Below are 122,009 nucleotides of genomic sequence, written 5' to 3' on the forward strand. Positions count from 1 at the left end.
ATCCTCTTCTTAAAGTCTATGCCTCAAACTAAATGAAATGCAATTGCTCCTGTTCTTCTGGAGCAGGTAGTCTTGGAGGTATTGCAATTATTTTACATCACCAACAGATTGAGACAAGATGGAAATCTACTGCCAGATTGCTCATTTAACAAAAACAGTCAAAATCAAGGTGGTCAAATATGTTGTTTCCCTGTGAGTCAGACTACACAAGCGACCTGGCCTGAATCAGCTGTAAAGACACACTCTACATGACTGACCTGCTTTTAGGGAATAACATCCTGGAATGTGGCAGCTACACTGACAAACTGCTGTGTATGTTTCACCAGATCACAGAGCTTCATCCCGACCAAGTTCAGACACTTTTAAACTCCAACAGATCCTTTACATACGGCAGATTCATGTTCAGTATCTCTGGCTCAGTCATGGGATATTCAGCAAAAAGTGTTTTTTTTTTGTGAAAGATGCAATGATTATTGATTGAATGATTGTTTCCTGGCAGTGTCTTCTTGACCACAGCTTGTATGTTTATAAAAAAAAAACCTAAACAGATTTTCCCTATTTTTAAAGGACATTCTTGAATCTTTCTTTCTTTTTCTTTTTTTTTTTAAGATTTATTTTTGGGCTTTTTCGTGCCTTTAAATGCAGAGAGAGGACAGTGTATGGAGTCGGAAACCAGGGAGAGAGAGTGGGGAATGACATGTGGAAGGGGGCCACGGGTGGAGGCAAACCTGGGCCCACCGCTTGAGACGAGAGTCTCAATGCATGGGACGTGCACCCTAACCATTGCGCCACCAGCGCGCCCCGACATTCTTGACTCTTGACCCCGTTCTTCCAATGTTTTTATTTTGTGCACTAATGTCACTGTGTTTATGTTATATACTGTATACAGTAACGGTACATTGTTTGTGTGTGTGTTTTTGCATGTTTCTACAGTGAAGAATTACACTGTTATTTGATTAGAGCAACAAACTTAAATTGTGATTAGAGATTTTAAAAAGGGTATTACACCATAATGCAACGTCTAAGGGCAATGCTGTAAGCTGTTTTTTTCCTAATGTTTGTAGTTGGCATTAAGTCTATTTTTCAAATAACATGATACGAGGCACGGATATCAGTAATAAGATTTATCTTTTTGGTCAATGTTATACATTAAACTGCACAAAAATCAACTAGAACCAAACAGAGAATCTCTCCGCGGTCTCGTGTTCAAGTTTTCTTTTAATGCCAGCTAAAATCAAGCCTTTTGACCTGATGTTATTAATGCAAAGCAACAGTTATATCAATTACTTACCACACTTACATGCTGTTGTACATCTCTGAGCTGCAGAATGCAGATGTGCATTATTTTATTATGTTGTACATAAGTGCAACTGTGCAATTTCCTTCACTGTAACAAGTCATGGCAAGAGTGTTTGGTGTGGCGCTGCAAATACGCCCACTCAGCAGGGTTTGCAGCTTTTCTGTGTATGTGTCCTAGAGTTATTGTGTGTGTGTGAGTGTGTGTGTGTGTGTGTGCGTGTGTGTGTGTACAAGTTGAGACAAGGGCATCTAAACACAGCCTGTTTACCCACAGCTGTGTTGAGCAACAGTTCAGAGATGTGTGGGGTGTGTGTGCGTGTTTGTGAGTATGTGTGTTTCGGAGAGTTTCCTCACTTGCCCGAGGCAAGACAGCGGCTGCAGAAAACAAGAAGCGCTGTCAGCATGTGTCACGGCAGACGAGTCTGACTCACAAGTCTGCCATCAACAGGAGCCTTTAGGCACTCTGAGTGATGATACATTTTCCAATCAATTCACAGGCCGCTCTGAATTTTTCAAAGATTTCCATCAAATGCATGAAGAGCTTCTGGATCACCATTTAGCTCTTCAGCAGGGGGAATCTTTCATAAGTTGAAGTGGTTTTCACTTTGGATCCCTGAGCAGAAAATATAATAGGGTAAAATGTGAGGAATTTTCCTACCTTTCATTTCCAGACACTTTCAGTCCTACACACAACTGTAGAGCTGAGACTGAAACTGTATCTGCACTCGTCCTCTTTCAGATGTCACACAGGAGGTATGAAGTTTGACGTGCTGGAAAACAAAGATGGACGCACGGATGTTAACTCTCTCGATCCTAATATGGCAACCTACTTCACATGGCATGTCTCTGCCAGTAAGGAAGAGTGAGGAAGGAAATGTCAGTCAGTGGAAAGAGGTCCATCTCTAAAAGGTCAGAGGTCGACACTTCATTGAAGAGGTAATGTCAGACTGAAGATGGAAAAAGAAGATGTGGGAGTGTGAAAGGGGACTGAAAGAAAGTGAATGAGTGAGTCAGGGAGGAACTGGATTAGTGGCTGGGTGAAACCTTTTTTGACCAATTCAGGTGGGAAAAATTAACTTAAAGCTCCTGTGAGGAACTTTTTTTTGACTTCTCTTTTTGCTGATGTTGTCCTGTAAATGTGTAGGCTGTATTTTTAACATCCTGCTTTTTTTTAACAGCCAACGATATAACTAATAATGAACGCCATGCAGAATGTAAACAAATACGATTTCTGCAGCAAGTTGTTTATAACTTCAGCTGACACCAACCCCCCAGCAGCAGCTTTGGCATTTATTATAACATATGGAAATAATCTGTCTTGTTGCTGATGGTTCTTTTTGCTTCTATTGGCCATAAAGCAATATCACCATTCATTTCAATTTGTTTGATTACCATCTTAAAACTCCTCATAGGAGCTTTAATTTTATATTTTTATGCATAATTATGGAGATATTATTCTAGCAAAACTGTTTGTAAATGTTTTAACAGATCCACAAATTTGTGCAAACATTCACCAGTGGTTCTCCCAGAAAATTGTTTAAATTAAAAGGGGGGGGGGCACATTCTTTAATTATATGAGATATTTTAAAGCTATTTTTGACAGAAATAAAGATTTAAAATTCCCTAAAAATGTGTTCATCATTAGGGAAATAAATATGAAACTCACCGCCCACATTCACCCGGACATATGACACCACGCAGGTTGTCTTCTGTTGCTGGGATTGGACCATTGATATCTAATATTTTCCTAAGCAACTTTTTAACAGATTTTCTCCCCAATTATCTCATAATACCCCTTGTTATTACATTAATTGAAATGAACTGGCCTAAATTCACGACAACAGGTGACCAACAAGTCACTGGGCAGATAAGAGTAAGCCACCGTAAGCCTGTTAGCCCAAGCTCAGGGCAATAAAAACAAACATTGGCACACACATTTGTGCGTCGCTTTAACCATTTATGGACCACGTGCACTTGTGGATCTGTGTACCTATTTGTGGCTCTTGCACATGCAGAAGTGTAGCAAAAGTCACAAGTAAACAGACTGAGTTAGTGAGTGGGTAACTGATTGCATGGCTGAGTGAAACTGAGTGACTTTGAAAAATTAAGTAAGGATCAGTGACAGAAGAAGGACGAAGAGGACACATAAGTTTGAGTTTCCATGTAAGTTTGAGTTCTTGTAACCAGCAAACGTAAGAAATTCCTTATTATATAGCTGCTGTGAGTATCCCAGGTAACAATGTATATGAATGTTTGTGTTTTAATACATTTAGACCATATGTTCTTGAAACACAGCTTCCTGAGAGAAGTATGAACTTCCCCACACAATAGGCCCCGTGAATGCCTCACCCAGGATGCTCAACAAGTTGGAAACACATGTATGGCTTTGACGCTGCAGAAAGAAACACATGGACAGCAGTTTGTACCCCTGGAAACGAGCCGAGCCAGGAAATGGGTTTGTCATCAGGCCGCTGCAAAAGGTACTCTGTGTAGTTGATCTCCTGACTTCTGGAGAAAAAACTGCTCCACCTGAAGTCTGCACAGCCGAGCTTCTCCTTTGACCGGAGCTTAATTTTGTCTTCAGGACTCTGCAGAGAGAAACAAAATGGGGCGGGGGGCATGAAATGTTGATTACTTTTGACAGAGGCACTGTCAGTGGTTATAGATCCTACATGTAACATTGTACCCAGTGAATTTTTTTTTTTTTGGCAAAGCTCAGTCTGAATGTACAGATCATACTGTTTGAATTATTTCACTTCCAGTCAGCAGCGACTCTCCTAAAACTAAAGACAAACAAATTCTGCTCACACTTTTGTCTAACCCACTTTATTCAGCATCTAAAAGTAAAATACCAAAAGTTGATTCATAGTTTATACCACCATGGTTTATGCACTAAAACACATAACTAGTATATAAACAGTTTTAGCGACAATACGTCACATCTGCTGCACAGAGGGTCATGCAGCAGCTGACAACTGTGTGATACTTGAATGGATCAGTAACCTGGACCACAGCAGGAACTTAAAGGCACCAGAGGCACATCGTTGGAAATGCCTGAAAGAAATCCTCAAAAATCAGATTGGAAGATGGACCCAACAGCAGCAACATCCTGAGTGAAGACAACATCCCTACCATCACTGCCCTCAACCAACACCAGATGTGATGGACCAGGCCATGTCATACAAAGTCCTGACTTTCACCTCCTAAACTCATCCTAAAGTCCCAACTGCCTCATATGTTTTAGGACGAATTAAGATAGGGCACATGGTCAAGACTTGAGAATACAATACTCAAGTTGGACTTCAGGAGCTCTGAATACTTTTAAAATAACAATTCAAAACAGTAAAATTTGGTTTTAAATTGTAAAATGTAATCAGAAAAGTAGGACCTTGCAAACTCTTCAATTTAACAACAAATAATGAGTATAATAAGCATAAGAACTTGGGGTGGCTGTGTGGTTCAGTGGTAGAGTCCATCTACTCTCAAACTGAAAGGTCGGTGGTTCGATCCCCACGTACTGCAGTTTCATGTGTTGATATGTCCTTGGGCAAGACACTTAATCCCAAGTTTCTCCCGCTGCTTCGTCTGCAGCGTATGAATGTGATTAGTTAATGCTATTGGACAGTTTACATATTTATCTCAGGGTGTGAATGGCTAGAAAAGCGTTATACAAGCTCAAGTCCATTTACCATAAATACTTTATTATGCACACAGTAACTGTGTATTAGGTGAATGTCACTTAAGATATTTACTGTATATTCAACAGTTGAAAAAAGTGTCAACATGCATCAACATACAAATTGTTTGAAACATACCTATAGATCATTGTTAACACAAAACAAAACTATGGGAGTGATTTATTTTGACTTCTGACACATTCAATTGGACAATTTTAGAAATTATACAAAAAAAGTCAAAATGACTGTTTGCCAGGAACAGCCCAGACTGTATGAATGGTTGTTTCAACATTGTTTGTAGTAAAAAGAAAAAGATTAATTATTAGTTATTATAGCGTAATCTCTGTTAGTCACTCTAATAGCCTTTAAAAATAAAGGTTCATCACATTGGCTTAAGCACAAGCATGTCAAACATAAACTCGAGCTTAAGGTTTTTGACACACGCAGACACACAGACTCACTGAAGCCGGGGGAATTCCTTAAATAACATTGAGGCCAAGGCAGACATGGGTGGTCCACACTTGTCATTATATCCCTGCAGGCTAGAAGGCAAACACAAAGCACCATGAGAAACACAACCTCCCCTGATGACTGGGAGTAAGAGCAGCTCTAAATCTGACAGAAGACAAGCCATGAACTCTGAGTGCAGCACAAACTACCTGGAGATGAAGGTTCGGTCCATAAAGCAGTCAGCGATTAAACTAGCTGTCGGGCAGAGAGGACACTTCATTGTGAGAATATAATGTGGAGAATAAATCCTTCTGTCACTGAAGAGGAAGTCACATGATGTTTGTTCTTCCTACATCGAGGGACGATCATCTGGTGTAATTGCAGGGTGATAAATATTGTGTTACTGTGGCGAGCTGCCGTCATGTTGACATTAATCTGAAACTGTTGAATTGATTTTATTTTTTCTAGAGCTACCTGTGCACAGCTAACACTCAAATCCAAACCGCAGTCCTAAGCAAACACCCTGAGCAAACAGGCCGGGCTGATTCAGGACCCGAGAGTGGGACTTGTTTATGCTTCATACTCACAGAGAGCGGGTCAAAGGGCAGGGCCTTTTCTCCTTAAGTGTAGAGATGAATGCATCTCAATGGAGATAAATGGGAAAAGAAACAAACAGCTCTTATCTCCGTACTCTACCCCTGCTGTGACCTTTTCCTGTCTTCTTCGGCTCACTCAGATGGCCATGTTTGCTCCTCGGCTCTCCATGTGACCACTGTACACTTTGTTTAGTCAATAAATAACACTGAGAATCGACGTACTGACACAAAGCACAGATTGTATCTACGTCCACGTTTCATTTTTCTCAGGGTTGAAACTGTTGACAATCCCACTCCCTGATATTTGTCTGACATCTGTGAGTCATGTGCACCATCCATTTCTGCAGCAGCGTCACGACTATTGACCGTCTGCACCAAAAGTCGATTTTTAACGATATTTCATGCATTCATGTTGTCTCTGCAAATGTACCTAAGCAGATTATGGATCCACAGATATACAGATAACGACATATACTGTACATCTGCACGACTGAGCATGCCACTAAACACTGTTATCCACATATCTGACGGTTACACATTAAACAAAAGCCAGTCCTGTGTTTACCTATTGACTGGTCACACAAAGCTGTAAGGAAGTGAAAATGTCAGAGGAAGCATGTGCAGGTGAATCACTGATTACAGCTCCGAGTGGATGAGCTGCTAACATGCGAGGCTAACAGCTGTGCTGCCTCGGGGAGGTTTCAGTGCGGAGGTCACAGAGTGTGAAGGCTGCATCAAGACACACACCATCTTCTCTGTGACAAAGGTTTAGACTAGTAAAATTGTGGAAAACTTGTGCAGAGCCAATGTGTCATGACGGCCATGCTTAATCAATGTACAGCTGTGTATCTAATTAAAAACAGGCAAGATTAAAAACTGGTCCAAAAGAATCATGAACACAGCAGGCGGCAAATGTCTGAAAATAGACAACAGGTTTTCATCCAGAGGGGCGAAAGGACCAATTTGCCGTTTGTTGTCAAGCAAAATGGCACTTTAAAAGAAATACAACAGAACATAAAGTTTTGACCCAATGCAGATTAAATTAATAAAGGCCTACAAAACGAATAGAACATATGGTGATAAAATGATTCTTCCCCCGATTCCTGTGAATTTAAACTTGATTTCAATATTTCTTTCTCAAGATCCAGTGTTCTTGGCTCGCTAGTTTAGCTCAGTTTGGTAGAGCAGGTGTGCCACAGACACTCATCGTACTAGTCTCAGGTTTCACTTCCTGATGCAGTTAATGTCATTCCTGTACTCTGACTTCCCCCATTTCGAGCCCTATTCTATTTTCACATTTTGGTATTTAGGCAGCACACTATAAGGGTACCATACAAAATGCCCTTTAATATCCACTAGATATAACTAGATGATAATCAATAAATTATCTAGATCGAATAAGTACTAAATTATATTAGGCTACTGTAATTTGAATTACTGAACTTGACCAGAACATTTACATTTTCAAACAAAATATGAAATCCCTCCAAGTATTTTGGAGATTTCTTTAAAATAAATGTAAAGATTGACCGAAAGTAAAGAGGTAAGTAAATCATTAAATGTGCACGTTAAGAGGTGTTTCATGAAGAGAATAAAAAAGTCAGTCATTGAGAGTTGTTTTCAGATCAAACATGCCCGGGATGCCGTGATGAATGGAAGCAATGGACCATCTATCTCCACAAAAGAAGATATTGTAAAGGACTGGAAGAGAGAAGGCTAAAGGCCTACACATATTAAAACCAGATGCAGCTGTCTCCCAACATGAGAGGACCATTTAAGAGTGAACCTGAAGGTCTGCATGGCATATTTAGAATCTGTCAGACTCATCCATCATCAGGTAATAGCATGTTCAGAAACAAGTTGAGGGGAAAAGCGCAGAGGTTTGTGGGTCAGGTGAATGTGTTTATGTGTATGTTGTGTGAAAAGCAAACTGGAGAATGGTCACCTATCTGTGAAATGAACTAGATTCGTGACTGGGAGTCTGAAGAAGAGGATTGTGTGTGTGTGTGGAGACCACAGTGACGTCCCCGTGAGCTCAAAACAACCTCCCTGCCAGGACCGGCCTCTCTGTGGTTTGTTTACATTGAGAGCTATTCCAGACTGCACATGCACACGCCTATGTGCACAATGCGGCGCACACACACCGAGAAAATGCCTGAAACTGAAAAAAACAGGCCTTAAAAATCGGTCAAGGGGGCGAAATAATGGTACCGCTTTCTGTCTGTTTGTCTCACTCTTACTCGCATGCACACAAAAACACACACATAAAAACACGCCTGAAATACGCTTCTTTATTTATACAGCTAACTTAGCAACGTTATGTGAACGCAGTGAGAACGAGCTACAGAGTTCTGCAGATCAGGAGAGCTCAATTTCTCTCCTTGTATGTGTTTTAAAGTCAGCAGTAAACATGTTTGTGTCCTCGTGTTTTTCTCTGTCCTGTGTTTGTGTTCGTGTGTGTGTGTGTGTGTGTGTGTGTGTGTGTGTGTGTGTGCATGTGTGTGTGTGTTAGAGGCAGGATGTGAGTGATCACCCTGTGAGGGAGATGGATGATAGAGCACAAAAATATGAATCATCAGCAGACGGCCGGGCGGTCCTTCCCTCTCGGTGTCTGTCTCAAAGCCTCCTGGGAGCTCAAAGCTCTCAGGAGCAGAATCCTGATTGCAGATCTCCTCAATCAACTCCCACATGACGGGGCGGCCGCTTCGACTAATGGTAAAGGTGTCTTTTCCATAGGTTTAAAAGGTTTAAAGTCACTGTACAGAATGAATGAGAAGGATAAAACACAGGTATGCTAACAGCAATGAATAATTGCAGTTTGTCTAAGAATAACTTGGGAGAAAACATGGGGAAAACATGACCTGAGCCCTGTTAAAACATGGTTTTAGTGTTTGTTTCTTAGTTTGTTAAAACTGTGACTAGTTTACTCTCACTAATCTTTGATGATCCGAAACAATTTTTATACATAGGTATACATTTTGTCTTTTAGTTTTGGTGCAAAATTTGAACTATTAACAGAAAGAGATTGAAGATTGAAGAGATGACCCAAGGGAAAAATAAGAGTATGAGATGTGCCAAATATAAACTAATGAATTATAATATTTGAGAGATAGTGATGAGTTGTGAGAAGGTGTCCCAGTCTTGTTTATGAAGTTTGATGAAATTAAGAAGTAATTGTTCTGGGGGCGTTTGTTTTTTCTTTTGTTGGTCTTCATAGATAGATAGATAGATATGATTGGCTTAGGCCTGGACCTGCCCCTAGTTATGCTGCTAAACTGCCAGGGGATCTGGCAGACCAAGCTCCTATCTCTCCCTTATCTCTCCCTCTATCTGTATGCATTCAAATCACTTTACCAGAAGTCCCTAAGTTTAAATCTTCATGTACCGTTCAAGTTACTAAGCATATATCTTCCTGGGAGTTTGTGAGTCTACTACCTACTATCTACTTTCATTATTACCAATATTATTGTTAATCAGAGCTACTTGACTCAACCTGCTTTATATTTAACATTGTAAGACCTCCTCATTTTATCGTCATTATAGTTGTAAATGTTAATATTAAACAAATCAGTCGATTATCAGACATCACTGTCCTGCAAATACCACACATTCTTTTATTACTGGTTTCTGCCTGTTAAAACAGCGTTTTTTTCTAGCCACTGTTACTTTGCCAAGTGCTTTGCACATGCTGGATTAACGCTGGGTCTCAGTAAATAATATAACAGAGTCCCTTCTAGACCTCCTCTGTTTGTAAAGTGTCCTGAGATGACTATTTTCTTTTCTACAAATTCTGTAAAAATAATAAAGGTTGATTGAGTTATTGACCTGGATGTGATTATTTTTGGAGATGACAATAATGCAACTTCCCCGCAGTCTGGAAAGTTGGTATAATAACACCTAATAGAGCCAGAGATGGTTTTAAAATCTGGGCCATGCAAAGTCTCAAAACCAAACCCCGTTATTGACTTGTGCTTGGTTGAACCTAGAGATGACCATCAAACAAACTAGATGTTTGGCTATCAAAATGAATTTGCAGCATGGTCACTCTGGTCATTTTCAGAGCTTTCTGGGTTCTCCTTCAGTGATGATGAAATTAAGAAACTTTCCAGTCAGCATGCCTATACCCACAAACATGCTCACCGTCTGTGTCCCAGTGTTTTTTGGCTAATCTGTACCAGACCTGTTCTATAATCCCTTGATTGCCTGAGGATCAACATGATGGCCTCTTTAAGATGATGACACAAAAACGCACCTGACAGAAGGAATGGCAGTAAAACTCACACTGCGCCCCACGACTTCTTGCTGCAGATTTAGAACAATAACGCAGGGAGGGAAAACATTTCTCAGCCAACAGGATTACAGCTGCACAAGTTTAACAGACGCATAATTAAGAATATCTTCCAGACAACAAAGCAAACACATTGTTATCTTTGAGATTTTATGAGAGCTGAGAAAATAAAAACATCTCGCATGATTTCCTGGCAATCTGTAGTAATCACCATGGAGAGCTGGTGGACCATCAACGATACAATCAACTACTTTAGACACACAGTCAGCTCTGTGCGGCTCTGAGTGCCTCTTATTTATGCTCTGATTTCTTTTTTGGCAGAGCTGCTTTTTGTAAGAGTAACAGTATGAACAGCAAGAACCGACATTATTTGAAGGGAGCGATCAGAAAAGGAGTCAATTCTTTCTCCTCTGCCTGCAGTGATGACTGCTGACGGCTCACTCAGGTCCTCTGTGTCTGCTCGCTGGGAGTAAATGTGTGTCCCTGTGTATGTGTGTGTTTGTACAACAAACTCTGGTTAGGTGTTGGTGGATGTGCAGCGATCCCACCCATCTCCACCCAGTCCTGAAATACACCAGGCAAGATGGTAACAGACACAGATCCACTGACAGGCTTTATGAAAGTTGCTGTTTGAATCCTTTAATAATCCCTCTAGAGACGAATTACTTTCTAAACCAAATCAAATGTATCCACAAAGGCGACTGACTGATTTCACAAAGGCTTAGATTAAACAAGGAGCATCATCAGGGGGTTTTCTCACATGGGGAAATCAAACGATTACAGGGGTAGAAATCTGTTGGATAATAACTTGGATAACTTAGATTGTTTAAGGTTTAAGGTAATACTTTTTCTCAAGCTAAAGTCAAAGCCCATTTTAATTATCATACCTCAGTCACTCAAGGTTTTACCAAAACCTGTTCACATGGGAAAAGAAAGTGAAGATTGTGAATAATAGCCAACATTGACATTTGGGGGTCAACTTTTATTTCTGACTTTTTAAAGAAATTCAATTTAGCTGATTTTGATGTTTTAGTCTATATCTCATAAAGGAGTAGCCTACTGTTTTACCCAGTGACGTTTCAATAGTAAGAATTAAGAGCACGACTAGTCAGCTATTTAGCAGTTTCCACTCTAAGCTGTGCGACCTGCTAGCTTACATTAGGGTTAAATTTTTTTAGAAAAGGGAGCACAAGTTTTAGCTATAGCTAATATTGTTTTGCTAGACTCTCAATAAGGACAGCTAGCGTAATGTGTGGTTTCATCCATAGACACTTGACACAACCTAATTCCGAAATGTAAGCTACAACTAAATTTTAATAAAGCTGTTAATCTAACTAGCTGATAGTAGCTGTGAGACATAAATGGTAAATGGACTTGAGTTTAAACAGCGCTTTTACACTGCTATGGCTATGTAGTGAGACCATCATAAGTAACTAATCCCATTCATACACCACCGACGAAGCAGCAGGAGCAATTCGGGGTTCAGTGTCTTGCCCAAGGACACGTCGCACATGTTGTTGCAGGAGCTGGGGATCAAACCCTTGACCTTCCGATTGGGAGTTGACGACTCTACCAACTGAGTCACATCCGCCCCCGACATGAGCATTGACATCAATTTCAGACACAAGCTTATGCCTTGATGGCAGTGAGATGAGATGTTGTACCAACATCCAAGGCTACATTTACACGAGAACGATACTCCCAAAAACTGAGTCATTTTTCGTTTTCACAAAAGTTCAGTGTTCAGACGACAACGTTTTGATAACAACAGCAGTGCTGACGGATCTGCAAAAACCAACAACTGAAAAAGCTGTCCAACAAATGACAGTCCAGTTGTTGGCAGTGTGACTTTTTAATAAAACAACATGCACAGGTGCATTATTACTCTTCCTTCTACAGAGGAGTGAGGTGTAAAAACACAAAAATGGCTAACACACAAATGTTTGTGTTGACCCACGATGAGGTGGGGTTGTTTCGCCAAATGGCCATATAAAGAGAGTACATTTCAGTCCACTTCGAGTCATGCCAGCCCAAATTTTCACAAAAAGAACTCACGAGTCCACCATTGTTGGAGTAGTCCACCTACTCATGCATGACTATTGACTGTTATCTTAGTGCCCATATGGAGGGTCTCCGTTTTCAGAAAAACAGCAACGACAGAAACAATGCTGTTTTCAGTCTTTTCACTCTGGAACCCGTTTTCAAAACTTTCTGTTTTCAGGCACGCCTTTGTCATGTATACGTAACAGCCAAAACACAACGTTACTGTGTTTAGATGAAATCATGTATACTGGGCTTAATTACTGGTGTCCAGTATCAGTGTGCCTTAATTTGTATTACAAGATTCCTCAAATCAGGAATATGGGCAGTATTGTTATATTTGTGTGTACATGTGAGCCTATGGGATATGCAATATTGATGATTCAACATTTAGTTTCTAACTTTAATTTTTGTTGTTATGCTGATTATACTGTTTTTTATAGCTGTGGTGCTTCTCTCAGAAGGAGTAGCCTAATCAAATCACCTGCCTGTGATATTTATGTATTTTAAATTCCTGACTAAATGTGGAATGTGCCTCATCATGATAACAAAATAAATAGTTTTGTTTTCTCATGCTAGAAGGGAACCAACAGGCATTGAGGATATTGGCACAACTCAGGGGACTCTTGTTGTTATTTTGTTAGTATTTTGCTGCTACAAATTGTGATAAATGATTTGCTGCTGATTATGGAAAGCTCAAGCTGACCAATTAAGTTTTCACTTAGTTATAACTAAAAGTGGCATTTTATTTAATGCTAATCCATTAATTAGGCTAATTGAGCTAATGACCTGACCTGCATGGCAGGATTGAAGTATTTTGCTTGAAGTCTTTTCAGCAGGGAAGCTGTTCAGAAACACACTCTCTGCACTGTACAGCAGGAGCTGGGAGGACGTGCACGCCGCTGCTGGTTGTACATGGAAGTGATCCAGATCATGAGGGCTGGACTGGATCCAGGTGCAAAAAAAAAGAAAAAGCCTGGCAGGATCATTAAGAGGGAGAGCGCGCGCGCGCACACACGCGCACACACGCGCGCACACACACACACACACACACACACACACACACACACACACACACACACACACACACACACACACACACTGACACACACACTGACACACAGTCAGAGCAGAGCAGAGCAGAGAGAGGCTCTCTCCAGATCGGTGCCAGACGCACGGAGGACTTTTGTTTTTGCGCGACTTGTTCAACGTTTGAGAAGTTTTTTAAAAATAACTATATTAAGACTTGTTTGTTACTTACTCTGGTGTCAAGTGTGGCCTATTTAAATTGTGTTTCTTTTTGACGCTTATTTGGAATATTATCGGGATTTAAAGTTGGATACTGTCACGACGCGCAGGTAGGGTAAAGTTTGGAGAAATAAAGGCTGAGATTTACATCACTTTGTGGATGTTTTGTCCACGGTGAGTGCGGGCAATGATTTAACGAATATTTTATGATTTTTCTTTTTTTTTTTCACAACTTGTTTGCTTTCAGAAGTCATCCAGGAAAAGTTTCCCAGGGATTGTTTCTTTTTCGACCGAGGAGCGCGCAGCAGCTGCTCGCAGCGCTTCAGGAGAGAGAGAGACTTGTCAGTGCGACTTCGTCCGGGCTGATTTCAATTGTACTGAGCGGTCCCAGAAATGGTGGGGCACCTACATTTACAAGCGATGGATGATAGTCTAAAAGGAAAGAACCGAGAAGGGCTACTCGACAGTCCGGATTCGGGTCTGCCACCCAGTCCCAGTCCGCCCTTCTGCTCCCTCTCTCCGGGTCTGATCGAGTCGCGCTCCGGCAGCTGCACGACGCCCGTCGAAAGCCATCATGGATTTTATAAAAAGGAAAGCAGAGAAGGCAAACTGGTAAGAAACACATCGCTGCATTTAGGCTATTCTACGTTTTGAAACAATTGTGATCTGAAGCAGTGATTCTGTTCTGCTTTCTGTCCTGAATAATTTCGCCTTCAGTCACTTATTTGACAACCAGAATGAACGGATAAAAACACTCAAATAATAAAGCTGCTGTGAGAGAAACTGAAAATCTGAGAGCAGTTTAGTGTTTGGCAAGAAACTGATTTTACTTCAAACCCACTCACACCACATCTGGAAGCTCTCTCTCTCTCTCTCTCTCTCTCTCAATCCCTCCCTCTCTCTCTTTCTCTCTCTGCACTAAATTCCTCAGCTGCAAACTTCACATGTTGCACTTGTGCTAAAGATGCCACAGAGTCCTGATAATAATGATACAAAAGAAAAGATTCACTCTGCTGCATCAGCTGAGCATTAACCACTTGGTTTCAGAGGGGTCAGTGGGTTGATTAGGCACAGTTGAGTTTCCAAGCTGGGGTCCAGGGACTCCCAGGGGTCTTTGCCAGGATTCAGGGCTCCACTGCAGGCTTATTACAAGTGGACGTAATCAACCCAGGTTTGTAATGGCTGTTGGCATGTATATGAGTGCAGGTACATATGAGCATGACTATTGTGACACGGTAATGGTGTTGGCTTAACATGGGGACTGTTCAACTCTGGGTTGGTCTCCACGGTGTGTCATTTCTGTCATGTTGATTAGAAGGCTGAGTCTCAGTGAAGTTATAATCATCACTGAGCAGGACTTTAAGCTCCAACATTTTTTTTTAAATAAGCCATCTGCTGCTGATTGCTCTCTTGTCCTCCTTAGAAAACCTTTTAAAATGAACGGGAAGAAGTAAGCGTAGTTCTTATTTATTAGATCAGTACTTCCCCATTCCTTTTCCAAAGTGAAGCAATGTTGATGTGCAACACCTTCTTTAAAGGGTATGTATGTGTTATACAGAAAAGTCATTTACCTAAACATGTAAATATCCCATAATGAAAAATTTATTATGTACAGGTGGGACTGACTCCAGCCCCTAAACAACCCCAAACGAGGACAACTGTAGAGATAATGTAGTAATAACAAAGTGATGAAAGTCAGAGTTGTGTAGCAGGAATGCAGATATTTGTTTCTGCTTTCGTCTTATTAATCACCTTGCAAACCTTGCTGGAATCTGCCAGTGTTGATGTTGTTGCTGTTGCACGATGGTCTCCATGTGTTTCGCTCAGTCTGTGAACATGGATATCAAAATCATCAATCAAAGAAAATGCTGAAATAAAAAAGTGCAGGAAGCAGACAAACACAATAAAGTGTGTTAATCTAAGGCTCAAAGCAAATGATTGAATAAAGCTAGATCTGCAGCTGGATGCCAGGATCTTGCAGGTTTAAATAATGTTCAGCTCTCAATGAAAAGTGTCACTGTTCATAATGATACTATAAAATATTTGTTTCAATATGTCATCTCATATCCCACCACAGAAATGACCAATTTCATACATAAAACTGTGTTGTGTTTTTTGAACATTATATCGCCATGCTTTTAAAGCCAGATAGATTACTGAATAATAAAATGTTAGGGTTAAAACTGCTTAATATCGCCATCGATTTGTGAAAAAAAAGCTTCCCTAAATACGGACCAAAGCAACCCAAGCCGAGATTAGTATATAGAGATCTGAGGACAGACATGACAAATCACAAAAATATAAATGATTCCATAGAAATGGATGCTAATTAATGCTGTTCCCAACCTTCTACCTTTCTTATCCTGCAGTGATTTGTGTGGCTCGTGACATAACGATGCTGATTTTAATGAAAAATAATTTCCAGGTCACTCCCAGCTTCAAAGTCTTAAGAACATGTCTGCGCAAGTCGGGGTGGCTTTTAAAGTGTCTGAAGGAGGCCTCAGAAATGCAGTGCTGCATCCTGGGAGTTGCGTGACATTCGGTGTGCTGAAGCCTGAGACAGAAAGAGAGAGAAGTCCTCTAATCCTCTGGAGGTTCAGAGAAGAAGGACTGCCCTCTTTGTGGTTTCCCTTTTTAAAGATCAGATCTGATAGAGGTTTGTGTTTCTAATCCTGTCTGTTTGCACGGAAAGAGTCAAACTTTCCACCACTTATTGTTTTTATAAAAGTTTCCTTGGGTTGTTTTGGTACATGTCTGTTTGCAGCATGTGAGGATAGACCTATGTGTGATTATTTTCATCGCAAATACATTTTTGTGTTGTTTTTGTATGCCATCTAAGAACAATCCCCAGGGTCTATTTCTGGGGTGTGGGGGCTTGTTAGGGCGGCTGCAGGACATTGCATAAGTGTTTGATGACCTCTCACTTCTAAATTAAACGTGGATAAATGCTCAGACGCGCTGTCTGTTTTCAAACATGAGAAAAACTTGTGCTAATCCAGGATAGTTAATCTAATATAAGCCTTAACATGTTATTAAATGACAAGAGGGACCAGATGCATGAAAAATATGAGTGAGTGTGGTCATGTCATCTCGGGTGTTTCAGTGCTTTAAAAGGTCATTAACATGTCCTGTTTAAGGATAACGGTCAAGTGTCAGTGGGATTAGACTGGAGGATAGATCTCATGACTTTTTTTAAAATCTGCCTCCCTGGGTGATATCGATGCTGCAAAATTAATGTCCTCGCAAACTCAGGATGTAAAATCTGAGGCTTTACTTTACAAACAGGCAGCAGTTGGAGAACTTGTGTTTGCGTTGGCGTTTGTCTCGACAGCTCTGCATTGTGCTTTGTACACTGTGTGGGTTTCTCAGCTGCAGACTGTTTTTACTGGGCAGAAATGTGTTTCCAGGGGGGTAAAGCTTTGTGTGCACACCAGGGGATCCTAGAGGTGACCTGCCAGCAATTCACGAGTGTTTGAATTTGCAGAAGTTTCCAGAATGCACCGTTCAGGAATACCTGGGATGCTCACCATGCCCGCACAATATGAGCAGGATAGACAACAACATATTTGTACTGTTTCTGCAGGAAACAGCAGAAAACAAACAGCCCGCAGATGAAATGTTTTAAGTCCTCTATGGTGAAACTAGCAGCTGTGAAAGTTCAGCTCCACTGTGCTGATAGTGTGTGTCAATGATCAGGTTATAGGTAAGACGAGCCGCCATGCCCTTGGCCTGTTCTCGCTCGTTCCATGTAGTGGCATGTGCGCTCAACTGCAGCCAAACCACAGCATGTGACAGCCTCCTATGTGAAATGTGAGAGAGGCCGGAGCTGTGGACGGTGGGCCATTTGATTCAGAGGTGGTCAGTATGTGGAGACAAATGTGCAAACACCACGATTCACAGTGTTGGAAAGGATCTGTTTCTTATTGGTACAGCTCCGTTTGTCAAAGATTAGGGATCGGCACAGACCGTGTTCATACGGTTTATTGGGTACCGATATTATCATGAGGAAATCATATCCTATCTGATATCTGCACTGCTTCAAACAGAAGCGCTGAAAGAATCCCTTGAATTCATACAAGATTATTTTACAGCTGAAACAAGTAATCAAAAAATAAATCAGTGATCAGGCAGAAAATTCCCAGGTAGCAGTATAGAAATGTTGAGTAATTAGCTCTGCCAAATAAGTGGTTAGTTTTTTACTTTGTCTATCCATCAATACAGTACTTACCTATTCTGCTCACCCTTTTAGGGGTTGTGGGGGGCTGGAGCTTACAGCAGTTGTCTTTTGACGAGACAACTGGACAGTTTACCTGGACAGGTCACCAGTCAATCCCAGGGCTGACATACAGCCAGTCACACTCACATTCACACCGATGCGAAATGTAGAGTGACTAATTGACCCAACAAGTATTTAGTTGGACTGTGGGTGAAAGCCAGAGTCCCAAGAGGGTATGCACGGGGAGAACATGCCAATACCTCACAGAAAGGTTCCTGTCGGGCAAGGGATTTGAACCAGGAACCTACCTGCTATCCAGCAACCTGTGTCTGCCTATCTAACCTCATTTAATCATTTAAATTTAATTGAATGAATTTAATGTAATTTAAAATGCATCAACACCATCTACTTTAAAGAATGCTGGTATAAGGATGTTTATTAACTGTTATTCTAGAGCAAAATGTAAATTTCAATGAAAATAAATCAGTATTCATATCCGGAAACTTGTTACAGTAATTTGCCTTTTTCTTGAATCATCATTTCTCAGTTTGGTTACAGCTGCTCTGTAGACTCATTTTAATAAGCGTGTTTCACTTTTCTGTAACTACTGTGGACCCAACATCTGTGTCTACACACACACACACACACACACACACACACACACACACACACACACACACACATTGACACTCACAGGCTGTAAGGGTCACATGTCTCCAGCCGGCCTGAGCTGCAGTGAAACCTTGCAGGAGAGACATTTACCACCAACACTTCATTTAACTAGACCCACACAGCGTAATTATATGGATTAAAATGGAAGTGTTGCCCCCACTGCTGCATTTTTCTGTCTAATTGTTGTTGTAGTAATCACCATGCGAGTTCTCATGAGGAGCTGATCAAGGAGTGTGTTTTCCTGAAGCGGGAGGGGAGCGATGTGTTTTTCATTTGTGTTGTTGGCTCGGCTGAAACCCTAAAAAACGCTGACATTTTTGGGTCTTTTACTGGAATTCCTTGAATGGACACGTTGGCAGGCTGATTACAAACAGTTCAGCAGTTCATGGAGGTTTGTGTGAGATTGTGACTCTTATGTTTCCTTCTGCACAGCTGCCCTACCTGCTGCTGAACTCCACAGGGACGGACCCAAAGAGTCGCATGCACCCTGTGTTCTTTGGAGAAAGCATCGAGGTCAACCCCAAACCAGAACAGGAGATCAAGTAAGAGAACTTCCTTTAATATGGAGCTTATTTTGATCAATATTTCCTGTGTCAACACCCCCCCTGGTGGTAAACTTTTGAAGTTTTTAAAGAGCTTTCACTTTCTTTTCTTCAGGTGCAACTCAGAGGTCAAGTACGACTCCGACAAGCATTACCGGGACCAGGTCTACTGCGCCCCTGTTCCAACTGCAACCTCCTTCAGTGAGACAGTGGTGGCTGTGCGAGACTGCACCTGGAGGAGCTACAAGTCCCAGGTGTACCTGGAGCCACGGCAGAAGCCCATCAGCTACCGGAGCACCACCATCATCTACCCGAAACACGCAAAGAACACTTACCGCACTACGCTCAACTACAATGCTACTGGGTCACGCCGCTGGTTTGTGTCCACGGTGCAGTTGGAGTCAAGCGAGGATACGAGTCCCTGTATCATCTACACAGAGGACCTGTAGAGCCCAGACTAGAGAGAGGACGTCCTGGTCTTCTTCTTGTTTTTTATTTGGAGGAAGAGAAACTTTGAAGGCCCGATTTGAAAGGGAAATACTTTAAGTAACATCTGGATTCTCTACTCTGTTCAAGATGGAGAAAACTCTAGTAACCCTTTAGTGATTCTTCACCTGAGTGTATTTAGACTCTCTTCTGATGCAGTCTTTAAAAAGGGGAGGGGGTCCTTTGGCTGTTTCAACGGTTAATGTCTTATTTAATACAAGAGTTGACAAATTGGTGGCCTTTGCTCTCCTTCCGGTTGGAGTGAGGGCAGAAACAGATGTGTTTTTATATAGAGGAAAGTCATGATGGTATATGTCGTGGATTTAAGATGAGTCACACCAATGCAAAGCTTTCTAATGTGGCTTTATTGCACTTGTTTTCTGAATATCAGCAGTCCTCTCAGTGGACTCGACATTGCAGGAGGTTATTTCAGTGCTGCATATGAAAAGTTGGACCAAAGATAGTTTGAACAGTATTGTTTTTGGATCATCTCGACATACCGAGACACAAGACTTTGATCAAGCATTTGACCGAGATAAAATGCATTTTTCAATTTTTCCACAGGCAGAATAGTCTCCAGGGTAAGGACTGGTGTTTAATCAAAAGGACAAAAGCACAGTAAAAGGGACATTTTTCTATCCTCTAAAACTTGGTTTCAAATCTTAAAGGTTCAATGTGTTAAAATGAGATCTATTTTGCGAGGTGAGTCATTATCTTTATAAGTAAGTTTTCATTTGTGTATAATCACTTAAAAATAGTTTTAAGAAATGTTTGCAATATTGTTCAAAGAAGCCATAAATGGACAAACCAAACTCTGACTTTGGAGATGGCCTTTAAATTGTACAATTGTTTAAGTCACAATCTCCCAGCTATTAGTGTCTCTCTCTATAACATTGAATATTAAACTGGGTAAGATAAACTTATCTTCTATTGAACACTTTGATTAAGAGACTGTCAGATTTAAGGCTGTTTTTGTTCAAAGGTCTTTAGGAGGTGCAGAAGGGTTGAATAGCAACAATCAAGAAGTTTGGGTATTAAAAAAACTATCCTTGTTATTTATTAAGAGTTAAGACATTCAGTTAATCTGTTTAGTTGGGGCTTTGGTGGGACTTCATCCTCTGTAGTTAGAGGATGTTGAAAACACGGACAGTTTGTTTTTTGGGGCCTTTAATGATGACAATCATTATTTTGTTTTTCAGTCAGATGATGGAGCTGTTCACATGGAAAAAAACCTGAAATTGAGGGAACCATCAGGGAAAAGTTTTTTTTACTTTTAAATACTTCTTTGTTGAACACTAAAACATTAATTATTTTAACTGCAATTGTTCCTGGATGGTTTTGTTCTACAAGTATTTGATGACAATCTTTTTCAACTTCAAATGATGTGAAAGCTGTTCTGGATTAAGTCTGCACCAGCTGTATGTGAAGTCAAGTTCTCTTTTATGTAATTTCAACCATATACAGAAACACGGTGAGATGACATTTTGTTCCTCTAAGACTGTGATGATACATAAGACATTTGAGAATTTAGAGGTAGACACATGAGATTAAATGCAGATACAAAGTGTCTTAAAACTGTTGAGGTAGAAAAAAAAATGTGTGGATTAAAAAAATTGGTGTCAAAAAAGTCAGACAGTAAACAAACAGTTGAAGTGACAAAAACAGATGAGGTGGCAAAAAACAATTAAGGGTGCAAAGAAACTGTTCAAGTGACAAGTTTAGTGATGTAGTCACATCACACTAAAGTGTGTGCAAGATGAGGATAAGTCGATAGTTTCAGACTATGAAGATAAATGATTATACACAAAACCTAAGAAATGTTTTAGCCATTAGAGACTATTAATTCATAAAGTTTATGCTAAGTCATTTAGCATATCGAGTTCCCCACAAATAAGACTTTAAAGAGGCAGACGATATATAAAACTGAAGTATCTGTCCTTGTTAATATACTTGTTAATAACCTATACTTGCTTCAGTTAATCAATGTGCATGTTGAGATATTTGGGGTTTAAGCTAACCTAGCTAACATCATTTGGTCGTTTTGTCTTAGCATTGACTTTGGTAATTTAAGGCTTTTTGTGAAACGTTATTAAAAATCTTTAGTTTCAGGTTATTGGCTTCATACATATCAAATATTACCTCTCTAATTGTTCACTCTAAGCTGCTCTTAACATTTTGTACATTAGCAAGCCAACGTTAGCTTTGTCATTTGGTCTTGTCAGTGTAGCTAACACCAGGCAGTTATTGGCAACAAATACAAATATTTCATTGAAACCAATATCTATAAAACTCACACTGGTGGACCGTTTGGTTTGAACTTAGCTTGAAATTACAAATAGCTGGTGCAACTGATTGTTTCATGTTGTTTTCAGGTACCAACTGGTTGTCATATGAGGCAGTTTCTGATTCAATGAATACGTGACATGTAAAAAGGGGAGCAGTGAAACCTGAGTTCCCTGCTGAAGATGTAAAATAGATTTTTATTGAGTGTATCCATGACTTTTTGTTGGCTCTTTCTTTTATGCACTCACCAGACACTTCATGAGCTACAACTGTACCATTTAACATTTGTGATGGAGACAATTTAAACTGAAATACAAGCAATGTAGAGAAATAATTCTAGGCAGAGCAACTCACATCACATTAAATTGTACATTCGGACCTAATGAAGTAGTTGGAGATATACAGTTTGTATTTAAAAAAACAAGATAACTCATCATGGAAAATATTGAAACTTTGGAATTTACCTCAAATTGTCTTAGATATTCTATTTCTTTACAAATGTGTTTCCTGACTGTCCTTCGAGGTCTTGAGTTTGCGTTGGTGGTGTTGTTTTTCAAGATTTAAATGCCCTGCGGTTCAGTGTAGGAGAGATGTGGATGGCATAAAGCGGAGGTGATGCATCAGTACTGTGCGATAAGGTGCTGTGTTTCAAAGAGGGGAACTGTAAAGTGAAGATAAACCAAGAGCAAGATGAGAAAAGCAATCTGCTCTTTCCGAAGACAATTTGGAGAGGATTATTTTTTAGAAGGCTCTTTATGAAAAATGGTTACCTTCTGGGTGAGGTGGCGGAGAAGGTGATGTAGAGTTTTGTTATGTGTTGGTGGTCTGTGAGATGTCAGAGAGTGATGAGAGAAAGTTGGTGGGTGTTTAAAACGTCGGTGGTTTTGTGAGAGATACTTTTGTGTTTCCGAACACTTGATTTTTGTAACTGTAAAATATTTTCCTCTTGTATATGTGGCATCGAGGCACTTCATAATTCTCTTTATATTTTTGTACGTCAATCATTGCTCCTGTTCTGATCCAAGGACATAATTTAAAAAGATGTATATCCTTATTGAATAAAAAAAGAATTCCCAAACCCTAAACTTCTGTGCTGAGTGCATTTGTTGTCTTACTTTTTATCTTCCTGCTGAGCACAAGTTACTTTTTTATGTTTCTGAAAAAATGGGAAAGAGGAAGTTCTCCAGACGTAGAGAGGACCCCCTTTCTTTGCTCTGTTCCTGTTATTTAATCCAAAGCCAAGTTAAGATTTATGGAAACACAGTCCTGGAGGCTCCCTCTGTGGTCTGGCCAAACTGGTGCTGTACAATCAAAACACCTGATCAGTTTACAGTTTACAGGCAAGAGAGCAGAAACCATGTCTCTATTAGGCACTCATTCGTCTTGTTTAAAAACAGCTAAGACCATTTCAAAAGGAACAACATGGGGTACTTTTGGGGGGTTGGAAGTAGGATTCAATTCTAAGATGTAAATGGAGAACAGAAGCCTGATGAAGTTCTTAATATACTTTGTTGTGTACTTTTTGTGGGGATAAATATGTCTTGCATGTGCAAATACATGCAGTTTAAAAACACAAGGTAAGAAGTTTACACATGTTGGTACACTAAAAACACTGTTTCTCAATTACTACATTGGAGAGGTATTGAGTTATGATATAGTGTTATGTATGAGGTAGCAGGCTGACTCTAAAATGTTAATGACAACTGGGACAAACTATTTTTCATAAAAAAATGTCTTTGCAAAGGGGATTCTGTACCGTTGTTCTGAAGGTAGACGCTGAAAGTGGTGATATAATGGATGACTGTGGTACCTTAAAATGTTCCCAATTATTTGTTGGGACTGCCTTTTCATGAATATGGGTCAGTTTGTTTACAGCCTGTGCACTGTGCTGCTAAATTTAACCACCAAGGAAAGCTTTGCCTGACATAATTTTAGGATGGAGGGGTCATTTTGGACTGTTTGACCTTTATACAAATGAGAGCCGTTAAGTCCCAGCTGAACAGCACTTTGAACATCAGTTGTTCACATCATGATGGTAACAGTTAAAACAGCAGAAACAAGAGTTAGAATCTGCCTTTAGGCATCTTATTTTGATCCATCTACTCTATATGATGCTGTGGAGAATACAGAATTATCAACATCAAATACATTCAAAAATATATTACTACTGCCCCCTGGTGGTGCTTTACTTTTATTACTTTGGACCTGACATTCCCTGCAGGACCAAATAAATCGAAGTTTGTATAAATACATACACAAGTATAAATAACATGACTCAGAGACTATGAATGGCAATAAGCTTTTTATTTAAACATTAAGGCAGTGTCTTTTTTTGTTTTCATTTTTACACTGCTATCCACAAAGCTTGCTGGTGGGCATGTAGAATTAAACCATGTGAATATTTCTTTTTCTTTCTTTTTTTTTTTTTAAATCGTAATACCAACCTTAAAGCAAGCCACATAAATATTTACATCTCTTCAGTTTTATATACAATCCTTGCTATTATACAGTGGGTTACAATAAAAAAAAAAAATCATTATGCACAAAAATGGTTGAACAATGTTTACCGTTTATGTCAATCCCACCCCACCCCCCACCCCGCCCATGTTTGGACAGTCCAGGGAACACTTCAGAAATCAAAGTTTACATATTGAATGACTGTTTTTGATTTGTGACATGACGGAAATCAAAACAAGCTGTATGCACAACAACAAAATGATGCATGTTAAAATTGTATCAGTGTACTGTTAAAACAATGTACTCGTCTGTCATCGGTTTAGGGAGCAGCTGGATATGGCTTAGTTTGTTTAACTGTCACATTCTTCAATATGATCATGGATTATTAAACACTAAGAGAGATCAATGGACAAACCTGGCTGTACTTTTCCCTAACTGGATGACATAACAAACTGTCTATAGGGGGATAAAATTCAGACCTAAAACCATTTTCTGCAGATGTGGCATGCTTTATGATTGACCATAGGACAGGTATGATGTAAGAGGGAGAGGAGGTAGTCATATAACAGTCATGTTTGTGTAATGACAAAATGAACTACAGATAGGAGCGGTTAGCCTTTGTAAAAAATGTTCACAAACATTGTGTCAGACTTGTCAATCAGAGGAAGAAACCCCGATTGCACAAAGTCAAATGCTAATCTGCAACATTAAAATAGAGAGGGATGTTTTAAACACGGCAGAAAAAATTTAACAAGTGCCCAAATGATTCAGAAACCTAACAGAATGAATATCTTCCCCTTAACATCATCTAACCAGAAGAAAACATGAAGTGTGATAAGAAGTATGTCAAATGTGTGAGTGGAGATAACATGAGATGCAGGCCCTGGTTCGCAGTATTAGTTTGTTTTAATAATATATCTAAACAGTTAAAGTTTTAAAATCTAATAATCTGTGATTGATTTGATGATCGAATGACAAAAAGCACATGTAAAACTTGTAAAAAAAAGGACGTTTTGTTTGCTTGTTTCAGATTTCCCTGCGTGGATAGTTTTCGCCCCGTCATGGGGGGCTTGAAGAAAAAAAGAAAAGGTTGTGCGTCAATTGATAACTTCAGTTCTGTATATGTAAGATAAATGGCACTTAACACTAGGACTATCTCATAATGTACAAAAATCTGCCTGATTGAGGAGTCAGGTCTTAGCTCCTTCCCGAGGCAGTAAAAGGTTAAAGTCAGACCGTCACAAACGGTTCCTAGACGGGATTCTAGCGAGCTAGCTGAAGCCGACGTCGCTTTGGACCGAGGGTTATAGAAAGATGGCTTTTTTTTTCACCACTTTAATGTGAGTAAACTCCAAGTGCTGCTGTGGAGTTTGTCTGTAAGCAGCTTTAAGGTTGATGTGCACCTGCTCGAAGCGGCTAAGTCGTCACTGAAATGTGATTGTCGCTTTGAGTGTGGGAGCGATAAAGAACATGATGACAAAAATTAAACCCATAAGTGTGGTAGGATATCTCCGTGATGAGGTGTCCATTCTTAAATCAATTTTTCACCTCCCCCAGGAAACACAGATTCTTAAAAATGCCATTGTGAACAGATTGACAACTAAGTGCTTAATATCCAAAAACGGTTTCAACAAACACAGACATGGTTAATATAAAAACAGTGAGAAAGTGTCACTGGTTTCAGTGCCATCCATCTGGCAAATCATCTCTCCCCGCATGGACGCCTGAAGTCAACAGGCCTTCCCCGTTCCTCAGGACCCCTCCCTCCCCTAATATATGACATCAGCATGAACAGCATGTTTACCCTGTAAACCATGATATGACCCTCCCGCATAACAATCTCTGACCCCCGTCCATTCCCCCCCAAAAAAGATACATCATTGCAGATAATAGACAACAAATGACACCATCAAAGGTTCACCATCAAAATGTACGACAGGTCTCAGCTCACGTTCCAAACACAGGACTGGACTGAATTTAAAAGAAATAACCAAAAAAAAAAGAAAGAAAGGAAAACAGGATGTTGATTCTCCTCTCGTTCGCTTGTATGAATTGTTGTAGTGTTAGCAGCGCGCAGGCCGCCTGCACCGGGAGTCCACTGTGAGGAAACATGAGAGGGTCCACCGCTGTGTTGGTCCGATCTGTTCTCAAAATCTGTCACTCGAGCCGTCGTCAGGTTCATGATCAGACCAACAACAGGACCTCAGAGTCCCCTACTTGCAAAGTGTCAGCACATGAGAGCGCAACACCTAAAAAGTGCAGGTCCATGTGTCTTTATTGTTAAGGCCAGTGAGGAAAAGTAGTAAAGTTAAAAAAGAAAAAGAAAAAGTGATTTGTCCTTTAGAGTAGTTCTGGAGTGAATGCACAAGTGCTAACACACACACACACACACACACACGCACGCACGCACGCACACGCGCACACACGCGCACACACACACACACACTCTCTCTCTCTCTCTCTCTCTCTCTCTCACACACACACACACACACACACACACACACACACACACATATACTCACACATGGAGCAGCAGTGTTACAGCTCAGTGTTGTTGACATGATGCTTGCTTCATGACTGACAGAGGAAATTCAGAGGAGTGGAATGGTGCAGGGAGGTTTGCAGGTGCCAGCAGGTGTGTGCGTGCGTGCGTGCGTGTGTGTGTGTTGCTGCAGCAGCAATGAGTGGGTTGACTGTTAGCAGGTCCTGTGGTACGGCAGATTTTCGGGTCACTCGCTGTCAGACAGGGTCTCATACTGAGACATGAGCAGAGGTTTTGGCTCCTCCTCCCAGGAACGGCCCTGTCCAGGTGCTAACCCGGGTCCCTGGCCACCCTGCTGCCCAGAGGAAGGAGAGGGAGCGGAAACTGTGCCGCTGGGGAAACGCATTATCAACGGGTTACACGGGAATGGGGTAGGAGTTGAACCTGCAGAGAGCAGAGTGGCAGAAGAGTTATGATGTGTTTCAACATTTTTCTCCTCTTTTTGAACAACAAGTTCGATAAATTGAATCATCAAACCAGAGGAAAGTGAATCAAAGACTCACAAAAAGGTTTCTTACCGGTGGATGAAGGCCGATCCTCCCACACACGGTTGGTGAGAGGAGTTCGTCTGTTGCAGTCTCCCTCAGAGTGGACCGAGGAGACAGAGGACGGTCTCTCCCCCCCTGACAGGCCCGGTCCTGGAGATTTGGCCTTCCGTCCATTAGAGCGCCCGTTGCCCTTTGAGGACTTTCCCCCACCTGCAGACAGAGGAGTCGGAGCTTAAACCCAGTGTCCCAGTCTCAACAGTGTGGAAATCAAACCAGCTCTTTTAAGAGCCTGGTGGCTCAGTTTTAGAGCTGACACAGTGCAGATGAGAAAACTGAACTACAGGCTTTTGGCTAAAGAGAACAGTAGTATTACTTTAATGTTATGTGCCAACTAATTGAAAGCAAATAATCAAATACATAATTCAATCTCTCAGTATTTTATTTTTTAACTGTTTGTAATAAATAAGATCGACAAAGCTGTTAGAAGAGGCTTCAAAGAAGACTTAAAAATAAGAATTAACTGGAAACATTTAAAAGGGAGGAAAAACTTGAACACAATAATGAGTAAGCATATTTGCCAAATGATTAAATGATGACTCTTTGACTTTTTAAGTAGAACCACTGAGTCAGCAGATCAGATTATTTAAGGTTCAGCTGTGTTCTGCACTAAAAAAAGCCATGAGAACCAGAACCAGGGCCTTGAAGGACACATTTTTAAATTACTCCAAATGTCATTCCAGGATGTTGAAAACTGCTCAAAAATGGACAGCATGGAGGGACTACATTGGTGTCACAGGACGTCTCACCTTGTGAGAAAGAGTCGTCACCGCGTCCGTCAGCCATATTAGAGGACACACCGGAGCCCATCATGTTGGCAGCGTTGGATGGCGGACGTTCTTCAGACTGTTCATCATATTTGCCCATTAAGGCTTTTCTTATGATGGCCTCAAGGCCGATTGAGTTTCCGGGGGTCTCAGGGGTCGGGTGGCAGCGTACACTCACAGGTCCTATGAAAAAGAAAAAGTGTTAAAAAAGTTAAGAGGAAGAAAGTCAGTACAGAGAGTGCAATCACACAGACAGGGTGGGAAGGGGGGCGGAAGATGCAGCGTTGAACAGAGTGAGAAATGATGGTCACAGCATTACAGAGCAGACAAAGGAGAGGCTGAAAAAGCTGATTCCATAGAGAGAAGTACTACATAAAACATCCTTCTTTCCAACATGTTATCCTCTACAAATAAACACATGCTCATTTTAAATCTGAGTATCCATGCTGTGGCTTTAGATAGCAGTATAAGTGGATCTACGTTTTCCTGGTGATGTTTGTAAAATGCAAAGTTTGAAACCAAAACAAAAGTCGCTCATTAACATTGCTGCCTGCAGTTTGTCAGATAAACATTGAGAATATGCGTCATGATGATTTATTTACGTTTTCTGTATATACTAGCTACTTTTAAGCTCTATACTGATGGTCATAATTGAATTCATATTAAAGATGTGGCGTTCAAACTGTATTTATTTGTTTTGCTTAACATTAGTGTGAGGATGATGTGATGTGTTACATGGATATTTATGTTTGCAGAATGAAGAGCTTTACATGTATTGATCACCTTCTATTAAAAATAATCCACTCTTCATTTTCACTGATTCATGGTGTTTTATAAAGGGATCTCGTCTCACTTTAATATATTCAATAACTGTTGAGGTTTAAAAAGAAGATTACCTGCAGTTGTAGATGCTGGCATGTTGAAGATCTCTGTCCCAGGCTGACCTGCATCTGGAGAGGGGAACAGAGTGTCAGTTTGGAAGTCAACTCTCTTCATCAAATCAAATCCAGCGTTATCTACTCGTTCTCAAATGTGCACTCGTGTCTGTGCTGAGCTCACACTTACTGAAATCCACCTCATTTCCCATCACAGTCATCTTCTTGCTCATCTCTTGTTTCTTTGACCTGACAATTTCTGACGTGTTCTCAGTCATCTTGCTGAAGAAAGCTGGAGGCTGCGAGGCGTTGGGAGGGGAACGGGAGCCCATCCTGCAGAAGGGGAAGGAGAGCCAGGTTAATACACACACACACTAACAAAAGGTCTGTGAAATACCCAACAATTACTAAATGTAGTTAAGATGAAGTATGGTCTGTAAATCACTCATGACCAGAGGTGAGAGTTGGAGCATCAACTGGCTGGTAAATTGAGAACTTGAAATTGTATACAATTGCAAAAAATAGGACAGCCTCTGACTCCCACCCTGAAGGGGGTAATACAGCCCACCCTGCCTGGGAAAAAGTGTCTAAGGTTTCTCAGTGGGACAACTTAAAACTGACAGCACCCACTTAAGTTATACAAGCAATAAAAACTATTTGCAGCGAGCTCTTTCTGTGGACGTTTACAGTAATGTGAGCCGTTAGTTACCCCTGATCCCCCTGCTCATTGGGGTAGGAAGCCCCTCCCTGGACTTCAGGCTCAGAGTTTGCTCCGGCAGGAGACACGGGTTCAATTCCGTCATTTGAGACCGGGGATGACTTGGGCTGAGGAGGAGATCTGTAAACAAAGACAGAAACACTTAAAGAAGGATTCTCCGGCTGTACTCAAATCAGAATTTTGTCAGTCAAATCAAACTTTGGTGTTCAAATTACAAGCTTTGACTTTTAGATCCACACCAAACTCCTGTATCAACCTACAAAATATTTACCAAACACGCTGGCCGTCCCGAACACGGGAGCAAGCTAAATGAATCCTAACCAAAAAGAAAAGATTAACAACCTCCAACAACGAGTTGGAGATCCCCTCATAGACGTTGATTCATTTTGTCATGTGCTTGCCAAAGAGCATCAAGGAACACAGACTTTGAATATTTAGAGTTTTTACTGGTTATATTCACAAGATCTGAGTCCATGTGGACTGAGATAGGGGTGCAATGATTATAGATTTTGATTGTACTTTTATAGTCTGAAGAATAACCTCAGTCTCACAATTATCATGCATGAATTAAATTTAGAAATCTTAATGATAGTTATTGCTGCCTTTGGAAACAGAACAGTTGTCAATAATACAGTACAAAATGATAAATACATATTTTTTTTAGGTTATGTATTAGTACATCGTTCTGAATAGGTTGGACAAAATAGAATACTCTGCCCCCTTTTTTGAGCGTGAGAACAGAACCACCCGATGCACCGGAGCCTTTATGGTTAATGAACCATGACGTTTTAAACCGTGCTTAATAGTGTAACCAGTTAACCTCAACATGCCTAGACTGAACATGAATCCAATCAATCCAAAGTGACTGACAGTATTACTAACACTAGTACAAAAGGGTGGAAGGCATGTTAAGTAGACGGCGCTCCCTGTGATAAACATTTTTCTGTAGTTTAAGAATGTTGATGTTTGAGGGAGATTCCTACCGTTCTCTGAGTCGTTCTCCACCAAGGCTGTCCACATATCGGGGCCCTGGAGCGGACTCCTGTGAGGTGGGAGGGGGCTGGGAGGCACTGGGAGGACGGGTCAGGTCCAGGACAGGAGAGCCGTGGTAGCTCTGCTGCTGCTGTTGCTGCTGCTGACTCTGCCTGGTGTAATCTTTAGTTATCACCTCCTGTTTACGTAAAGACAGACAACAACATCAGCGTTTCATGACAAAACCTGTTCTGTCCAGCACTTTAATACTGAGTTCTCCATGCAGTATCTTTACTCTTCCTCATGTTATTGTGCTGTGTTTGTTATCTGTGATACTTTGGTCAGTGGGACATACGCTGATGTGCTGTGCCAGGGTGACCACCCTCTGGCTGCCCTTCACATGGGGAGATGGGGGCTGCTGGCCTGGAGACAGTCTGTCCTCAGGCGGAGGACCGTAAAGACCATGTGGCTCCATCTTCTGCTGAGCTGAGAGTCAAATCCAAAGAGACACACACACAGACAAACATGACATCCACACAATGATAAAAGTTAGATTGTTTTTCATACAGCGGGGACACAAAGATCTCTAATATATTCTCATTAACAATGCAGAATTCAGAAATATTTGGCTATCAATAAGGACTTAAGGTAAAAGTGAAACTTAAAACATTTCAAGTGGTACCATCACATGAAAGCTACAGAAATACTTTTATCCGTTTATTTAATTATAAAAGCTTCCAGCGTTTCCCACACATAGACGATACTATACTCATGGCTGTGCAACCAAGTATATTTCAGACCTGCTTTTATTTATAAATTAAATTGCCATGAGCAAGAGAGAGCAAGAGAGAGCAAGTGAGAGAGCAACCGAGAGCAAGAGTGAGAGAGAGATATGCTGCACTGAAATTGACAATGTCCTGACCTCACTGTAAGCACAGATACCGAATGCAAATCCGTGCGCACAGTTTATAAACCATGACCACAGTTTACTGCAGGGATTTGGAAACCGTGGTTACGGATTTGCAAGTGGCTGTTTTTTCTTTTTTAACTGGACCTTTGGATGTTTCATAAACTCAATTTTAAGAAGTTTCACTTGTGGTTCCGTTTTCACAACAGATGAGCCTCCTGTGGGGAGGCTTTTTATCCAGACTCAGTAAAACCAAGAGAAGGTAGAATTACATCAGCATTAGAGAGAGGGAGGGAGAGAGAGAGAGAGAGAGAGAGAGAGAGAGAGAGAGAGAGAGAGAGAGAGAGAGAGAGAGAGAGAGAGAGAGAGCCGCTGTCTTTACGTCACTCTTGTAAATGCATCTCATGTCAAAACAAACACTTTGTTTCAGAATTTTTCTGAAGCTGCTGATGCTGTCCTGCACTCCTGGCGTCATCATCAATAAGACTCCTTATACGCGATTCAGTTGGTGTGATAACGGAATAGTGAGTGAAACTTTTCAAACCACTAGTAATCTCATTTGAGGTTTCGACACCTCCCCCCCCCCATGGGATCTTCACCACCCAGGTCATTCTGTAGGAAACACTGGCTTCTATCTAAATACATTATACTCTTTGCATAGAGACCTAGCAAGCATAACACTGCCCTGAAATGGTGCTAAAATTAAATAGTTTTGCATCAATGATTCATAAATGGAGAAGTCACAGAACCTCAGATTTTAACTGACATCATCTCTGTTACATTACTCCAAAACGTATTGCCTAAAGAAAATACCATTAAAAAGCACTGACTGACTGTCATGACTATAAGCTCTAAAAGTCTTCAAAGTACCCCGCGGCACTCACACAAACCATCTATATATATATTAGTACTTTAACAAGTGTTGTTCCTAGGAGCCTATTAGAAGGTGTTTTCCCACGTGCATTATGTCTCATTTTGTGTTTTCTCCTTGCACTATTCATCTCAGGAGATGCTGATGTAAGCGGAGTGGGGGGGGGGGGGGTTCGTATTAACTGTATTAACTCTAGGGAGGGGGATTGTCCCCAAGAGGATGCTGTGGTAGTTGTTGTTAGCTAGCAAAAACACAAGATACTACAGGTTCATTTCAACAGCAGCTAACCATAGTTTTCATTTCACTCTGGTTTGTGATTGCATGCCAACAGCAAGGTGATGATGTCCTATTAATAGGTCTGCCTAGCAGTCTTGTCTGTTTTGAGAAGCATGCTTCCTGTTGACTTAAACCACAACACTCATCTGGACTCAGCATGCGGTTTTTACTCGCCCCAGAGGCTTGTAATTTATATAAATGAAACACGTTGCTCTACAGAAACAACAAAACAGAATCACATTCCAAATGACGGACAAACTCCCCGAGGTTTGATTGAGAGAGATGTGTTGAGCGTGTGGCATGTGTGAGAAAAACAAAACAAAAACAATCAGCATAAATTACAGTGAGCCATAAATAGGTACATGCAGAGATTTGTGTGTGTGCGGGAGGGGGGGATGCTGCAGGACCCCTCTCCGCCTAGAAGTCTTTTCCGTGCCCCCTTACCCACCCTCTTCCTGTGCAACACCAGTGCTCTCTGGGACCCCAGGGAGTCAGTTTGGTGGTTGGTAATGCTTTCAATGATGTTTAATAAAAAAAGGGACTCACACCAATTCTCTATTCTCCTTCAGACATGTCGGTTAAATATGGGCCACAGAAAAATTCAAATATGCCTCGGAGTATAGACAGGAAGGAGTGCCTCCGTGTCTGAATTACAGGCAGTCTCATTTAACATCGGAAGAAGCTTCCGGCAATGAAATGCCTCATTGTATGTGGTGAAATATTTGTTATAAAGTACGCAGCCGAATGGGAAAAAGAAGGGGTGCCCCAAGTTAAATTCAAGACACATCCTCTACAAAAAGAAAATGAAAATAAGCAGCAAAGGATGTTCTGCCTTGATGTCCCAGTAGGTTTACTACCTTAAAAAGGACACCTTAAAGGACACCTCGGATCTTCTTCATAGAAAATGTTATTTTGGTTGAGTTGTTCGCCTTCAATATTAGATCACTGATTTATCATCACTGCCTCTTTTTATCTGATCTCAGCCAGTCAGGTCCAATTTGAACTGGCTAGAGGTTTGGTTTTCCAGAGGGCACCCTTGGTGGTCTTTAAGTCTGTAAAGAAAAACTAATAATAAAACTGGAATAAAGCAAAAAAGTATAGCATTGAAGGAAAAAATAATGTAAATGAATTGGGCTGATTTGATAATGCCAACCACCACAGCGTGCAATAGGCCACAGACTGACGGGGGAGGGTCTTGGTGATGAGGGGGGACCCTGGGATCCAGAGCGTCTTACCATCAGTGGCGCTGCTGGCAACAAGCGAACCGGTCTCTGGCATCCCCGTTTCACAAGAAATTTGACGCATAATAATCGCGTTTATGAAGTTGGCCGCAGTCATGGTGGTCTTACCGAGTGCTCGGAGCTCTTGTTCCTGAATGGACATCGGTTTGTTTTGAGTCTTTTCCCTACTAGGAGTACCGCTTTCTCCACGGCCAGAAGGGTTATCCAACTGGTGGGGTAGGAGGTGTTGTTGCCGGCCTGAAGCCGTGGGATAGGGACCCGGGTACATTCCTCCTGGACTTGGGCTGGACAGCTTGGGGTCAGATTTGCTTGAGGGCCCGTGCTGGTCCGGTACATGCTTGGGTAGACCTCCCCTGTTTTTTCCTCCATCCCGACTCTGCTCTTTGGCTACACTTGAGTCCATGGCAGGTGGGTAGGCCTCAGGAGGCACACCGGTCCTTTGGAGGTGGCCGGGGTAAACTTGGTAGCGGCCCGGCCCAGAAGACATGGTCCTGGAAATCAAACAAAACACACTAAGTAAACAAGGCAAAGAAAATGTTTTGTGAGAGTCACTGGATCTTGAAAATGTCCCAGTGTTACAAAAACAGAACTAGTTTGGTTTACCGAAACACAGAAGAGCTGGAGTGCTCGCTGACAGAGAGACTCTTGCCCCCGGTGTTGTGCAGGACGCTTGGCCTCTGCTGCACGTTCTCCTGGGTGCGCGGGGACACTGGGGAGTGCTGGTGGCTGTACGGCTGGGAGGAAGGTCTCACACTACTGCTACTACTGCTTGCCAAGCTGTGCTCTGTACCTAAGAGGCACAAACATGTTCATTTTATTCAACAAATCTTTATCTCTCCATTAAAATGGTTTTGCTGCCAGTATGTTTCTTTTTAATTGTAGATAAAAAAGTATCAGGTATGGCATCTGTTCCATACCTGGTCTCCAGATGGGGGCATGCTCCACATTTCCAATAGACCCGCCCTTCTCTCTGTCACGTTCTCTGTCTCTGTCTCTCTCTCTGTCGCGGTCCCGTTCCCTCTCCCGCTCTCTCTCTCGCTCTCTTCCTCGATCTCTCTCCCGGTCCCGCTCACGCTCCCTCTCTCTCTCCCGTTCTCGTTCACGTTCCCTGTCCCTCTCTCGGTCCCGTTCACGATCTCGCTCACGCTCTGAAGATGAGGACGCGCCCGGCATCTTGTTCATGTGCGAGGACCCAACTGTAAGAAAAGGCAAGGAGAGAAAAAACATTATAAACAAAACAAAACCAGTGCAACATTAGAGCAGTTACTGATGAGATGTGAATTCTACCTGGTGAGATGGGGGAGGTGGTGTATGGCCTGCCAGGGAAGGTTGCGCTTCCCCCGGGGATGTAGGTGATGCGGTCCATGGGGGAGCCGGCTGCCCCTGCAGAGGGAGGGACCAGGACAGGTAAGTGTGGCACCTGAGAAAGATCGATGATCCCTAGAGAACAGAAAGAAGGGACTGTTGAAGGGAACACAAAAGATAATAGCTGGTTTTGTTTGGGTCTCGGAGGATAAGAGATTGCAGGTTAAGGTACACTTAACATTCAGCTGTAACATAGATCAAGCACAAGGTATTTATCAAACCTAAAGAGGGAACTGCTGTTTGTCATTAGGAATGCTATGGTCTGAGTTTATGTCATAGTGAATATGCAGTTAACAAAAACCTGTTATGAATAAATATTATTGAAATCAACTTTAGAATAAAAATAAATAAGAAATGATGAATCGCCTCCAGGGAAGAATTTACCCGCTGGTTCAAATATGGAAAATGTTTAATCAAGAAACAAAGATGAAAGTGAAAACAGAGGCTTAAGAGAAGAGAATAGTTGATACCATAAGACTTTGCTATAGTGAGTGTTTCAAGACCAAGATACTAAAGTCAGATGCAACCCATGTAACTGTTAATACTTGCACTTCAGTTTGTTGAAGTCCATGAAACTGAAATCCAAACTCACTAATTGCTCGCTTACTGCCCCTAGCTGACAATATTTAAATTTAAATTAATTAAATTGATTGATTTCAGGAATACGAATGATAAATGCTTTCACAAATTACATCCATTTATCTAAAGCCTGAATAAAGGCGGACAGTGACAACCTAGTTCCATACTATTCATGCTGTTTCTGTCCAAGGCAGCTTCTACTTAGCTTTACCTTCACTGCTTCTGGAGGGAGAACACCAGCTGATAGTCCACAACTTGATTGTGCCAGACAGATAAAAATCAATTATGGACATGCCACATGCAGATTAAGAAAGAAATTTTGATCCAACTTACAAAAAATAAGCATGAGTGAAGAAACAATGGCTAAACGAGCAAAGCAATTAAATATCTATGAAGCTGAATCCATCAAAGTTGTTGGAGAAAATTACAATGTCAAATAGAAATGCTTGAGAACCCATCATCCACCTTACTTGCAGTGTAAAGTGTAATGTTAAGCAGAGCAGGAACAGCACTACACTGAACCCCTCTGTTCTGACTGAGCTCCCTTTGCAGGTTTAGCACACTTCATGTTTGTGCTGGCAGTGTTTGGTATCGATCAGATGATTGCAAAACATGCCACAAAGCTATTTTATGTCCAAAAGTAATGTATGATTGAAAGTGGCCTGGCTGGTTCTGATCACTGGGTCTTACCACGTGGGGCTGCAGAGTAGGGCATAGGAAGTTGCTGGTCTCGAGGAGTAAGACCCCTCAGCAGGTCTGAGCGCTGGGCAGCCATGGCAGCTGCTGCAGGCCACTGGTGCATCTGCTGGGAGGTGATGTAGTCGTTGAGCAGCGTCTGGCGGTTTTCCAGCGCCGCTGTGTCGGGAAAACTACGGATGAGGTAGGGGTAGGGATGAGGGTATGCTGGGTTGGGGGCTAGGTGGCGTGGCAAGTAGTAGGTAGCTGTGTGATGAGAGAAGGAAATGTCTGTCAGGATATGTACTGTATGTCAATTATGTTGAACTTAAAAAAAATCCATCAACAACATGTTTTCCTTATACATATGTTTTCTCAGGCCTGTGTGGGCGTGACAGACAGAGTTTGATTGACATCTCCTTGTATCTACAGGTTTACCTGTTAGGCTTTATTTAAAGTGACAGGCCCTTTGGTAAAACTATAGGTACTGCTAACAAGACAAAATACCAACCTGGAAGTCAAGGTTGAAAACAATGAGAGAAGCTTTTGTCCACCTGGTATGCTCTCTTTGAATATTAATGATTGGTCAATGTGGTGGGACGCTAGATGACGATACAGTATGTTAAAGTGAATATAAGTTTTGTGTTTGCACACTTCAATAAAAGTCTCAATAAAAGACCAGGCTGCATTTTTTAAAGCTAATTGTACTCTATGCCTTTAGGATCATCATTAAAACATATTTGTGGACTTAACATAGCTCTATGCAACCTCAAATAAACAGAGGTCTGTTCATGACAGAATGATTGAAAACACATCATGAACTTCACACATGGCTTTTGCACAGGAAAGGGCTAAGCTATATTGGTATTTACTTAGTTCAATTTGGGATGTACCTGGGTCAATGGGGATGCCGCGGGGCAAAGATGAAGGATCGAAGGCCAAGGGGATTTGACGGTACACATCTGCTGCTCCGAGGCCCTGCAGCAGACGCTCGTAGGTCTGCTGATCGGTAACACCCTGTAGTGGTGATTTGGTAGCAGTCATTTCCCTCGGGGATGGCGTAGCTTTGCGCTCTTGGGATGGATTCTTACTTGAACCTAGAGTGCACACCAGGGAAGAAAAAATTATGTTACACCTCTTATGTTAGACATTTTTAAACATTTTAGATGGTATGGTCATAGTAAGAATCAAGCAAGACAACCAAAATAACCTCTTAACTAAATGAGATGTACCCACCATCATGCTGCCTTTGGCTTGCCTCCCTGGAGAGGGGGGAGCCTCTATGTGAGGGCCCAGGGTAAGGGGTCCTAAGGCCACCTTTGTCATCATAGCCAACGGGACTATGATGGGCTTTGCCTCCCTGATCTGACCCCAGGGTGAGTGGAGAGGAGCGGGCGATAGGGCTAGCAGTACTAACAACAGCACTGGGCCTCCCTTTAGGTGCCTCTTCATAGCGCCCTCTCTCAGTACGCATCTCCAGGGGGGAGGGGTTGGTATGATAGGAACGTGGTGAGCTGGCGATGATGGAGCGAACGTCATGGCGTTTCCCTGAACCAGCTGCCTCCTGCTTCATGGGTGTTCCCTAAAGAAAAGCAAAAGTGGAATTCAGTCTAGAGAACACCATACATTTTGTGTGAATCCAGAGGCTAGCATGTATTGTTAGAGTGAAGTCAAAGTTGAAAGCCGTATCTCTGAAAGTGAAAAACTTGCACACATGTTAATGAATATGTTATCAAATCAATTGGAGAACTTGCCAATAATTTTACTCCAACTGTCTGGGTGACTGACACAGCTACAGATATAGATAGAGAGGGTTTGAAAAATGTAAATCGTATACAGACAAAGTGAACTTGGTGGGGGCATTCTTCCTGGACCTCAAGGAAGCATTTGATACCATAGCATTTTAATTTCCAAACTTTCAAAGTATAACTTTTCAGAAAAATCCTGGGAATTTTTTTAATCGTATCTCTCTAACCGTCAACCATGTGTTGAAATAAATAACAAAATCTTTCTTAAAAATCTAAAACAGGAATCTCACAGGGATCTGTCCTAGGACCAAGACTCTAAAAGTCTATAGATAAACGACCTCCCTGAATCATGTGTAGGGGCCAGTTTTAAGTATGTACATGGATGATACAGTCATGTATGCTTGTAAGCGAGTATTGAAGCTCCTTATAACTGTCAACCAAATGTAAGCTCTGTCTGTAAGCATGCTCTTTTCATATTATATATGTATTTTTTACTGAAGGTCCTTCCAGGGACAGGCATTATAAATTAGAGTTAGCTATACATGCTGAGGTGCAGTGCATTAGATTTTTTTTTTTTATTTCTTTCTCTGCATCTATCATTGCCCAAAAAAAGTATATATATACCTCTTTTCCAGGCTGTCTGAGCTCCTCTCTGGGAATGAGGTGGATGGAGCGCCCGCCCTCCTTCACTGTGGGCACCATGCCCTCTCTGCCCTTCATCGGGTCTGAGAGTGAACCAGGGCCACGGAGGGGGGAACCTTCTCTCTTCATCTGCTTAGCCTCCCTCCTCAGGTAACCATCCTGAGGGTCCAGATGACGAGGTATACCTGAAATAACAAGAATATATCATTCTCTATTTCTGACAGCACATTTCATGTTTCATGAATTAAGACAGACAGGAACTACAGGAGACAAAGAAAGTTTCTGATATAACTGTATCAACTCAGTTGAACAAGCAGCTTTATTTTCAACTATCTCTGGTGAAATAAGACACGATGGTTATCTGACTTTGCTGCTTTCAGATAAACACAAATATTATCATGCAATTTTTCTGCCATCAGACAAGATCTGATAAACTGGTACAATCTGTTTCCTGAAAGGAAAATTAAAAATAAAAGCAGCTGCAGCTCTGTTTAACAAAACTAAGAGTGCAGTCAGAAGAGGAAAGAGCACAATGACTGACTACCTTCAGGAAAAATACACAACACAAGAATGCAAACAGAGAAGACACATGATTTTAAACAGTGTATTCTGGCAGGAAGATATATTTCCTTTCAGTTCAAGGACTTAATCTGCTGCAACATCTTTCAGTTATGTTGTATCACAGATCTACTTAGCCTATAACCATATATTATCTCCTAGTCAACTGTGATCAGCGATGCAAAATCAGCCCTTCTCTCCTGGTGTCATACCGACCGTGTCTAAATGCTTTTTCATTGAGCATTCAGCATAACAAGGTTTTTTGACACATTTTGTGTGTTAATTTAAGACGTCATCCTACCTTGTGATATGGAACCACGGATGTGATGAGCATCCTTGTAAGGTGCGTGGTGCGGACTGTCCCTATCATGAGGCATGGCTCGAACAATCAGACCTGAGGTAGAGAAGGAACAATAGAGATGTTTAATACAGGAGTTTATCAGTAATGGGAGGTGAATGGGACTTTTTTTTCAAACAGGTATAAATTCAGTAGCTTTTCATTGAAGTGACAGAGGCTTAATGAGATCGTCTCTTACCCTCACAGTTTGGTGCAGACAGTGAATCCCTCAAAGGCTGTCCCCGAGAGATGCCTCCCTCCATAACGTCATAAGGACGCTTCATGCCAAGAATTTCCCCAGGCTGCGCGGAGCCCCGGCCCTCATCTTTGGGGGTCTGGGAAGCTGAGCCTACAAATGACAAAAATGTAATTACAATTCGATAAATAAAAACGCTTACCTACGGGGAACACTATTTGTATTTTCTGTTTTGGTTTGACTTGTTGGTGTTCATGCAAATATATATAAAGCTAAAGTTTAAAATGTGTCTCTGTTGTTAATAACAGTTTTTTATCCATGTGTTGCTTTGTAGGGTGGGTATTTTGTGGGAAGCACTTTGTGTTGCAATCCAATTCATGTCTGACTATTTTGATTAGATTTTGTTGTTGCAAGTTAAAATCATTCAATTTCTTGAACCAACTCTTACTCAAAACAAAAAATAACACTGGTGGTTACATGATATACACTGTAGTCAAGCTGCTGTACTCACGGTCATATGTGAAAATGTGTCCACTGATGCCCTCGTAAACCACATGGCCCTTAGACAGAGCCTCATCCCGCTCCCTCTCAGCTCGACTGGCGCTGTCCTCTGTGATCAAACGGGTTATGGTTCCCTTATACAGCACATCAGCCGGCGTCCCCTGTGGAGAAGAGAGGGAGAATGAGACCTGCCCTTATTAATTGCAGTGCACAGAAAACTCAAAGTCGGATGATGACACATTTTATTTGATCAATTGTCAAAGACCTACAGTCTGCACCTTTATTAAGCTTTACTTCTATTAAAAAAGGGGATTTATGAACCACCCTTTACATACTAAAGACTACAAACAGATAACTAGACAGACTAATACTGGCAAGCAGCTGCCAATATGTCCGCTAACAAAACAGGCTCAGGGGAATGGACTGTTAGATGTCACATTTTAGTATTCATTCAAGCAAGTGAAACTTGTTGAGCACAAAATTCACTTCTTTTTTTATATCTCAACAAGAGTGCCCTGTCCAGACAGGCGATCATAGCACAGCAAGTTTCCAACAAAAAAATGAGCATGCTTACTTATAAACAAATCACAGGAGACGTAACTACAATACATAAAAAAGATATGAAATAGGCCTAAATGAAACCAGCAAATACTTGTGAAAATTGACCACAATTAGAAATATATTTGGCAAAACATCTGCAGCCTGATGTACCTTCCTCAATGTCATTTAAAATCAATTTGTTCCTAGTAAAGGGAACAGCTGACTTAAGCCAGATATCGCAGTCTAAAGACGTGATATTTACTTCCCTTTGGCGTAACGCTTTCAATCTGAATGTTGTGGAGGCGTAATGGACGGGAATTCACACCTCTAAAATGTCAAGGTGATTAAATTAACTCATTCTGTTCTATAAACAAATGGTCTTTCTTAAGGACAAGCACTATCCCGAAACATGGCGATTCATAAATGAACACAGGTTCCCCTTAACACTTGAACACACAACAACTTAATGAACATTAGTTACAAAGCTATCAATCAAACCGGGCTATTAAAAGAAGAATGTGTGACTTTTTGATCCAGTAGATGTCGAAACCAAAACAAACTGCTCTCGTATTCGCACAAAGGAGTTATGAATTACAACGCACCATAATTAAGCGCCATTAAGCACAAGCAGCAGACGAAATGTGTCCTTTGCTCGAGCTGCAATTGCCCGTGTCCTGCATTGTTGTGTTAGCAGGCTAATGTTAGCACACTTTAGTTAACTCATGGCTTCATATCGCTCATACATTGACACAGAATGAGAGTGAGCTAAAGACAGTTACATGACATCCAAATAAATTATATAAATAAATAAAAATTCACTTTTTGTTTGCAATCTTTGCTCTTTGCTGCTGTAACACTGTAAATTTCCCCGTTGTGGGATAAATAAAGGTTTATCTTATCTTATCTTAAATAAGCAGTGAGTATATTATTCTTCTTTTATCTAGTCCTTGACTAAAACAACTTTATACATAAGGCCATCCCGTCCATGTAAACATGTCATGATGTAAAAATGGCTCCACAATAACAACAGCCAGCAGGACTCGAGCTTCACACTCATTGTAGACAGTCATGACTCAGAGAGACATGTACGGAGGATATATTTGATTCCTGCTGTATATATGTGTAAAGTCTCGCACGTTCTGCTTTTAATGAGTCACGGTGCAGGTGATAGTAAAAAGTAATACTTATTGTTTTTACGTTAATTTAACTGAGTTAGCAGTTAGCTGTTAATTTACTGTAATGCATATCAAAGGTTGTGTTACATACAATACGTGTAACAGGAACTCTTTCTGGGGCACACACATTTCAAATAACAGAAAAACAACGGTGACAGATGACGAGGACTCCCTCACCCCCAACCCCCCTCCAATAAACAAACAAACACAAGTGTGAAAAATAAAGTCGGAGTCCCAGAAGAAGCGGGGGAGAGACAACTTGGCAACACTTGACGACAACACAGCTTTGTTAAAACCTTGACTCACATCACTCGTACCATGACTATGAGTAATATTTCTGTACAACTTCAGAGTGAGAGCGGAGGTGGAGGGCTGAGTGGGTGACACAGAAGTGCCTGAGATCACATTTCTCATCTGTTGACTGCAGCTTTTCCAAGAAGACACAGCCAATAGTTGGACTAGTACAGGCTTACATTTAGAGGATCAGATGGCGCTGTCCAAAGCAAACGCAGTCCTTGTCTGCCCCTAACATTGCCATAATTAGGTGTTTACAACAGAACTGATTATTTTTTAATGCTCTCACCTTTCAATTTCTAATCTGTCATGTTGGATAACAGCCCCCTAAATACTTGTTTTCTCTCATGCCAGTTGGAGGTGATATAACAATGGGCATATCAATGACTGGATTTGGCCGGAGTCTGGAGTAAAAACATAAATTAAAGAGGGAACAGATGCGGTACAGTGTGTACCTGTTGCTAAGGCGACAGGGCCACTCAGAGCTGTGGTTATGTCACAGCAGCAGGGAAATCCAGCCGTTACAGCACTTTGCTCGCCTAATGACGTCTTTATAGCTTTCTTTCATCATAAGTACACACAGCAAAGGCCAACACAAAGGAGTGCTAGTTTGACAAGAGTGGCTTTATAAAAGACAGAACTGATATGAGCCAAATAGCTTTAACCAGCAATAAGGTCAGGAAATTGGAAAAATGCGGGCTGTATGTGTACCGGCCATTTAAGCTTTTACGATGAACCTTGAAGCAGTATGTCATGCTGTCATTTTCAGTTTAGCAGAGACCTCCATCAGTCTCTGAAGCGTGCAATATTAATTGTATTTTTTCCCCTCTCGTTATTGTGACGAGCATTCACAACAAACACATCTCAAACGTCTGAATTTTTGCAATAAATTTGAAAAAATATTTTGTGTAATAATGAAAAGATTCTCCCTTAGAGTGCGTACATTTTACCCATTGGATGGACGCCTGAGTATAATGGCCATGCTTTCACATTATTTTCATGCAGTTTTATAAGCTTAAGCTCGCTATCAGCTACCCTAAGATTAAGATTTGCAAAGTAGAGGAAAACTCTTGCGCTTCTGACACTCCATAAATGGAGGACGGCACTCTCAGAGAAGGACCTTAGATGTTCAAAAAATATAATTCATTGGACTCCGTCTCTCAGTTGGGATCCAAAGAAAAAACCTTTCTGCAGCACACAAATCACTCTTGTGATTTATATAAATATATTTGGCATTAAGTAATTAGTGTGAGCCATAAAAACAAAAAAATATTTGGATCCTGTCTTAGAGAAGGAATCCCCTGAATAAATCTTTGCCAATAAAGCAATGAAAAATAAATGCTTTAAGAATGTATTCTGGATTCAAAAGAAACCTGTCACAAACACAGGTAATTTGAAGAAGACACATGAGGAAGAGCAGATAATAGTAATGGATAATAACAACACTGGTAAAATATATGGAAAAATGTTATTGCAAATTGCATATTTTTCTCATATCCAGCAGGCCTATATCTAGACAAATGCAATCACATTAGGTTGAGTGTGCCACACCTCAGAGAACCTCTGAATCAAATATAATTGTATCTGTAAGTGTCTCCTTAATGTGAATAACAGCTCATATGCAGCAGCTCATTTTCTAGACTTACTTATTCTGATGAATGTCAGGAGGTTGTTCAGAGGTTCTCCAAATAAAGAGGAAGATAACGGTTTACAGCTGTGTGTCGTAATGCACTTCTCAAACTTTAACACTGTCAGCAAAATATTCATAACTGCATGCTGTTCTGCACACAGAGCAGCCATGACAATCAGCACAAATATGAGATTCTCCTAACGCCAGAGTACAGGCATAGTGACAGAGCATTAACTGTGATTTCAACAGCTTCCACCTCTAGGCCGCCTACAAGAATGTTAAAAGAGAACAGTAAGGACCTCCCTGCAGCAAGAAAAACTTATAATTAAAAATTATCTATTCAATTTATACCAGCTACCTCTCAAACTTATCAAGGTTTGACAGACTTGATCTTATGTAGATCTGCATGTATGAAGTCATGTAATATTGTGAATTCCCCACAGATCTCCCCTTGGACTGGCAGCAAGAGACTAAACGGCCAAACAAACAGTTAAACCGATAAAATGATGGTGGTCTGTGCTCACCTGAGTAATGGAGCCCCCTCTGCAGGAGATTGAGGAATCTGGGTGCATTCTGGTCCCTGGGATGCCCTTAGTGATACTCCCCCCCTGGACGGCTGGAATAGATGCTGTAAAGAGAATGAGAGGGACATTCAATACTTTGACGTATACACTAGAAAACAAGCACTGGTAAGACAGGTTTGAAAAGTCGCATTTGTATTTATATTTATTCTTGTATTTATAATTCTGTCAGTCGTTGCCGGCAGTAATCACAGCCTTCAATCGCCTTGAGTTTGCATCTAGCAGCTTTGCACACATGGATTTGGGCAGTTTGTACTTTTCCTCACATCCTCTTGAGCTGTGTCAGATTAGAGAAGCTTCGGTGAACTCAACTCCCCACCGATTCTACGCTGAGATTCAACTCTAACCCTGGCCAATCAAGTGCATTTGGAGACTTGTCCCAAAGTCACCCCAGTGTTGTCCCTGCTGTGTGCCAGAGGCCACTCTCATGCAGAGAAGGAAAATGTTGTCAGCATGACAGTGCTGAACAAAACATGTGGCAAAACCCAAGATCTGACTTTGTTATTTTAAATGTGTACGACTTGATTGATAGGAAAAATCCAAAGAGTTTCAAATAAATCTGTGATGCAACAAAACTTAGACTAAATGATTCTAAATATTCTCTTATAGGGCTTTCACACTTGTCCTGCCAGCCCCCTGGTATAAGTCCAAATGAGCTGATGTGAGAACACAGCAGGATATATTCCGGAGAATTCACCTCGAGCCAGGGGGAGGGGGTGGTGACATTTATATCCTGTGACCAGAGCACGATGCATAGATGGTCTGCACGCAACCACTACGATCTCTGAACACATGAATAAACTGCTGCACTATGTTTTAGTTCAGCACTTTTGTTGACATTGTGATTCTGTTGAACTACGCTCAGCATTGATATCATGGCAGATTTTCCCATTATAGTGTCTTACAGCGGACTCTGTTGCTTAGGCTGCTACTTCCTTATCGTTTAATTAAATCATCTAAATATTTTCAGAATTGCATATGTGAAAACGGTATGAGATGCATTTGTATCATTCTATTCCCACTACACAGGACAATGGAAACATAGTTGCAAAGAAGCGATACTGGTAAAGTTTATAAGGAAATAAAGCAAACGTGAGTAACCCACCACGTCCAGCAGCACTATCATGAGACGGCCCCTGGGTGGACAAGTTGTCAGGTTGGGAGGAAGAGCTGCAAGGGGACAACTGTTCCTGCTTCACCACGGGGTAAGGTCCTGCTGTACAGTGCAGACATTGACAAAAGCATGGGACAAAGAGAGATGCATATATGAGAAAACAGTTAAATCTGTGATGCTGTGATCCTAGGATGGCTTTGATAGAAGTGGATGGTAACTTAAAGTTAAAAATAAAGTAATAATGACATCTGTCACTTCTCCCTCCAGACAACTTTACTCACCCACTTTCCTTTGGTCCATCCAAGACAGACCCATCTGTGTGGGAGGAATCTTGCCATGGTCCATCCCATGAGCTGGGCTGTGCAACTGCACCGGGGTGCCCTAAGAAAACAAGCAGAACCCTTATTATCGTACTGTTGATACAGTACACAATGTTTTTTTTGGTGTCAGATAGTTAGTGCTAATTTGTTACTAGCTGACCTGTGTGATGGAGCCTCCTGGCTTGGAGGAGGAGATGAGTGGTGGTGGATCTGGCATGGTGAGGGGCCTCACTGCTGCTAACCTACCACTGTCCTGGGGCAGGCTGGACAGTGAAGGGTGGCCTGCTTGCTGGATAGCTGAAAGGGAAGAAAAGATATAGGATTGAAATCAGACTGATTGATTTTCTGGAGAGTGGTTTATTAAGAGAATAAGAACACAAAGACCTAACAGAGAGGAGGACTCACAATTGAAGTGGAGCAGGTGCTGGTCGTGACTGATTTTGGCCATGTCTCGTGGGGACATGGGGTACGGAGAGAGAACTTGCCGACCCAGGTTGGAGGTCCTCAGGTCATCAGGGCCCAGCGCCTGCTTCTTGGCTTCACCGTGTGGAGAGAAATCCCGGGACTTTTCTGCAACAACAACACACAAACAGAGTGCAGATGAAAGCACAGCCTTTAGCAAAACTTTGACTAATCAAGAAGCTGTTCTCCAGGCTCGGCTCACATTTTCATCATAATCATCCAAAAGCACATAACACCCCCTTCAAATCACTTCCCAGACAGGGTGATATCATCCCTTAATTATTACGCAACATACACAAAAAGCCACTGCTAATATTCATTGTAAAGTAAACACAGTGAAATCCCACAGGGCTCGTGATCACCCTGCAGTGTGGTTAAGGTGCGATTAAAAAGGGAATGGTGTGGCAACTGGTGAACCTACTTAATCCCTGCAGGAGGATCAGTAACCACCTCTCGTTGCCTTCCAGCTCTGAAGGGACACAAACACACCACAGATCATCGCATCCTTCTCTATCTCAAAAAGCTCTAACAGCATAATTACTTAAGCAGTACAAGTAAAAGCTACATGTAGCTCTTAAGTCTGCTACATCTACCTCTGTGGCAGGCACTCTATGAAATGAGTTCTTTACCTTTTTATTTTTTTTTCCGAAGAAAGTAAAAAAAGTGGTTGCCATACTTCACAGTTCACAGCTGCTGTGCCAGTTGGTTATAAAAGACCTTATCGCTGACTCTGTTGCTACTACTCTGTGTTCTCACATCCCGCCAGCTCACAGTAAGTGCACTGAACTAGACTGTATTCCCTTCTGGGTCAATAGCAATACCAAATCATTTATCAGATCTCTCTCTCCACGAGTGTCCCAGAAACACCTCAATACCCTGAGCACTGAAGAAAACCAGCTCAAGGTTAGCGCATGTAGCAAGCACCAACTAAGTTTAACTAGATCAAATGCTACTAAAACTGTGCGATATAGAACACTTTTGTCCACCCCCATGCACATTTTAGCATTTCAATAATCCTCATTTACAGTTTTAATCTCGTCTCCATAAACCCATGTCTTACACACAGGTTGAAATAGAGAGCTATAGCAGAGTACCCTGTTATGCATACATACAACCTGCAGACATGTAAAGCAAGGGATCAAACAGCGAACGATGAAATGTGAAATGGAAAAGAAATCCAGCTTTATATGAGACAAAAAAGTTGTGAGAGAGGTTCCTCTATATGTAACGCTTTCAGTTTAAAGATTATTTACTACTCTAAACACAATCTTTCTGGTTATGTAACAGTATGACTGACACCATGAAGATTGACGTAACAACATTAAAGTCTGTGATGGAGGTGTGCATACCATCCTTGTCGCTGGCGGAGGGGCTGCGCGAACAAACACGAGGGCTGCTGCTGTGAAGAGCTTCCCTCTCTCTATCTCCCTGTGAGCTGTAAGGCTGCAGTTTGCCTGGCTGGCCTGAGAGATGTTGCTGCTGCTGCTGCTGATGTTTGACCTCCTGAGAGGACTCCCCATGAGCCATGGTGATCTGCTGCTGGTACAGTGCCAGTGCGTGGGGGGGCAGTACTGCCTTACCACCCCCGCCTCGCTGACCAGCCTGCATTGAGGCTTCTGGCATCTACACATGGGATGAGAAGAGAAGAAAAGAAGGTTACAATCACACTTCACACGTAACACAAACCAATTCCTGCCTGGTGTTTGACATCTGGTTAATCAACATACAGTATCTCGGAAACATGATATCTAATAAACAACTCTTGTTTCTTGGTAAGCCAATGTTCCCCTAATGCCGGGGATCTTATTTCTTTCCCATGAAGCACTGTATCCCAACAGCCTCCATCTGGTCGGCTTATCTAATACAAATATGACTTAACAATTTCACCTGCTTGATTGTTCTCTCTGTAAGCATGGAGACAACATAGCATTGATACTACTGCAAGAGAAGAGAGTGTGTGTTCAAATGTGTCAGTATCATCTGGGCAAATCAGTCTCCTGTTACAAAAAAAAAAACACGACTTCGTAAAAGATGCATTGCAAGGCTTCACTTTGCTGTTTTAAGATGCACAAAGTTTAACTTTTGACTCACAATAGGTGGTATGGCAGCAGCCCTCTGCTTTAACTGTTTCAGGTCCAGGGGCTTCTGCAGCGGCGAGGATATGACCCCATCATGAGTGTAGTTCAGCAGGCTTGGCCTAGGTGAAGTCATCCTATGGGACCAGATATATACATTACGTCATTCCTTTATTCATGACCCCATGTCACATTTCTTATAATCTTGCCATGTTGAGCTCAAGCATATCATTTTTCCAGAGGCATCAAAAAAAAAAATCTAGAAGAAAAAGACAAGGGCAGTGATTTTTCATGTTTCCAACCATGTTGTCTGCCAATGCATTACCTCAGGAGCCGTTGGCACAATCTCAAACCTTCACTTCCTTAAATATTCAAATGATGGGGAAATACATTTTTGGTGTGTGTGTGTGTGTGTGTGTGTGTGTGTGTGAGTGTGCGCGTGTGTATGTGCGCAAGAGTCTGTGTGTATTTTGTGGGGTTATACTCTATGTATTGTGTGTGTTGACACAGACTTATACTGTGGAAACAAACTGCAATGGATATGAAAAATCCATATCCATGTCTCGCACATCTGTCGAAAGTGCAAATGATACTCCGAATCACAGACGGCCACATACACACTTTGATGCACACAACACAAAAGTGTGTACACACATGCACACAACTATACACGCTCGCTCACTCACTCCCTTTGTTTGCTTTGGCAGAGAGGGCAGCGTTTCCCTTGGCTCTGCCAGTACATGCAGTCTGCTGTCATGGAAAAAAAATTGAACAAATACCGTGCAAACAGGACTAATCACTCCTCCCACGCACTTTGACACCCATTTCTTCTGGTCTCATTCATAAACACTCACAAAACCTCAGTAGAAGTCTGGTTGTGTGTGGTTGTGTGTGGTTGTGTGTGTGTGTGTGTGTGTATATATATATATATATGGCTTTCTATATTGCCATTCATACAGAGTACAAATAAAATCACGGTTTGATAGAAAAAGAGATATCTGTGGTGGAGACATAAGTGGGCTGCCAAATAAGGCTTCACTGCTTTACTGGGTAGCTAGGCAACTAATAACACTTCAAAACGGCCGCTGCTTTGCTTTCTGATGTCTGCTGTGTAGGACCAGAGAAGTAGGACATCTATTAAACCACTGCTCAACCTCACGTTTGCTAAGAGTTCCTACCTGTTCTTCTCTGTGCTTTCTGTTTCCTCCACTTCATCGGCACTGCAAGTGGCACTAGAGTCGCTGTCCCCATGGGAGTCTTTTTTGGCCCCATGCTCCTTCTTGGAGCTCTTGGTGGAGGTTTTGACATCCTCTGTCTCTGCTAAAGGAGGTTTTTTATCTGTGGCATCGCTGGGTGCTGTTGACGGCTCTTTGTTGGGCTCCCCTGTCTCAGTCTTTATCTCCTGCTTGATTGCTAAGTCTGCATCTTCCTTTACAGGAGGTCTCTCGTCCCCTGCCTGGCCCATGTCGGACCCACTAGCCTCTTTGTCCCCGCTGTTGGAGCTAGCCTTTGACCGGCTCGAGCCTTCCTCCTTAGCCTTGCTGTCCTCTGATGAGTGTGGCGAGGGCAGACTCTCAGTGTCAGAGCTGTTGTTGGCTCCACCTGGCAGGACAAAAGGAGACACAGATCAGAAGACAAGACTATACTGTAAATCATGTTACATGTCCCTGTCCTTTTTTCCTCCATCTTTACCCCATCTCTTTCTGCTAAACCAGATTCTTCACAGTGCCAGTCTCCTGCCTAATCAGGTTTCACTGTACAATAAGGAGGAACACAAAACCAATTGGGATGATGGACGAAATCCCCCGGGGCTTCGGCGCTCTATTGTGGCAGTACGGTCTACACAGTACACTTCTATGAGGATACTTTTCTGTTTCTGTCATTGCAGAACATGATCGTTCAGGCTAACAGGTAGCTGCTACCAACGCAACAAAACCACTCAGTCATTAATCCTACGTTGACAAAGATAATAATGATCAGGTGTAGCTGGTACTGTGACACACTCATAATCGATCTCTTAATTAGTTTAGGCTGTAGTCTGAAGGGGTGTGAAACTACAATCCACTACATGAAATCGAGATGTGTTTCCTATGTTTTGCTAAATCCAAATAAAAAAAATCAATGGTTAAGAATTTAGAAATACTCAATAAAATTCAGTACAGGGCAACAGGGCAGCTCACTAACACTTTAGTAATAAACACACAGTGGTATTACGACCTTTTTTACAACCTACATTTCAAGCTCTAAAAGTTGGGGAGTAAATATATTAGATAGCCCAGATTTGGGCTTAACTAAAAAGAATCCAATATAAAAAGCATAATTTAATTCATTTTACAGCAATAAATGATGATGAACTAAACTATCACTACACTTTCAAACCTCAAAAGTTATTTCAAGTTAAATAAAATAGCAGCATCACATTGTGAAGAGTAAAGATATGCTGGGTTAATGGAACCTTCATTAATACAGGGTTGATTTTCATAATGATTTCATATCTCTTTGGAGTACCTTCTCCATCTTCAGGGGCCTCGTCTTCATTGCCACTTGCTCCTGAACCCTCCATTTCCTCCTCCTCTGCTGCATACGAAGCACTGGTCTCCTCATTCTGTGAGGATTTGCCCCTACGCCGGGCCTTTCGCTCCTTCTCCTGGGTCAAAACAAACAGATACTAAATATAAACAGCCCAAAGAACCAAAGGGCTTAAGATACTGCAGAAAGCCAGGAACATTCTTACAGCTTGATCATTCACAAAAGGCAGGAATGTCTTTGGCATCACAAAAAAAAAAAAATGTCTCGCTGTGCTTACCGATTTCATTTTATGCTGCTGCAGAATCTCATCCAGTTTCTGCCTCTTCTTGTAGTTGAAGTAGAAGTTCTTGCACTGCGACACAGTTTTGGATCCCACCATCTTGGCGATGGCGGACCAATTCCTACCATACTGGAGAAGGCCTGGAATAAGCAGAAGGACAGGCAAAGGAATAAAGACAGGAACAAAGATGGATGACATAGATGTTGTCTTGAACAAATTCTTCATATCAAATGATATTCTCCATACAATTGTAAAAAAATCTGATGTAAGCATTGCAAAGAGCACTCTTTAAGACTGTGAATTTAATAGGTTTGTTTTGGTTTTTTAAACAATGAACAATATCTCAAACCGCAATTTCTGGAGGCACACAGTATGAAGATCTCCTTAAAGCAAATCAATAGTAAGAGGAGTAGAACAGCAAACATCTGTTTCTATACAGCGGCCATAACTTTAGCACAGCCTGGGAGTCACAATGCTGCATAGAAACACTCTCCCAGCAGCAGCATGGCGCGGTGCCACATGCAAGAAGGGACAAAAAGAGATAGAGAGTGTAAGAGAGGCTGGAGCAGTGGCTGAACAGTCAGTCATACCAATGACATCACTAAAAACAGGGTCACTCTGTGTCAAATTCTGACTGACTTTGATGTGACCCATTTCCAAGAAACCTTGGTCCCTCACCCAGTCAACCACATGATTGTGCCTTACACAAGAGTCTACATGCACCCGCTGGGGCTGAGCTGTGATAGATCAACCTGTCAGGAAACACACACACACACGCGCGGGCGCGCACACACACAGAGCAGCTCAAAGTATGTGTGGTAAAAGAAGACGTGTAGAGAGCAGTCTGTGTGTAAGAGGCAGTGACTGAGTAAGACAGATCGCGTAGAATTTGCTCCGGTGTCCCCCGGTGTCCCCCCCCCGCCACCCCACCAGAGTCTGCTGTTAGCTAAAGGCAGCTCATTAACAGTGTGTGTTGTAAGAGGCTTAGCTTACACCACCCACTTGTTTCCTGTGCCAGCCTGACAGGTCCTGGCAACAGGACAGCCCCTCAAAGGGTTGTCAGGGAGGGTGGTGTTATTAACGGGCAGAGAGCCAACATCTCCATGGGATAACCTTGGACACGGGTTCAGAGGTCTCTGCATCTCATCACTTAATGGAGGCAGTGGGACAACAAGCACAAGTCCTAACCCTAGCCAGAGGTTAGGACAGCTGTTTACAGCCCTGTCATTTCAGTCCCTCTTGTTAATCAGAGAGGCTGACTCTGATTCCAAAAACTTAACGAGTTATGTTATTAATGAGTAATAGCTGCAATAAAAGCTAGTCTATGAGCTAATTTCAAGAGTATTAATCACGCTTCTTTAATTAATCATGTCTACAGGGACTCTCATAATCAAGCTAAAAGGAGAAAAAAAATTAGACCATATATTGGTAATTATCTTATGACGATGCAATACGTTAAGCAAGGCAATATAATGGTATTTTAAAAAACGTTAATTTGAAGGAAACTGTCATATCACTCGAGCAAAAAAGGGGTCAAAGTTGACCTTTTTAAATGGCCAGCAGATAATATTAGCCGATATTAGCATATCCAGGGACTACCGGTATCAGCTAATTTCACTGCAGATATGCGCCGATATTACTACATTTATTTACCAGTGAAAATAGCATTGCATTTGAGTTTCATTGTATTACACTAGCGCTTCTCTTTCACCAGCAGAGTGGGCTATATAGATTACGACAAGCAATATCAGTGTCCAAAGTGTCAAGCGAGATGCACGTACTGTACATGCACAGTTACTTTCCATTTGAGTGACCATCTTGTCTGTGTTACACTTTATATCTTTTTCGCAAATGTTTGATAACTGCCTTTGAGGGATCAATGAAATACATGTGTATCTATATCTATCTATCGCTACAGATCAAACAGATGTAAGCTTGGAAAGATATCGGCCAATATATCAGTATCAGAGTTTTTTCCTCCCCAATATGGCATCTATCCAATATCAACATCGGTATCGGCCTTGAAAACCATATCGGTTGGAACTCCACATTTAAGAAAATAAATTAAATCTTTGCTTTTCATCCTTTAATTACTTATGTAGTCTTCTAGAAAGTTGACAGTGTCCCAAAAAAATATTTTGCAATATTAAAGTGTTTCAATATTTTCTTACACCTCTATTACTAAGACATCACCTCTCAAAAAAAATAACCACCAAAAGACAGTTGGCATTTGAAAACTGCTTAAATGATATCATCAGCTATAATGTTTATCATCGCACAGATATTATTCAAACACTTCCCCTGTCACACGTATCAAGTGATAAAACAAAAAAACACTTTTTCCAAAGGAGCTGGAAAAGCTGTGTATCATCCAGCAGATGTGAGATGATGAATAATATTCACAGTCATGCCGAGATTTGAATCCTGCCGGTGAAAAAAAAGGAACAACCATAACAAGCAAAGGTGATCTTCCAGTCTGGGCTGCTGCTATCTAAAAAGCGACTGCACACCTACAACCTGTCAAAGTGTTAAAACTGTAAAGTTTTTTTTTTTTTTTTTTCCATCGCTGAGGCTGAATGCATTGCTAGGAAGACTTCCCAAAGCAAGAAAAAAAGCAGACGGGTCAGCATGATGAGCTCCAAAAGGACTCAGACACGTGACCGACACCTATTAACCTTTTACAGCTGCCTCACAAGAAGGGAGGAGGCTGTAGCCGACTGCCCTACAAGTCAGACTCCCTCTGACTCGACGGAGTTCACATAAACATGCTCTGACAAAATAGATACAAACAGTGGTCTATTATCACACGCATTTAAACAAGTAAGACCACACTTCGCTGCACCCACTGAACCTAAAGCTATAAATGCAAATAATTTACAGAAAGCCACTTTGTTATGGCCTCTTGCAATATCTAGTTTATTCCATCACATGCAAGCTCATAAAAACAAAATCCAAAACAGCTCTGCTCGACTCTGGGCCTTAGCTGCAGGAGCAAAACACATGGAACAAACGGCCAATCAGCAGAAGCAATACTAAAGCAGGTGGTATCCTCACACCCAATCAGGACACTGTATTCCCGTTAGCTCCTCCCCTGGAAAGTGCAATCAACACCTGGTGCAGCCAGATAGTGGTTGTTCCTGTCTGTCACATGCCTGTCACTGCGCGCGCCGTGTCGTGGCCCTGTAATGGATAACACTATCAGACGGTCTGATCTCTAGAGGGCCGGCCGGGAAGCTCTTCAGGGCTGGGCCTTCCAATCCCGAACAGAGGAGATGAAAACAGCTCAGTCTCTGTGCTCTTCCTGCCAGCTGGCTTGATACTTGAGCCGGTGTCAGGTTGACATGCTCCAAAGCAGCACATGCTCTTTTGCCTCTCCCTTCCTTTTACTCTTCTCACTCTGTCCTCCCGTGCTTCAGTTAGCGCTGCTCTGTTCTTCTCTGCCGTGTCTCTCCCCAATGGCGGTCGTCTGGGAAGACTTCCACAGGAAAGTGGGACTGTGGGGCGGTGCTATGTGCTCTGCCTCTCTCTCCCCTCATCTGATCTCTCCTCTATCTCTCTTTTTTTCCCTCCCTCACTCTCTCTCCGTCGGTCCGTCCCTCCCCCTACTTCACTCTGCCAGCAGGCACAGCGGCACGAACACACACACACACACACACACACACACACACAAACGCATGAGTACACACACTCACTCGAACCCTCCCTCCCTCACTCTCTCTCTCTCTCTCTCTCTCTCTCTCTTGTTAATACCCTTGCACACAGACGCAAACGCACACACTCAGGCAGTCCAAGAGTAAACAGAGAGAGAGGGAGGGAGAGAGAGAGAGAGGGGGAGGGAAGAGAAAAAGAGAGAAGAGCCGCTGAGCCAAAGAGACAATGGAGAAAGGGAAAGGATACAGAAGTGGAGAGTAAGCAAAGAGAGAGAAGGGGAAGGGGTGCGGGTGGAGGGGGGTTTGATGTTGATACCATGAGAAAGCATAAAGGCTTTCACATTTTTCCTGACTGACCTGCTTTTCATCTTGAATGTGACCTCTCTCCAGTCTATAACAACACCGAGAGAGGCGAGAGACAAAGTGAGTGGGGGGAAAAGAGGCACTTGCCAAATCTTCCACAGCTCTTGCCAACCTGGACCGCTGCCACCTCCAATCCCAGAGAGACGGACAAACCGAGAGACAGAGATAGAGCAACAGTGGAGGAGAAAGACGGGAAAAGAAAATAACGTGGCATTCTCTACCTGCTGCTCTTTGAAAATGGGTTTCTCCAGCAAGCAGAGAGCAGGGGCCATTATCCAGCTGCCTGCCTGCCTGCACCCAAGCAAAGCCTGCCAGATTAGTACACTAACATGAACGCAAGCCAAAAAGGGTGCACATGCAAACACACAGCTTGGACCAAGTTCGACACACATACACACAGAGGCAGGCAGGCAGAACTGGTGGATTTAAGAGGGAGGTTTTGCAAACATTGGCTGTCCCCTGTTAGAAGCTGCTGTCTTTATGAGCAGTGAAGAGAAGAGTGATCCATCTCCCCATGTGGCCGTGCCATCCTCGAAGGCAGCGCTGGCTTGGCAGCTGCCACGCTGGAATGCAGATTTCCTGCCAGGCTTTATAAATGCCATTATTCAGATCTGTTTCGCTCAAGGGGATGCACACATTAGCATCAGGACACCTAAGCCTCTTTAAAACATAGACATGTCAGGTACCTGCAAAGTGCAGCACCTTGATGAGCTAATTAAATACAACATGGAAATTGAGGGTGCTCTGAACTTGGAGCATAAATTCTTTGAGGGGGAATTCCTTCTGGCAGGTTAGTTGGTGGTTGTTTAAACTGACTGAAGAAAGGCAAGAGCAGCTCCACCTCTTCAGCCCTGGGTACTGTAGCCGGGGCTCTGTGGTTGTGGTTACATAAGCCCTTCATAGAAGCCCTGCTCCCACTGAGCCGCCAGGCTAATCCTCTGGGATGGAGAGCCCCACTAATCCCGCTGCAGGAGAATGGAACTGAAGACATTAACCAGGATTACTACACAGGACCGTGTTCGAGCCAGACCAGCGCCAGTTATCACAAAGTAACCCCTTAACATACAAATCCGAATTTATACTTGGACCCCAATATGCAGGAGACACCACATACACAACCGCAAACCAGATGCAATAACTCCTCTGGACCAAACGTGTTTTAAATGTCACATTCAAGCTGCTGATAACTACTGGGAGAGCTAATTCATATACATTTGATTTCAAAGTAGATTTTAGACTTGCCGGGCAAATGCAGCAAGCAGTGATGTTTCAAAGTCATTTTGTACTGGGAGCATTATTTGATAAGGTGTAGTTTTCCATTGAGACAGGCTTTCCCTGTAATCTTAAATAGAAGGGTATTAAACATTGCTTCCCATACTCTGATAATGCATACGGAGTAAGTAGTGAATTAATATTAGTATTAAGTTATTTTGTTCTGGTGGCAATCACTTAAAAGGGATAGCCTCTGCTATTGTTTCGCACTATGGTAACATTTTTTGACAAGGCAGCACATCTCCACAGAAAACCGGCAGAGACGTTGTGAAAAGTCAAAGAACAATGTCGACTGAAAAGGTCCAATATTTCTGGCTTCTTGCTCAGTAACTCTTTTTCTCTTCTTAGCTTCATCCATCACCTTCCTCTCCGTGTCTTAGCCCTAGCTGTTGTATCAAACAGTTCCAAAATAGGCTAACTGGCTTCTATTTAGCTGAAGGCTGGTGAATTAACTTGTGCCGTAAAACTGCATGCACTTGCGAGAGAACAGTGGCCCGCTGCAAAAGTTACAGACGCAGAACCAAGATGACATATCATCTACAGATTGGCAGAAAGCAGCTGCCTTCCAGTGAAACTGCTTTGAGTTGTGCACAGAAAGCACTTGAAACTGCAAAGGTGCCATTTTTCCACCCAAGACCTGGCTTCTTAAAATTGCTGTTCAAATGTTGCATTTAGACATACAGTTCAGGCAGACAGTGAAAAGTAAAAGATATTCATTCAAATCAACATGACTGCCTGTAGCATCCAGAAACCAATACCAATAACAGATAAGAAGCAGATCTGCCTGAAGGGAATCCCTCTGCAAAGAGAAGTATGTATTGGATAGCAATGTGGGTTAGGAGATACATCAGTAACAGACTCCTGGATTGCATGCATCACACACTGTCAAGCACACTCAGACAGAGTGCTGGTGCTAGGAAAATAGGCAGAATGTCAGTGACCTCTGTGAATCAGCCACAGGCTTCTGGGTAATCTTCAGTCAGAGACAATAAACAGGCTGAGTTAATGACTGGTGCATTTACAAGGGCTGGCTGATAAGAGGCAGACTTTACAGCCTGCTTGATAAAAAGACAGGCTGCCTTGACCCAGAGAGATGGGGAAATGGCTCCAAAGAGCAACAGAGGCAGTCCAGGCAGACTGACACATAGTTGCATAGACACAACGTAGCAGCACGTGGCGGTTCCTGTCTCACTAACAGGAAGTAACAGCCGCATCACACGTCTATGCTTTAGAAAAAGAACAAGAGCGCTCGCGTTTCTACAAGTGTTGTCTACTCTTGTATCTCTTTTATTAAGCACTATAACTGTGTTGAAATTAAACTTCACAGGGAGAAGAAAGGTTTACCTTTTTTGGCAGTTTCCATCTCTTCTTCAGTCCAGCGAGAGCTCTCATTCATCTCCAGATTGGCTGTTAAAAAAAGAGAACCACAAAGTTAGAGAAGGCGGCAGGAGGGGGAGGAGGGGGAGGAGTGGGGTGGGCAGTTGTCACAAAGTCAGTTAGGGAGTGACTGACAAGAGGAAAGAGAGAGAGAAATTAGAGAAGAGAAATGAATAACGGGGAGGGGGCAGGGTAGATTGTGCTGCTTGCCAGTGAGGCAGTGCAGTGTGGGTCGCTGGGGACTGTTTGTTTTAATGGAGGAAGCAGGAAATCCAAGGAGAGAAGTCAGTTAATGATTATAGACATAACAACTGGCTTCTGTCCCTGCACAGGCTAGAAGCCAGGCCGACTCTGGCCCTGCCTGGCAGACAGTAGAGTGGAAGCCTGAGCTTGTGTGTCCTCTATTTGGACCCGTGAAGGGCACTGTGGGCCAGCTAGCCCTGCTGCCAGCAGGGGAACAAACAATGGCTGTTGGGGGGGGGAGGGCTTCTACAGCCTGGGTCACCTGGGGATTCCCTGTGAATAAACCTGTGCTGCAGGACAGACTGCAGCATACACTCACAACTGCTGATATATCAAAAATCTCTGATAGCCTGCAGCAAGAGTGTTAGTGTGTTCACGGCTGAGTTACCATCTGCAGGGGAAACAAAGAGCTAAGTGGGAGGACACTGCTGACACACTGATTATTTTGTCCTTAAATTATACTTTTGCCCACAGATGGAATTTACATTTTTTTTTTTCATACTGTCACAATTTTCTCACTGTTTTGTTTTCTTATTATGCCATTTATGAGGCAGCAAAGTAGTGAGCACAGGACTGAATTAATGGAGTGAAACAAAGGAACAACAGTGCACCCTTGTGGTGTGGGTTAGAGGCCCAAAACTAGGATAAAGGTGACAAAGTCAATGCCACGTGATGTTGGTGAAATACTTGGTTACCGGTGTACTGTTGCTTTCACACCTCAGGGTGAAAATTACTTTCCCCTACATTATTGGCTGTGGTTCTTCTAAGATCATCACAATAATTTATGTAAAATTCAGAAAGAGAATTTTTCTTTATTTACCGGTAACTTAAAAAGTTTTCCTTCATATCTGTGTGTTGTTCACCTTTATTTCTAAAGTTTAAGAGCAATGTGACTGAGCCCTATCATACACTCCCAACACTCAATTCATAGAAGTAAATAAGCATCATTTTGGAGCAGAGACTGACCGAGCTCATTGTTGAGTGGCGGTGTGGTGGTCTCCTCTACTTCACTGGTCATGGAGCGGGTGATGCGGCCCTTGCGGCGCCCCTGGCTGTTGGCTGTGCGTCGACCCTTGAAAGCCACAGTGGGCTCTTTGTCCTCTGCATCTTCACCAGAGGTGTCATCCCTGTGTTTGAGAAATGTCAACACAGTCAACAAAAGACACACAGGGTGTTTGAAGGTGTACATTTAATGGGTCACCGAGTCAAAGCCCTTTAGAGATTGGTCCAAGTTTTGGAGACATTGTTAAAGACTAGTTCAGACCAAAGCTATGCTTTATAATGTAGGTTATTAATGCCAAATACGTGTGTGTACCCAGTCCAACTAAGTATGTTTCACTGACAATAATCAGACTGAAGTGAAAAAAAAAAAAAAAAAAAAAAAACCTGACACAAAAATATAACTGAAATGTTATACAGGAACAAAAGCACAGCATCACCAAGGAAGATAAAGAGATGGCTCATGACAGAGTCACAGATTTCAGGCTATGCTTACCAAATAAGTATAATGACACTTTCAATCTAAAATTTTACAGTAGTTGAAAAAATATCCTTCATTTCAGTAAACCGATGCAAGTGTAAACATCATACGCTTAAATCAGAAAAAGTAGCACACGTAACGGTTGACAGAGGTCATGGTTCAGTTTGTACCTCCATGTCGGGGTCATGGTCAACAAACCGTGACGTCTGAACCGAGACAGTTCAGGTTTGAATACAAATACCATTACAGGCCTACTCAAAAGTAAAATTAAACACTAAGAATCTTTTTGACATGGGAATATAGGCCATGCCGATATTCAGATGGCCACAAATGTTTCTTTTTAGAAATGTAAACTCTCATCAAATACTGTTACCAGTCCTGGAAAAGCATCAGATTATTGCTAAAATTGGATATCTTCAATCAACCAGTGGTAGCTCTGTCAATGAACCAAATTTATATCAAACCTTGTCATTATTATTATTATTTCTCATGGGTATGTTTAATTGCTCTCTCCAGATTTGATACAAGTTTGACCCCATAATGGTCAAAGCTAGCAATAAGTATGTATAAGACAAAACTCAAGTCAAAGATTCTGACTCAGTATCAGGACAGAACATTTAGTTTCAGGACATCTCTTCCAATGATATCCCCTGTGCTGTTTTGCTTCCAAGTTTCATTGGTATTAGCAAAGCCAGTTTGGAAACAGTCATGTTTATCTGCAAGAGGACAGTCAACAAGAGGATGCTGCAGAGTGAACCATAAACGTAGAAGACTGAATGTGAACGTGTACATGGAGACAGCTTTTTCTGCCTTTTTTTCTCCGAGATAATTTATTGAGTGTCAGCACAGTGGCATGTCAGGAGACAGCCATGGAGTTTGAACCCACTGCACCTCCATTCATCTTCCCTGCGCTCCATTAATCTTGCTGAGGGGAGCCAGTGGCACCCTAAATATAGGCGAGCCAGCTGTGCCAGGGACAGGCAGGCAGCAGGGTGTGCTGGGAGTCACAGAGTCCCCCGGCCTCGCCTCAGAGCAGGGAGGCAGAAGGCAGTGCTTCATCATCATCTTTTTGTCGACACAACTGTTAATAAATACGACCAGCTATAACTCCAATCTGCTGAAGTGTACATTCTCAGCAGACAACATAATACAGAGCGTAAATACAGACAGAAAACTGTTGTATTCATCTTTTTATTTTCAGAGATTACAAAGTAGTGATACTCTATCTGTTGTTTGTATCCTTTGCTGGCTCTGTGCCTTAAAACACCTCCTCCACCACCACCCCTGCTCCCACCTGCATACCCACCAGACCAACCCACACACACGCACACACAGACACACACATTCCTCCTTGCACACTGAAATCACAAAAATTGACAGCTAGGTCAATCATTCTGCCTTTTTTCCCCACCAAAGAATCCCAGACAAACAAAATAAGCACATCATTTTAAATATGATACTTGGCATGCTGTATGGAAGGGGAGAACCATAAACAGGAAAACAGCTGTTTTAATAAGGGGAAAGAAAGGGAAGCTAGAATTTGTTGTAGGTGGAAAGTCTGCCTGTAGGTGAGTGAGTGAGAGCTCAAGGGTAAGAGTTTGATTAGATTTCCAGATCTGCTCCCCCTGGCCTAAAGTCACTCCTACTCTTTCTGCTGGAGCGGAGTTGGAACAATTCTAAAATAGTGAGTGGAAGAATTAAAGAAAGGGAAAAAATTGCTGCAGCTGTGCAGGTGGAGGCTGATAAAATATGGGGGAAATGCTCCCTCTGAGCTGCATCTTTCCCTCTCAAATCATTTTGTGCTTTTCTAATGAATGAGTGAGTAACGTAATCCTGTCAAAGCACAGTTACTCACATTTTTGGGAAATCTTTAAACTAGGCCTGTTTTGGTATTTGTCCAGAACCAACACTGTATGGAAGTCACATTGGTGCATGCAGTCAATGGACAAATACGTCTGACTAAAGAAAAAAGGCAGTAACGTATGGCTGTACTCAAGACCCAATCCAAGTGGCAGTAATGCTAAGTGTAAGTCAACTGCTATTACCATAAAATCCGTAAAAATGTATAAGATGCATTTTAACACTTATTTTTTCATCTTAAAAGTTGGTTACGTCTTATACACCGGTGCGACCAATATACAGGTAAATGCTGACGCACGCGCCATCATTACCGCAGGTGCAGCAGCCACTATCACTGCAACCTGATGCGATTAAAAAATGCAACCCCTTTCATTGTGTATTGAAAGCTGATTGCACGCTGTGCTGGGAAAGACAGTGAAACATACCAGGCTGGCAGCGCTACTTTTCCACATCTTTCCTCCCTCACCAGGTCATAATCATACATTTACAGAAAACGGTGGGAAATTGTTCCTTAAATAAACCTTGTCGAGTGCTCTTTTGATTGAAAGAGTGCTATATCAAAGTTAAAGAGTGCCTTCGGAGCAGGGCAGCGTGACATTCTTTGCGGGCGGCCCAGGTTCTAATCTCACCTGTGGCTCCTTTCCCGCATGTCATTCCCCACTATCTCTCTTCCCGGTTTCTGACTCTGTCCACTGTTCTCTTGCATAAATAAAAGGCATGAAAAGCCCAATAAAATACCTTTGAAAAAAAAGAAATAAATTCATCTAATGAATAGATCATACACAGTTACAGCCCTTATTTACATTATGTTTGTACATTTAGTTTGATTTTATTACGGTTTGTTTTTTAATAACCACTTGATTACCCATTAGATTTTTCTCAGACTCTTGAACTTGTAACACGTTGAGTTTCCCTGAGTGAATTGTAAACAAAGTTGATCTTGTCTTCGGCTTATCTATTCAAAACAACCATGTTTGTTTAAAATGAGTTGTAATGTGTATTAAAAAAGAGACTCACTTCATTCCATCCTCTTTGTCTTCGGCTTCATTTTTCTCCTCATCCCTCTCTCCCTCCTTCTCTTTCTCCTCCTTCTCCTTGTCGTCCTGGCTGCTCCGGTGCACTTGTTGCTGTTGTTGCTGCTGCTGGCCGTGCTGTGACAGAAACAAACAATGCACTCTGTTACAAAGAGAACCCCGGGTAACTTGATCTACAGACTTACTAACACACACCCTGACCTCTCCTGTAACCTGTACACCCAATACAGATGCACTCGTGCACAATGTGTGCTACCGCATACATGAAAAATAGATGCAATGAACACCTACAACATGTTGGTAACATTTAACAGTACAGTTACTGGGTCCATGAGTCCAACACAGGTAAATTGTGAATTTTCTGCTTAAATGATCCGAGTAAACGCCTGCAAAACTATTATGACATGAGTTAGGCTGCTTCAGTGTATGTCAGGCAAATGTGTTGGTTTCACTTCAGCAGGTTTCTCAAATCTCTGCCTACAATTACCAGCTACAAACTCCCTCATAACCACGGACATCGAGTGTGGCACAGTTAGGAGGCACTGTAGCAGATCTGATATCTCAAACATTAATCAGACTTAAATGTACTTTCAGCACACAGTCATATACGGCCTGGTGTCTGGATGGCTGTTAGATGTTATAACACCCACATCATGTATTTACAAAGAAACATAAACCATAGAACAGCTCCTGCTGATTTGAATGACTTATTGTTTTTTTAATACAGTACAGATATAACCAAGGGAATTCTATTCATTTTCTGCATACGTAAAACAAAACAGGATGCGAAAGTTCCAAAATATGCTCGTTAAGCACCCATGAACCACTTCCTTACTGACTTCCTGCCTGTCTGGCCTTTAGGGGTTAGAGTTCAAATGAACGCAGACATGCCGTCTGACCAACAAATGAAACCACTACTTAACACAGAATCAGAAAAAGTATGTTTGCTTTGTCAAACTTGTTTTTATTATTAGATGTATTTTCAGCTCTTTGCCTTTGAGCTACAGCACTGCTCATCTAAAGAACCTTTGTGGATCTCTACTACATATCTGCCCTAAATAAAGATGGTACATGAGGCTGCTTGCAGGGCCACATAAAAAAAGAAAGGAATTGAAAAAGAGAAGGAGTGAGTGCAAGAGAATGAAAGCGAGCGTTATCATACAACAGAGGAGCAAAACAGCAGAGAGAAAAGAAAGACTAAAAAGTCTTTAACAAAGGGGGCAGCTCTAAAGAAAGAGGATGACGACAGAGCAGCTTCTCTTCTTTAGCTATTTTAGCTAGTATTTGTCCTCCCCATCTCTCCAACACCCAAACATGATATCTATTAGCATTTTGCAGCTGCTCTGACATATAGTGGTGCGCTTTCTGTTCCTCCTCTGTAGTTGCCTCCCTCTGTTTCTCTGAGCTATTTGTGCAAGCTGCTACTCAACTAATGAGCAAAGGGTTTTTCTTCAGGAGAGATGAGGAGACAACATCCTCGTACTCACAGGAAAAGGTCACTGGTAAATTAATAAGCAGTCCCTGAAGTGCCGGCTTCTATGTAGTCTAGCAGCTAATATCTGATCAAAGACTAAGTTAATACTAGCTAATTGCCAATAGAGTTTACCCTTTTACTTAAAAAAAAGACAATTGTAGCACATGATTGAAAGAACTTTATGATTATTAGTGTGACACTTTTTCCCTTTTTAGTGGAATTTCTGCAGCTTTCAGTACGCCACTGTTCTGCAATGACATCAGTGTATCCTCCAGCTCACACAAGGCATGTTAAAATGAAAAACAAGGCTCCGTATTCTGTTGTATGTGAAGTGTTGAAGTCATGTTGGTGCTATTTTTATGCCTGATACCAATCCCTTATCTCAGATGTATGAATGGCCAAGCGCCCTGTGCAGCCAAAGGTTAAAACTGCACATGGAAAAGTGTAAATGTGAGTGTGTCTCTGTTGTCCTGATTAAATTAGAGTTATGTCTTAAAGTAACAATAACACCAGACAGGATGAGGAAATAAGTGGTAGATCTTGACAAACTTGTTTGACACCAGAGAAAGGCTGCAGGCCTCGAGTAAAATGACTGACATGAAAATCAAGTGTGTCTTTAGCTAGCATATGGCTCAGAGACTGACAGCAGCTGATTTCATGGTTCCCTAGCAATAGATAAAGAGACATCCAGTAATTCTGCCTGTACTGATCTTCTTCAAACAAATGATGGATGGTTTTCCTCAGATTGTCAAGCTTACAAAGCTGGTTGTGTCATCTAGCTTTAAAGCAAAGCAGAGTATCATTTGGAGAGAACTTCAAATGGGAGAGTACCTGGCTTCTTCCTCTGCGTCTGTAGTTCCTCCGCACTATGTTCTTGTAGTTTTCATTCTTTTTGGTCAGGTAGTAAAAGAGCACACACTCAGCCACAGTCTAAAACAAGAAAGAAAGGCTTGTTGAATTGATAATGTCCTGAGTTAACTGGAGGAAAAGGGTGAGAGAAATTGAATCATTACCTTTCTCTCCAGGAAGGAGGCAATCAGACCAAAGTTTTTAGGGTGCTGTATGAACCTGAGGGGAGCAAAGCAGAGAAACTTTTACAACCTGATAATAGAAGAATTCAAAACAATTAACGAATGACTCCAACAAAAGTAGAAAAAACACGGAGACAATCACCGAGAAGCTGACGTCTGTTCTGGCACAGAAAAATACACGATCAAATATTTTACAAGAGATCTAATATCTGGACACTTTTAAATCAGTGATATTACCAGATGAAACTGAAGCTCTTACTCTGCCTGTGGGTTGACTCTAAAGTCACAGATTTTTAACTGTGTGGGTTTGATCCAATTTGGCAGCTTGTAAACGCCTCCACTCATTTCTCACGAAAACAGAAGATTCACTTCCTTACCAACAACTTACGAGCACTTTGTTGGTCATACACACTTCATAGGAAGTAAGAGATGATTTGCTTTGTTTTTAAAGGGAGCTATTTAGCACTGTTTACAACATGAGAATGGGGCTGGAAGATAATATTGGATTTGATCAAAAATTCTAAGCGTGAATGTCAAAAGGACAGTCAAAGCACTCTCATCCCAAATGCTTTATTGTTCCAGTGAGGAGTATTATGAGGTGCACTTTTTTGCCAACAACATCCAACCTAAAAGATGAAACAATATTAAAAGAGGAAATGAGGTCAGCCACCGTGACATCACTGAAGTGTTTTTCTTACTTCTCTCTGAAAGTGTCCTTCTCCTGCTCGCTCCACATGTTCATCACCTGCCGGTCCTTGTACACCTTCATGGGGTCGTCCATCAGTCCGTTCATGTTAATGAACTTGATGCGTTGCTGCTCAGCGTCAAACAGCATGGGAGGAATAACCGCCAGCTGTCGCATTTGCTTCTCTGTGTTCTGATGTACAAAAGTGTCAAACAAAACACACACACATAAATCATCATGTTGGAATGAGTGGGCTGGTCTCAATGGGAAACTATCTGACAACATGGTGTTTACATTAGCGTGCTCTTTATAAAACCTAATGTGGTGAATACATTCTCTGTTTAAGTGTGAAAGTGTGAAAAAGAGTTCAGAAAACAAAACAGGAAGTTAGAGGTGTTTGATTGTCTCAACAGCTGGCTCCTTGATTACAACAGCTCCCCTAAAACAGACTTCTTTCCTGTCCCACTTCATTTCACAACTTTGTGCAAAATACAAACATTTATTAATGCTTGAGGTAAGACAGTGGGAGGGGGGCTGAGGGAATGGTTGTGCTATCTTGACAAAGGTGCAAAGACAACCACATTAGACACACTGCTCAGTTTAATGGGACCAGAGGCCTGAACTACGAAGCGATTCAGCAAACCCAGGGTATCTTTTGGTTATCTGGCTTCACTAACCCTAACAAAGGAGATCGACCTAAGTGTTCCCATGAAGCTGGTTTTCACCTCGATAAATTAACCTAGAGTTTAATGAGCGTGTTCACACAGTGGAGGTGGTTCTAGCAGCACATGACCAATTATACACGTGAACACGTATAGCTGCAGCGACAATTACGAAAAGAACTCACCAGGAAAGAAAAATGCCAAGTGTGAGATCACTTAATCATCATTAGTGCACCAGAGATCTGAATATAATTCACACGCTAACCTTTAGCATATATGATGTGCAAATAAATTGTTGTTGTTTGAGGATTTCTTAAGCCTATTCCAACAGATTGATAGAATTATTTGAATAAATAACAAATCTCATTGTGAATACCTGTTTGGTTTGTATTGGTATAAAAATGCGTGAGCTATGAGCTTTTACAAATTTGAAGTGTAACTACAGCAACTCTGTCATCCCAAACAGCTTGAATTTGGCAGATGTGTTTCAAGTCAAGCCCATTTATTTACGTAATTTTCCTCGGAGAGCTTGAACAATGGCTAAAAAATGCTTTCTCAGACAAGACTGACACTGCTGAAACTGAATCATATCCAAAAGCAGCAGAATATGCAAGCCTTAACATTTGTACCTATGCTGACATTAACCACTGCATTCTCCAAATGAAGATTCATCACAGAACTATTATACTAAGTACACAGACAATAATTACTGCTGCACCAAGAGCAGACAGCATGTGACAACTGCACATATTAGAAATGGAAGAAAGAGAAACAGGAAGAGACTGTAAAAACAAAACAAAGAGACAGGCAGTAAAAGCAGCCAGAAACTATCAAAGTTTTGGAAACATTTCAATTAAAAGCAGCTGTGCTGCCGAGCGTGTTGCTAGGCTGTGGTGGCCTTAAAGGGCTAGTATTTAGCTTTGGTTAGCCCTGCTAGCTTAGGTACCTCAAATATTCCTGTGGCATACAAAAGCATCTGTATAACATCTGCTTTAAATGCTAATGTTGCTTGGCATATGCCTCAACTAAAAAAGCCTTTATTGCAGAGATTTAGGAAGGCTTTGGTCACATACTGCAGGTTATATTATCATGATGTGGGTACTTGTATCTTAAATCATTTATACTGTAACATTTATTCATATTATTGGGAGTTTTTTTCTACAAAGAAAATGTAATTTCAAAGCCACATGGTCTATCTAACTTTTGTTATTCATTCTCACTATGTGCATGTCATTTAAACTAATTCAGACAGGCCTCTTCCAGCTCTTTAAAGATTCTGATAGCAGTGCCAACCCTTTGGGCGTGTGCCACTAAAAATAATCGGATAAACAAATGTCTAGCAACACAGCAATTTGAACTTCAACACTGTGATAGTGTAAACAAGGTAGTGCAGAAGGACAAGAAGAAGAGGGAACCACCCTTGCAGGAGAGCTTACCTCGTGCTCTGATATTCCATCTATGATCTCAGAGACCTCATGTTCACTGCGAGCTGCAGACGAGGTCAGCCCACCTCCTCGCTGCCCAACACGGCTACAAGGACAAATTCAGAAGGCCCGTCAGTAACAGCTACCCACAAAGTGCTGTAACTACAACACCTACATTGTGCAATAAAGCAAATGTCAGCCTCAATAAGCGCTGTTAAGAAGCAACAAATCAAATAATTACTTGTGTTCCAGAATAGATCCGCCTTTTACTCTACCCATACACAGAGGTTTTGAGCTGAAAAAAGTGGTCTGGGGTTTTAGTTGCTCTTTAAACATCACAGACTGTGGTCGTGAAACAGAAAACTAAATCTGTGATCTCACCTCTGCATGCGCTCCTGCATCTCTCTTTGCTTGCGGATCTCTGGGAACTGTTTCTCGTAGTACTCCCGCACCTTGCTCTCCTTGGCCCGGCGCCGCGGGTTGTTTTCGATGCGCTCCACCTTCTTCTCCCAGGCTTCCATCAGCTGGTCATACCGCTGGCAAAATTTCTGTTCCTGAAGCACCGCAGAAAAAAAAAAGAAGAGCTCAGTATGCTGCAGTTGCTATTCACAGAACTATCAATACTATGTCTTTATGCGCAACATTGAATAGTTATTGTGAACCAAAACATCCCCAGTGGCACAGAGTGACATTTAAACATAATCTTAAAGTTTTACACTGTAATGTTAACACAATTTGTTTTAATGTTCTATCTTGAAAACTGTACTTTTCCTATTAGTACTGCTTTGGCAATTACTATGTTTGAAGTGGTCTTCCTAAAAAAGCCTCCTTGAACTTGTTATTAAAGGCTGCATTATAATCAAAAGATCCCTTTCATCAATAACTATTTTCAGCAACCTTTTATTCGGCTCTCTGTTATGTCCAATCATGTGTCTCTCTAGATGTTTTGGGGGATAGATAGGAGCTGGTAGTTATATTCTGAAGCAGACAAAATAACCTCTGTGAGAAACTCTCCTCACTTAGAGCTAGACCACACTTCATTAGCAAGAGTCATTAAAAAAAACATACATTATTGTAAAGGGAAAAACTAACTAAAGGCACAAAGTCATGAAACTACCACCACTGTTTCATAATGCCAAAAAAATGTTGGATTGCAATCTGCCAAGAGGGAGTACCGTATATATGTCTAAGTGGGGGAAACAAGTGGCTTAAAATGTAATGATTGCACTGTTTTGGCATCACTATGTCATGATAATCTTCATAAAGTGCCTTTGAATTTGTCATCAAAGGTTGCACTATCTATTTAAGATCTTTTTCCAATTAACCACATTAAGGGACCTTCTTGAGCTCTCTTTTGTGTCCAACCATGTGTCGGGGGGGGGGGGGGGGGGGGGAATCTGTTGGTATTCTATGGGGAGTCTGGCCTGAAGCCACGACCCTGGCAGACGAAGCCCACTGTTTTCCCAGCGTCCTTGCAGGCAGATTGTAAAGCGGAGCATTAAACCTGGAGGAGACACAGCCCTCTGCAGGCTCGTAAACCACAGGGTGATGTCTCCCACCTCACTGCCCACGAGGAGCTCCCTCCCCCACTTAGACTCAACAAGAGAGAAGACTGGACTCTCGCCCACGCCTAACAGGCTCTGATGCAGGTGCTGCGTTTCAACTCCTCTTTCTCCACTCACATAAACTTTCAAACTGCAGAGCTGTGAGAAGGCTGCTGTTGGCACCAACTCAGCGCTTGAAAGAGGTTTTGAAAAAAATGCAATTTTCCCACCATATTTCCCACTTGTGGGTAGCGGAATGCTCATAGTAAAACTTTGGACTTGATTTGTTATAATGATTTTCTGTCAAGCTAGTTGATTTTAAGATGTCTGCCTGGCTCTGGCATCAGAGCTCACCCCAATTGATCCCAGCTTCATTTATAGTCATGCTCTTTGGCTCCGTCTCGCTCAATCACTGCCAGCACAGACTAACCCTGCTCATTAGATGTGCTTGGCTGACAGTGAATGTAACAAGTATAAAACAAAATGTTGGGTTTTCTTTCAAAGTATTGTGGGAGACTTTTTTGTGAGGGGGAGGGGTGGGGGGTTGTTGTTGATGTTCAAAAGCAGTCACTACCCCAGGGCACAGGAAGAGTACTGACAACAGATCATGAACCAGAGAGCTCTATTCCTCTCGTGTTTGTCTAGGATGGCCACATACTTCAAGAAGCAGCTGGCCCAGTTTACACCAGTCATCTATCATGGGCTGATTCCCAGCAGAGAGAGTCAGAAATGTGAGCGCTGTACTTACCCACTGCTTACGAGCATGATTTCTCCTCTTGAAGTACAAGATGAGCTTCTTCCTCATCGCCTGGTTTCTGTGAGGGATTAAGAAAGGAAGAGAATGATGGAGAGAAAAAGAGGGGCAGGGGGATAGAAACAAAGGATAAGGCACTTTGGTTAGTGCTGCGGCTTTTATCACATAATAAATTGAACAATATTTCAGCTATCCTTTGGTACACACTTTCTTCCCGCCGCACCTCTCTGTCCCTCATCTTTCTCTAATAAATAAACTAAACCCACACAGACACACACTGTCCTCGTCTGCCACCCCTCGATGAAGTGAAACTAGCTTCTGGGTGGAAAGGCCAGCGAGGTGAGCCAAAGTTATAAAACTTGTCTGGGCAGGAACAGCCAGCCACCCCGCTTCAAATAAAGGTCAGGGCCAGTAATCTCCTTAGGCTGCCTCTCAGTTTGTCTCTTTCTTTGCTGCAAGACATTTTACTCCTGACACTTAATCTGTCAGTTGTAAGGTCACGTTCCCTGCTGATTAATGTAATCTTATTCTACATTAGTCACTTCAGCTGAGCCGCAGGGCCTGCCGGGTCACAGGCAAGGACGGAAGACGAGAAAGTGGGCTACTACTAGTGGTAAATGGGTTTCAAGGAAAATAGAAGATAGCAAGATAACTATATGGACTTAAGAGGGATAAACATGCGAAATGACCCAGTCTTCATTAAGCAAACACGTTATCTGCAATAACAAACCCAAGTTCAACTTAAACAGCCTTAACCCCATCCTACATAAACACTCCTACACAAACAAACAGACACAGGTTGAGCCAAATGTTGCATCAGAAAGGAACAGCAGCCAAATCCTGCTCAATACGTTCGATATCTGCACCCATTGAGGGAAATAATGGGTGAGAACTAACATGGTACAGCACAAAAAAAAATGGCTGATAGATTCAAGACAGAGATGGCATTGTACTCTGGACACCAGATGGCAAAGTGAAAGATTAGAAGGCCTGAACTCCTGCGAAAGGTTTCCTTTGTCCTGCACTAAGCCTGTGCCATACTCACTCAAATTTAGTAGAATACTTCCAAAACATTACAGCTCAAAGACCGTTTAATAGGTGATAGAAGCACACTTTAGGAAAGCTTTCCGGACATCAACATGTGTCCATAATTTTAATTTTCTGCATGATGCAAAGGATATTTGTTCATTTTTCCTCATCTGAGCGGAAGATAAACTTCACGTGCAGGATTTAAAGGCGGAGAGCTCCACAGAGATATTCATACCCATCTATCCCAGCAGGGACGAGCGCCAAGGTTATCAAACTGGTTAACTAAACAAAGAAGTCAATTGTGCTGGGTCAAAGCTACACAGTGGTTTTTAATGACATGTGCAGAGGGAGAGAGGAGAGTCTGCAGTTAATTCCTTTGAGGCAATAATACTGATGAAACGGTGCAGAGATCAAAAGGAGTGAAGACAGAGCCGTGTGTGGCTAAGAGGTCAGACACGTCTTGTGGTATGCTGCCACTGTGCCCAAACCTCTGTGCCAACGATGGAGACGAGCTATTATAACCCTCCCTCAGCCCTTTGATGTGCCTCAGTGAATTATGGTACTTAAAAGATTACAGATGCACATAAGCCTTACTGATAGACATGGCTTACTCTCCTGCTACTCTTGCTGCAGATACCCACTAAATAAAAAATGTATTAATCATTCACTTGACACAACCTTGAGAAAACCTCATGTTGAGAGGGAGAACATTTTAAATTATAGCTAATTTTGTCTAATTGTTTGAATAATACAGCTTCAGCACAATCTATACTCTGTTAGTAGCAATTACACAGAACTACAATCCAAACATGACTTGCACTATCTTTGCATCTGTCTATGTACATGTAGATACTTTAGACTTAAAGGGGTTGCTAATGTTTGACATTATAGTTTTTCTGTAAATCTCTCATATATATATATATATATATATATCATACTCAAACTAAACTGCATGCTGTTTCAGTGATAAAAGTCCAAACTGCCCTCACGTTTAGTTCAGTAAGTTGCTTTAAAACTGAGCTTACATAATGATCATTTCATATCCCCCAGGATGTCCTCTTAGCAGTCTGCCAAAGGGGAAGAGGGAGTTGAGGTCAGACCAGCTGCAAATATACAACAGCTACGAGGAAGTAACAACTGCTCAGGTCAATAAGTACCTGTTCTGTTTGTAGTGGAAGTCATTTTAGTGTCACAAAGAACGAGAAAATACTTGAATTCCCCCAGGCTAATGAAGAATACCACTTCAAATAATGTTTCTTACAATGCAAACAAACATGCCCTAGGTGCACTGGTTAAGCTCAGCTGGTAGAGCAGGATCCCAGTATACTGAGGCTACAGTCCTGGTCGCACTGGTCACAGGTTCAACTTTCGTTCCTGATGCTGTTTCACACGTTCTCTCTCCCCACACACCCTGTGTTTCAACATCTTTCTTACTCAAACATGTTCTGATCTTCTAACATTTGAAAGGTTCAAACTCTTTTGTCAAGTACATTAACATGACATGATGATTATTTACAATTGATGATTATTTCAGTATATTAACAAAAAAACAACAACATCCATCTTAGAAATGTGTGGTGACACCGTTTGTTCATCAGCCTATCTAAAGATGAACGTCATCTCCTCATAGAAACAGGTGTGTAGGCATGTGAAGAGAAAGACTCACATCTTGATGTTGTCATGGTACTGCTTGGTGTCAGATGGCTGATTGTACAGAGGCTGCAGGAAACAAACAAATAAAGCAGTTATGCATACATTCAGTTGTGAAGGTTATAAACAGAAACTGATAAATACTGCTCACATGCAAAAAAAAAAAAAAAAAACTAAATGCAGGATATCAGGACATTGCAGACGTTTGTTGTTAAATAATATCAGTGACCTAAAATTCTGACAGAAGTAAAATAACTTGATCAACATCAACAGATGTTTACATGTTGCTTAGATTAATTGGGTGAATGTAAGTTTAAGAGGAATATGTATTGATCAATTTGTAGGCTGACAGAACAGTAGGGATTTGAGCAGATTTTGTATTTTAAGTGTAGGAGTATTAGGAGAGTTTTTAAATAGAGTGAGGTGAAAAGTTATCTGCAGGGTTGAGTTTCATTTACTCAGCAGGTTTTGGTACAAGCGATCCATTACCGCTGCTCCCTGGTGTGATTTCACACAATGTTCAATATTGCTTAATGGAGCTTTGAAATTAATCAGATATTTTGACTTCATTATTTCACACTACGGATAAGAACAATATACTTCAGACTTAGTCGCCATCTCTTTAAAGCATCCCGCTGGTCTTATAACAAGATTTTTTTTTTTTTTTTTTAACCATGCCAAAACAAAAACACATGCGAGCAGCAGAAACAGAATACAAAACCAGAAATCAGACTTAGAATCAAAGCCTCCACTCACCAGTTCTACCCTGGGTCCCAGTCCCTCCAGTACCCTGTGAGCCTCTTCTGCCTTTTTCTGGAGAGGGAACATAAACAGAGGTAGTACATTAGCCGGCTGCCTGCACTTCTGCCATCACCAAGGCAACACAGTGAGCATGCTCACTTGATCACCGAGGCTACATCGCTGGATGGGTGAATGGCTGGAGGTATGGAGGGATGGAGAAATGGCTGCAGAGACTATTATTAGAGCTTTTAAAAGCAGGCCTAGCCACAACTCCTTGTCTCAGCTTCCTCTCTCTCCTCCGGCAGAAAAAAAAAAAAAGAAGGTTTAACTCACCTCCCCTGAGCGGAGAGAGGTAGAGAAAAAGAGCAGGCAGCCAGGATAACAAGTGGGAGTGGAAGAGAAAGTGAGTGGGAGAGGAAGAGGGAAAAAAAAAGTCAGGGAAAGGAGGAGGGGGCTAAAGGGCTTTGGTGCTTATCTCATAAGAGACAGAAGATTTGACCTCCAGCTTTCTACCTACAACAATCAGCCTCAAAACATGAAAATCCTGGCAGAGAGTGTGAAGACAAGATGAGAGGTGTTTGGAAAGGAAGCTGTGCAGTAAAACAAAATTCACATCTGTGTCTGTGGATGATCCCCCCCCCCTCATAGAATTATATTTAGCTCGATCAGACAAACGTGTGAGCAGTGTCCCAGACTGCCCCCTCCATGTTCGCTCCACTTTTTCTCATTTCCCTCTCTCTGCTTCATCGATCAAACAGACTCTCCTTAGTGACACGCCACATGCTCTGTTGCTTTCCATCTCACTTCATTTCCTTCAGTGACCGCACTGTGAGGATGTCAGGGCTGACACGTTCGCAGACAGGAGGGTAGGACAGTGAGGGAGAGAGGTTTTTTAACGCTGATAACAAAGACCAAACCTGCCAGAGCGTATGTGCACATCAACTTTTATTCCTCAGCAGCCTCTCTGTCATGCTGCTTCCTTGTCTTGTTCACTCTGTCTTCATTGTGGAGGTAACGCAGGAGGTGTTAGGGATTTACTTCAAGTCTCACGCTAACATACTTGGATGTAAGACCCCAGAGCAGCTCACGCACTCAGATTAACTTGAGTCAATGCAGTTTTCCAACTGGGTCACATTTGAGGAGGCAAATCAGTGAATGGCCAAAGTTTTAAAATGTCCCTGAACATCCCGCTTAAATGTAATAACATGTTTAAATATAATGCAACAACTTAGTGTCATTATTCTTCACTTTGCTTTGCACTGATCCAAGATTTCCTCATTCCTGCTGCTTCCTCAACATTGTTTACATAGACAAAAATACTCTGAACAAAAGTCTGAGCAGAATAAAAATAATGATGGATCAATATCCATGTACATGCTTGATTTAACCATGTCTTTCTGGATGGGGTAAAACTATTCTAACTGCACATGTCTTTTCTGAAATCACGGAGAGAGATTGGGGAACAACATGCGGGAAAGGAGCCACAGGTTGGACTTGAACCCGGGCCACCTGCTTGGAGGACCACAGCCTGACATACATGGGGTGCGCGCACAACTGCGCCACCAACGCCTCCTAACTGCACGTCTGATGGTCCGTCAAACCTGCACTCTCCCGCCGTTTTTCGATTGCAGGGCAATTATGTACTGCTGAGATTTCTACATTATAAAGAAGAGGAGAACGAAAAAAAAATAAGAAAGGTTGAAATAAATTCAAAGTCACAGAAGTTGAGTGAAAGAGGGAGGGCGGAGCTGCAATATCTGGAGATGTACAGCGACAGCAGTGTACTAGACCGAAAATAATAATAAAGGAATAATCACACATCAGGGCTTGATTTCTGCTTGAAATGATCTACCTCAGGAGGAGAACTATTTTGAGACACGCCCATTAACAGACACATATAGGCCTACCTGACAAACTTCAAATCGGAGATCAATTTCTCACAAGCTAGAGCACATTTCTATGTATGTTAACAGGAAGGAACAGCTTGTTTTGCTGCTATTTCAGACAGATAAGACCGACAGGACAGCACTGTGCATGTCAGAATGCTTTTATTCGGATTAAATGCTTGATGCATGAACACAGACGTCATACCTCGATTATTATATTTAGCCTCCATGAAAACAGTGAAATTGGAATCCCAAATCTGAATGATTTAAATCAGACTGAATAAATGTTGTACATGTTAACAAAGCTAGTGAGAAGGTGTAAGTGTAACAGGCTGCAGAGTGTTGCCTCACAGAGCTCAGTCACTACAGCAACAGTTCATGAACAGCATTATTAAAAACAGCCTCTCATCCTAAGGCAGAGGGAAAGCTCAAGGTTGTCTCTTTATTTTCATTTTTCAAAACTGCATGTTACTGACCTTAAAACTAAAATGCTAAAAATGACACATTTAGCAAAGAGGAGAGGGGTTAATGAGAGCCAACAGAACTTTACTCTACAAGTGTGGATAATTACACAGAGAGCACTGCTGATCTAGTAAATTCTCTGATGATCCATCTCCACCACACAATTACAAACACACACAGAACCTCATTACAAAACCAATTGAGAGGCATTCTCCATTAATTCAGTTGGTATTTGAGGCATTACTGATACTTGTACCTGAATGTGGCCATGAGTGTATTTCATTATATGAACATGCTGTCTGGCATTTAGAAAAATGTTGTTCTCCCACGGGGATTGCATGATTACTATTTTTAAGCATGTGAGAACTTGGCACAAACCTACCAAAATAACAATGTGGGTGCAAACGCCACTAAAATCACATCACTTTTACTATCTCCCATTTAGAGAAAAATCAGGGGAAGAGATAAAAAAATAAAAATAAACCTTACATCATAATACTGCACGGACAAGAGGATTTAGCATAGCTCAACAGATTATTGAAAATGCAGTCTCACTGGGGCTGCCTTCTCTTGTGTTTATGCCCATGACAGCCATGTCCCTAAATATAAGAACAGTGAATTGGCGTCAAGCCGACCCTGAGGTTTGACAGAGGGCTATCAGTGAAAATGTGACTGTAAACCTGTCTGTGAGAGCTGGGGACACTGATCACAGCGGGGACAGCCGACACCATAGAGACACCAGCTTAAAGGCATGCAGAGGCTGGAGTAATTATGAACAGGTGCTTGTACTCACACATACACCATGTATGAACATAAAATACACATTCTACAGGCTTAACACATACTAACATTTACTCACTTCATGACTGAAGACTGAAAATCTATCCAGTATCAAAAGTCAAGCTGTTATGTGTTCAAGCCTGATGCTAAATCAGCTCATCAGCACTCTTATAATGTTACTGCTTTTACATTTTTAAGATTATTTTTGGGTCTGTTGCCTACAAGAAGTACAGATGAAGAGGGCGACAGGAAACGTCGCAAAATGCAGAGTTTTTGCCCTAAAACTAACTTTGATTTATTATTTTACATCTAACAAGAAACTGTTAAGTCAAACTGAAGTTTAGAATAAGTAAAAATGGATTACAATTAACTTAATCCACCTCAAATGAAGAAGTCGGACTGGATCATTACAGTAAACTCTTTTAAATAAGCATTACCTTACATGATGTGTGATAATGATTGCATGATTAGAGCCAATGCTTTGATTATATCTGCAATATAACTGTTAAAGGAATCAAAAAACAAAGGCTGAATGATTTTCTTTTTCTCTTACCTTAGGGTTTATTTCAATATTATGTTTGTATTCATATCAAATGTGTTTCTCCCTCTAAATTAATTTAGTTTCTGCTCAATTTATCCACGCACACTCACAGACAGACACAACGACTACACCTTTCGTTTTGAAAAGTTCTACTATTTCTAGGAGTTCAGCACAGAATCAGCAGCAAGCAGCTGTACATTAACATTTTAAAACGAAGCCAAGAGAAGAGAAGATCACATCAGCTTCATAGAAAGAGAGAGACAGAGAAGGTCCACTGTGCACATCTGCGCTCTCTCTCGCTGTCGTTGTCTCGCACACGCAGTAATTTTATGAATAAATGAAAAACTAAATAAAAACAGGTCAGACTTGGAAATATACTTCGGGCGGCCATAAATTTACTTGGGCAGCCTGCCCAGGTATCGTCTATGTGTGGGGAAACACTGGAGTAATTACAATCACATTACTGCAATATATGCTGTATAATGTGATGCAGGGCTGAATCCATTTTCCCTACATCCCCAGTTTTAGTTGTATTTCAAGCTGTATTAACTGAAATAAGCTGCAAAGTGCTTTTTTGAGTTATAAAAATGTTTTTGGTGCATCACCAAACTCAGGGAGGAGCAGCTGATTGCTCTGATTTGCATTATTGCAGGAAAATTGAGATGATGTAATCAGGTGTATAATCTGGCAAATGGAGAGGATGTTCATGGTGTCTTGTATACTGGTAAGATTCAAAAATACAGTGTAAATTCAGCTGACTTAATGTTTATTCATATTTTATTACGAATGCTACAAAGCTTTTCTAACACAAAGCTGAAGATTCAAGTTCAGTCCAGGGTAAGAGGGAGAGGGAGAGGGAGAGGAAGAGGGAGAGAGTGAGAGAGAGAGAGAGAGAGAGAGAGAGAGAGAGAGAGAGAGAGAGGGAGAGGAAGAGGGAGAGAGTGAGAGAGTGAGAGAGAGAGAGAGAGAGAGGCAGTAGGCCAGAGTACATCCAGGCAGTAAGAGGGAAGTGGAAAGTGTTACAGAGGTCAAGCTGCATTGTGGAGTAAGCTATGAGTCATTCCTAAACATCAAGCCTTCCAAAATGGTCTTGAGCAATCTGCAGTGTCCTGCTGTTACATAAAAATGCTGTGATTTAGCTGCACTTGATAACAGTGAGGGGGAAAGTCATGAAGGACACTCCCTGTACTGTGCTTTTCCATTTTAAAGGGCTGCTCAGGACTTTGTGGCAGTTATCTGGGAACACCTGAGCAGGTTAGAGTGCCATGTCACAAATACATCCCCAGAATTGATATTTAGATTAAGTATCTTGCTCTATGACACTTAAAGCATTGTGCACAAAAAAGGTGGAGTGCTCGGGAAAAGGACACTGGGCGCTGCAAACGCTCTCTCCTCATTGGGAAAAACTGAAAAAAGAAGCTGGCACAGGTGGACACAGTCCTTAAACTAGGTCCTCCTTTGACATGTATTTTCTTTTCACACTACATTGCTTTACTATTCTATGAAATGATTTGCTTTGAATGTGTCAGAGAAGCAGCTTTTTTTTCCTCTTAGCTGTGAAGATTTAACATTACTCCCAGTTTCCCAGCGGGGTTTGTTCAAAGCGACTGAATCTGGGCTGTGATACAGTGAGAGAGGAGCTCTCTGCTTTGAATGCCAATTCCAGTAAAAAAAAAAAGAAAAAAGAAAAAGAAAAAAAAAAGGCACTTTCGCACTTCACCACAAGGGGGACTGAGAGCACTGAGAATCACTCAACTAATCCTCTGCACAGCGCTCTGCTGCACATAAGCATTTCTGAGACTAGGACACAGTTAACAAATTCAAATGTCTTTATATGACCTCTGAGCTGCAAGGGTTATCTTTCCTTGAAAGAACAGGGAATGTGCTATTCTTGCATAGCTGATAAAAGATCGGTTTCAGCTCGTCTGTGCATGTTACACGTGTGATTCATCATGCCTGCTATGTTGACCTTTAGTAGCCTTTTCTGTTAGGCAAGAGTCCCGCCTCGTTATGACAGTAAAGAGTGGGAGGCTCAGGTAGGACATGAACACACTTTGGAACTTTTTGACGAAGGCTTTTGAGGATTACAGAAACCAAGTAAAAGAAAAAAGACAGTTTTTCCTGGAAAAAAAAAATCTCCTCAGAGACTTGAGTCTAATACAAGGTACAGGAGTCATCCTTATTAGGGATGGGGACATTTCATTATTTTTAACAGGAATCACTAATTATGCAAGTCTTTATCAATACCACTATTGATACTTGTGCATTATTTGGCTGATAGACAAGACGGCAATATGTTTTGATTAGAACTGGATTTGCCTTCAGTGCTTATTAAATGACTGTTGCTGTGTAAACAAACATAGGTCTTTAAGTTTCTCACCAACATCTTGATTTTATTGACATATATGACATTACATTTAAACACATCATGATGACGTTTTGTTAACCTTTGTCTAATAGTCATTCCACAGACTTGACCTTGGACATATTATAAAGCAAAGTAATGTCACATCTTTGAGTTAGCTAGATAGCTTTTATCCTGCCAATTTCAACAGGGATTTCAACATTGGTTTATTTTTTTTAAACTAACGGCACTGGCTATAACGTTTGGGTGAGCTTACTCTAGCTGCTTTGAGTGGAGGAGGAAGATAACTGTACGAGTTGATGGGAGTTTTTTTCAAACATATGATAGTCAAATTCAATTCAATTGAAAAAACTTTATTTGTCCCCGGGGGGCAATTCAAAGGCACACAGAGCAGTAAATTAACAACAGTGCAAGTAAACGAAACATTTTAAACTAAATATAAAGTGTCAATTTAAATACAACTTAAAGTTACTGCAATTTGGCTTTCATTTGATGCACAGTGTTGATGTGCTTGGCCATGGAGGTTGTGTTTCCACCCTCAAGCAAGAGAATTGTTTGCAACATAAATTGCATTTCTCCTCCTCCTCATCTGTTGCTTAGGTCAAATGTAGCTAAACTTAAAGACATCTTTGCACATTCAGCCATCCCCACAAGCAATTGATCACCAGGACTCTTGTCTGCGTGGTTAAATATCTGTTGGCTAATTATTACTTCTTATGCAAAAACCTTATTAGGCAATGTACAGTATGTTTGTGATTTCATATGAAAGACATGAATCGACTGAAAATAAGACACCACGTTAAAGGACCCTCATCAACGAGACGCAATGGCAGTATCAATTTACTTAAACTTCCTTCATAGAACCTGGTTGCGATCCCCATCCCTTACCCACACTTTGTTGGCACAATCACACATCAGAAAGATGAGTGTTACAGCGTTACTTAGTTTAGTTTGTTGTCTCGCATCAGCAGAGTAAAAATAAATCAAACCATGGTTTAAAGTCAACCAGCTCTCTCTCTCTCTCTCTATTCATTACCACAAGTAAATGTCAAACTTGTTTATGTGATCAAGTTAAACCACTTTCAATTATAAGGTAGTTTTGGCTCAGTAGGGGCTGAGTGCATGTGGTGCATGTGTGTATTTTACTGACCCTGTTCTCGTCATAGATGATCTGCACCAGGCTGCGGTGCTTGGCCTCGCTGGGTGGAGGTGAGATGGGCCGCTCCGGCTCATGGGGCTTTGCAGCCTCCTCCTCCAGCTGTTGCTGTAACACACACAAAGATGATGGTAAGCACTTTACAAATCAGAACAAGGCCAGCATCTTCCAGTAAGACATGTGGCTAACCAGTTCCTGTTGGAAGGTTAGAGAGAGAGTGTGTGTTAGAGGCTGTCCCTCTCCTGCAGGGACCAGACTAACTGTCCTATTAGCTGTAATGGCTATTAACTCCCTGGGGCCTTGTTAATCAAAGAGTTACTACAACAGGCTGTAAACAAAGCCAAAGCCTGCTGTGAAGCTGGAACATCCAGTGAGAGAGAGAAACTACAGAGGGAGAGGGAGAGGAAAAGGAAAATGTAGGAGATAAATATCAGACGATGGTTAGAAAAACAACGTCCTTTAAATAACTAATCCATCTGCAGATTGTTTTAAGTTAAAAAAAAACAGAACAGTGATAATTAGGAAGAAATGTTCACAAACCACAGGCATCAAGTTAGAACTCTGAGGTGGCAGAAAAATAAACTGAGGATGTAAAACAGACAATCTGGCTGGTTAATTTTTATGTTTCAATGCCTATCACACATTGTTCACTCAGTCATTCTTTTTCCTTCAATCTTTCCCTGAAGCTCTTTTTGAAGAGCAGAAACCTTTAAAGAAGCTAAAGGACATGTACCATAGGTATTTAAGCTGCATTCGGCTCTCACTGCACATTTTCTGCATTGTTTTGGAGCCTGGATAGTTTTTAGAAGCTGAAACAGCCAAATGTAAATAAAACCATGATGATTAGAGAGAAACTGATATCCATTCTGTGCAGATGTTAAAAACTCTCAACACTCCTACCCTTAACTACAACAATATGATTGATTGTATTATTTAGGTGTCATGCACACAAAGTACCCTTCCCCTCATGGGTTTATAAGAGACCAGAATCTCAGCTGCAGTGAGCTGTAGTCCTCTTCTAAAGTACAACTCAAGTTTTCATAATCATCTAACCAAAAGAAATGTAAATTAATGGAAGACATTTTTCTGAATAAGTAGCATTTGGATGTAGCCACTTTCTCCCTTCTGAAATAATAATAAGAAACAAGACAGATACGGCTCAAACGCTGAAATTATTTGGACTTTAAATTTTCCAAAGCAATTTAAGAAACAGAAGCATTGCTAAATACTGTCATGAAATTGCTGCTGTATGTACCTTCCAGCTTACATTCAAGTCTTTAGCTTTGTAACTCATCAATGTGTCTGTGTGAGTTAGCACCACCTATTGTGTTCAAACTTTGGTGTCCCAAACCAGGGTATAATTAGGACATCTAGTAATTAAATAACAAGAACAATTCATGTGTTGAATTATATATGATATTTGATACTGATTTAAAATTCAGGTTAAAAGCCTTTACTTAAAGGTCTGTTCAGTGTATTATCCTGCTTACGGTCGGTTGTTACAGTATATAAAGAGCAAGACCAAATGTTGACTGTTATCAGTTAAAGTAAAAAAAAGAGGATCATTAGGCAACCACTTTCTACTTCAATTAACTTACATACTGAGAGTCAACTTAGAAGTGTCATGAGCACCAAATTCTGTCTTCATTTTAACTTTATGAGATTTCAAAACTTTGGATTTTCTACCAGAATTGAAAAAACATATACATTTTACGAGGAACAAAAGACTTAAAGCACCATAATTGCCTGCTGAATGAACAAAACTTGTGATATCAGAAACACCCTCTGACATCATACCTTGCATAACAAAGTGTTTGGACACCGTTATTGCACACTCGAGTCTATAATCTTGAGACAGCAGCTGAGTGTATTCAGCCATAACAAGCTGTCTGTAGGCCGAGGCTATGTGTCCCTGAGTGGCATGCATGTAGTGGATATACAGTAAAGACAGCCCCCTACTCCCCCTACTCCTCTTCAGGGCTTCAGGGAGGGGACAAAATGCGTCCCGTCCCTAAAATCAAGAGGATCCACATGAGAGCAGAGCATGATGGAACATCATGCGTCATGATAGGCCTGGATAAGCATCTTGTGAGCAAAACACAGACATTCCCACCCCAGAGTAAAACTAAATAAATCAGCCATCCTTGGCTTGGCAGACACGACACAGGCTGGCGGTAACTTTAGCTGTTACCCCCGCCTCTCCACTGACTATGCCAGGACTCTTTAAATAAAGTTTTACCGTGACACTTCATTACTCCAGATGTTTTAATGCTTGAAGAGAGCCAAACTGTAAGAAAATATCCATATAAACACTGTGTGTGTCTTGAGAGAAGGGGGTAGGGTCTTGATTTGTGCTTGTAAGCAGCAGAGCTTGGCCTCTCGATCATTCACAAGTTTTAACTTGCAAGTTTATTTTGCAGCTTCATTTATTTCACACTAGTGCTAAATCTTTTCTATTACCAAAGAGCAGCGTATGATCAGTCAAGGTGGATGCTTCTCAATAATCTGGCAAACATCACTGCATCAGGGGAAATTAGTTTGTTGGCAGATTTGATCAGCTTAAGCCAATTTACTTTAACTTCAAACAAAAAAGTCAAAAAATACTAAACTAAGTACAGAAAGCTGATTGATAAGTTCATCATGATCAAACTTATTATCAATATTGTTTGCTTATCAAAACAAAAACACCTACAAAGCAACATCCAGGATTTTTAAGATACATGGCAGCTTTCCATTCTTCATTTCTTTTGCGGTGTTCCTATTTAGACTGTTACACACTGCTGCACAACAATTTCCCTTGGGATAAATTGAGTTTTTTCCCATCATCTATGAGTCATTGAAGCCAGCTTTAGCTCAAGCTACGACAGTAGAAAGATGTCAGGATTTCATTTACAAGAGTCAATTGTGAGCAATAATAATGTCTGAAATGATGATTTCTTATTTTAATGATAGAGTAAATGAACAGTATTTCAATATAACAGCATGCACGGTGGGGGATTCAGTTAGAAAGAGTGAGCTCCACCACACAGTTCCTCTGAAACATGGCAGGCAGCCAAAAATCAGACCGTGTGGCAGGGATATGAGTGGTTTAGCAGTCACAAAACCTCTGCCATAATCCTCCTCCTCCCCCAGGGAAACGGTTATTTATAGCCTTATATATTTTTAACCTACTTTTCTCCTGAATAAAAAGCAAAAGAGAGGAGAAGAGAAAAGGGAATGCAGCTGCCTGGAGGACTGTGTGTGCAGAAATGTGGTGCACTGAGCAACAAACAGCCACAGAACTTGAATGCAGCGATTACAACAAAGCAAAGTCTTATTAAGACTTCAGTGCTGCCAACTGAAGTCAGGCAGGGAAAGTCGCACTAAACCCTACGTGATCATTTTAAACAAGCCAAACACTGCTAATGAAAATATGTAACAAGGCGTCCAGCACTTTGACATCTACAATCACAACAAATAAACTCTTCAGAACCTTTATGTGCTTTTAGGCATCCTGCTCACGTGGTCAACAGATGTGCTGATTGCATATTAAATGAAATGATTACCGATTTTAAAAACGTAACAGACATAAGGACAGTTTCAAACTATTTTTAACATTACAATCCTCCGAACCCAAACACTAAACGATCTGACCACACACCTGCCATTTGTAGTTATGATTTCCCAGTGTGATTTCCAAAGACACAAGATCTCACAGAAACTCATGTGATCAAACGTGACTGTAGAAGGCACTATAATGGCACGTGTGTTGTTGCCATATTTCCACTTGGATCGGAACATAGTAATGTTTATATATGTTTTTGAGCTGTAAAAGTATGTAACATCCAGTTGGTGATGCTTCACGGTCTGCTCGCTCTCATTGGCTGTCGCGGTTTACTCCTTCGGAGGCCGCTCCATCTGTAATCGTAACATTTGTTTTTTACAATTCAAGATCGGTAGGCTACGACTCTATTTGGGAGCAGTAAAACAATCGTATTGACACCACACACTTGAGCACTGTTTGGACAATTTATCGTCGCCAAAATGCCTTAAATGGGGTCACATAATCCTAATGGTTTGGGCAGGGGGCGCCGAGAAAACAGGCCTAAAATCGTCCAGTGTGTAGCCAGTCTAACTGTATAAAACAAAAACAACACAAGAAACATCATTGAAGCACACAGTATAAGAAATGTCCGTCTGTCTCCTATAATTCATATGTTGCAACCTAGGAAGGCCAAATCCTCTGCAAAACTCTGCCATCTTTGCGTTGCCAAATTTCTATTTTAAAGTGAATGAAAGTATGTAAACACACCAGGCAGAGCTCAATAAAGTTGCTAGAGAACTTCATCTTTTGTCATCTAGGTTAAAAGGCCCTGTCAGTTGGACATGTTCCCAACAACAGATCAATCCAGTGGTTTAGTGGAGTTACTCTAGTCATCAGAATGGTGAAGGATAAATCATTGTGAGAATCAAAGAGCTAAGCAGAAAAAATATTATATAATATATATTGACAAAGCATCAGTTTACACATTTTCAATTTGGGATCAGATCAATGAGTGTGCAGACCTGTTTCTTGCGAAGCTTGCAGATCTGCTGCTCCACCATGGTGATCTCCCGGTCCACGCGGTCCATGTTCTGAATCAGCTCCTCCTTTGAGAAGCGAGCCGGCACCAGATCCAAGTCAGGGTCCATATGGACCGGGCTCACGGGGGAGATTGGCTCCAGCTTTCCCATGGCACTTCCACGCTCCTATTGAAGAAAAGCAGAGAGGAACATTAGGAGGTTTAGAATACCCTCTTCAAAAGTACTTTCTATTTTATGCTTCATCAAAAGTCAAACGAAATAAATTCAAATACAGTGTGATGGGAGAGGAAAGATGAATTAACTCTCTTGTTTAAACTTCTCCCCTCCTCTGATTGCAAGGTCTGTAGGTTACTCTACAGGAGATTATCCCAACAGTCTGTGCATCATTTGGAAGGTAACACACGGCAATAATTAAGTCCTCTGAGTGATGAAAGCCAGCGTAGTGTCTCAGTGTCACTCGACCACACTAATGAATATGAGGTCACAGCCTCCCTCGCTAGCATAATGCATGCATCTTATTAAGCCCTGGCAGCTGGCTCTGTTTAAGAGACTTTGTTTGAAATGTGAAATAAAACGCCTTTGGGCTGTAGAGGGGAATTCAAAGGCCAGTACTACATGTGTGCAGTTAATATCTGAATTGTAATAGTCTTCTGGCAGAACAATGGAAATGGTGTGCGTGTGTCAGTCAAACAACACACAGGGCAGCTCATCAACAGAGCAGTGGTAATAATGAGAGAGTTGATGAATGATGCATCAAACCATTGATCTCAGGAAGAGTATAGTACTGTATAGTCCATGCTAGGGCTGGGAATCTTTGGGTGTCTCACGATTTGATTTGGATTCTTGGGGTCAAGATTCGATTCAGTATCGTTTTTTCAATTCAAATTGATTCTGGATTCATTGATCCATGGGTTCAAAATCTATTTTTGAATGAGTACATACTTTAAGATCTACTCCAGTCATCTGTGGGACTGGCTGAATTTCATGTTGCTATTTGCCATTCTACTGAGTTAAAGAGCTAGCCTTAGCACTTAGCAGGGAGTGACTGATTAGCCCAAAAAAAATAAAAAAATATTTTTGGAAGTTATGAATCGATTTTAAATCTAAGAAGAATCTTGATTTTTACAGAAATGTATTTTCCCACCTCTAATCAATGCACACACCTTGTGAGAAAACACTTCTCACATTATGAAGCTCTCATGAGGCCACGATGAACCGTCCTTCGTCTAAATAACAGCAACCACAACTGATTTTACAGGAAGAGGTCATTAAGCCACTGAAAGTGTTGAGTGTGCAAAAATGTGACCTACTAGTAATTCAGTTTAACCTCAAACTGAAATTATACAGAAAAGTGGTGTAAACAGAGAATTTGTGTGTCCCGTTTAAATCTGAGGATGTTTATATCTAGCGGTGTACCCATCCCCACCTCGTGATCAGTGACCTGCTGATCCTCTAATATATATTAAATTGTATGCCCGTGTCAGATTGGTACACAATCTGCACATTTAATGCGATACACACATCAACACAAACACTAAAGAGACAAGCACACACACACACACACGTTAACACGGCAGCACTGTGGACATGAGGTGCCCATTGAGGTTGAAAAAGCATTGAACATATTGACACTGAACTGACCACTGATACAGGCTACGTGTCCCCTGCATGTAAAAGTGTACGGGCTACAGGGGACGCTGCTGCACAAACCACGACATGGCGCTAAAGGCAGACACTGAATCACAGATTTGAAATGTGTTTAATCCTGCTATCAGCAACCCCTTGTCCAGGTGATTGTTCATGTAAACATACTGGCGGTGCGGATGTGCTGCTGATCGTTTACTTTAAATCGGCTACACCTGCAGCGCTCACAGTGTTTTGTGAATCACAGACAGGGTGAGCTTTCATTTGGGCTGTGATAACGAATCGATTACATTTTTTTAAATGGATTATTAAAATTGGCTGCAACAAACTGGACTATCGCTTTGTTGTGTTTCCCGATTCTTCCATCAATCGCAGTGATGCGAGCTGATTATGTAGCACACAGACAGCTGAGCAGAGTGTTGTAAATGTACTGTTTTAATAAACTTAAACTACTTAATAATGGTGATAATTCAATGATTAAAAACAATAATTGTTAAACAACCTTTTATCAAAATAAAGACCAGATGTGGCAATCTGAAAGTAGATCATTGATAATAAAAACAATCTTACAACATATGAGTTATGTTTTCGGTAACGAGATGAAACAGGACTTAAGTTTAAGCAGTGCGCCGTCAGTCATTAAAAAAAAAACTATGATATTTTTCTCACTGTGGGTCTAATGTGTCTGTCAAAATACAAGCAGGAGGGAGGACAGGTGTGTGTGTGGGCTCCCAGGCACAGAGCAGGAGGTGCAGGCACATGTGTGAGTGAACGTGTGAGTGTGTTTAACAAGCTAACGAGTCTGGCCAAGCAGTGAGTGACTGAAGTCTGTATGGTATCATCATAGCAATAATCTTTTAATGCTAAGGCTTCTTAATTGAAGAAGAACTTTTACCCCACAATGACAGAACTTCAATTAAGAGTCATCAGTATGTATGTCATCAGTATTTATGTGAGGTAAAGCAAATATATTTTACACCCATTGTAAAACAAATGTATTTTTTGTTGTTGTTAAAGCAAAGCATGACAACATTTAGTTTGTGATTTAGTTTTTTACAATAACTATTCATACTTTCAGATTATTTTAACAGGTCAGGGACATTCAACCTTTCTTACAATTCTTACAACCTGTTTTTGCTTGAACCTCTATAGCTTGAATGACTGATGGTTCAAATTAAATAAGAGAAACCTAGAATTATGCATTCATTTTTCCTCTTGTACCAAACTGGAACCAAACAGTAACCCCAAAGACTGAACCTAACAGTGACCTCAGTTACACCCCTATGAAAAGCAGTTCTCCTCAGATTATGTAAGGTGTCCCCACCTGATCTTGTGTCCTATATTGTCCCTGTCAAAATGACAGCAGCACATCAGCAGCTACTACACCTGCAGCATAGTGTGAAAAGGTCAAAGGGCAATAGCTAAGCCCCAAACCCAGCACGGCTTACAGCTTATATGGCCCTGACGACCCGAGTCACATTTAGAACATACCATTGCATGTCGTCTTTGGCTGTTCATGTGTCAGGTTATTTCTTTTTAAATAACCTCCAGGTGTTGTAGCGTGTCTGTGTAAATGTGTTCTGTTTATTGAGCACCAGCCTGTCTAACTGAGTCACGTACTCATGAGTATTCACATTCCAGACAACACATGAATAAAGCTCAAAGCATTTAAAGAGACACACACCAAAACGGAGCGTTCTCAGAGAGCTGGTTTATACAGGGTCACAAACCTCCTCTGGTGCTTGATTCATGTTATATTTTGACCAAAGCACAGCACAGATGTTTCATTTGGACCACAAGAGACTGTTTTAAAAAGGTGGAAATATGGGGCATGGGGTATAACATGTCCTTTTTAAGCTAGTTATTAAATAACTACTGATCTCTCTTTATGAAATACTAAAGCGAAAGAGACTAAGAGAGATTCATTCTATAAAGTAATTTTGATGCATGAAACTGCTGCCAGGGATACAGTATGTGCCAGGCACAGTGTTTGACCTCACTCTGCTGAAACAGCCCTTTTTTTAACTTTAAAGATTTTGATGAATGATATATCTGACTGAAGTGAATGAAAGCTGGATAGGATTTGTGTGGAAAAAAAGCAATACCTACACATGTACAGGACTAAACTGGCAAGAAGATCAGACATTAACATTTGTCCACAGGAAGTTCCTAATAGGAGCTTTAAAATAACTTTCATTGCAAAAATATAAAAATGAATGTAATATCACACAAGAGATAGTGATACACTGAATGTCAGCACTGCTGTGATGTAGTCATACGCACAAGGCTTCATGCCTTTTAGATCAAACTGTAAAGACTTCATTTTTTACTTCAAATTCATCTAGTTTTACTTAACTGAACCTTACCTGTTCCCAAGCAACCTACACACTCTCCTGCACTCTATGACTGTGTTTGTTCCCATGGTTACCACAGACCAGCTAATTAGGCAAAAACATTGCAGCGAATCAACTGACAAAACATGATGTGACTCAGGGTCTTCTTGCCTCATGATAGAATTATCTATCTTTTAGATTGAAGCTTCAAAAGTCAACACCAATTCATCTTTGATAGGCAAATACTCACTTTGTCAGCCAAGATGATTTATTGGTCTAGCCAGCCTTCAGTCTTGTCATGAAGGACACCATGCTAGCTTACACAGAACCATTCACACACATTGCCAACAGTGGTCTGAGCAGGATCCCTTTCTTGTGGTTTATTCAACTTTGTCTCATGAAGAGTTGCTTAACAGTATAAGTATGGCCGATGTCAGCGCTCAGTCTTTGAGTCATTTACAGATAGTAGTCATCATTTTTACCCATCAGCACCCAAGTAAACCAAGTCTCTTCTTCTGCTATGATTTTGCACCTTATTCCCTTTCTTACCACTAAGGGTCACATCAGACTCATTGAACATTGGTAACAGTAACTAAACAATGCTTTTGTCCTTCTGTGATTCATTGTCAGTGTGAGTCATAACACAAGTGTAAGCTTTGTCTGATACTACTGGCCTGTACTCCCTCTTTTCCTGTTGGTCTTTGTCTATTACTCCTCCCTTTCCCTTTTCTGCATTCACCCTTTGCCTCATTTTCAGATGCAGCTCTCCCTTCTATCACTCTGTGCACTTGTTCCATGCAGTGATTGCATCTGACATGTCTTATATAATGGGTTTACAGCCCGCTGTGCTCTGAGGGGAATTACTGGCATTCCTGAATATTTCCCTGCTAGCTTAAAAGTCAATGTTTTTTTTCCTGTACCCTCTGTTATTGGTGTATCTATTTACCATTCCTTGGCTGTCTGCCTCCCCTGGCAGATTGAAGCACTGTGTAATGCCAGGAACACCTCCCCATCAGTGCTTCAACACTGCAAGCAAGTCCTTTTGATGTGCAGCTCACACAATTTCATCCTCAGTCTTCAGAAATCTAGGTCAGCTCTATTATTTATTAATTGCTGTTTCACAACTCCCTTAGTCTTCACGCTGCTGCTCACAGGGCTCCAGCTCCTACAAAGCAGAGTCTCATGTCTACGACTTCTGCTGCAGCACGTCTAATAATAATGTGCGGGGCTCAGAAGGAGGCTGCCAGGATTAATCAACCACAAAAGATTTCCACAATACAGTGTGAATAATAACAGGAAATAAGTGGTCAACATATCTGTAAATAAGGCTTAGTAGCAGAATTGAAATCAACTGGTTCATACTTAAAGGTAAGAGTCAGTCGCATTGTTCATTGCAGCTTGTAAACTAGGGATGTAACGGTATCGTCATTTTCATGATGTCGCTACTTTAAAAGTGTCTCAATACCATCATGGACCTGTGATGGTATGAAACAATATCTCTTCAGTTGAGCAGAGCGGATGGATGTGGGAACTACAGATAGCATCTTCCCATGCTGCAATCATCCGCTCGCTGCCTCAGTTTATCGAAAATGGCCGACACCGGCAGTAGTTGCGAGGGAGAACAGAGAGTCGTTGAATTTGTAAATGCTACAGCAACTTTTAAATCTGACTGTGGGAAAGAATTTCGGTTTCCCCGGGTCAGGAAATGAGAACGGAGAAGATGACCAACCAAAAAAAAAAAAATCTATATTTATTTAGACACTGCCAGACTGCAGCAGTTACACGTGGGGGGAAACAAGTAATATGAAAAGTCTTTTGACAAATCGTCAACCCGAAAAGATTTGAGAAGAAATGAGGAAAAAAGTAAGATTGTCTTGCCATATATCATATAGCACAGTATCTCTATGTATTGTGATATAATTGTTATTATTGTGGACCACGTATCACAAATCCTATTTCATATCATATACACAAATATCTCGACATCATGCATCATGCGCTGTATTTTACAGGGACTACTGACCTTTGCCATATCCTCAGCCCCTCCCAGAGGCAATGGCAGCCGGTGGGATGAAGGCCTCATCAAAGACTCTGGTACCATGTCTAAACGAGGCCTTTTGACCTCCGTGTACTCCACCTCTGATTGCCCGCTGTGCTCTGGCAGGTAGAGGTGTTCATAGCGGATATGCTGCTCTTGTCCTCTGTAACACAAACAACAAAGCAGAATAGAAAAGTATGTCAATATATTGAATGTATATCTTTTATGTACAGTCAGCTAAACATAGAGACAAATTTGATCTTCTGAGTGAGAGACTAGGGTCAATGACGATTTAATTTAAACAGAACGGCCAAATTAAATCCCATTAATGCAGGTTCTGTTTAACCACACAGACACATCAGTACAAAATGACACAATGACAATAACCGTATTATTATCTGGCTGACATAATATATACTGTTGTTTTGGTTCAAACCAAAGCACCGTAAAGTTATCAATGAGGACCATGTTCGTAAGATGTAGTGGGTCACTGAGTTGTGGGAAAATTGAAAGAAAGAAAATAAGTCGTAATGGGTGACTCACTGAATCGTAACTGTCTGATGGTTTCAAGTTTATCCTAAGGTAGGGTGTTTCTTGCTAGGCTGTCTATATTCATATACTGTATATGAAGGCAAGTGCTTTGTTTAGAAGTGTAGTTCAAAGCTCAACTATGGCGCTCCCTTTATTGGACCCCAAAACTAGAACTGATCTGGATGGCCGAGAATGCAAAAAATTGCACTGACAGCCGCCTGAGGAGGGGGGAGCAACGCACTGTAATGTGATCTGATCGTGATCCACTGTGTGTGGTGCTAGTGTAAACCACCTTCAGCATATGTTCATCACATTCGTTTAACTCATTAGTTTATTGGAGGGGGGTTAAGATGTGAACTTAAATGACAGCTTCTGAATTTTGACTGCACAAGTTACTAAGAAATGATATTAGGCCCCGTGGAAATGACTCTCTCGGTTCTATTTGAGATAACAGTTCTCTGTCACTGGCCCTGCAGCCAGATGCCAGAATGTCAGTGACTTTGCAGCCTGTGTTAAAATGGAAGAGGCATCTGTAGAGAAGAGGGAAAACACAACCATAATTGCTGGTCCAGGCCCACAACAGTCTAGTGTGTGGTTCCCGTATGTGCCAAGAGCACGGAGCCTGTTCTCTGCACAGCAGGCCGCTGGTGGCGTGGTGTAACAATCACAACAATCCCAAGAGGTTTATAAGGGAGATAAATATGTACTTATGTAATATGAATAAATATACATGTTAAAAATGTATCATGGTTGTAGAGGAAAGAAACTGATTGTACATGGTTATCCATGTGATTGCTTAAGTTAAACCTTAGAAAATAAGGGGATAAAATGAATACCCAGATGGTGTGTGACTTCTTCCCAGAACACATTTTTCCCATTCATTCAGTCAGACACTTCCTCATCTCCATTGAGGGTTGGCACTTACATAATCAGATCATCAAGCACTAGCCCACTCCCACACACACCCCCCCCCTTCTTTCTTTCTCCCCATCCCTCTTGTGAGCGTGCAGAATAATCTGATCCCCAGCGAGGATTTGTCTGGAGGATGACAGAAAGAGATATGTGTGGAGGTGGGGAACTGGGGGCAACACAACACCCCCCCCCCCTTTCTTTTTTACTGGTTTTGGCCCCATTAGGATTGAGCAGAGATCATGTGAACCCGATAGCAGCCTGTTATTATAAAAGCACTACAGCACTTTTGCTGCTGCCAATCTCTGCATAACTCCCCAGAGGAGCAGCTCCACAGCTGTGCACGATACAGACACTGTTAACAGAGCGAGTGGCCAGCAAACTGCACCACAGCTGGAATGAATGAAACAGAAGAGGAGGGACAACGGGTGGAGTCGAAAAAAAACTTCATGCAAAATTTGCTTTAGCCCAAAACTTTTCCGTTCATATTGCTGAACAAAATGTTGCTAAGTGTTTGAAGCAACCAGTGACTCAGGTACTTACAACTAAATGCTTGAAATAAATGTAAACCATATTTTTGAAATTACAATGGAGATCAGAAGGTTACATATAGGAATGGTCCAGAAAAGTAATCGATCACATATTTGCAATTGGGAATTAAATGAAGGAATTTCTAAACCTTTCATCCAAATTCAAACAGCTGTTTTCAAATACTGATAGCATTGATATAAATAAATATATAGCATATAGATATATATATAAATATCGTACCATGGACTTGTTATAGCGATATCGTATTGCAAGATTTTTTTTAATTGTTACATCCCTAGTACTGCAATGCACCTCTGCTCTGCCCATTATTTTTATTTTTATGATCGAGGGTATTTAAAATAAAGTTTTTGTCTCTTACTACCAGACAAAGAGCAGAGGAGGTGACAATGGAGGAGACACTGTCTGAATTGCATAAATACATTTGCAATGTTTCAACATCAAAAACTTTTGCATACTGTCTGAATTTGGGTTATAAAAAATGTTTTAAAAAGAAATTGCCTGAAATTGGAGGCCTGGGACCTTTATTTTTGTTTGCCATGGTTTTAAAGCAGGTATCTATATTGTTTGAGTTTGACTAGAAACGGATCAAAGATTAACATTCTTGCATCGTGACAACCCTAGTGCAAATATCCTGATTTTTTTTTTCTTTCTTTAACAACTGTGCGCATGCTGAGGTCTAAACAGAAGCCCTAAGGATACTACTTTGATATCCATTAACAACATTATTCACAGTTCACAGTTCCATGAGAAGAATAATCACAGCTTTTACACAAACTCATTTTGCAATACTGCAGCAGGTTTGTTTGCACTCTCTGTTCTGGCCTGAAATGACACCCTGTTAAGTGCTTACTCTGTGTTGTTATGCCTGCTGTAAAATGTATTCTCTTCCTTTCTCAAGTAGCCTGGGTGATCTCACACAGATGGGAAGAGGCGGAGTGACTGATATATTGCTTCGAGTTAAGAGGGGCATGAAACAAACACAAGTATAGTGGCCCACAAATGATTATTCTGTGGTGGTTGTCTGACCTATAATTAGGGTTAATTTAGAGCATTAACTAAATACCAAAATGTCCGCTTGTCCTTAGTCCAAGACAACTGAAGAGGAGATGAAGGATATGTAGATGTAACACAGAGAAAAGAGATCACACTTCTCTTATATTCTCACTCAGAATGTGAGAAACCCTGAGCCCGCCACAAATGGAGACATGGTGTACAGAATTACTGAGACTTGTGAAAAAAGGGAGCACACATCTGAGAGCAGAATAGATTGAAGAATCGCCAAGGCCAGAATTACGCTATTCACACTCTGAATGAGAGTGTAGAATAAGGGCTTCAAGCCGGATACTAAGCTCTGTGAAGGAATGTTGAACGCTCGATAGATCTAACTGAAAGACTCACCACCCACGGGCACCTGCCAGCAAAGGCAGTTTATTTCCCAGTCTGCACAAAGAAACTAACTGCTAACTATCTTAAATCCACAGTACAAGTAAACAAGGCATCTATTTTGCAGAAACACAGCCAATATAGTGACTGTCAAAGGCACCAGTCATTGAATGAAGCTATTTAGGAGCTGGTTGAACAGTAAGAGTTTCTTTGTGCGTCAACCCAGAACCAGATTTTCCGTAGTGTGTGTTGCCTGGGCTAAGCTAACCGTTGAGTCTACCAGCTCAGTGCTTTACAGTGAAGACCCTAATCCCATCTGATTGATATTTAAAGACACCGACATTATGCGACGACCACACACTGCTACAGAGTCATTCCACCATCTGCTGTCTGCTGTTATTACTCCATTGTGCTCCCGGAGCTAAAGGTGCACAAATGATCTGGCATATTTGGAAAGACTGGCCCTGCTCTGTACACAACACACTGTACATCTTCCAGCTGTTTTCTAGTAAATTCTGCCTCTTGAAAGGTTACTTTTGTGCTTCTTGCATGTTTTAACATCTGCCAGAAGATTTGCCATGACAATCAACTGGGAGAAAAAAAAAACAATCTTGTTACTTATCCTACTATCTTCTGTGCATAATGTTAAATTCATGATATTCCCATGAATCTTTTATAAATGCTCATCGAGACTCATCCTCGAAGAGCACAGCTAAATAAATAATAAACAACCTTTGGTAGGTACAAGACCAGAGTCTCCAGAGAGAAAGTACTATACATACAATGCTTTGGCAGACTTACTATTGGTCTATTGAAGATGGCAAAACCCTGCAAGCTCCATTGCCCCGCAGAGCCGTTTAACACAACATTACAGAGGAACGGCTCGCAGATGCCAATTACATAAGGATTACACTGGGGGAGGGTTAACAGGGGGAGGCTTTACTAGAATAATACTGCATGAAAAAGGTTAAAAAAAACACTTGGAATACTAATGGAATATAATATCCTTGCACTGATTGATGTTGAAACACAAAAATGCAGTTAGAAAAATGTATAAAATCATAAATATTGTGCTTTTCATGTTACATTACCCCCAATTCACACATATGCCGTGCACGCCGCAGTCTGTCAGCGCACTAGGCCATAGTTAGCTGCCACTCTAGTCAATCATTGTGTCCGTCTCCGGAGCGTGCCGCCAACGCCACTACGCTCTGCTCCATTTTGAATACGCTGCGAGTCTATTTCTGACAGAGTACACTGCGGACACACATCAAGCTGGACAGAATATGACAGCCCGGACAGGAAGTCAGACAAGGAAACGCACAGAGCATCCGGTCAATTTCAAAATAAAACACAATATACGGACTCGCGATTGTATTTTTCATCACTTTATCAACATTAAGTCAAAACAGGCACAGAATGAACACCAAATCATCTTTAGAAAGACAAAGCACATATATATATATATTTTTTTTTTTTTTTTTTTTTTTTTCCTTCAGTAATTTGGCTACGTCTGTGCTGTCTTGTTCTGTTTGGTATGTGAAAAATGAATAAAATATATATCAAAAGAAAAAAAGAAAGACAAAGCAACATGTTGTTGGCATGTTTTTTCTCTATTTTTTCAGCGGGATATTGTAGTAGTTATCCTCTGATGCGTGTACAGCTGGTCATGGGTGCACTACACTGCACTGACGTTCCAGAAACTGATCCAGTGGGGATGGAATATGTGTGAATTTGGGGTTACCCTCTGTTGTGTTTGTACAGTCAATAACACTGCACAAATCATTTATACAAACATACAATGGGGAAAATGCATACAATCAAAACACACTGCCATCTTTAGTAGTTGTAATTTTTTGCTCCTAAGAAAAGACCGTGAGCTTGATGGACCTACCTCTCATTTCCAGGCTGAAACTCTGAAAGCAAGGACGGCCGACGGCGATGGGGTTGTGCCAGGTGAGAGCTGTAGTCTCTGGCATGATGAGAGTGGTAGTCAATCAGTCCCACTTCCTGGAAAAATAAATCATGGGAAGTTGTCAGTGGGGAATAAGATACCCTACTTTAATCCTCTGTCTAAAAAAATAAATATATATAAAAAAAAAAAACATTAAGCATTTCCATGTCCTGCCTTTTTTCTCATGTAACAAACACCCAGTCCTTTTCATTCCAGCTCTCTTCTCTCTCTGCTTCTATTTGTGTGTCACACAAGTGGGGAAACCCATGCAGCTACTGTAAATGTGTGTGTTTGCCAATCAGGGATTGTGGGACACAGCCTGTCAACCTTGATCTCCTGCTGAATGTGATGATAAAAGAGAGGGGAAGGATTAACTACAGGTGCAGCTGCGGGGATCCTGGGGGGGTAAGCCCTCAATTCTACCGCCAAACCAGAACAAAAAGAGACCTGTGAACACTGGAGGTCACTAAATGAACTTGTGCATCAGCTAGAGGCCTCTTCTTTGAAGCATAGACAGCCCTGATATGTAGAGGAACATAATCTTGATAATTAGGTGATGTGGGTGAAAATAATGGGAAAGGCCTTAATGCGAGGCCACAACGAAAACATGAACTTTCAACTCAAACATCTAATGAGGGAACAGTTTTGTGTGCACAACACTGCAACCTGGGAATGTTTCTGTTGTTAAAACATCAGCAGGGGCCCCTGGGGTCATGCTCTCTGCATTGGTTCACAGTAATGCCTTGTTTACACAATATCCAACAAGTACATATTGTTTATGGCAGAAGAATCTCTAAAAATCTCAGGCACTAGCAGTGGTGCCATTGAACGGCCCTTACCGTGTGTGCCCGTTGCAGCTGCAGTGGTAGAGTGGCGGGGTTTGGCAGGTGCCGGGTATCCACAGTCCTCCGGCCCGGCGGTACAGACTGAGGATGAGAGGACATGCTGGCACAGCCGCTTCCTCTAAAGGCCGGAAGTGGGTGTGGATCCGGAGGAGATGCCAGGCATTATCAGCTGCTTCTCTTAGCCTGCAACCTGTAGAGGACAAAAAGACATTTTATTAGGTTAGATTAGAAGAACCCCATTTGATGGCTTTGATACCTTTAGAACTACACAGAACAATGTATAAAACATTATGCAATATGTGTAACTGCTGCCCAGAAACAATGATGTTTTCTGGCTAACACTGAGGGTAGTGATAGATGAAACTGTGTATGTCTGTCTTCCCAGGATGACAGAATGATATCACCTCCCTCACACAGCTGCTCCCCCCTACATCACTCAGAGTAAAGGACTGAGCACCCCTGCACCTGCTAGGCTGAACTGCTCCTCCGTTGCTTACTGAATGGCCCACTGTCCTCACACTTAAGACACACACCAGCCAAGTCAAGCCGCTGGCCTGCGAACCCAAAAATACTCTGGGTCTAATGGGGCTTTGGAGCAAACAAAAATAACTCATCGACAGATCGAGATGTAGACCTTGAGAGTCAGGCACTAGATTTTAACTCCAGCTGACAATATGCAAACCAGAGTGGTCTTATCAATGAGGAGTGTCAGATATGAATCAGAATGATAAATAAGTCAAATCGGGTACACACCAACATGTAGGATGACTAAACATACTGCAAATGGGAATTTATGTATCTCTATATGAAACTTTAAATTTTGTAAGAATACTAGAGTGTGGAAAGAAATGGCAAGTTTCATATTACCGCTAAGTATGGATATTTCTATTATATTAATAGCAAATGTGATTTTTTTTAATTGCAATTATGAATTGCTGAAGGGGCAGCACAGCTCATTTTGAACAAGTTGCATTGTTAAAAAATCATGCTCACATTGGACTAGACTGAAATACTAACAGTTCAGATTGAGAGGTGCATGCAGCATTACTTTGACCACAGTGTTGGTCAGTGTGTGGGCTTGACTCCATTGTGTAGAAATAAAAAGACTGAAGTGAGATAAAGAGATTTATTTGACAAAACAGTTCTTGATTTAGTTTAATTTTGTGGACATAATATGCAGTTTAACAAGTTAAATTGAAATATATTGTAATGCAATTCTCAGCATATTGCAAAATGTTTAAAATCGCAATAATATCGTATCGCGACTCAAGTATCGTAATAATTTGGTGTCATGGGGCCTCTGGTGATCCCATCCCTAATACTTTTGGTGTATTTCACCTAAAGTTCAACTTTCAGCCCTGCTCATCACGTTACTGCAGCCATTTCACTCAGACAATCTCAAAAGCACGTGAAATTAGTCAGTAGTACTCTCAACTAAAGGTGCACTGATAGATCAGTGGGTGACCGTGACCGGAACCGGACGATTTTGGCAGAAAAAAAAAAAATATTGGCTCAACATGGCACTGATCAAAATCTAGACAAGATTGTGCTCAAGTAATCTGTTTACTGAATGGAAAAGCCATCAGCACCAAGACAACCTCCTAAAAATGTAATGAATAAAGTCAGAAAGAGATTTAAAACAGAGGTTAAGTATAAGTAATATGGGTAGAAATGATTTCCATATTTAAGAATCAAAAAAGGAGCATTAAGATGATAACTAGAAGTTTCAATGCATGTTAACAATGGCTTTCTATCAATAAAGAAAACAAGTCCTCAGTGAAGAGCTGTCCTTGATGCTTTGAAAGATGTAAACATATAGTGGAGTAAAGTACAAGGTCATGTTTACTGGCCTTGTATAAATCATAACACCTGTCAGTCCACATTAGTTGGATTTTTTGTCAGTTTGGATCTGATAACAGGCCGTGTGTTTGTTCTCAACAACAGTGGAGTTCATTGGCATTAAGTAGTACTTTTATGTCCACAAACCAAGGCAGTGTCACAAGTCACTGCTGGCACAGGTAGTGCACTGTGGTCATGAATTATGTTGTTGTGAAAGATAAGTGGTGATAAGATAGTTAAGTCCAGGAAGCAATCTACACTTGTTGGGAAAATACAGTTTTTTCACAGAAGTAAGGCATCTAAATGTACCTTGTACCTTAACACAAAAACACATTGTTAATCCCCAGCCAAAAAGTGGTCTATAAATTATGTAATACTAGTTTAATAGCACCAATGACAGGGCAACTATTTCCCCTGGTGGTGATAGTTCCTTACAGTAGTTCTTTAAAATGTCCAATCTAAATAGTGAAGTAAATAAATGTTAGACAGTTAGACAGTAATGGCCAGTCACACAAACCAGATCACAACACCGCCTAGAACTTACATTATTTATTGACATGGTCTAATAGTGTGGAGTGCCAGTGTGCCAGTCTCCATTGTCTGACTGAGTTTGGACTTTTTAGGAGAACAAAGAGAGGCACTATCTGCCCTTCCTTCCTGCTCGACTGTCACAAACACAAAGTGTCACTTGATTTTAGTTATGCAAAGGGCTCTATAACCAACAGCTGAACATTGCTCAGGCTTTAAGGAACAGAGAAGCTCTGTAAATACTGGCTCAGAGAGGCCATGATATAGGGAAGCGCTGCTGAAATTCTCACACTGACCCGGGACTTTGCCTTTGTGTCAAGTAGCCAAAACTGCAGCTTCAAATATTTTCAAGTAACTGGAGCTTCTCATAGTTTGATCTGACAGACCTAGGTAAACAATTCACAAAAAGGGAAGTGGTTTAAACCTCCAGTAGACCAACCTCACTGCTGGTGAAAGACTATTTTATATTGACAAAGCATACAAATGTGTGAAGAAAAAAAGGCGAGCAAGAGAAGGTGAGATAAGCCATCCTCTGTGGAAGACTCTCTTTGATGACCGGCCAGTCCAGAGAGATTTCACTGAGGAGGACGAAAACAAATCTGAAGGCAGTCACAAGATCTACTCAGGACAAAAAAACCTGAATCAAGACGAGAGGGGCCAACACAATGAGAGAGCTTTGACATAAACTCTGAAGCAAGGGGGCCTTCCAGACAGGAGGCTAAACACATGCACTGGCACTGCTACAGACACCCACAGGCAAGTCGTTGGCTCACAGCCAGCACTGCGAATGAACTCACTCACCTCACTCTTCTCACTCTAGCGCGCTTTTCCTTCTCCCCCTCTCTTTTTGCTTTCGTCTTCTGCACAGAGTAGAGTGGGCCCCAGCTTTCAGCGGTGCAAGCCAATATTTCATCCTCTTACCCCTACACCCACCCACCCCTCCTCCACATTTTCAGGAATGGCTGTGGAAATACTAGCACAGAGCACACAGACGGCTTCCCGCCTGCCAAGGAGAGCAGGAGGCTGACTTCAAAACAACAGTTTAATTCTCCTGACATAAACAGTTCATCAAATCTCTGTCTGGTTCCACTTGGTAGCTTGACATTGAAGCTCTAGTCTCAAAGTCAGAACAAGGGATTCAACAGCTTTTAACACGTTTTTGTTAAGAGCCTTAATAGCATATCTTGGAAACTGATAGAAGCGAGGGTGCTGTGAATAGACAATCGGTCTAAAAGAAATGGTTTACACTTAATTTCAGCCCAAAAAAATATGTTCACACAGAAAACAATCATATTAAGAGCATTGAGCTGTCAGCAACGAGGTCTACTATTACACTGACAACCAGAAGAGAATCTGGCTCAGTTCAAATACATGCAGCTGGTACTAAGAGGCAGATGAGTAAACAGTAATGGGCACAATGCTTGGTCTGGGAACAACATCAGAATTCTTTAAAGCGGAGCCAGAGAGAGCTAAGCTAAGGGGAGGGCGGCTGCTAGGACTCTCAGCCTAGGAATGTGGCACCCTGTCAGGTCTCATAAGAATTTATCTGGAGCCTCATTAACAAAAGGCTCCGGACAAGAAGGCTCTCGTTTACTTACCCTCCATATCAATATGGAACCACTCAAAATCGCCATGCATACAAGCAATCCTTAGCTTGAAGATTGATTCACACATGACCTTCATCTTAGGACCAGCATGGGTGGTCCTGATCAATTTATCAGAACAAAAAGTGATTTAGTGTTAAATAAACAGGCAGCACCAAATGGCGGACTCCACTCCGAATCCAGACCTAGGTGCTGTTTTATCCAGAAACAGTGCTTTTGATACTTTTACGGTAGTCTAGTGAAACAACACAGCTTCTCTCACCTTTACCCTGGCAATTTCAGCAGCCAGGAAAGTCACAGACCAATGCATTCTTTTTAACAGTCACAAGTGATGCCACACAGTGTGACGACCCCTCCCACTTTGCTCCCGCTCTGCCTGACTGTCTGCATGATGGCTTGTCTCTCAGCCCTGTCCTGCTCTTTCAGGTGCTTGGAGTTGGCATGTGGGTTGAGTTAGGAGGGCCATCACCTGTTACCTGCTCAGCTGAGTGGGCCCTTCAGAAAAGCAATATACTGTATGATTGATACTGTACTGATTGAGACTCTGACTCAGCCTTTCCTTCGTTTGGTTTGCTGCACTTATCACAAACATCTCACCACATTTCCATATTTCAGTTAAAAATAACCTTTTTGACTGCTTTATCCATGTGTGGCCTCCCTGCCAATCAAATCCTTTTGACCAGGCACTGCTAGTGAACACTGTGTGATAACACAGAAACACACAGAGGTTGATACAACTAAGCCTAGTAGTTGTATACACTGCCAACCATGGCGTGAGGTAATCTCCTTGAACCTGATCTTGTTAAATTTAAACTTAAGAACCCTGCTATATCCTACCCATACCGTTTGCAAATTTGTATAATTTTTTATGATTCAGAGACATTAGCGATCCTTTCCACATGTCAAAACGACAGGAGGCATCAAACAGCCCTAATCTCTAGAAACTCCTGTATTGGCTTCAACATCCATCATGTGTTCGTTTCTCCACTTCCAGACTCCCTCTCCCAAACTGTCCATCCACATTAAACATGAAAACAAAGCTCTTACGATTAATCCACTAAAGCTTCAGTATTTTAGACCCAAGAGGTTTATTAAGGTCAGGGATCAGAAACAAGGGTAATCTGAGTGGTAAACAAGCCGTTTGGTAACCACAGTTCCTCAAGACTGATCCAGCAGGATCACTTTTCCTTTCCATGTGACTTTGAATGTTTTCTTGTCTTCATCAGAAAGATGGATGGTGTACTGCAAAGCACTTCATATACCCAGGGTACCTTGCAAAACCTAATACCTTCAGAAACCCTCTTTTTTTTTTTTTTTTTTTAAACAACATCCATGCAGTAAAGCCTCATTTATTGAACACAAGTATAATTAAATATATTTTATATCATTTGTGAAAGCACTACATGTATTAGACTAAATGTCTTACTTTTTGAACAACATGGCAATATTTAAAAACTGCTTTCTTTTCAGTAACCTTTTTATTAACGTCTACACCAATATATTTTCCACCGATCCACGGATCAAGTGGGGCCCCGACCCAGGGGGGTGATCCAAAAGGATCACATATCAAGCCTGATCCGTTTAACCACTAATTATATATAATGCTGCACAAAACCATCAACATGGATAGATGCTAACCTGCCACATTGCATGAAGCAACGTAATCTGAGAAAAATGAGCTAAAACAAGTCATGCTTATGTGACTAATCTACAAGAAAAGTTTGCTTGAAATTACAAAACACAAGGAGCATGTCAGCAGAGCAAACATCTGACTTACTGGTGCTGTGTATGAAGATTCTGTGTGTCATGGTGTCATGGACTACAAACATAAACGCAGCCTAAGGTTGTGCCTAATGCACAGTATACAGAAATATGTCTGACCTTTTTATTCAAACTGGTGTGCCACTACAACTTCCCAATGTTCAGTACTTTTTGAAGGTCAAATGTGGCTCCAGTGTAAGTGACAGAGAGTATGATACTGAGATATCTACTCTAGGCTGCAGTAAAAGCAAGGCAGTCAAGTTATAGAGAAGCATTGCCTCTGCCTCAACATTCATTACGATCACCTCTGTGTCCTGTACTTCTAAACAGAACAGGCTACCAGCGTCTCCTCTGGAATGCTAAAGACGCAACAAAACTGTGTCGTACAATCAAGTATACACTTCAAACCTCACCAAGCACCTCAGCGTCAGACACCCAGAGGTACATTCACCATGAGGTACACAACACGACAGGCTAGCATGATCTAGCTGGCTAGCCCACTAGTAGGTTGATGATGAGCTACTAAATTCTGTATGTAGTAACGTTAGCCGTACCGTTAGTTAAGCTACATTATGTGGGTCTCATTCATGTGCTTTTAAAAAAGGTTGAATAGGGAAATAGCATGGGGCTACTTCATGTAATCTAAACTATATTACCACTTGAACTATGATGGCTTAATTGAGTCAGACTGAATGGCCAGTAAAAAGGCACATTACTAGCGAGAATTAAGCGTAACAACATGCATAATGAAAAAATGAGTGATTTTAGTAAATATGGCCTTTTTAGTAACAGAATCTATTATATTCATTGAATAGTACAAGGATATTGTGCAGGGCAGCCCGATAATAGACAACATAGTGTATTAAATGTTATAAAATCATATGTTCTCAAACGTTAATATATTAATATTTGGCCCAATTTGCATAGACACTTAAGTAATTTCCCCTATACGAAATTAAAAAGAGATATTTAAGATATCTTTGAGGATGTATTCTCAGTGTTTCCCACAGAATTAAGCAATATCTGGGCGGTGGAGTTCTGGTAAAAAGGTGCACAAGTGTGTGTGTGTGTATGTATGTATGTATGTAGTAATGTATGTTAAACACTGATTCTGTACACTCTGAGAGTCTTGTGTTGTGCAAAAGCCTGTCCAAATACATTCTTAATAAATAAATATAGATTATTGTGACACTACTAACATAGCATAAAACATCTGAGAATCACATCGAGAACCAGCTTTTGAGTCCCAGACTGTTTGGAGAAGGTGCCAAACAATGGTTCCTTTGAATGATGATAGATTTGTGAATTACCCAGATGATAAACAGACTGATTCTAAACAGTAGATCTGTACACTAAATGAAACTGGTGAAATTTGCTGGGGGGTTTTCATAACACAGAACATCAGTGTTTCACAATGTCAATCTATCTGTGTTATATTCATTTCACAGTACGTATCAGCTAAATATTTAGGTCTTAAGTTAACGGAAAGAGACCAAGTAAAGAGGGGGAAATAGCGGCACAACAATCGTCAAAAAAAGGGTGATCATAAATATGTTATTATGGGTAACGCGACCACATCCACATTCCTTTAAACTGAAGAACAATAATAACCAAAACTGACAAGGCAGATGGATGTTTTCTTGGTAGCCATTGTCATACTGACATTGAAGAATAGAAATACAACACATGACCATTATAGTGCACAGGTCATAAAGTAAGATGATTTATTTGAAGTATAATAAACATCAAACAGCAGAACAGGATGGGCATCAATTTCATATGACAAAGATCCAAACCAAATGTCAGACAACTATTACAGTCAGCAAGAGAATGAGTTGCCAAGAGGAAGGTAAAATCAAATGATAGGTGACAGAGTAGTGATATAAAAGGCTGCAGGCTACCTGTGTGCTCTGCAGACTTGATATATAGTGCAGCTCCTGGCAAGCAGGTGGCTGGAGTTTTGCTCTAGGTACTAAACAGTGAAATAGATCCTGACATCTCAAGCTGATCTTGCTCTACACATGCTTACCTTTCAACCAGGAAATCAGCAGCACAACACAGTCAGCAACCCAAGGCACTGTGAGAAAAGCATGAACATCCAGTCAACTTTGGCACAGCTATAATTTGCCTGATGGAAAGAGGTACAATCATCTCTGTAAACCACAGCCTGTCACACCTTTGTTTGAATCCGACAGAGCGGCACACTTCCCAAAAAGTTAACGACACTATGATTAGCTCAAGGAAAACTCCTGCAGAGAGCCAGGAGTGAAAAACATATTCAACTGGAACCAAAAATTGAAGTAGCATTAGACAAACAACATTTAAAATCAGTATCAGTTGAATTTATAAGTTATTAGTATTTGGTCAGATCCTGGCTGAAATAGCTAGATCAGGTATCGTGACAATAGGCCGAGCCATGGAGCTGATCTATACAACTTAGCTCTAGGCCATCCTGTGTTTACAGCAGCACGCGCGTCAACACTGTCATCGGTGCGCTGGGAGAACAGCGCATTCTGCTAGGTGGAACCAACATAGCATGGACGATGCTAGCAATAAAGGCTAAAAAGTTTGTATGAATTTCTTGTTTATCACACCAACAACTTCCACGACTGCAAGCAATTTCTACAGGGCTCATGTTTAGAGGGGTGGTGGTTTAAAGTTGAGTTTAAATATCTGAAAAAGGAAGATGAAACTACAACAAAACAGTTATCTTTGTTGTCCCCATTACAAATATGAGAGAAACTTCCAGGTGTACCGCCTCACTGATGGTACAGTATAATTATTTCTAAAGGAGTTCTGTTTGACCCCTTCAATAACGTATGAGAACATTTATGAGCAGTTATGGATGTAAAAGCTGAAAAGCTTCACCACAGATACCTGGAGCCATTTATGTTACAGCACAATGCCGTGCTACAGGCTACGAGCTAAAAGATTCACTACAGATATCTGGAGCTATAACGTTAAGCTGAAGCTACAATGTTAGAGCAGTAACCTTTTCATTTTATTTAAGAGCATGACATTTTAAGAGACAATTTTAGCAACATGAAAAAGCAAGGGGGAAAAAAAGGAGTGCACCGCTTCAGCTTTTTCACACATACAGAGCATCTCAACAAGGGTTCACTGTGACAGCAGAGGGTGAGTGATGGCAAGTGGTAAACAGACTTTGGGTCAGATTGCAGCAGTAGTAAGTTAGTTTGAATATATTCATTTATTTAAAGTTGTCTACAAAGTTGGAAAAAGCTTATGCAACCTTACACACTAAGTATCCCCCGCCTAATCCTCACTGTGAGGAATACAGGTTATTAATTTAAAACTGGTATCATAGCTTTACCGTTTTAACTCACTCTGGAAATTGTGATCAAGCGCACTTTTAAACTGTGTGCAGTAAAATTCTTGTCTGACATTGATTCAGTGACAGTAATGGCAAGAATTAAAATCAGTATTATATTAGCTTGTTTCATAATCCGATAAAACTACTCAGTGTGTTTGAGATTGAATGAATTACAGGCTCTGTAAACAGCATCATTTCATCCGTCAAGTCATTTGTTATGAATTGGCGCTATACAAATAAAGATTGAAGTAAGAGACTGTAAATGTTTCGGACAGGAAATAGATGAATGAGGTCAACAGGGCCAATGATTGGCTGCTCCAGATGTGATCTTCCAGCTGTATCCATGCTGGACAGTAGAGCAGATATTGGATTTCCTGACTGTTCCCCTGCCGCCGGCCGCCTCAGCCACACTGTGAAATTACATAAGGCTCTCCCCCTCCCCCACCCTGCTAGCTGGCGGGCTGAATACTGGGGCCTTGACACACTGCACTTCACACAGTAATTGTTCCCAACTACTGACTTTTGTTTAGATGGCTGAGCAAATATTTAAGGAAAAGTTGTAACTAGAAGACATCTTCTTAAGGTTCTTCAGTACTGTAGAAATAATACTGGTGATTTGACTGGTCTATTAAAACCAGCGGGGGGCACAGTTGATAAAAAATGTACTTAACTTTGTTAACTGTTAATCCTTTTACAAAGACGTTAACGTTGATAGCATTTAATCACTTAATGTACATTAAAGGCTTTATATGCGATTTTTTGATCCAGCAGATGTCGCCCTTGAGCACCAGCATGAAACCAAAACAATTTGCAGTGCATTGTTGTGTTAGCATGCTAATGCTAGCGATCTTTATTATGCTCGTATCTTCACGATGCATGTAAATTTACCCAAAATGAGCGTGATCTAGAAACACAGTTAAGCAGTGAGTATAGCATGTTATTCTTCTTTTCTCTAATCGCTCAATTAAACAACTTTTATACTTGAGGGGAGGAGTCAGCCGGCCGTCCCGACGATGTAAACAAAGTGAAGATAGGACTCGCAAAACTCTGAAAACATCACAGACAGTGGGACTCGGGTGTTACACCCATTGTAAACAGTCATGACTCACAGAGTTATATTCAGAGGATATACTTGATTTCTATTAGATTTAAGTGTGGAAAATCGCATATAAGGCCTTTAATAATTAACTGAAATTAACGTACAATGTCGATAGATTTGAGTTCTTAAGAGTCCATGATGACTTAAAAAATCTAAAATTACACAGGTCTGTTGTAAAAATCTACATTACACAAAATAGATTTTTTTAACGTATATAAGCTCTGTCTGCACTCTCGGTGTAGTCCAGAACTACATTCATGTAGGCCAAGCAATATTTTACAATTAAAGTGTCCAAGGCAGAGAAGGGCTCCAGGAGGAGCTGTATGTGAAGGCAAGCAGCCACATTTTTCACTAGGACTTCATCCAGAGTTTCTCCAACCAGACACCTAGTATTTTTTCGGCAACAAATCCGAGTAAGGTGAGAACGCAGCAGATAATCTCCGGAAAATTCACCTTGAGCCAATAGGAGGGGGAGTGACGTTTATATACCGTGACTGCTGCATAGAATGTATACACTCGACATTACGTCACGTCCTACCTCAGGAGACTCCCCCACCCCCCCTCCCATCTGACAGGGTAGTCTCGAGCTGTGAGGAGCATATGTGAACGGCCAGGTCAGGAGAATGTCTCAAGCAGTCTTAGTGAAATTATCCCTAACAGACATTTAACAGTTAAGCGTTGCTTTAAGTTGTTTTGTAATCCATGTCATTACAAGAAGAACAAAATAGGGAAAAACACTTGTTCACTTCACTGAGAAATGAGTCAGAGAGCTCTGTCGCACCAAATCCCGTCATCACTGACTCAGTTCACTCTTTTAAACAATCACCAAAGTTTTCCAATTGTCTTCGTGACATTTGACCAAACTACATCAAAGCTCATCAAGTTTTCCAATCTTTAATCATTTCAGTGTTGTTGATTTTCAACATGGCGGGTCCGTGTGACTTGCAGGTTGCAGATTGAATTTGCTTTCGGACACATTCTTTGGACACAGATAATCAATACATGTTATATTAGTTTTGTAATGTAAGAATGTTAAAGAACTATTAAATGAATAAATCTGTCAGGGATTCTACGATATCAACATAGGGTTTTTTTTTTGTTTACAATGTTGCATTAACAGGAAAAGAAAGCAGTCCTGTGATTTTCGTGATGCAGCAAACACGGATAGAATATCAGAATCTGATTGGAAAAAAGGGACACCTGTTTATTGTGGAATGCCACTGAATTTTGTTGAATATAGGTGCAATCTTTAAAAAGTAGTCATCAGTTCCCAAACCATTGTAAACACTTCCAGAACAAATCTAACAGAAAGAAAACATTACTGTTATGTTGTGGTGTAATTTAAAGAAGTAATAAGTAACTTTTTCACCATAAAGTAGTATTTTCAAACTTGATCTTTTCATCAGGGAGAAAAGCATCACTATTCGGCCTGGTCACAACAGATTCCTCCATTAATGTTCCTTTAAGGGTATGCTGCTTCTTTCCTATGATGACACATTTTTCATGTGTAAGAGACAGGATGTGACTCACTCTTATATTTAAGGTTATAACCTTATCTGTGTAGTTGACTATGGTACATTATGCAAGAACTTGTGTCTATTCAATTATTATTCTACATTTATTCACACTAAAGTTATCTTTTTTAAATGTTTTGTGCGTTTTGGTAAGAGATTCTCATAGAAATGTCTGGTCTTAAAAGTATCAAAAGCATCGCCTGGTTGTTGTGCAAAAATTTAAGAAGCATAAGAGTAGTCAAATAAAACCTAATGTTCAGCCTGAAATCAGTATTTTAAAAGCCCTTCTTCCTGACCATCTCTTGTACACGATTTAATATCAAATGAGCCTAAATGTATCACCCCAGACATCATGCAAAAAACAGACATGAACATCAAATGATCACAAATTGATTGAGGTTTAAGGATTATTGTCAATGTATTTATTTTCTTTCTGTTTATCATTAATAACCACGAATACGCTCCTTTACACCTACACTCCTCAGCTCTGCAGGACACAATGTGACAGCATCTCTCTGATCTATGAAGCTCTATTTACAAATCTCTCTTTATTCTCTCTTCTATTAAAGCCCACCTGACACTCGGCTCTCCATGCAGAGGAGCAGGAAATGAAACTGAGGAGTGCACTTGTCTGCTGGGCTGACCTACTTCCTTACTGCTACTTAATTATTCATCAGCTTTGAAATGTTCTTCTGTATGGCAGCATGCATGCCGAGTGCCTCTGTTCGCCCCTCATGACAACAGCCGTACTGAGCTGCAATTTATGCATGAGAGAGCTTGAGTGTGTGCGTACAGTTCAAGAGGGGGCTTGTGCCTAATGCACATAGATGCTGGTGTTATGTAAATAGACAACATACTACACAACACATCATATCAAGATTTCATACACAGCTATTTTAATTATGGGCAGAGAATATTCTATTTGCAAAACCAATAGTCCACATCACATCAACTTAATGTTTTTTTTGATTCGTAGGGAGGACAAATTTCCTGCAAACTGCACCGTCATCTATGCCTAAATATGCCATATTTATAGAAGAATCGTGCTGCATGAGCAGAACAAAACCTGTAATTACGCTACACTTAGGCTGTTGTACGTTTCACTGTTATAAGTGTGTCATATTTCCACAAAAAGATCATCAACCCTGAGGTGTGTGCCCTTGGCTGCACTTACAAACATGCTTTTCAGAACGTGAAAAACAACATGTGCCGTAACACACATTCTAGTAAAAACAAAGGCTAATCAGAGAGATAAATCTAATGCTCCGGCAGCTGAAGCATGCACAAACACACAAACACAAGTAATGTCCTGTCATCTGTGTTGCGTAACAGAGTCAAGTGAATAACTTACCACAGAGCCAACTGTAATCTCAGCTAATCTGCTGTCTGCCTCTCTGTTACGGTGTTTAAATATGGCTGACTGGTTTTAATAGCAACTCCAATTCATAGCCTGGGAAATCAAAACAGAAAGCCATATGAAAATGACTTAATTTATTAATTAATAATAAACACCAAACAACGACATGCCACTAAAAATGTCTATAAATGAGGAGTTTAATCAAAAGTCTCTCAGATATCCAATTTAACACATTGTGGTCAGTAGTTATTAGGTCACTATTTGCTGATTGGTTGACTTGAGTCCATTGTGATTTATATAAATAATTCTTTAAGTGCTATAAATGAAAACTAAAAGAAATGTATATCAAGTAGCTTTAGAAAAAACATGTTATTTTTTTTCTTTATGTAGCAGGAAAAAAAATCCACAGGAGGAAAGACCATGTTAATTTATCAATGAAATATATAATAAAACATTGATGCCAACAAAAGCTGCTGAGAAATGTAGTTAAACACCCAACACAACTATATGTTACGCCATAACTGACCATACTGCCGATCTGATGCCAAAGGGGATGTAAAGATGCAGGCATAATCATGGCAGTCGGGAGGCCAAACCATACAATCAAGCCGGTATGCAGCACCGCTAGCCAAAACAAGTTCAAGAGCCAAAGAGATTACGAGGTGCATTGGTGTTTTCATGAGGAATCTCATAATTTGTCTTCAGTCTCATTTTGTCAAATAAATCGTGAGAGAATCGTATCGTGAGTTGAGTGAATCGTTACATCCCTAGATGCCAATGTACCGGTAATTTATTTTAAAAACCTTTTCTCTGTCACTGCTCAAGTGATTTGCCTTTTTGTTTCTTGGTGTTGATTTTTGCTCAGCTTTTGGTAGAGAACCGATGGTTTCAAAAACAGTCAACCTTACTAGTTTAAGCGACAAAACCCACGCTACAATCCGTGTCCGAGTGTAGTGAGTGTGCTCGCAAGAGTGACAGCAGTGGCTGACTGTGCTGGTGCACAGGCGCAAGCAGGCACTTAGGAAACTTTGATGTAATAATAAACAAGATGATATCACTAGAATCAATGACAAAACACCTAAGGCCTTTTAACTGGCCCAATTGGAACGTGACATCAGCTGGCCCGGAGCCTTTTAATTTTGCCTCTGGGCAAGTGGGCCAGTTCTCATGTTGAGACATGATTAAGAAAGTTTGTCAAAAAATGTTCATGCAGTTTAGAAAAATATCCTTTCATAGCTTACGTTGTTTGACTTCCAAGACTGTAATTAAAATAATTATTATCCATATCTACTCTTTCATTCATTTCTACCAGCAGGTGATCTCTGATTTCTCTGACTCGTTCTGTATTAAGTGTTTTAAAGTGATTGTGTGTGATTCATTATTGCGCTGGGTTTCTTGACTACCACTCTGCCTTATGTCCAACTATGTGCAACCACAGTCTCCTCTTTTCAAAGACGAAGGTCTTTCGTTGTTTTTCGTGTTTCATTTCCCCATTATAAATATCAGATATGTTGCTCTCATTTGTGCCATTATGAAATGACACACAATGTGAAACTGCAGAGGGTAGACGGCTGCATTTACACTGACACAATATGGAGTTCATTAAATGCAACTATTCATTTTAAACAGCAATAGTCACATTAACACACCTATGGTGTTACCTCCATCAACAAGTGCATTAGTCCTCCCCCTGCTTTAATGCAGTCCAGACAATGATTCAATATCGCCATATTCATGCAAGTTTGAATCCACAACTGGAACAGCATCAAATGTTGGTGAATTATAACTGTAACTGTTAACATTTAACCCTTTTCACACACAAGGAAATCTCCTGAAAAACTCCGGAGATTAGGCTACCCGGAGGGGCTTTATGTGAACACAAACAGACGCATTTTTCGGGGCGGACTTTACTCAGGCCAGACCCTTAGTATTTTTTCCGCAGAAAGTCCAAGTGAGCTGATGTCTGAACGCGGCAGCAGATTTCAACTCGAGCCAATAGGAAGAGAATGACGTTTATATGCAGTGACTGCCTAAAGTGTCTACACGCGACCACTACGATCTCCGAGCATGTAATTAAACGGCTGCATTATGTTTTCTGTTCGTCAGTATGTTGTTCTCCGCTCTTATGTGTATGTTGTCATTCCATTGGATTACACATAGCATTGATATAAAGGCAAATATTCTCATTATAACGTTGTGTAGTGGTTGTGTACTTCCGCGTTGTTTATTTATGTCACGTCTTACCTCAGGAAATCCCCCTCCCCTCCTACAGGGATAGTAAATATTTACTGAAATAACAAATGCCTCAAATATATCATAAATAATCTTTAAAGGGGCTATATGTAACTTTTTACAGGCATTAATCGTTTTTTTCCTTCCATTAATAAGGGAACGGTTTATCTGTGTTGCCTGTATAAAATGTTTTTCCGCGAAAGCTCCAGGAAGTGACATTATATGTGTGTTCTCGACAATGTGTGTTCTCCTCCTCACTCCGCTTACAGAGATCAACAATACAAACTCATGAGGCTGACTTCCACACGCTGCTCTCAGCCAGTGCCTGCCGAGACTGTCGTTTGTAGGATGGAGAATGAATCTAATATGGAAACTGTTAGTACAAATGAACGACCGGCCTCAAGCCACTTACCTCCTCTGTAAACATTATGCCGGTAAATATCCAGTGTTTCGCGGTCGATGACGATGCTCGTTTGCGTACATACAGGCACTGAGAGAGCACAACTACCGTACTGTAGCTAGTAGGAGTGCAAACTCCCGAAAGTGAAAACAGACAGAACTAAAAGAGCGACACAGCAGCACAGAAAATACACGTTGTAGACATCGCTGAACACAATATAAATCGTTATGCAGGAAAACAGTTTAAACTTTTTTTTTCTCTTTAAGAGACCTTCAAAACAGGGTGCTACTTATATTCCGGATTTTACGGTATTTGTAAATATATTTTCGAGATTTGAAAATAAATATGCTTGACTTTGTGTGTGGATTCTGCATTCGTGGATCACTTTTGGGCTTTTCTCTTGAGGACGTAATTTTGGGACATTCTTACCGCACACTGCGATCCACAAATAAATACCCCCGAATTCAAATACGAGTACACCCTCCCCTGAACAACCAGTAGATGGCAGTGTTGTGCACCCACCGCTGGTTATGGTTATGGTTAGGTATTTGTCAGATGCTTTTATCCAAATTTACCGTCTATGACTGCTGCAGGATCAACAACATGGAAGCGAACAGTGGACTAACTGGATGGGTAAGTAATAACTAGTGATAACTATTTCTTGTGGGTTGTAGTGTAATTTTTTTTTATCTACTAGACAGTATACATGAGTCCACTTAGTCAGTGTACAGACAGATGTCACTGTCAGATGTTGACATGACGTCTGCGAATGTTAGCCAGCTAGCAGCCAGGTCTAAGACCCCTGTCCCTAGCATTCTTGTTTATTTCTTTACCTTGAATTGACAGTGGTTTAATCCAGACACACTATAGCTGCTAGATGGCTTGATCTGTTTTGTTTGCTTGTTAAAAAATGTGTAAAGCCTTAAAATGTCAGCTAACAGAGGTCCCCAAGTCAGTTGAACTTGTAAAGCACACAATAAAACAAGACTTTATTGAACATTTTAATTGCCAGAAAGCAATGGATGTTGAATTGGTTTGCTGAGAATTAAGTTGGCAGCTCTTGGAAGATGTGTTACAAACCTCAGTGGATTGGGTGTATAAGAAAACTTTAAAGGCAAAAAACTTTATGCTTCAGTTAAAATGTAAGTTGTGTCTTGATGTTAAAGAATTCTTTTATTTCCACAAAGAAAGGAAACTGTTGTTTTTCATTGGATTTTATGCTGGAAAGTGTGGTAATTAGAGAAAATTAGACGCATGATTTGCTTATTTCGTTTGTCTGATTTGTTGAATTCAATTATTGCAAGAAGCCTCACAAATTCCTGGAGGGTTAGATAAATCTTGCGGTTCTTTTGAGCTTTGCAGAGTGACAGCCACAGAATCAGTCTGACCTCCAGACCCCATTAACCCCTGAGGCGAGAAGCTCCAATACACCCAACCCCCATCCTTTGACGAATGGCCCTTACGACTGTGACCTAAATATGAAAGGGGTAAATTTAAGGATGAGGAAAAAAATCAAGAAGAAAATGGCATCTCGCAAAATCATCATGTTTTCTACTTTCCTCAAACAACAGTTTTTAATTCAGCAAGCACAGATAATCTTGAAACTGATCAACCACCCAAACTAAGATGGCACAACGTCCAGTTCAATGACACTCTTGATTGTGAGTATTTTGAGGTGCTGCAATGGTCCACCTGGATCTGATAATAAGATTGTACCACCCTGAGTCAAGTATAATTCTCCACACATGAAACTTCCCAGGTGCATTCCACTAGGAAGGAAGAAATGCTAGACAGCTGCTGTTACTCATTCAGTGAGAGGGAAATTGGGTGGGAGGAGGGGATGCGCCTGGGAGGCAGTTTCACAGTGACTGTCTCATATTTCCCTCTTTGGTCTCTGCATGTTAACTTTAAGGGTTCAAGGAGTGCATCACAATATGCGCATATGCGTCATTTCCCCAATTCATTAGTTCATATACTGTACTTTCAATGATTCCACATTTCTGGACAATATGTAGTGGAGTAACAGTTCAAATACATGGATTTACCAAAATTAAAGTTGCTCACCTTTGAACACTCTGAGACAGATTATTTACGTCTGCTGAAAATAACAAGGCCAAGGAATATGTTAACTCGGGATTGAATTTCACATCCATCCCACTAATCAGCTTTCAAAATTCAGGTTATTTCTACACAAAAATGTATCAAAATATTTTTTAAGACCAATGGGTCTTAAATTTGGGTCCTCCACGAGGTACACTTGAGAAATTTAAGTTTGATCAAAAGGATGTTAATTATGTTATCGTTTTTATATTGTGTTCAATAGTACGATATATTTTATACTCATCAATAAATCATAACTTCGGGCAGTCCGACCCCATTTGGATTCCTTATGACCCCACATGGGGTTGGGGCCCCACGGTTGGGAAAGCCTACTCTATGGTCATTAGTAGCTAATGATCAAGGATGGTCAAATGGAAGTCTTTAGCTCTTTAGTTTACAGTACAAAGGCGTGAAGATGAAACTTCATAACAGCACCTTTGCAGAACGCATAAACAGCAACTACAATGTAGCATTGGTGTTTTCCAATTAAATTGGTTTTTTTTAGTAGACCAGAAAATGAAGAAGCAAAGCTGTACTTTATATTGCATTATGTCAGCTTTTATCCCACCAAAAACCTTTGGCTCAAGGGGAACCTGTATGAAAATATATTTCAAAGGAGGTACATAATTTAAAAAGCACTCCTTGTTGCACACCTTGTCAACAGGTTGGTTGCATTTAGATGTATAGGGCCAGCTGCTGGCTCCAGTCAGTAAAACAAACAACTTGCAATTATGGTTAAACTGCTACAACATCCTAGATTATACAGGATTTAAACAAACTTGCTCGTCAATATTTTTAAGTTACACAACCAACATCAGGATTTGTAAATGGCTTTTTTGTTTTTTTTCTTGCCTGAGCTTTCAAGGGGCTTCATACAAAACAACAAAACATTTATCACAACAAGAGGTGAGCCTTGGTGGAGAGGCTTTTTATCAAGACACAGCAAATCCAATACAGAGAAGAATCCCATCCACAACAAGCAGCCGCACAAAACTAAAAAAATAATGGTATTAGAAGTTTTGTATTACAAACTTTGCACTGCAATCATCGCATTTAAAGACACTTAGCAGCAGACATCTCCGTCTTTCTCTCTATCTGGTCACCTGCATAGTATATAAACCTGCAGCATGTACTGAATGCAAGTGTTCCAGAGCAAGAGAGATTGATCAACTTCTAGCTGATCTTACATGCTGATTATATGGATAGTAAATTACCATAACTATGTAATTAACACACTTTATTATTGTTCTGAAGCTGAGAGGTAGTTCCAGGGGGGAAAGTAGTTAAATGAAAAACATGTTTTTCTTTGTCATTCTGAAAATTATCAAAATAAGATTTTACGTGGTTCACAGATCTACTTCACAATTTCTGATGTAGCTGCCTTTAAATCACTTCACGTAAATGTAAGTCTTTTGCGATTAATGATGGCATGTTTTCGCTTCCCACAAGAACTCTGTGAGGATTCATCTTTCACCAACAATAAAACAAGCAAGCACTCACCCCTTTCCAGTTTCATAACTGTGTTGTTTCATAATACGAGCAGAAATTGAACTAGCAGTAAAATGGTCTCCCTAAGGCACCACGCTGAGCACAGGATTATCTTTGCCCCCATTACCCTTTTTGAAAGGGGAGATATCTCCACAGTCTTATATAACTCCTTAAAACCAAAAACACTCAGCTGACACTGTACTGTAAGTGCACAGGGATCAAGTCAGTAATGTCACAATCAGGGTTTACGTTAACCAGTAATTTCCTGCTTTGGGCCAGTTTCACCTGCAGTTGTCCGACAGATGAAGAGCTCAATGGCCAAGATATACAGCTGGGAAAATATGACCGTTATAGTTTTTTTTCTCCTTTTTAATATGTATCGGATCAACAATCATGATCAATACACTTATCTAATGTACAGTCTCCCCTTTTTTTTGATACAATACGATTGTATCGTTTCAGGTGATACAACCCACCTCTGTTATAAAAGACAAAAGACCATCTCTGCTATCGTCACAATTCTTGATAAACCCTTTATGAAATAAAATGACAGAAGAAGAAATGACAACAGTGGTCATTTACACAGCAAATGTTGTAATGAGTGAGGCTGTTGTTTGTTCATCATCGACTATTCAGTGGATCACACGATCAGATACATCAAGTTTGTGGCTTATTACCTCAGCCAAACCATTTCCTGGGGGAAACCCTGGGTTACATAACTAGACAGGAGAGTTCACCACAGGCACAACAAATGTGTCACTTATCACTCAAAGTATCTAGCGATGTAGACATATTTGTTTTGAAGTTCCCAGGATTTGAGACATTTTCCCATACAACCAAAAGTTAATTTACCTCCCCAGTTCAGGGTAACTGATAAAACCTTAGCTATTGACTATTCCTCATCCTTGTTTTAAATTAAATCTGTTACTCGCTTCCCTTTGTGTTTGATTTTCATTCATCAGCTATATAGCCATAAACCCTAAGAGGTTTGCAGATTTAATGTTAACGGCACAGCAGTTTCATTATTTAAATATATTCTCACACAGACAGAATATGTGGATGCTTGCACAATTAGAGATTGTTTGTTTTTGCAAATATGCATTCAAAACCACATTTGTTATATGGTCAGTTTATTTTCCCGAGGCGGTGATAGTGGAAGGAAAATGTAATCAAACTGCTGAGTGACAGCTGAGAAGTAGTGCCTCTGATTGCTTATCATGCAAGCGCTTATAGAGATTGAGCAACTAACAATAAACATACTCCTACATCTTACACAACTATTCATGGTAACTTTGTAACATGGCAATGAACACCTGAGTTTTGGTACAATGTTTGGCTCTCTTGTTAAAGACATCAACTTGTCCTTGCTCTAGAACGTTTGACAACATTAAACTCGGGTGAGAAATTAATCTGCGTCTAATATTTGTTTAGAATAGAACAGAATTACTTTATTGATCCCAAACTGGGAAATTGTGGCATTACAGCAGCAGGTTATCCAACACACAATATGAGTAAAAAAAACACAATGTTAGCAAATCTAAACACAATATAATATTAACTACAAAGTAAATAAGTACTAAAAATATCAAAACTAAGAATGTGAATATATACAACCAGGATTTAACTAAGCATTACTAGTCTTAAATAGGAAGATTAAATATGGAAGATTGAATGTAAATGTGCAAAAACAGATTTGTAAATGGTTGTACATTAAATATGAAAGATTAAATGTAAATGTGCAAAGACAAAGTTGTAAATGGACAGTATTGACATAAGTTAAAGTGCATGAGTGTAGACATATAATAAGCAGAAACTATTCAATAAGAAGGCTTACAGATGATATAGTTGTAACTCTCAAACACAATTACCTTTACATTGAATTAAAACATAAGGATTTAACCAAAGCCCAACACAAAGCTCTTACACTGTACACAGTAGTCTACCAAAGCAATAAATCAATCATTAAAGTCAACTAAAGATCCTGCTGACTGTGTCACTGACTTCACATCAATGTTGTTGAGCAACTAGTCAGTAATACACATATTACCATCACAATGACAACACAACAATGTGTTCCCGGTGTACTGTACATGAGGTATTGCTCCAGTGCAGCAAGTCAACTTTAAATAAAATCATTGTTTACAAACCTGAAGCTTCTGTGTAGCCAAGTTAGCAGGCTAGCGAAAACAGCCAGACACCACAATAAGGTTGACACACACACACACACAGAGGGGGGAAGCTGACATGATTTATCAACAAACTGCCGTAAATGTGTGGCGGAGGGATACCATTTTTTAATGTCCGCTGGGAACACAAATGTAGGATTCATTCAGTTCAGTAACATTTGCGTTAGCTTTTCCGCAGTTCTGACAGCTAGCTTCCGCAGCTATCAGCGTTAGCCCGTAGCTAGCTTAGCTTAGCCATGTAGCACGTGTTCCTGATTTATAAAAAAAAAAAAATTAAACAAGCGGACGAAAGCCAGCCGCCTATGAGTACTACAGTGATGTAAGCAAGAAGGTTGTTGACTGCTGTCTGGCACTACACTCATTGTTCAAACGGGTCGACGAACAGCTTGCCTGTAGCCTGGAAAAGGTCAACACTGTTATGTGTGTTCCTGCTCCAAAGAATAGCCGGACCCCGTCGCCCAACAACAGAACAGACACACACAGACCCCCCCCCCCAAAAAAAAAAACCAAAGGACAGCAATGGAAGCTAACAAACCTTAGCGGCGGGGCAGCAGAAACCATTCGGCGGTGTTATCATACACTAATGTCCCGGTCCACGTCAGTCGCTCCAATGTCGCCTAAATAGCTCCCCTCTTCGGCTGAGTGTATCTCCGGTAAATTAATCCAAATGAAAGGGTAGTTTTCGTTTTCATTTGTTCCGCTGGCGGTTTTCAGCGCTCTGTCGTGTCTGTTCCTGCACTACACAGTGTTGTAGCTCTGCTCCCTAAGCCGCTGCTGCTGAGACCATAGCAGGGCTGAACCGCCTCTCTCTCTCCATAGGTCCGCATGCTCTCTCTCCGCCCCTCCTCTTTACTCAAGGACTCACTTTCCTCCATGCCCACAACAAATCTAGTGATCAAGTGTAAAGCCATCACTCAGTACACTCAGTTTACTGCACATATTGCACAAGTTTACTTTTTCTTTACATTTTATTTTATTTACCATTTTGTTTTGTACCTTTTGCACAATTTAAGAATTTATTACTGTAAATATTATTTATCTTATTTTACCTCATTTTATTTTATCTTATATTACCTTATTTTGGTTGTATTGCACCGTGGGACGGAGACAAACGCAATATCGATTCCACTGTATGTCAGACATATTTTGAAATTGACAATAATGTTGACTTTGACTTTGATCATATGGTACCAAAACAAAATCATTAAGGGCATATGTTGTTCTTTTTTTCCAATCTGTCTCTGAACTACTTTCCACACATTGTTATTTGCATTTCTCAACTCAAGTAGCCTACACAGTTCTGCACAAACACAAATCTGTTTCTTATGTCTTAACGTAGGCTATTAATTATTATATATATATATATATATATATATATATATATATATATATATATATATATATATATATATGATTTGGGGATGTAGACAATCTTTTACTGCACAGTTGCTTATCTTTACGATTTTAATTCTTAAAAAAATATAGCCATACTGTTTAAGTCAGGCATCAGAACACACAAAAGGCAAATAATGGGAACACTTTTTGTTTTTATCTACTACTTTCCGAACATTATTTATAATACATACATTTTATTTCTCCACACAAGCTGAGCAATTTTCTTCTCATATCATGTTATGAACATGCATGGTATAGGTTTCTTAATAGTTTCTGTACTGTACGTGTATATTTCTTATGTGGCCAATTGTATTTTCCAAAGTTTCAGTTTTTTTGTGATTCAAATTGTGATTCCAAATTAAAAAAATGAAGCACCCACTTCTCCGGTGAGCTGAAGACCGGCTCTGATTGACAATACCTTTGACACGTATGGGACTATTATGTCTTCATCTACACAGCCTTCTTAGACTAATGTAAGTCGACTTATGTTGGGAACATTATCTAAAAATGTAAAATGCTGACAAACACTATTTCATTACGAATATGCTTCATGATGCTTCATCGCATGATATTGTTCATGTTAAGCATTACAATGCAAATTTTTACACAAATTAATTACAGAGAAGACTGATATAATAAATACACTCTGCAAAACTGTTCAGATATACCATCCTCTGATACATTACATCATTAGGTTTGTAAACATATAATAAACAACTTGCAGTCTACCTCTTATACCACAGCAATAAAGACTATAGAAACAAGTCGGCTATAAAGACAAACACCTCTGTTTTCTCCCACCCTCCTGTCCTGCTCCAGCCTGAATTTAGAGGGTCCAAAAGGGGGGGTCAGTTCAAGCGTTGACACGGCAGGAAGTCTACATCTGTGCTGCTTGATGCCCGTGGAGAAGTACAAGCTGTGAATACAGTGACTCAACATTGAATGATAGTATTTGGGAGATCACAACATAGCAAGCTGTGTACATAGTTGATGACTCTGTTGAAGCCATTGCCCTCTCAATGGTCTGAAACCTCTCTGTCTGCTTCACAGCCACCCATACTGTGGATCTCTCAGTCACGGAAAGGCATTAAAGTCAGTCAGCAGGGCTCATTAAAGAAAAAAACCTGCTACTTTGTAATCCTGGTTTTGACAGGGTAATGTTATTACTTTAATTATATTTTATGTTGTAGTTATAATTTTGTATTATGTCATTCTTCTTGGATGAGGCAACAGCGTCCTGGCTTTGCCATCTAACTATCTGGCACACTTCAGGCAGGCTATATCCTGACCTAAATTTCAGCGGCAGCCTTTCCTATGATGTCACATGGGATTGTTTTTCTTCCCCGTGTTTTTCTTTCTGCTCTGTGGTTTGGGAGACCCCCTCCAAGCAT

At 41.0% G+C, this 122,009-nt stretch overlaps 2 protein-coding genes and 1 long non-coding RNA gene across 13 annotated transcripts; 1 reads left to right on the forward strand and 2 right to left on the reverse strand.

The window, feature by feature from the left end:
- Positions 1 to 2,597: 2,597 nt before the first annotated feature.
- Positions 2,598 to 5,769, reverse strand: LOC136181274 (uncharacterized). Its single transcript, XR_010667629.1, has 3 exons — positions 5,636 to 5,769; positions 5,438 to 5,518; positions 2,598 to 3,887 (listed from the first exon to the last, which is right to left on the reverse strand). It is a non-coding gene; the product is annotated as an uncharacterized lncRNA (long non-coding RNA).
- A 7,702-nt stretch (positions 5,770 to 13,471) lies between these two features.
- Positions 13,472 to 22,882, forward strand: rflna (refilin A). The gene is made up of 4 exons (XM_020631049.3): positions 13,472 to 13,708; positions 13,846 to 14,210; positions 18,919 to 19,028; positions 19,144 to 22,882. Exons 2-4 carry the CDS (start codon positions 13,992 to 13,994, stop codon positions 19,475 to 19,477), a joined length of 663 nt encoding a protein of 220 aa, XP_020486705.1. The 5' UTR covers positions 13,472 to 13,708; positions 13,846 to 13,991; the 3' UTR covers positions 19,478 to 22,882.
- Positions 22,883 to 24,084: 1,202 nt separating this feature from the next.
- Positions 24,085 to 119,973, reverse strand: ncor2 (nuclear receptor corepressor 2). 11 transcript variants are annotated; one of them, XM_065964015.1, is made up of 48 exons: positions 119,759 to 119,973; positions 97,779 to 97,974; positions 96,880 to 96,995; positions 91,596 to 91,773; positions 85,578 to 85,760; positions 81,027 to 81,140; positions 73,858 to 73,914; positions 73,118 to 73,170; positions 70,417 to 70,483; positions 68,506 to 68,678; positions 68,366 to 68,419; positions 68,137 to 68,230; positions 66,052 to 66,230; positions 65,336 to 65,390; positions 65,154 to 65,252; positions 62,832 to 62,965; positions 59,441 to 59,601; positions 58,199 to 58,261; positions 51,567 to 51,709; positions 51,269 to 51,404; positions 49,939 to 50,362; positions 48,777 to 48,897; positions 48,035 to 48,308; positions 47,107 to 47,154; positions 46,629 to 46,793; positions 46,384 to 46,520; positions 46,185 to 46,284; positions 45,895 to 46,005; positions 44,733 to 44,836; positions 40,580 to 40,730; positions 40,072 to 40,221; positions 39,837 to 39,929; positions 38,960 to 39,162; positions 37,824 to 38,169; positions 37,481 to 37,684; positions 36,603 to 36,854; positions 35,256 to 35,429; positions 34,886 to 35,164; positions 34,572 to 34,758; positions 33,963 to 34,459; positions 31,029 to 31,159; positions 30,685 to 30,872; positions 29,693 to 29,821; positions 29,174 to 29,316; positions 29,005 to 29,058; positions 28,091 to 28,291; positions 27,315 to 27,494; positions 24,085 to 27,180 (listed from the first exon to the last, which is right to left on the reverse strand). In XM_065964015.1, exons 2-48 carry the CDS (start codon positions 97,881 to 97,883, stop codon positions 26,984 to 26,986), a joined length of 7,407 nt encoding a protein of 2,468 aa, XP_065820087.1. In that variant the 5' UTR covers positions 97,884 to 97,974; positions 119,759 to 119,973; the 3' UTR covers positions 24,085 to 26,983. The 11 variants fall into 11 exon arrangements, with proteins under 11 accessions (XP_065820087.1, XP_065820095.1, XP_065820111.1 ...); XM_065964023.1 differs by having other exon boundaries at positions 45,895 to 46,002; positions 51,269 to 51,407; XM_065964039.1 differs by having other exon boundaries at positions 35,256 to 35,351; positions 51,269 to 51,407.
- Positions 119,974 to 122,009: the final 2,036 nt, after the last annotated feature.

The sequence above is a fragment of the Labrus bergylta genome, chromosome 2 (assembly GCF_963930695.1).
Source record: "Labrus bergylta chromosome 2, fLabBer1.1, whole genome shotgun sequence".
Classification (NCBI taxonomy): Eukaryota; Metazoa; Chordata; class Actinopteri; order Labriformes; family Labridae; genus Labrus; species Labrus bergylta.

Coding starts and splice junctions, on each gene's coding strand:
- rflna (XM_020631049.3), top strand. CDS start 13,992: ATGGTGGGGCACCTACATTTACAAGCGATGGATGATAGTCTAAAAGGA. Junction 14,211..18,918: donor AAAGCAGAGAAGGCAAACTG/GTAAGAAACACA, acceptor CCTTCTGCACAG/CTGCCCTACCTGCTGCTGAA. Junction 19,029..19,143: donor AAACCAGAACAGGAGATCAA/GTAAGAGAACTT, acceptor TCTTTTCTTCAG/GTGCAACTCAGAGGTCAAGT.
- ncor2 (XM_065964010.1), bottom strand. CDS start 97,883: ATGTCCTCTCATCCTCAGTCTGTACCGCCGGGCCGGAGGACTGTGGAT. Junction 47,155..48,034: donor CTCCGCCAGCGACAAGGATG/GTATGCACACCT, acceptor GTGTCCCTTCAG/AGCTGGAAGGCAACGAGAGG. Junction 30,873..31,028: donor CCCTGGCACAGCACATCAGC/GTATGTCCCACT, acceptor TTACGTAAACAG/GAGGTGATAACTAAAGATTA.